The sequence below is a fragment of the Protomyctophum parallelum genome (genome assembly GCF_964188405.1).
Source record: "Protomyctophum parallelum genome assembly, chromosome: 1".
Lineage (NCBI taxonomy): Eukaryota > Metazoa > Chordata > Actinopteri > Myctophiformes > Myctophidae > Protomyctophum > Protomyctophum parallelum.
Genome location: NC_139697.1, coordinates 57,844,725 through 57,988,903, shown reverse-complemented (window position 1 = coordinate 57,988,903; position 144,179 = coordinate 57,844,725). Strand labels below are relative to the sequence as shown.

General features: G+C 42.5%; 3 protein-coding genes and 2 long non-coding RNA genes across 5 annotated transcripts; all 5 read right to left on the bottom strand.

Annotated features, from left to right (window-relative positions):
* Window positions 1–5,435: 5,435 nt before the first annotated feature.
* Window positions 5,436–15,007, bottom strand: LOC310862243. The gene is made up of 4 exons (XR_014569543.1): window positions 14,862–15,007; window positions 11,888–12,055; window positions 6,064–7,826; window positions 5,436–6,032 (listed from the first exon to the last, which is right to left on the bottom strand). It is a non-coding gene; the product is annotated as an uncharacterized lncRNA (long non-coding RNA).
* Window positions 15,008–29,549: 14,542 nt separating this feature from the next.
* On the bottom strand, window positions 29,550–34,413 carry LOC310877947 (uncharacterized protein). The gene is made up of 11 exons (XM_083791965.1): window positions 34,314–34,413; window positions 34,036–34,129; window positions 33,798–33,924; window positions 33,478–33,689; window positions 33,202–33,319; window positions 33,019–33,110; window positions 32,812–32,929; window positions 32,371–32,475; window positions 31,192–31,377; window positions 30,693–30,872; window positions 29,550–30,237 (listed from the first exon to the last, which is right to left on the bottom strand). The coding sequence occupies exons 1-11, from the start codon at window positions 34,370–34,372 to the stop codon at window positions 30,020–30,022; spliced, it is 1,509 nt and encodes a 502-aa protein (XP_083648091.1). The 5' UTR covers window positions 34,373–34,413; the 3' UTR covers window positions 29,550–30,019.
* A 186-nt stretch (window positions 34,414–34,599) lies between these two features.
* LOC310864454 lies at window positions 34,600–36,170 on the bottom strand. The gene is made up of 5 exons (XR_014569749.1): window positions 36,082–36,170; window positions 35,865–35,988; window positions 35,142–35,696; window positions 34,924–35,025; window positions 34,600–34,806 (listed from the first exon to the last, which is right to left on the bottom strand). It is a non-coding gene; the product is annotated as an uncharacterized lncRNA (long non-coding RNA).
* A 6,037-nt stretch (window positions 36,171–42,207) lies between these two features.
* On the bottom strand, window positions 42,208–51,740 carry LOC310858514 (tripartite motif-containing protein 16-like). Its single transcript, XM_083764649.1, has 7 exons — window positions 51,404–51,740; window positions 48,985–49,362; window positions 48,300–48,395; window positions 47,664–47,897; window positions 46,446–46,605; window positions 42,964–43,023; window positions 42,208–42,807 (listed from the first exon to the last, which is right to left on the bottom strand). The coding sequence occupies exons 1-7, from the start codon at window positions 51,635–51,637 to the stop codon at window positions 42,290–42,292; spliced, it is 1,680 nt and encodes a 559-aa protein (XP_083620775.1). The 5' UTR covers window positions 51,638–51,740; the 3' UTR covers window positions 42,208–42,289.
* A 15,372-nt stretch (window positions 51,741–67,112) lies between these two features.
* mtus2a (microtubule associated tumor suppressor candidate 2a) lies at window positions 67,113–129,567 on the bottom strand (the record flags this gene model as incomplete). The annotated part of the gene is made up of 15 exons (XM_083791843.1): window positions 67,113–67,560; window positions 69,322–69,422; window positions 69,521–69,640; window positions 72,203–72,301; window positions 72,416–72,489; window positions 74,318–74,423; window positions 74,991–75,205; window positions 76,596–76,662; window positions 82,819–82,944; window positions 83,799–83,986; window positions 91,352–91,450; window positions 96,446–96,610; window positions 115,102–115,350; window positions 123,009–123,270; window positions 127,471–129,567. The coding sequence occupies 15 exons, from the start codon at window positions 129,565–129,567 to the stop codon at window positions 67,113–67,115; spliced, it is 4,416 nt and encodes a 1,471-aa protein (XP_083647969.1).
* Between the last annotated feature and the right edge of the window lie 14,612 nt (window positions 129,568–144,179).

Genomic DNA, 144,179 nt, shown 5'->3' with positions numbered 1-144,179 from the left:
GCACTTTTCATTTTATTTTATATTTTTCTTCTTGTATGTTTTTTTGTATATTTGCAGCTTGTTTGGGCAACTAGGGAGATGCTTTTCACTTACATGTTGAATATGCAGGGCATAACCTAAATGCAGGATATAAAGATAGTTTCATTTAATGTAAATGGTTTAATTAATCCAATTAAGAGAGGAAGGATACTTTCGAAATTGAGGAAGGACAAGGTACAAATAGCATATTTACAAGAGACCCACCTCAATGATACAGAGCACGCCAAATTGAACAAGTCAGGTTTCAAATATGTATACTCATCTTCTTACAAGTCCGGTCCCAGGAGAGGAGTAGCCATACTGATCTCACACACAGTCAATTATGAACACATATCAGAGGTTAAAGACAAGGAAGGCAGATTTGTATTGATAATAGGGAAAATAGAGGGGACCATAGTAAGTTTACTGAATGTGTATGCCCCTCCAGGAAGCGACTGGTCATTCTACAAACAAATATTCGATATAATGGTGACAAAATCACAGGGCATCCTCATCAATGCTGCTGATTATAATTTTCGATTAATACCACATTTGGATGCTTCTGGAGGCAATCCGGAACCCAAACCCATAGCCAAGAAAGCAACTGCATTGATGAAGGAAGTAGGAATAATAGATGTTTGGAGAGAAATGTACCCGACCAGCCGAGACTACACTCATTATAGTGCTCCACATTCGGTATATTCTAGGATAGACTATTTCTTCGTTCTCAATAGAGACTTTCACAAAATAAAGCACTGTAGCATAGGCCCGATAGCTCTGTCAGACCATAGCCCTATTTACATGACTATATGCCTTAGTGGAAAACCGAGGTCCACGCTATGGAGATTTAATTCAAGTATTTTAAATAATCCAACAACTAAAGCTGAACTAAAAAAAGACATAGAAACATATCTTGAGCTGAATGACAATGGTGAAGTAACACCGTCAGTGCTCTGGGACGCCCTTAAGGCTGTGATGAGAGGCAAAATTATTTCCATCACTGCCCAAGCCAAGAAACTGAGGAGACAACTGACACATGATTTGGAAATTAAATTGAAACACCTACAAAGAAATCATGCCAATAGCCTGGACCTCGGGGTAAAGCGGGAGATGAAGGAAATAAGGAACAATTTGGAGGATTTGGGGACACAGGAAATAAAAAAGAAAATGCTGTTCACCAAGCAACGCTATTATGAGGTGGGAGGAAAGTCAATGCGACTACTAGCTTACAAATTGAGAAAGCAACAAGCAGACAATACCATTTTAAAAATAAAGAATCCTGAATCTGGTGTAATAGAGACTAGCCAGGAGAAAATAAAAGAGAGTTTTAACACTTTTTACAAGAAATTATACTCCCAACCACAAACTAATAACGAACCTCAGGTTGACTCTTTTCTTGCGTCTCTTGACCTGCCTACTGTCACGGAAAACCAAAACAAAGATTTAATAGCCAGAATAACAATAGAAGAAATAGAAGCAGCGATTTCCAGGCTGAAGGGAGGCAAATCGCCAGGTACAGACGGCTTCACGGCTGAGTGGTATAAGGGTTTGAGAGAGGATTTGGTACCCGTTCTATTAAGAGCCTTTAACTGGGTAATGCAGACAGGGGAGACACCGTCTTCCTGGAAGGAAGCAATAATCTCAGTTATTCCGAAAGAAGGAAAGGATAAAGTCGAGTGTAACAGTTACAGACCCATCAGTTTATTAAATTTAGATTATAAATTATTCACGTCCATATTGGCACAAAGATTAGATGAGATTTTAATTTGTATCATTTCAAAAGCGCAAACAGGTTTCATTCGCCAAAGGCAAACACAAGATAATATCAAAAGAACTCTACACATTGTTAGCCAAATAGTCCAGAGTGGAGAGGAGGCAGCTTTACTAAGCCTTGATGCCCATAAAGCCTATGATTCAGTATTTTGGAGCTTCCTATTCAAGGTATTAAAGAAGTTCGGGTTTCATAAGTCTATTATCAAGACATTCCAGGCGTTATATAAAAATCCATCTGCTAGAATAAAAATTAATGGTGACTTGACGGAATCTTTTACTCTGGAACGTGGTGTCAGACAGGGCTGCAGCGCTTCTTGCAGCCTCTTCGCAATTTTCATTGAACCATTAAGTCAAATGATAAGACAAAATAGAAATATTAAAGGTGTAAACATGGCAGACGGTGAACACAAGTTGGCATTATTCGCAGATGATTTATTAATATATTCAACACAGCCCACACAATCGATTCCAACTCTAATGGAGGGACTAGAGAAATACGGATCTTTTTCAGGCTACAAGCTCAATATTGAAAAGACCCAGGTTATCACTTTTAACTATAATCCACCTGAGACTATGTTGGGGAAATACGACCTAAAATGGGACGCAGACTCGATACGGTACCTGGGAATTGTCCTGCCTAAAGTTTTATCTAAAATAACAGATCTTAATTATGGCCCCCTGAATGATAAAATAAAAGACGATCTGGCGCGTTGGAGCCTCGTCCCTTTTTTGAGTCTTAGTTCCAGGATAGACTCGGTCAAAATGAACATCCTACCAAGGTTATTGTACTTATTCCAATCCCTCCCAGTCGAGGTGACAACCAACCAATTTAAAGAATGGGACAAATTAATATCCAGGTTCATATGGCAGGGGAGGCGACCCAGAGTTAGATATAAAACTTTACAATTAAAAAGGGGAGCAGGGGGACTGGGCCTCCCCTGTCTATTTGACTACTACTGTGCCGCTCAATTGAGGACTCTTGTGTACTGGTGTACGCCTTCATATTCAGCAAGGTGGAAAGACATTGAGGCAGCATGGGCTCGGGAGGTACCACTAGCCGCCATAATTGGGGATGATAGGTTAATAAAAAATATGAAAGATAGAAATAACCCCTGGATTAATACAGCATTAAAGATTTGGCAAGAAACACTGAAAAAACGTGACCTCAAAAATGGTGCCAGAATGCTGAGATGGTGTGCGTACGACACGGAATTTATTCCAAACAGAACTGATTGTCGATTTAGGGGTTGGATCTCTAAAGGTATAACCAATTACTACACTTTTGTACACAAGGGGGCACTCAAGAGCTTTGAATCTGTTCAGAAGAAACATGGCTTGGATAAGAGTGATTTTTACAGGTTTCTACAGCTTCGACACTATATAAATCAGACTCTGAGCGGTGCCTTGTTTTTGGAGTCTTCAGACCTCATGAGGGTGTTCTTGTCGGCAGGAGACTCTCCTACATGCAGTAGGATTATCTCTAGACTGTATAATGGTCTCCAGCAGAACACAACTGAAAATACGATATATGTCAAAGAAAAATGGGAAAGAGAAGGGAATTTTACCATAACTGAAGAAGAATGGGAGAAAACTTGCAATTCGCTTTGGGAGTCAACATGTTCAAACATGTGGAGAGAATTTAATTGGAAAAATCATATACGGTATTTTATAACACCTCTGCAAAAGAGATATAGAGGTACAGGAGTAGACTGCTGGAGATCATGCAATCACAATGCAGCGAACCATTTTCATGTGTTTTGGGAATGTCCAGTTCTAGATACATTTTGGAAGGAAATACATGATCATTTGGAAGCTGTGTTTGGGATCATCATCCCCTTTCAGTTCGATACATTATACCTAGGTAACCTCCCATATGACTCATTTGATGCTAATGATAGAAAATTAATTCTGACCCTCCTGGTCGCTAGCAAGAAGGCTATCACTAGAAAGTGGCTGCAGCCACAACCACCCACAGTAGAAGAATGGATCGAGATAATCCATGACATATACAAGATGGAAAAATTGACATACTCACTCAGATCACAGGAAGAAAAGTTCCTCTGGATCTGGATTAAATGGACTGAATATATTGCACCTGTCCGATCAGACTTTTGCTGAATAGGTAGTTTGTCATCACTCATCCTGTGCCTCTTCCTACTTTTGTTTCTATTTATTTTTTCACTCTCTTTTCTTTTATTGTATCTTGCCGAATGTATGACCCTGTTTTTGTTTCCAAATAAGTGTATTGTAAGTTTGTGAAAGCTCCCCCTTTCCCTGCAAAGCTGCCCAGATGTTTTTGATTTTTGTTTTTGTCTGTTTTTGTTTTTTGTTCTTTCTTGTCTGCTTTTTGTTTTCGTCCTTTTCAAAAAAAAGAGAAAATGTAATTTTGGTCACCATTGAGCACATAGGAAACATATCTATATATTTATATATTATATGCAATTGTTATTCACTTGATCATATGTTGTGAAGATGTTCATAATACTTGCAAACGATGACCAAAATAAAAACATAATTTCAAAAAAAAAACCTGCATTTCCATGTGTCACGTCACACATCCATATGGTCACGCCTCGTGACATCACGCCTCCATATATGGTCACGCCTCATGACATCATGCCTCCATCTCCATATATGGAGCTGAACTGTTCTGATATTCCATATGTTGATCCCACCCCACCTATCCTTTCTCTTCGATGTCTCCCTTTTGACTGATGGAATTAGATTTATTGAGCAACGTTTCGGTCGTTCAGACCTTCATCGAAACGTTAATCAATAAATCTAACAGTACGTTTTAACAGCGGGCGACAGCCAGACGATCTAACAGCCAGACCAATTTTGGTTCTATTTGGACCTCGTTCCATATAAAGATCGTGAGGATTTATCATCACCGTGTAATATTCACGTTCTGTGTGGATGCAGTTAAAATAAAAAGTGAATTAATCGCGTGAAAAACTGACAAACAAACATGCAAAGTTAAAAATCGACATCCTCGCTGCCAATCCTCGCTGCCCGCTGACAAGTGCTGGTTGTCAATACAATGGGTGAGAACAAAGACGGACTGAGCTTTGTTCATTTTGTAGTAATAATAATACGCTTTATTATAATAACACTTTTAATAATAATACGCTTTATTGTAATATCACTTTTAACCACTATACTTAGTTAAGTTAGTCCCTCTGGACTCTAGTGACTTTTCTCTACATGTTTTTGTGTTTTAGATTTACAGTGTATTTAGCTTTTTAACTTTCTGTACAACACTTTGTAAACCTTGAGTTGAGAAATGTGCTTTATAAATAAAGTGGTTCGGATTGGAAACATTAAATATCTTCACTGCAAATAGCCAAACTAGAAGCTCATAGATATATTTTCTGCCAAGGTTTTCCCCACAGTATACGGATGAAATCTAATCATGTATAGCTCATAGTGAGATGAATGGACATTAAATACAAATCAAGAAAAAAAAATCTAAGTGCTTTGCTCTAAAAGACAAACAAGAAATTGAAATCACACATACTGTAATTATTGATCAAAGAAAATCAAAGAAAGTGTCTTACAAATGGTTGTATAGAAAAGATAGTAAGATACGTATAGTTACAGAGATATCTCTTTTTATGTAAGTTATGTATGTTATGTAAACCATACTTTGGGAATATAATTTTAGAAAGGTTATAACTTATGCATATCTAGCAAAGCCTGTGGTAGAGGATCTGAGGGCTTGTGGAGCATGAAACAACAGGGAGTCTGTGATGAAAAAAAACAGAAGTTGAGAGCTTCATAAACAATTAGAAGGACATTGAAATCAACTTCAACCTATACTTGGAGATAAAAGCATGAATTAGAGGAATGGCCATACTTTCACAATGTTTCTCAGATAAAAGAAAGCTGGTTTTGGTCACATCATTTATACACGTATATTTTCTAAATATACGTATATAAAATTATAATTGATGTGAAAATTAATAAACATATGTTTAAAAAAAAACAGAGACCTGCTAATTCTGAAAGTCTTTTAAAACATTTGCTTTGGGGCCAAATAAGATGTCTGTCTTGTCTTATCTTAACTTAATTAATTGAGTTAATTTATTGATTGCCGACAGTCAGGTTCAGCAGAGTGTGTGAACAATTGTGTATGAGTATTAAATTGCACTTTGTCCTTTTGTACTTTTGATGCTTTCGTGTGACGCTGTAAGTGTGATCTGAAACCAAAAGGTCATTTGTGTGTTGTCGTGTTTGTGTGTCTATGCATGTGACTTTGCTGGGTGAATGCACGACCCGCATGCTTTGCCACGTGAGGGGCGGAAGTAATCTGCACAAGAGGTGCACCCCCCCCCCCCCTGCAGCGTGCAGATGATTGGTGAAATGCCAGGTGTGGCGAACGGCAGCCAACTTTTCCAGAGCCGATTGAATGTCACAGCGCTTCGAGGAGAGTTTTTATGTGGTCCTTGTAGCAATGTAGCCTTTCAACTGTCCCACACTCGGAGCAGAAGTGTTCTCATCTCCCGGGCAGTATAGCGGTGCGGTAGACAGGCAGGGACTGCTTTATATGCTGCTGTTTCAATGTTATGATACTGTTAGTTTTCTTTATACATCTTTATGTCTATAAGACACAGTAGTATCCAGAACAGGATGACAACATTGATTGAGGGGAAGAACAAAGACACGTCAAAGGTAAGGTCAAACGTGCAGTGGCCGATGTCAGACATGTTACACTTTTTATGTCATCAGTATCGACAATTATGTTGCTGATGTGTCCGGCTAACAGAATGGTTGATACTGTACCAAACATGGCATAAGTGGATGAGATAAAAAGTATTTTATTTTTATTTTTTTACACAAAATATTTGACCTAGGGTCCTAGGCTATATTTACATCAGCAATAGGACTCTCCAAAAATTGGCAGCTGGTGGGTGCTTGCAGGACGATCAGTATTTTTGGAATATTGCCACTGACTGAGACCACAATTTGGTGCCTGTTGGGCATAGTCGGGTGTGTCGGGGTGAAATCAGAGAGCGTCCTGAAGCACCAGTGTGCGTTGGGTACGATGTGGGAGTCATCTAGCCTGGTGTTAGCTAGACTGATAACATGGATTCACTCACACGTTCCTCCATGGAGGCACGTGCGAGTGAATCCACGTTATCAGTGTGGCTAACGCCAGGCTAGGAGTCATCAGCGTAGTGTACAGTGTTGGGTGTGTGTGGTGTGGGGTGCGGCCTGGAGGTGCCGGGTGTTAAAAAGGTTCCCCCGAGGGTCGAGGACCAGATGGCATGGATGGCATTGATCCGTTGGTGTATAGCCACCCGGATGAAGAGTTATTCGTCCATGCTGGAAGGACCTGCAGCCAGGATTCCGTCAAGGCCGAGGCTTTTGATGTGTTTGAGGCCCTTGATGGCCCCGCGCCTCATAGCGAAGGCACGCTCCAGATGGTCAACGGGGAGTCGCTTGGAAAATTAGCAAGAATTATGTCATGATCTGTTGGGTTCGCAGCGTTGAGGAGACCACTGGGAAGTGTTCGGCTTTACATTCCAACTTCAACGTTATTGTCACATTACACGTTTACACACCATGTATAATTATCGCCTCTGTCAGAGTTGCAGTTACATCGTTACAGGTGATTTGTACAAATTATATTATAGGCTAATGATTTTGTTTTTCTCAACAGAGCTTTTCAAAAGTGGAGAATAGAAGCCTCTCTTCCACCAAATAATTAAAAATGTATAATATAAAAAAATAATTATGATGATAATAAGAATAAGAATGAATGTTGCGTTTGTAAAACGTGGATGTTTGGTTGCCATGGCTTGTGAGACAACAGCATAAAGAAAGACTATGCACGTTGTATCTCTGTTTCATCATCAGCGCTTCTCAGTTGGTTGGTTGCCAGTGTGGAGGAATAGAAATGGCAAATTGAATTCATTACCCCACCAGGAAAGTTTCATCACCTGACATGGCCGAGTCTCTCTGTCTGACTGGTCTCAATCCTCTCAACCATGAAATATGCAGTTTGTGCAATGAACTGGCAACCACTTGAGGGCCTGTGTGCTTTCATTGATCAGAGGTGTTGTCGTCGTGTGGAGGGGTGGGGTGGGTGTAGTGTGACATAAAGGATGAATGAAAAAAAGAGTAAGAATATATGAGGTACTGGCATATACTGTATACAAGGCAGTGGTGGAAAAAGCGTTTTTTGTTTTTGTGAATCATAGGGATGACTTGATTGGCTGAGCATGGAATTTAAATTATTCGATTGGCTGAGCACAGTATGTATTGAGTATAAAAAGTGAGGGCAGAAAAGTGAAGACGCAAATTGCGATTAACCGACAATCACCAATATGTTCTTAATAAGAACATATTGGTGATTGTCGGTTAAGAACGGTCAGTTAAGAACTTCTTATCAAGGTCATGTCATGGAGGCATGACAGCAAGGGCTGAATGTCTGTGTGTGTGTGTGTGTGTCACGCTGTTACACCACCCGCCCGCCACCAGAGGGCGCAGCTGTAGCACACACACACACACACACACACAGGGCGCAGCTGTAGCACACACACACACACACACACAACCACACACACACGAGCTGCGTTCGCTTCCCGCGTTTGCGCGTCTTACTTGTCATAATGTACTGCCACCACGAGTAGGCGACTATAGGAAATGCGGAAGTAGAATTACTGCAGCCGAAGCGAAAACATCGTGAAACTGTGCTATACAACAACTTTGCTTTAGATGTTTACTTACTTGACTAGTTAAGACTGGGGTTAGGGTTAGATTTAGTGTTTAAGGTTAGTAATACGGTTAATACGGTGCTACACACATATTTTTAGGAGGGATGCACACATTCCATCCGGTCCTGTTGTGTTGTTAGTGTGCATAGCTTTAACCACCTTAGTAACCAAACCTGAATCTATCATTAGTCTGCCATCGTCAATTTACATATAGGGCATTTATTACATCACAGCATTGTTTTGACAGTGTCAGTCTCAAAATGCATACAAAACTAATTTAACTTATTTGCCTTTGCGCTAACAGATGTAAGCAGAAGTGAGAACACTTGATGGGCATTTCTGCATTAATTAATTCCGGCCAATAAGGTGATTGTGTTAATTGTGCAAACAAACAAACAAAAAAACTAACATTTTCACAACACTGATCATGTGCTGTCATACAAGTCTATGGCGCTATATATAGTATGGAATGTGAAAAAGTTTAATCTGCACACATTTTATAGGCCCTGCAATATGTAGCAGGGGATAACTGCTTCATTTCTCTCGGGTGGGGTGTGGGGGGTCCTTGCCCTTGGCCTGGAAAAAATAAAACCCTTAACCCATCTATGCTTCTATCCAGGCCATCTATCCATATATACTAACTTAAGATACATTTACTTGGTTTATTAATAACATAAACGTAAAACCAACCTGCCCGAAACATTTCATTTAGCTACACACTGACACTATACATTCTAACTGATAGACTTGCATTTCAGAGTATCTATGCATCTATCCAACCTATCCGCCTATCAATCTTATACAACCCCATCCATCCAGGATCTGTTGCTTTGTATGGGTAACAGTAAACGGACTGCTCGCCCCCCAAAAACACATTCTCGCCCATTTCTTACGCGGATAGTTTAGCTGCAGGTTACGTTTAGGAATACGGTTATAGGTTTAGGCATGTAGTTTTACTGAGGTCATGGTTAGGAATACCTGGTGGTGGAACGTCCGTTTCGTGGTGCATATCTTTGGTCCTAACAGTCCCGACACCCTATATACCCCAAACCCTAACCGCACATGGAAGCCATGGGTGAGTCTGAACCGGCAACAATTATGTGTCTTAACCAGCCACATATGTGTCTTAACCGGTCACATATGTGTCTTAACCAGCCATGTATGTGTCTTAATCGACCACACGTATGTCGGTGCCATGGGTGAGTCTTAACCGGCCACGTATGCGTCTTAACCGGTCACGTATGTCGGAGCCACGGGTGAGTGTTACCCAGCCACATGACATAGGCTATGTGTCTTAACCGGCCATGTATGTCGGACTATTGCTACATCAGACTTATGCCCCCGTTCCGAGGTTGCCGTATTTAACCCGAGGCGGGCGAGTGTGTTATGGGACGAGCGTTCTTGTATTCGATCTAACTGGGGTTATATATATATATATATTTTTTTTCCTTTCTCTGCAGGCCATAGATGGATTTTATGGCATTTTAGGATCCATGGGACTCGTCCGTGTCAGCATGACGGGCATGGGAGTTGTATCTCACCGTCTTTCCTGGTCTACCAATCATTTCCCCTGGTTCTGAGGGTGCACTGGGCTTCAACCCTTGACGGAGGTGAAGAAGCAAAGCTGTCTTCAGTGTGATGGATTGTGGGTTTGATAAGTGAGCAGCATGGGCATTGTGCTTTAACTGTGGATTTATGGAGCAGCATTGTTCCCCCATCCACCGTAGCCAACAACCAGTGGTGTAAGAAGTATACTCACATGTAAGTAAAGGTTTCGATACTACAACGTAGAAATTCTCTGTTCCAAGTACAGTAGGAGTCCCTTATTCAAAATGCACTTGAGTAAAAGTACCAGCATCAATATATACTTTAAGTACCAAAAGTAGGTTATCCTTTAATATAAAATTATCATTTGTATAAAGCACCTTGGGCTATAATATATACGTATGATGACACTACACACATAGAGTTCATTATTCTGTTTTCAGGATCGGGAACATTCAACCAAGTTACTCATTCTAAGATTACATTTGGATTCATTTCTTGCATTGGAAGCTAATATTCTAAGCACTGATCCTGCAGCACCCCCTAGTGCTGGAAATAAGTAATAGAATTACCTGCATACAAAATGTACTATTATCAATATTGCAAGAAAAGGCAAAACAATGAAGTAAAATTAATGTTTTGTATGGGGGGAAAGCAGCAAGCACATGGCCTCAGTTTAACAAAAAAGGAAAAATAAATAAAAAATAAACACATAGGCTTCAGTGGTGGAAAGTAACTACTTTTCTTAAGTACAATTCTTAGGCATTTGTAGTTGTAGGCTACTTTACTGTAGTTGTAGGCTAATTTACTTGGCTACAAATCTTCAGTACTTTTCTACACTTGATTTCAGAGGCAAATATTGTACTTTTACTCCACTAAACTTTACTAGTCACTTTGTATATTTAGATTATTATGTCAAAACATACAGTAACCACTTCAGCCCTGTATACATTTCGGCCATTTAAAAATAATCGATCTCCAAGATCACCACTTTCCAAAAGATGTTTATACATTTTGAAGACTTGAAAAGGCACATTCTGCATAATGACTACTTTTACTTTAAGTATACATTTTGATGCCAATACTTTTGTACTATTATTATAATTCCGGACTTTTACTTGTAACAGAGTATTTCAAAGTGTAATGCAGAAATTGTCAATATAATATATTTAGTCTTAGTTTTAGTCACTGTAGCTTAGTTTTTATTTCATTTATTTAGTTTTCGTTTTAGTCGGCAAAATCAACACTGCAACCCTTGCAGTAGAGTATACATTTCCCACAAATTACCATATTTGACAGTTTTCATCCAATTAGTGAAGGTGTAGAGTGTAGAGACTGTGTCATTAGCAATGATGACTAATTAAAAAGTAATTTTTCATTCAAAGCCTTGTCTGTATTCTATTCATCAGGTGTGGATTGTGTGTGCAGTATACCGTTTTGTCACAGTCTAATGTTGGCAGGCATGAGTCACACATTCACACATGACATTCACACACCGACGTGGAAGCAAACAGTGGCCTTGTGCCAGGTTAAGTGGTTGAGTGTCCGCCCTGAAACTGGGAGGTCGGGGTTCGATCCCCGGCCAGGTCATACCAAAGACTCAAAAAGTGGGACCCATAAATATTGCCTCTCTGCTTGGCACTCAGCATCAATGGGTTGGATTGGGAGGTTCAAATCAACTAATGGGCTGCAGCTATACACCGCTCCTTGGCTCAACGCTCCAAGAGATGGGTCAAATGCGGAAAACTAATTTCACTGACTGTGACAAATTGTATATATGACTTTTCCTTATTTTATTTTTTACTTTGAAGCAACCATATCATGTGAGGCACCAACCTGCTCATCAGGAGCACTGCAGATAGGGCTTCATGTCTTGCTCAAGGACACATCGGCAGGCGGAGCTGGAAGCCTTCCCTGTTCTCAGATGGTTGTTCGCTCTGATACCTCCTGAGTCCTGACCCACTGCTGCACCTCGCTTACAGCATTTCACTGTGTATGATCTGCATTCAAGATTACACAGTATAAGGTTGTCAGTATTAGAACTGAACATCATGTCAAATGTCTCACCTTTAAGCCCTAACCACACCAAAGGGTCGAGACTCGAGACAGTTTTAGCGTTGATATGTCCTGTTGCACGTTGAAGTGTGTCGTCCCTAGTGACTCAACGCATGGAATTCAATGGCCCAAACCACACCAAAGTGTCTAGACGGTTTTAGCGTTAACTCCTTGCAAACGTTTGGACCCAAGGAGTTGCATGGTGACCCTTTGGTGTGGTTAGGGCTTTAGGCCTATATGCATATAGATCATCATTACACAAAAATCACACATTCATTTGCATGCAACATATTTTAGATGGCATCAAAATCTGCACCACATTAGAATAAAAACAACCAACCACCAAAAGAAACCAAAGAACCAAGGGAATAAATAATGGTATACAGTATAGCAGGTCGATTTTGAAGGTGCGGTTTACCAATGGAAATACATAAATTGGCCTCGCTCTGCGCACATTCATATTATGAAAGGCATATCGGCCCGTGTTGAACGCACTCGGCCCGTGTTGAACGCACACACATTTGGCATACCGCGTCCCTGAATATTTTAGCATTGTGGGAGTGTCCATATGTTAATTATTCTCGCTTTGCGCAATTTGCTATTAAGCCCCTTGACCTAAAGACACTCAGCGCATAACGATTAGACGTGGGTCTGACCACCTCATAAACGCAAAAAGCACTGTTTGATTTGACACTTGAGCGGCTCTGGGAAGCTGGTAGAGTGTTGCCATGTCTGTTTATTATAAGCGGCTTATTTTTCTGTAAAGTTGCTTTCTGTGTGATTGCTTTTCTTGTTTCTAAAGTGGTTATTTGGGCTTTTCTCCTAATGTTGTTTAAACCAGTGCAAAACAAGCACATTCCCATGTCAAGGATCCCCAGATGAATGCATTTGCCCAACTAAGGACAGCTAATCCAAAAATTAAATAAAAAGATTACTTTTGAAAATAGCAGATCTATACCAGCTCACAATGCATCACATTCATTCATTAAAACTATGAACTCTGACTGCAGGGGGATATATAATGATCATTATAACAATGTGCAAGAACATATTTAAAAAGAAGGAAGAAATTTATATTTGTGGACAATCAAAATATGTTTTTTTATTTTAATGTGGTGTCATTCAAATTAATCTGGATATGGCAGACTCACTATTTAGAAAATAAAAACATGGCACTTCATTTAAAATAGGTTACAGACCCCCATATGCGCTTATTTTTATAGACCCATTTACTTGTTTCTATGAGACATGGCCGTTTTGCGTCTATTTAAAAAAAATGTTGAGATTAGAAACGGCCATAATTCTTTCATTTCTCAACCTTAAAAATAAATAAAAACATATCCATAATCCGTGGGAAATGTGCTTTCATATGCTGTATCACACCCGATTCAAGTCTTCTTCAATAAAATGCTACGAGCGAACTCAGCGAAGACCATACCATCGGGGCCACAGCATTACAGCACGCATTCAACTCATTCCTTGACTTGAATGAAATAAAATATAATAAACGTTATTTTACTGGTGTTTTTCAATAGAAACAAATAAAGAGCGTGTGTAGGCTACTGTGTGCAAGTGCATATACATGCATGCACTAGGCTATATTTCTTCCGTGTCGGGATGGTGATTGAGCTCTTCAAGTTCACAGCCCGTTTGGTCTTTCATAAAAAAACGTTGATATTAGCCTATAAACACTCATGGTTCTCTCATTTCTCAACCGTTTTATTAAATGTAAAAATCTCCATATTCCTTAGGAATCTTGCTTTCATTCGCTGTATGGTACATGGTTCTATCGTTATCGAATTAATTAATTACGCATGGATTGGCAATTTGCCAATATGCTGCTATCTACTCGCAATTCCATTCCGATCTGAAAGGTGGGTCTGTTCTTTTGAGGCATAAAGGTGACAGCATGCAGTGCAATAGGAATAATTAACCCAAATGTGACAAAGGCATGTCATGTCTTCTATGGTGCCAGCCTGAAGAAATGTCATACCACGACCCCCAAAGTGCGCATTCCGTATGTGACATCAGCTGACTGGTAAAGAGAATAGTACGGACATGTTGATTGGGTACGTCTCAAACACGCCTTAAACACACCCATGACTAATTCAAGGCCGTTTTGCGCACTCCGCGGGGTGTCAAAAGCGCTTCTTAACATGCCCAAAATTGCAATATGACATACTACACGCCCCCAGATCATAATACTGTAATTAGATTAGTAATATAGAAGTAAGTAACATAGAAGTCCTTAATCGACCCCCAGGTCTACAAAATCCTACAGGAAGCTTTATGAGAATATGTCTGCTTATCCTGCAGCACCCCCATGAGGAAATGTCGGCAAACAGCAGCCCCCATGCATCGTTTACAATGGAGATATCATAGCAACTGTATGCTATGTAAAGATGAATCAACAGGTCCCTTTGTTATGGCACCTGACAATTCATTAATTAATTAATTCACTCATTCATTAATTCATTTCCCCATTCATTGTCTAAAATCCATGATGATTAATAAAGTATAGAATCGATGCATAGCCCTCCAATGAAACCTATAGTATAGGTTTTTAGTAAGTAAACATTTAAAAAATCACTTCTGTGACAATGGATGACAAGTTTTTCATTTCCATAAAACATTACACAAAAACAATACAAATGGTGCATTTATATAGCACTTTCCATTTTTATCCAAGGCACATGCACATATTCACCCATTCATACACCGATGGCGGGGGAAACCATGCAAGACACCAACCTGCACATTGGGAGCAATTAGGGGTTCAGAGTCTTGCTCAAGGACACTTCGACACCAACTCTGGGGGAGCCCGGGATGGCGGATGGAACTTCTCCCAGCCACTCTACCCATGATTCACTGCCACCCCACAAAGTGGGCCTATACATTCAACTCTGTAAATAAAAATAAATTAATTCAAAGCTCACCTATGCTAATCTGGCTAATATTACATCTGCACGAAGAAGTCATGAATGTCTCCAAGGAGGACTATTATCAGATAAACATTTTACATCGCCCTGTGCTTTCAAACCAAAACATAAAGGCTATATGCTACACTGTCAAGCAGCTTTCTGAAATGAATGAAATAGGCCTACAGTATAGCTTCCTTGAAAACCAAATATAGGCTACTGCTATCTTTGGAAAGTGGTAATGTCAAGGAGACCATATACTATAACTAGGGCTGCAACTAACGATTATTTTCATAATCGATTCATCTTTACTCACGGTGCTGTACAACCAAAAGTGGTTTTTTGGCTCATAGGGGAACCATTTTTGGTGCTATATAGCACCAATTTTTAAAGGTGCTATGTAGCACCAATCTTTAAATGTGCTATATAGCACCTTTGTCAAATGGTGCTGTATATAGCACCGATTGTTAAAGGTGCTATAGCACCAATCTTTAAAGGTGCTATATAGTACCTTTGCCAAAGGGTATAGCACCTTTAATGATAGGGGCTAAATAGCACCCTTTGCAGGGTGCTATTTAACACCTTTAATGACAGGGGCTAAATATATTGTTTACACATTAGTCATGCCATATGCTTCTAAATCACACTTCTACTCAAAACATTCTAAATGGGGCTTAAAAGATTCAGAATCCTGTACTAAAAGCACATTGAGAAACACAATAGGCCTACATAAATTTTTCAAAACTCAAATGTATTCATTTCAGCAAATAAATTAAGTAGAATACAAATGTCCTCTGTATCGTTACAATAAATAGATCACAATACAATTCATTGCTGTCAGAATCATTTTTTCCCTACAAAGGATTCAAATAAAAAAAAATAGCTGATCTATAAGCTCAAAATTAATTGTTATATATTTTTAGCTTTTATGTGAGAAATGAGGAAGGAGAAGTCGCATCCACGGCCTCGGGAAATACAGTGACAAGACAACAGTCCGTCAAACTGCCTAAACCAACCTGGTCGCAGGCCAACTCGTTGAAATAGAACGGACTGGTACACTGCCGTTCCGTTCATAGAATACTATTAGGTACCGCAGTCCGTTCATATCATACTAAAAGTCCCACCAGTGAAACCTATGGATTCGTGTCCCGGATGATGTCACGTGACTTAAAAAAAACCCACACCGCAAGTCCGTTCATAGCGTACTATTATGCCCACCATTGAAACCTATAGGTTAAAAAAATTAAAAAAAATTGAAACGATCCAAGCTGATATCGCTTCTGTCGTGCATTTTTATGTATGTATGGTATTGTATTTTAATAAACATAATTGTTATTGACTTTTTGTAATTCATTTTATAACATTTAAGGCTCCGCCTGTAATACATATTTGGGCATGGCTATGAAGCCATCGTTTACTTCCTCCACATTTGGCCCTTACTTCTACATAAACGTTCATCTTTAGGCTTATCCCAAGGCCATAATTGTTACAATATTTGACGGGCTCACGGAAGTACCCGTTCCTTCCGTATTGTTTAATAAAAAGCATTTTAATCGGATCGAACGCAACTTTCTAAAAGAACGTTCACTGTATCAGCATGCAGTACACCTACTAAACGATAGGGTCGTAGTTGAAAGAAATAGGAAGAAATGGCCATCGATCGGATTAAAATGCTTTTTAATTGAACAACACGGAAGATATGGTTAATTCTGCGGGCCCGCAAAGCATTTTAACATCCATGGGGTAAGCACTTAATTTTTTTGGATGCAGACGTAATCCACTCTTCCAGGTGCTGTCGATATGAAATGAGCAACACGTAACTTTTCAACGAAATTAACAGACTTCGCTCCCAGACCACGATAATAATAATAATTATTATTAGTTGATCGACCGTACATAATTGTAACATCAGTGGGCATGGGTTAATAACCTTATATTTGAAATCCACACGGAATATGTAGATATGGATGTTTTTATTGTATTATTTAATTTATTTTAATTTTGGGCGAAAACCGGAACCCGGAAGCATTCGCTTGTTTGACTACAGGTAGGCTACAGTAGCCACAGCCAGGACAGGTACAGTTTGCAGAATTACAGTACATTTCAAGCACAACTCTACTCCTTCGTTGGCTGGGGAAAGGTAAGATTATATGTTTGTAACAAAGTCACGATATCAATGTATTTTTTGTGTCCGTCTTTTTTCTTTTTTTGCCTCACGTTAAATGATGGGGCCATGTGATCTAATACAGGTTAGAACCTTAGAGTATATAGATATTTAAGATATATATACACTATGGTTAGAACTAACTAACTAGCTTTAGCATACTAGCTGCTAGTGTGAGAGGGCTTCTGGACAACAACGCAAGTTAGCAATAGCAGCTGCAATTTGACGTTACTGTAAACCTTCTTTTAAATCCAAAGCTCCTTTGTTTACAATGTACAACATGCATTACACACTACAAGAAGACCAAATGCAACCACTCCAATTGAGTTAGTTGTATGAGTTATATTGTATTAATAAAATTGCATGCTATTCATAACAACTCTTTACATAGTGCTGCTTTAAGTATGTTTTGTTTTGTTTGTTTTGTTTTTCCCTTAAAAAGTGAGAATGCCGAACCGACGCACATGCCCTCATTGCAAAGCCAAAGTGGCATGTGGGCATAGATCCTGCCCAGTTCCAGAGGTAGGTCATACAGGATAGCCAATCCCCATTTTCATACATTAATATGACCAGAACATCCATTATACGTTCAAATGAACTTACATTTTGGCATTAAATACCCCAGTCTTTGTTGAGCAATACTGTGATGAGTTATTAAAAAAACCCCAAAAAAAAAACATTTATTTATTACACCAAGCATTCACCAATGGTCATTATATTCTGTATTTTCTAAACATCTCTCAACTGATGGATAGGTACCTGTTGAAATATAATTGGACTCTTTTTTATAAATTGCACATATTATTGCTAAAATTGGATATCGAGTCTGTTAGTATTCAACTGTCACTATGGTTATTGAGATTATCCATATTTTGTTATTAATTCATGAAAACGGCAGCATCTCCACTAGCATTGCATTAATGACAACTTATGGCTTTATTGCTGTGGCCAGACAATGGACTTTGGCACGGGTTTCCCAAAGCGATTTGAGAAAAATTGTAGCTCACATTCACATTCATAGAGGCCCTTTGTAGCGGCAAAACTGCTTCCTGAAAGCCTTCTTAGCCTATACGCAGACCTGTCCTACGAAGGCCTTTGAAAGAGTGACCTGGAGCGCCCTTACACCGTTCGCAGCGAAGCAAAGCATTATAACTATACTATACTATAACTTTACTATAACTATAACCTTTACAGTATAGTTTTAAAAATAGATGACAAGTGGATGTCAGTGTTCACACTGGCTATAATACTATATTAATTATGCGACAGAGAGAGTGGCACGTGCACCCGACATTTATAAAATGTACTCATGAATGATCCAATCATCTTATAAAAATATAAGGTATATGCGAAATGAACTAAATTAAATGTGATGCTGAGCTACAAACACGTGTGTTTAATTTGGCCATGTTCTCTCTCTCGTCTCAGTCTGTTGTGTAGAGCGCGCTTGCTTTTGATACTGAGAGAGAGAAAGAGAGCGACCACCACAACACACATACATATACAGCATGTAAGGATCTCTTTGGGAAACCTGACCATTGACATTTTCCTGTTTTCTACCACCCTACCTTTAATATGATTAAAACATGTGGTGCATTAACTCAACAGCATACCTATTTAGTGTATTTAAAATCTAGAAAAGTATCACAGATCATTTGGAACTGTATTTTTTCTCTTGTAGCGCTCTCATTCTGGCTCTTTCTCACTTGTACAGTGTGGCCAGCTTTTGGCACATAAAGAGAGGCACACCAAGGACGTTTTAGAGTTCCGGGCTCGGGCTGATGAATGGGCCAAAAAAAACATAGCCGATGGCAACCAGTCGAAGGTTGTTGACCGCTCGTACATACAGGTGATACAATTTTATTTTTCTTTCTTTCTGTCCATTTTCGTTAGCCTTTTCAAGTTCCAGTTGGCCCAATCTCTTCAAAGGGCCTTTTCACATATACAGTAGACCCAACAAATGGACCCAGAAGTGTTAACTTTTCAAAGCCGTTAAACGAATGTTTGTCTTGTTTAGGGACTTGGGTTTGTTGACTTAAATGTTGTTTTAGCTTAGTAGCACTGACCAGAGCTACATGATGACATGCTTCGGCAGAGTTACAATTTAGGCATTTAGCAAGAACAAAAAAACATGGGAATACATCACATATATAAAAAGCATTTATCATGAAACGTGCGTAAGCTAAGAACATAACAGTGGAATATCTATATAATGAAACTATACATATATACTATACTATGCTATACATATGTACTATGACGTGCTATGACTACATACAATGCAATTATAGTGCTGTCTACATAACATGCAATAAGTCTGTATCAAATGCTTTGTAAGTCTACAAAGATGCTATCTAAGGGGGTAGGGTGCCATGATGGAGTCTGAAAAGGTGGGTTTTCAGACTACGGTGGAAGATTGGGAGTGATGCTACAGTTCTGACTGCAACGGGAAGTGCATTCCACAGTTTTGGAGCCAGAAGGGAGAAGAGTTTGGGACGTGTGGAGCGTTGTCCCGGCGTTTTTAGTGAGGGTACTTCCAGCTTCCCTGCGTTGGCTGACCTGAGTGCGCGGGAGGGTTTGTAGGGATCAATCATACTTGCAAGATATGGGGGAGCCATAACTTTGGTTGCTTTGAGTTTTGTGAGACATGTGAGAATTTTGGCTGATTGAAGACAAAGCGAGCTGCAGCATTTTGGATCAGTTGGAGAGGCTTAAGTGCACATGCCGGTAGGCCAGTAAGGAGGGAGTTACAATAGTCGAGTTTTGACAAGACTGTTGTCTGGATTAGGAGCTGGGCTGATTCCTGGGTGAGGAACGGTCTAATTTGTCGTATGTTATAGAGTGTGAACCTACAGGATCGAGTGACAGCTGTGATGTGAGTTTTGAAACGAGAGCTGACTGTCCAGGACAACACCAATGTTCCTGGCTGTTGGGACAGACGTTACCATGGCGGAAATAGTTAGCTCCTGCATAGGGCAGGACTTAGCTGGGAAGAAGAGAAGCTCAGTCTTGTCTGGGTTCAGCTTGAGGTGGTTGGAGGACATCCACTGTGAGATGTCAGCCAGGCATGCAGTGATGTGCTCTCGTAGTTAGTTCGAGTTAGTTTGGTTGTTGTTATATTTGTTATTATTTGGCCATGTTCACCCTGATGTTGTGATGTCTTAATGTAGTTAAATGTCGCTACTGTTGTGGAGACCAGTGTGGTCCTCAACTAAATTAATTCCTGTGAGCTCTAATAAGGACCATGGCAAAAGGCATCTAACTATTTCCAGACACGTTCAAACTGATCTTATAAATGAGAGAAATTAAACAATGTAGCACCTGCACATCCTATGTTTTGTCTAAATGTTATCAGAGATTATTATTATGGGCTGCAAAGATTAAAACCGATCGTTTGATACTGCCTCACAATGCGAGGCGTTGTAATTTTGTAGGTCTCTTTCTTACATATATATTCTTTTTTAAGGTGGAGAAATTGAAGGCCCTTGGATATGTCCCTCTTCTCCTTATGGGGAAAAAGAAACGAGGGAAGAGTGCGGAATGGGGGGCGGAAATGTGTTTCCCATTCCACAAACTGCCTCAGGCGGCAAGGGACGTCCTGGAAGTGCTCTTGGTCACGTTCGAGGGTTTTTTGAAAGGTAGGTTAGACTAGCATTCATTATATCTATTCATTATATTGGTCCTATATTATGCCCAGATGGAGCAGATTTAAATGTTTTAACATACCATGTTTTTTTGTTTGTTCCCATTTTCCCCCCAAAAGCATGCAATTACAAGGCGGCTGCAGAGGGGGGGCACCAGGAAGCAGAGGAGGGGGGAGAGATGTCGGGAGAGAGAGAACAGGAGGAGGAAGAGCTGGAGGGGGAGAGGAGGGGGGAGAGAGAGGAGGGTCTAGAGATGGCGAGAGAGGAGGAATACCTGGATAGAGAGAGAAGACAGGACAATGGGGGAGAGAAAGGAGAGGAGGGGGGAGAGATGGCGAGAGAGGAGGAAGACATGGATAGAGAGAAAGGAGAGGAGGGGGGAGAGATGTCGGGAGAGAGAGAACAGGAGGAGGAAGAGCTGGAGGGGGAGAGGAGGGGGGAGAGAGAGGAGGGTCTAGAGATGGCGAGAGAGGAGGAAGACCTGGATAGAGAGAGAAGACAGGACAATGGGGGAGAGAAAGGAGAGGAGGGGGGAGAGATGGCGAGAGAGGAGGAAGACATGGATAGAGAGAGAGGAGAGGAGGAGGGAGAGAACATAGATGGGGAAGGAGAGAAGAAGAAGAAGACGGCGGTGGTACGGACTAAACGGTACGTGCCGATACAGGATAGAAGATGCTGAGCAATAGAGTTGACCGTCACTATGCAGAATAGGTGGTCAGTCTTTGGGTACAAGAACACTTGTTTTCCCAGGCATGCATCTAGGCAAGTCCATTACAGTTAAAATGTCCTGTTCCCATATGGAAATAGATAACCCCTCACTTGAGAGGCGCTAATATATTAAAGTCTAACTCATGCTGCTATGATTAGGTGATGTAATGCTTAACAAACATTACATTATCTTTATTGTTAAGGGCATTTAATGTGGGAAGGGGTCAGAGAACCTGGCCTGCAATGCAAAGACCAGAGGCCTTTATTTATGTTCTTTTCCTCCATACAGGCCTGCGGTGACGAAAACGGCCAAGAAAAGAGCTGGGAACAGGAAGGTGAAAAATGTAGATACTGGTATGAATAACTATTATTATTATTATTATTTGTATAATTAAAGCTGCACTACCTAATTCTCCTCTTTTACCCTGTATTTGCACCTGGTTTCCTGTGCACATGCTTCTATTTCTACCATTGAGTTAATATAGCCTGTCTGCTCAGGGGATAAATTGAATCTTGACATTCTAGTCAAAATTTGTGTCAGATCCTTTGTCGAGGTGAGACTCGACCTTTGACTATTTGTCTGAATATAAGAGCAGGGAGACAAAATAGTATAAGTTATATTGTATTAACATACATCGCCATGTAGAGTCAAATAGGGCCTTCATGGCTTTAGTACTACTGGCTCTGCCCAGACAGGAACTTGTCCTGGACCACAAAAAGATAACTCCTGCCAGGTATAATTATGCACTACGTTATGTTAGTAAAAAATGAAGGGACTATGAGAGCTTACTCTGGCTGAAAAGCTCTTTGGTCATAAGCTCTGAGCTCTGAACAGGAGTAATACTCTATTACCTTGCACCATAGAGCGTCGCAGTCCCGCCCCCTTTCATGACGATGCCAGGCCCAGGAAATGATTCCCAATGCATTTTTCCCATAGAAATAAAAAAAAAGTATTTACTTAAAGACTGTTACGCCGCGGACAAAGCCAACTCGAGTTGTGACAAATCATGACAATAAACATAATATTTTGGACCAAACAAATAATTACAAAGAAGAAAAACAACATAAGTGTTGTAACCTGCCGTCTGTTGTGATGATTTCTCACAACTCGAGTTGGCTTTGTACGAGGCTTAAAAGGTCTTTAAATAAATACTTTTTGAAAAGTCTATGAGGAAAATGAACGGGGAATCAATTCCTGGGCCCTGGTAGGGGGCGGGACTGCGACGCTCTAGAGGGTGTCTCTGGAGCTGACAATATGGTGCAGCATTTGATGAGAAATAGAATGTCAAAGAGTGTTGTAATGATTTGCAGGACAAGAGGGTATAATGATCTCTCCTCAGGCCATGTGTTATCTGTGTGTAGCAAAGCTAGGTATCTGGGACATGTTAACAGATCTACTGACCAAAGGCTCACTCTCACTCGCAGGGACATATGTCTTGTGACATGGCCATACCAGGCCTGTTTATAACGTTTTACTGTTGAGAGTAGAGGCTCCTGTTCTCCAGCATGTGTTGACTAGTAATCGTTTGTCCGGTGTTCTTTATGTGAAATATGAAGCATCCTTCTGAAGCACTTGCTTTCAAAGGGCTGTATCCTGTGCTCTCTGTCCGCTGTGAGTGTCCAGCTCTCACAACCATAGAGTATGGTGAAGAGCACCTGTTACTTGTAAGCGACCCCGTTTTTCCTACCGAGTTTCGCACCAGTGAGGGGCGGGGGGGGAAGGTGACGGCCCTAGTTACAGTTAGATGAGTCGTGAAAACTCCTGCATTTGATCATCCATTTATTCCATTAAATTAGACCATAGACCATTTTTATGATCTGGCAAGTCTTGTCATGGCTGATGTTGCTATGCTGATTCTTGTTTTTATTTCCTTTGTGGAGCTGCCATCCTCACTCACAAAGAACCTGAAGTCCTATACTTCATCCAGTCTTTACCCGTTCATTGTGATGTTGGTTGGTGATCTGTAAAGGCAGTGCTGTATAATATTTTCTCAAGATGCTGAGGAGGAATTTCTTCTCATGTTCAATTGAGCACGCTTGTTGGTTAAGTTCAGGAAGGCAAGTGAGTTGTTTTGCAATGTGTGAGTAGTAAGAAGTAAGTCAGAATTCTATTATGCTGCTGTCTAATGGTGTTATCAGATATCGGTCTACTTTTTGGAAACGTTGGTACCGTTGTGTCTTGTAATTTTTATTCCTAGAGCTGGCCTACTTGGAATGATGCAAGTTGGAAATGCATGTCCACCCAGTTATTATGTCTGTGTCCCTGTTATGCCCATATATTGAGTTCTTTGTCAGGCATGCCCAAATATGGAGTCTATGCAGATGTCAGAATATCATTGTGAAGTCGGAACAGGCCAGCTCCATATATGGAGATATAGGTGAGATTAGGTGTGATCAATTGGCTAATTTGGGCCCTGTCCAGAGCCTGGTCAGAGTTATTTTTCTGGATAACCGTGGGTCTGACCGACTCAAGGCCGGGCACTGCACTCCCTGTGGTGTAGTGGAACGTGTGTTTAATTTGAAGTCGGTGTGGCGAGCGGTTTTCAAGTTGCGTGGAACAGATGCACACACGTACATACACACAGACTTTGCAATTATACACAATGCAATTATAGATGTTTTTATTTTATTTTATGGTATAGCGATGTTCTTTCTCTAGGTATAGTGGGTTTTTTATGTTTGTCTAATGAACCCTGTCTACATAAATATGTTTTATTGATTGATTTTCTTTTTTTTTTAAGGAAAAAACAGTGCTGCAATCTCTCTCTCTCTCTCTCTCTCTCTCTCACAGATTGCACGCATTGGTCCTCCGAGATCCCCTGGCCCATTAAGTCTGTTGCCGAAAAGACTCGTGAGAGAAAAGTTAGTATCTGCTCTACTATTTACAATCTTGCCTTCTGCCTGAAATGCAGCAGTATTTGGAACATGTATAATTACTTAAATTTTTCTCCTATATACGGTACAGCTTTAATGTTTGTCTTTCAACGATGCTTGTTTAATAAAGAGAAATGTAATGTTTGTTTTGAGGACTAAAACAAACATTAGCACCCGTTGCTTAAACAAACATTATGTTGTAATTGATGTTGTAAGATGATAAGAGCGCCCCTCACTTCACACAGGTGTGAATTTTATTATATTACCTCTGATGTGTACCAGGCCTGTTTACAACGTTTTACTGTTGAGAGTAGAGGCTCCTGTTCTCCAGCATGAGTGTTGACTAGTAATCGTATTATCTCTGATGTGTTGTGAATATTTTAGAAGCTGGGAGTCATTATTCAATCAAAAATAAAATTGTGATTATTTTTCCTGTTTTCCCTCTTCCAAAGGGCACAAAGCAGTCCTTGGTTCAATGGGCTCCATGCCCCACATGGTAACTTTAACCCTTTAACTTTGTTTCTCTAACTTGTTAGTTACTTGTCTTGCAGAGTAAAGTGATTGATGCTCTTGAAACATAAGAAATATGTAAATGCTTAACATGATTTCAAAGTCAAGAAATATATTATTATTTATAAGGGAATGCTGTTTATTTGTATAACACATTTCAACAAGGCAATTCAGTCTATACACAGTTCAACAAGCAAAGGAAACAAAAGAAAAGAAAGTTACAGAGCTGAAGAGAGAAAATTATGTTAATCAAAGAGGCAAACAAATGTCTTTAGTTGTGTTTTAAAATAAGGAAAGGCAGCAGACCTGCAGTTTTCTGTGAGTTTGTTCCAGATATGTGGTGCATAAAAACAAAATGCTTCCCCAAATTAATTTTTGATTTTATGGTCAGAAAGCAGACCTTTCCCAGTCGGGTAAACCAAGTAAATTAATTCAGTGTCTGTGAATCACAGGGATGTGGGGCATCAATTGACTCTTCCACTTTTTGCGTCTAACCATTCAGGGCTTTATATACCAACAGTATTACTTTGAAATACATTCTTTGACACAGGGAGCCAGTGGAAGGATTTAATATACTCCAGTTTCTTGGTATTATTCACAACTATCATCTGTTTTGTGTTTTTCAGCCAGAAAGAGTTTGCAGACACGTGGGAGCCAACCGAGGGAATCCTCAGCCAGCTGAAGGCCACTGAGACGGCCACTGAGAACACCAATTGAATGGGGGGTTTTTTGTTCTTGAATTTGCACAATTTGCTATTTATTTTGTTTGTTTGTTTATTTTTCTTATTTGCACTATTTTCATAACTTTTTGTTTTCATAAGTATTTGTTTATACATTTATTTATTTTTTCTTGAATTTGCACAATTTGCTATTTATTTTGTTTGTTTTTCTTATTTTCATAACTTTTGTAATAAAGTATTTGTTTATAAATCACAGCCTCATCATTTGCTCAGTAGGACTAGGTGTTGGCAAGGGGCCCGCCATGCATACAATTAAATAAATGGGACACAGTATTTCAAAAGTCTTTACAGTTCTACTGCTCATATTGTTAGATTTTCAAGTTCAACCTGTGAATGTGTGAAGACCTTGCTATTGTTCCTGCAGTCATGGAGCTTAGACTGTACACTTGGTTAACATGACGGTTGTCATCAACCTGGTTTTGCCTCCATAATCATTCTACTATTGTCTATATTCTAGCTATTGTCTGTGTACTGTACAGTGTGGTGCAAACTTTCTAAAGTAGTTGGAAACAAAAATAACTGCAATGAACATACATTTTCTTCATAATCATAACTATGTATGCCAGCACAGAATGTACATCCCCATCAAGAGTATACCTAGTTGAATTGGACAATTAAGTCACATCCAGTGCAGGTGTGATTACTGGAAACTGGAAGGTAACCCGGTTTGATCCAGGCTCCCCGAGAGTTAGTGTTGAAGTGACCTTGAGCAAGACTAATCCATAATAATGTAATAGTGTAATAGTAGGGTAATAGTGTAATAGTGTAATAAGTGCAATAGTGTAATAGTAGTGTAATAGTGTAATAAGTGTAATAAGTGCAATAGTGTAATAAGTGTAATAGTAGTGTAATAGTGTAAGGACATATTGATGACCTGGATGAACTCTTTTGGTATACCAGTTTCACTCCCATTCCAGCGCATATTTGATTGTATATATACGTCAGAGAAGTACAGGAAAGGACAACAGAAATGGGTAAATGCAGTAGGCCTACTGTACAACTGGACAGGTTTGGTACTGATTATGGTTATTAAATGCAGGAATATTCTCCATTACTGAAATTAGGACAGACTGTTAATATTCTTGGAATAGGCTGCCCATTTGATATTTCTATATTGACACTTCTTTGACATTGATATATCAGGGTAACACATGCTATGCATCCCATCTAAAAAGCTTTATGAATATACTTAAAATGCATTTATAACTATGGTATATGTATAGTGACTCATAGGAATAGACTATGTGACAACCAGGTATAGTCTGGTGACCACCAAAGAGACGGGTGACAGCTGGAATGTAGACGGCACCCGGGTGAGCAGTATGGGTTAGTGCCCCAGTCTGTGTCGTCCGTGAGGAGGAAGCCCAACAAACCCTCGGTGAGGCCTCAGCACCACCTAATCGCTCGGGTGGAGTCTGCATCAAAGTCGTTTGATTTGTCACACACGTTACCGCAGTGAAATTTGTTCTCCACATTTGACCCATCTCTTGGAACGGTGAGGAGCAGTGAGCTGCAGCCGTGCCGCACTCAGGAATCATTTGAATAGTAGATTTGATCCCCCAATCCAACCCTTTGATGCTGAGTGCCAAGCAGGGAGGCATTGGATCCCATCTTTACAGTCTTTGGTATGACCCGGCCGGGGATCGAACCCCGACCTCCCAGTTTCAGGGCGGACACTCTAACCATTGCCCACCACTCCTGAATGAAGTGTCTGATGCTGGGACTCTGGTGAAACGCACAGGTCTGGGCCTGAGAGCAGGAGTGGACCTGGTGAGACGTAGGAGGAGGAGTCAACCCACAAAGCCTAATCCTTCCAGCCAGAAGTGTACCTCCCAGCCCTGGCAGAGTAGTTCAGGAGTAGTTCCAACGGATTGTGTGGCCCAGGGTTTCCCCTAATGGGACTGATTGAGGGTAGCTACTGGGACGTAAGTTGGGACTTGATCACCCCAGCTGGGTCGCCTGAGTGAGGGGTATGATGTTCGAGAGATGACCTTGGGATACATCACTGAGGATACGTCCCAGGTGCATCCATGCAATGTTTTACTAATAACCAATAACTATACTCATAATGCTTCATGAGTAGGTATTTATTACACATTCTTTATTACTTGCCTATGACTTATATACTTGACCTTAAGTAGAGCATCTACTCTGTAACGATGGAAGTTGGAGATCCATGCCCCACCTGGCTATATGCAATACCCGGTACCAGTGTCAGAGTACCCGTACACCCACTGTGTCCCTTTTATGCCCAGATATGAAGATTTCTGTATCTGTCTCTCTCTGTCCCTTCATTCTATGGAGTTGTGTCAAGGCATGCCCAAATATGAACTGAAGTGATGTCAACAGTCAGAACAGGCCAGCTCCATAAATGGAGATATAGGGGTGCAGGTACATAGCCCGGGCAGAGGCTTTTGGGCTGGTTCTGGACAATCATGCATCTCTGTCTCTCTCTATCTCTCTGTCTCTCTCACTCAAGGCCAAGCACTGCACTCCCTGTGGTGGTGCGGAACGTGTGTCGAATTTGAAGTCGGTGTGGATGGTTGGAGTTATGTGAATTCCAGACATAAACACGTACAGAGACAAGGCACATTTATAGATAGATTATAATTGGGTAATTGGACTCATTGTTGTCACTGCTCTAATGCATTGATGTGATAAGTCACTACAAGGCTCATTGAGGTGCCAACCCAGTTCCAGCAAGCTGCCCCGCGTCCGAAACGGTTGAGAAATGACAGTTACCGTGTGGCAGTCCCTCTACTGTACTGTACTGTCACTGTACTGGTACACCCGAAATCATCATATATATACAGTTAATATGTGCGTGTGTGTTAGGTTGCACACAGGTGGTGAAAAACAACCATGATGTTGTTGTGCTCATACCCAGCCAGACACCCATATCTCCGTAAGGGAGTGGTTGCACCATTAAAAAATGAACCCTTATGATTTATAACTACAATGCCTGTATAGTCTCCAGCAACATGTGATGTTCTACGTCATTAACTGCTTTATAAGTGTAATTAGTGTTATAAACAGATTATGCCTAGTTCATATACAATTATAGACTGATAGACATCTTATAATGTCTAGAGCACTTTCAGCATCCACCGAAAACCACCTAAGTGTGTCATAATGTTGACAGCCAATAAGCCTGGCAGATGTGTCACAGGAAAAAGGCAAACATACGACAAACATGGTATGAGAATCATAATTTTACTCATGTTTTAAACAATAGGATAGCAGGAACAAAATAGCAGGAACAAAAAACATGGCAAAACAAAACAAAATCCTATGTATACATGTATGTAATCTGGCACCACTGCTGTATCAGGCACAAGTAGTCATTACATAATTTGCTGGGGCGGTGCATACGCATCAAAATATGCTGGGACGGTGCATACGCATCAAAAGTGGTGCAAAGTAACCACAGTATACAGCTAATCAACTTACAAATTACATTATACATATACACAGATGCATTTAGTATTAATATCACTATAGCCCAAGATTAAGTAAATTGAAAGCAATTGACAATTTAAAATAAATAATGATACTGTATACGTGGTAACATATTTTATATACCTTTTTTTTCCATCAGATAGATGATTTATATTTCTTTGAGAAACTACGTAACGAAAAGGCCTTGTGCACTCCTACAAGGACAGGTGCGTCGGAGCCAACTGCAATTCATGAGAAGAAAAGGGTTCACTTATAGAGTAGTAGTTAACTACTACTCTATAAGTGAAAGACAGTGTGCGGGACCCTTTTCTTCTCTTTGAGAAACTAAAGAGGGATCCAGAATAATTCTAAATCGTTAGAACTGTATTTCTTTTATAGATAGAAACTTGTACCATACTTCATAATACTACTTTTTTACATACATAAAGTAGGTATGTAGCAAATAGCTTAACCTAATAATTCAACATTTCAAACGTTCCTTCACATAGCAGTCACGTACCCATGTCAGAGTATACCCGTTCCACTCAGTGTCCCTTTTATGCCCAGATATGAAGATTTCTGTATCTGTCTCTCTCTGTCCCTTCATTCTATGGATTTTTGTGTCAAGGCATGCCCAAATATGAACTGAAGTGATGTCAACAGTCAGAACGGGCCAGCTCCATATATGGAGATATAGGGGTGCAGGTACAGGCCCGGGCAGAGGCTTTTGGGCTGGTTCTGGACAATCGTGCATCTCTGTCTCTCTGTCTCTCTCGCTGTCCTTTCCTTTAATCCACCCGACACTGATCGACATATACGTCACCATCGAAAGCCGTCACTCATGCTTATGAGTAATGACTACTTGTCCTTGATATAGCAGTGGTGTCATAAGTTGGTAGAGATTCTCCATTGTCTAATCGTCATCGTCCTCATCCTCATCTGAGCTGTGTTCTTGCCAGTGTGTTTCATCCTCCATCGCCACCTCCTGTTCCAACAACATTGGACTTGGTCCAAGAATGGCCTTGTATGCTCTCGCTGCAGTCTGCTGTTGTAGTTTATGGTCCTCAAACCTTCGCTTCAGCAGACAGATGAGGCCCTGGGAACCCTCCTCTGTCAATCCATTTGGAAAATCTAGAATGTATGAAGAGTGGAATAAAGTTCACACTAAACTTTGTCGATAACACTATATTAAGGTCGCCTTTATAATGCATTATAAAGGCTGCTGCTGCTTATGCTTATACGACATTATTCCATTTAATACACATTGGTTGTTATGCATTGACAGACATTACAGCACTTCTCTATGTGTCTTTATAATCACCTAAGTTATAATGTGCTTTATACTTCCACTGAGCATAATAATGCATTATGACCAGCACTTATGTTATAAACGTGGTTATATGTTGTTATACATGATTATAAGTGTTATAATGCCTTATAAGCACATTATAACGCATTATAAAGACGACGTTAATATAAAGTGTTCTTTTCTGACAGTAGAGATCTCAAATACATAGCAACAAATAAAACATAGATTAGTTACAAAATACTAACATGATAGCAGTCACCTGACATTTTTCACTTACCTCTTGTCTGTGTGCTCATTGAAATGGTGTCCATCTGTGTCTGGACCTTTGACTGAGAGTCCTTGAGGAAAGCAAGGTGCTGCATCATCTCCTTTGTAATGATGTGCTTTTCCTCTACCAGCCGCGAAAGAAGCATGCGTTGGTCAAAGAGCTGCTTCTTGGTCAGGATATCAACACCATCTGTGAAGGAATGACAACATGATTAGTCGTGGGTTTTTTTAGAGGTGAAATGGAGCAAGAGACATTGGCATCCAAAAGCATACAGCTGTGAGTGCATGTGAGTCAGTGTTGTTATGGTAAATGGTGCATTTATATTTACATAGATGTGCATTACATTCACACACATTCATACACCGATGGCAGAGGAAACCATGCAAGGCACCAACCAGCACATCAGGAGCAATGAGGCTTGGCGTGTAGACAGACAGACAGACAGACACACAGAACACACACACACACACACACACACACACACACCTTAATGTATTAGTTTAGATACCTGCGTTCTGTTCCTGCCAAGGCCATATCATGCTCTGGGAAGCTTTGTTGGACAGCTTCTGCACAACAGAGCTTATGTCCACAGGGCTTGCGTCAGCGTGTTGGTTGTATCTCTCGAGCTCTTCCAACAACCTTTTCTTCTCCTGGCCAATTTTCTGGCTGATCTTCTGGCGCCTTTTATTGCGATCTATAAAAGAGTAGTATTACAAAGAAAAAGCTGTGATGGGGCTCTGTCAAAGGAATGAATGAATTAACGTTTAATGTATTTATTTATTATTTAAATTTTACGGGGCAATGTGTAGGTTTCAAATCGTTTTAAATTATCTAAATTAAATTAAATTATCAAACAAGATATGCTTCATAACATTGCCCTCAACCATAATGCAAACCTAGGGGGGATGCCCCCCTCAAACAGCTGGCCCAGGGACTCTGCCAGTCGGATAACCATATAGAAAACAAAAAGAAAGCTACCTGACATACTGGAAAGAGACACCCAAACCCAAAGCAAATGTAGTTCTATCTAGCAATAAAACCAAACGAGAACCAAAACCAGCCTTAACTAGGTACAGACTCAGCGAACAGAGTATTGCAATACAGAAAGGCCACCAGAGACAGCCCCCGCTTTCAAGCCAAGGAAATGTAGGAAACAGCTACACATTTGATTCTAATCACCTACCAAAACATCAGAGCACATACTTCAGATTACACTCACCCAACATGAGTTTGAAAAAATGACCAATAACAAAAAAACTCCCAAACCTACTAGGAGATATACAACACCATCCAAACAAAGCAAGATTTGTGAACTGTTGCGATAAAAGGCGGCTTGCGAATGGAATACAACCACCCCAAGGACAACAAACCATTGATTGACCTACTGCAATTATAAACAGAGCTGCTACCTTTAAACCAATATTAAATATATTTTTTGTATACTATGCTACCATTTCTTCCAAAGCAACTGCAAAGGACTGATGCTATTTATTTCAAAAAGCTTTATATACCCTGTATATAACGACACAATGTGACATAGCTCTGTTTACACAACACGTGTTGTCATTTTCAGCTGACAAAGAAATTCTTCAGTAGACAGTCTGTTACGAGCCACTGTCTTAACAAACACAATCATGCAAGTATGCAGCTGAAACATTTAAGCTTAAACTATAGGTACTATACATACCATTATCCCTGTAAATGTAGTGCTTCTTTTGGCAGATGCTCACAAAAAGTGCTTCAATGGAGAGCTGCAAAGCATGGACATTCACAGCACTGGCCGCTGCACTTCCTAAGAAAGAATAAATAATCACACACATTGTTTTAGTTTTTTCCTGTTTACCGACAGACTTATTACTTAGTTTTCTTTGTTTGTCATCTATATTATTTGTATTTGGTAAGGGTAGGCAAATTAAGCTAATTAGCTTCAGCCTACACCTTTTTTGGTCATAGCAATGTATCTTTATTTATATACCGTTATGAGACCAAAATGAAACATTGAAAGTGAAGTGAAAAAGTGATTTACTTACAGTACCCATCCCTGCACCATAACATATAGGCTACAGCTACAGTATATGCATTACAGCCAAAGAGTCTGACAGTGTTTGTGTAAAAGATTCTTCCTTACCGGTCTTGGCCCACTGCTTGACATCAAGAACCCACTGTTGTAGCATGTCATCGCTACAATGGAACTGCTCCTGCAACTTTGTCAAGTTCTCAGCTACCTCCAAAGTCTTCTCTAGTGTCTGCAAAATTGCAATACAGAAACATGTCATAGTATTTGAAGTTTCACATGTAGCTGCTTGAAATAGTTATCCCCTTTTCATCAACATACCTTTTTGTATCTCGAAGACAAAGCAATGTGTAGGCCATTCTCTTTGCGGAGATTCCAACCCATTGCATGCACAGTAAGCATGTCAGTTCTTACTGTAAAGAACACAAATGCTAATAAGAATGTGTTGAAAATGTTTTATGTGTAACTTTGCAGGGTAGCATGGGGTTAAATAAGCTTACAGACCTGACTTTGTCATGTATTTAGTGGTCAGAGCACATCGGGAGAGATAACTGTTGACTTGCTCTACTTCTTCTCCCAACGTTGTTCCGATACCTTCCTGGTTCCTTGCATTCCACTGGATCTACAGGAAGTATGGAATTGTTTAACAGTGTGGAAGCTAGCATGATCACAATTGATGCATATCCTGAGGTCACTTGGTTTGTGTGGCTAATCATTTATTTTGAGAATTTAAATGAATAATTTAATTTAAGTCATAAACAAAAATGTAAGAAGCATCACCTCGCACTTGGTATTGTGTGCTTTCGCATGCATCACTGACAAGCAATGTTTCTGTTGCTGAAGGGGTTGAAGATGACTCAGGTTCTCAGACACCTTCTCCAAGTATGGCACATATCGGCAGGTCACATCCATGGCCAAATATGTAGCACTCTGGAACTCTTTTTGGAGAAACATTGGATATGCAAAGATTTCCCCTCTATACATATTGAGACCTTTTTGGGGGGGAAATTAATATTAGAGAGCATAGTACAATGAAGGGCCTGTAATCATCTACATTTTTTTAATTTGAACTCATCAGGATTATATATACTAATACCAACCTTTGAGAAGGAAGCCATGCCTACAAACGGCAATTTCAACACCTTCTTCATCCAACTTGTTGGCCTGTTTGGATGACTCTCGAGCAGCTCTCCAATGTGAATCTCCACACATGGCTTTCCCTGCAGTCTGCAAAGTACATATTTCGAAGATATTAGGAGTTGATTAAAGACAATAGATAGCAGGGCTATCTACAAAATTAGTACAGTAATTACTCTTTATTGGCTGTTAAAAACTTACACTTTTTACAACTCCTCTGACCTCCTCAACAAAAGTGGACACGTCGGAGTCTTTTGCTAAGAAAAGTCCATCAAAGAAACCAGGATCTTGACTCCTAAAACAATAGAGTGAGTCAGTCAGTGACACACACACACACACACACACACACACACACACACACACACACACACACACACACACACACACACACACACACACACACACACACACACACACACACACACACACACACACACACACACACACACACACACACCAATAGGAAGGTCAAAACTCACTGATTTGCTTTCTGGAACCTGTAAAGTTTTCTGTTCCCATCAACAGAAACAGCCACCATTTCAGGGCTACAGGCCGGACAGACAAACAGTTCCTTTCCCAGAAGCCGGTTCTCTACAGAGTTGCAGTAAGTGTACTGCAGAAAGCTCCTCTGAAAAGAGTCTGCATTCACTTTTCCAGTCTGAAAGAAATACATAATATAATGGAAAAAAAAATCTGTACAACTGTCCAACCGTACGACATTATCAAACTAATTACTCACTCTTCCAAAATGCACTGTTCTCTGGTCTAACAGGGCTGTGAAGGCTTGTCTCGACATTCCTGGAGCTGTAGTCTTCATAGCTTCAAAGGAATGGAAGATGTCTTTGTGGAATAGGGTCTGTCCTTGCATTGTTGTAGGCCAGTAGCCACTTCTTATAAAGTCCCTGACCTCTGGAGACCACTGCTTACTGCACTGGTTGCATGATAACACCGGAACGTGAAGATCATAACGGCCTGAGAGTACATGAGACAAAAGTAACAGGGGGCACGAAAGTTATGTTGTCCTTTAAACACATACCTATCCACATCGCGTGTGTGTGTGTATCTAGATTGATAGACATAAATTCCTACCATTTATGCAAACCAGTATGATGGGTCTACCGACAGATACTGCAACATTAAATGTGTCGCAGGTGCATATATTTGCCGGATAGGCGGTTGGCAGCAAACAGTCTGAAAAGACAAGAGGACAATCTGGATGAAATGTTTGGTTTGAATGAAGGTACATGGATAACACATTTTAATATAGGAGACAATGTTGTATGTTAATTTAAAAAAGAGACACAAACCTTGTTCACAAATGGTGTATTTACCATCGATGAGTTTCACTGACTCCGTTGGGGGAATGTATTTATAATACCCAAACATTGTGGTTTGCCTATTGTGTAGAATGTGATGTTCATGAACCAAACGGTCACATTCCACACAAAACCACTCTGACGGCATACAGTCCCCACAACGGATGACTGCTTCTCTCAAACGACAGTGTTGACACACCATCTTCACAATAGTCTCTGCAGACAGCAAGTTGTCGACATTGTGTTCTCTTGCTTGTTGCCAAGAGAAGTGTGCATCTTTCTGTCTTTGGGTCCAATTGGGCTGTTCTACACCATGATCCTGCACATCAATGCCTGCCGAGTCCTGTATAAGCTCCTCGAGCCTCTGCAAATTAAAATCTTTGGGAGAGAAATGGAAAAACAAACATACCGTAATTTGCAACACCACTGCCACAGCTTTCTTTTGAGGAGTGTATTTTAAGTAGTTTTTATACTTACCAGGTTCTTGGTAGCCAAGACATGGAGATGAGACAGATTTACTGACAGAGGCAGTGGATGTAGATGTAACTATTTGGAAGTAAAAATAGCAAAAACCACATTAGACCAAATAATTTCAAACTCTTAGGCAGTATAAATATCACAACAATAACACTATCAAACGATTACCCTACACCTAATCAAAGACCACTCTCTATGAATGAAGTCCTTGCCATACGTTTTGAGATGGAGACTAACCATTAGTTGAAGTCCTTTTCCTTGGTCTCTTTCCTGTGGGAAGAGGAACCCCATTTGCGTCTCTCTTCAACCAGATCACTTCAGGGCATGAGACTTCAGGTTTCTTTGTCACTGGCAGTTTCTTCTAGATGGACACACGTCATGAAATATAGAGAAATAGGCATCAACTAACAGAAGTTAAATTAATTACACATTGATGTACAAGAATGTAACTTACTTCTGCCTTCATTAATGCTTGCCCGACCAGAGCAAGACCTTCCAATCTGGCCTTATTAGACACCGAGTCTGCCTTTATGTGGGTTGACATTGTACTGAAACAATAAAAAAATGTGTAAGTTGTTAGTCATTAGTAAACGGTTGGACCCTGTTAGAATGGAAACAAGTGTAATGCTTTATCATGGTGATATCTTCCACAGTAACTGTTTTTGTATGGACCTGTGGAATAACTATAAATCAATCAGGCGTCAATCAGTAGGACATCCTACACCTACCTATGTGGATGTAGGCTACAAAAAACACAAAACACAAAAGAGCTGGCCAAAAGTAGATTGTACGTAGACTGGACTCTGGAGACACCAATGGAGGGCTTGTCTAAGAATGACAGAGAGAGAGAGTTTGAGAGATTAAGTATTTGGTTTAGTACTCTTCCACAGTGCGGGGCAATATGCCAACTACACTGTATTCCTAACTACACCCTGCTGGATTCCTAGATACTTAATCTTAATCAATGTGCTGGATATAATAACCAAAAACATTTCTGGTTGGTGCCGGGCCATCCTCCAGCAAGTAAATAAGTCGCACATGAGCATAAGTAGTAATATTTTATTTTTATCCCAGTTTTTTCACCCAGTGCCAATTATCCTGGGTGCTACACTTCCTCTGCCAACCTGGGGGGGCAGCGGACTGACCTCATGCCTCCTCCTATGCATGAGGAGTCCAAGCTGCTTCTTTTCACCTGACGGGGGAATTTCCCCGGCCGGACGTAGCGTGTGGAAGGAACACGTTATTCCGACTTCCCCTCCATCAGGCGGCCCAGCTGGCCAGGGGGATGTAGTTTTAGAGACCAGGATTACTGCATGTTTTTGTGAGGGTACCTACCCTAGGGGATACGGGGAGAACATGCAAACTCCACATAGAAAGGTCCCTTTGCCTCGGGTATGGGCACTGATGACGCGGAGGAGGGAACACGCCCCCAGCACCCACAGCGTCCAGAGTGGGAATCGAACCCAGGACCTTCTAGCTGTGAGGCGACAGCACTACCGACTGTTCCACCGTGCCCCCAAGTAGTAATATTTTGATTAAATGAAAATGGTGGGCTCTATTGTAAACAAGTATTAAATGCTTTATGGTGTCGTCCACTCACAGTTAACAGTTTTGTATTGAGTTCTGCTTGAAATATACTGTAATTCTGCAATAGTCCGGCAGCTGTGGTGCACGGGTGGGAAATTTGGTATAGTATTCTTTATTGGCCTAAAATATTGTCTATATATATATATATAATATACGTATACATTCATGAATCCACTTGTTGACCGGCTGTCAGTATATGTCAAAAATCCCAAACTTTCCTTATGCTTCAACTTCTTCAAGTAGCATGTGACATGTAAAACTATGGGGTTTTCATGATTCTGAACCAAGCTTTCGTTTTGCACAAAAAATACTCCTTGGGCTATAAAGAGCCATAGCCACTTGCCCAAAATGTGCTGATCGACTTCATCACATTTGTCACGACTGCTATGGTCATGAATGCATGTAGGCTATAGACAATATTTTAGGCCAATACAAAAAAGACTATATAGCCTACCACGTGTCTCACTTTAAACAAAAGAAGCCTGTCGGCTGACGGACTACAGACTGTTAATAAAATATTCAATCAAACAAAAAAAGCGGTGTGAACTATAGTCTTGATCACTTTCTGTAAACCTATTGTGAACCTACTGTGTCCATGTTATTGTTAGCTAGCAGCCATATGCTAACCCTAGGTAGGTCTTTAGTTCTAACTTGTATCTGAACTGAATGCAATAATTATGTCACATGGCCCCGTCATTTAACGTGAGGCAAAAAAGACACAACAACTAGATCGATATAGACTTTGATACAAAAATATACCTTACCTTTCTAGTGAGACAACTGCAGTTAAGGTACTAGCATAGTACTGTAGTAGTGTAGTTACTAGTAGACGCTCAGACGGATATAAAACCGGATCTTAAACAAGAGAATGCTTCCGGTTTCCGGACAAAACTAAGATAAATTAAATAATACAATAAAAACATCCATATCTACATATTCCGTGTGGATTTCAAATATAAGGTTATTAACCCATGCCCACTGATGTTACAATTATGTACGGTCGATCAACTAATAATACTAATTATTATTATCGTGGTCTGGGAGGGAAGTCTGTTAATTACGTTGAAAAGTTACGTGTTGCTCATTTCATATCGACAGCACCTGGAAGAGTGGATTACGTCTGCATCCAAAAAAATGAAGTGCTTACCCCATGGATGTTAAAATGCTTTGCGGGCCCTCAGAATTAACCATATCTTCCGTGTTGTTCAATTAAAAAGCATTTTAATCCGATCGATGGCCATTTCTTCCTATTTATTTCAACTACGACCCTATCGTTTAGTAGGTGTACTGCATGCTGATACAGTGAACGTTCTTTTAGAAAGTTGCGTTCGATCCGATTAAAATGCTTTTTATTAAACAATACGGAAGGAACGGGTACTTCCGTGAGCCCGTCAAATATTGTAACAATTATGGCCTTGGGATAAGCCTAAAGATGAACGTTTATGTAGAAGTAAGGGCCAAATGTGGAGGAAGTAAACGATGGCTTCATAGCCATGCCCAAATATGTATTACAGACGGAGCCTTAAATGTTATAAAATGAATTACAAAAAGTCAATAACAATTATGTTTATTAAAATACAATACCATACATACATAAAAATGCACGACAGAAGCGATATCAGCTTGGATCATTTCAATTTTTTTTAATTTTTTTAACCTATAGGTTTCAATGGTGGGCATAATAGTACGCTATGAACGGACTTGCGGTGTGGGTTTTTTTTTAAGTCACGTGACATCATCCGGGACACGAATCCATAGGTTTCACTGGTGGGACTTTTAGTATGATATGAACGGACTGCGGTACCTACTAGTATTCTATGAACGGAACGGCAGTGTACCAGTCCGTTCTATTTCAACGAGTTGGCCTGCGACCAGGTTGGCCTAAACTGACCATGGAGAGGTTCACTGCATGGAGATGTGAGTCAATGGCAAAGCTTTTGGAGTCAATTTGAGACAGCAATAGACAAAAACACGAGTCTCAGTATAAATTCACATATTTAAAGTCATTCTTAAGTGGCACAGCGGCTATAGTCGCGGGATTGGCTTTATCAGACCAGAATTATGACAATGCCATTAAAATGCTAGGCAGGCTGCATATGTCGCGCGTAATTGTAGAACGCAGGGCATTCACTGTGAAGAGTGCGGGCGCAGACACCACAAAACAGTTTGCAATCAAACAGCCAGTCAATACTGAAAGAGTGGTAGCAGTCGGAATAGTTCGTATATGGCCATGGGTATAGGTGAGGTGTATATATATGAGAAACTATATCTCTATGTTATATAATCAATCAGGAATAATGTATAGGCCAAATAGATATAAAGAAGGCATCAATCAATCATATATGAAACATATAAACATACCTATAACTATAATATGTCAAATATATATACATGATGCCCAATTAGGCAGACCAAACATCATACATTCCATGCAGTTTGCATAAACCAACAGAAATAACCCACATAACAAGCAGTTGACTCAAAGCACATGGGCAGTGCAGTGAGTCCATGATGAGGTGATTATGGCAATGAATAAATTAATAATAGTTGGGTTTCCAGAGGCTTTCTAACTCACGTTTGGTTCGTGGACGCACACAGTTGGAGGGGAAGAGAGAGATGGTGCTGGAGGTTGGTGGACAACAAGCCAGTTTGGTGAAGCATGCATGAATGAGTGAGTGCATTGAGTCATATTTGTAGCCTCCCACACCTGTGTGCAGTGAGCAAGCTGCCAGCCACTCAGCCTTGATTGCAGGATTGGCTGGGAGGCTCCATGGGCCTTTTCACAAATACAGCGCATGATAGACGCGCCGACCACGGCAACGACAGACAGGCTGACCACAGTGTTGCAGATGCAGTTAGTAGTGTAGCAAGCAACTCTGACAATAATACAGTATTACTGCAGACAGCTACCATTTGGATAGATGCACCAACGCAACGCCAAGTAGCCATGTAGGTGCCTATTAGATGGGGGTAGCACCCACAGTTTCATTTAAGAGGATATTTCCAGAGCACAGAACCTGCCAGTTATAGGTAAAGAAACGTTGAATATGTATGTTTGGTTCCAAAACACCCCAGAGAATCCCATGCCAAGAACTGTACGTCTGTCACCACTAAGCTCAAAATTATTATATATTTTTAATACAGAATGAGATCATATCGACATCGGTAATATCGGTTATCGGCCATAACACCAATTAATTATATCGGATATCGATATGGGGCCAAAAAAAGTGTCAAACTGGTTAATAGATTTTGTGTAAAATAATTGATATGCATTTCCAATTATGTCCAAAGTAAGATAGATGGAGTAACAGGAATTACATCACTTTAGTGGATGAATATTTCTCTCAATTGAACACAAAAGGTCATAATCGTTTCAATATACACAGCTGGATTAGAGATTATTTGTATTGTGTTATCTGTGTAGTCCAAATTAAATGAATATCTGATAGCATATTATAGTAATAGCCCATTGAGACAAAGAATCATCTCTTATTTATATTTGTGTTTTGTTTTAACTTGTATTCATGTACACATGTCCTCTAGGCCGGTTAAAACATGGTAGGCTACAGTAATGGACTGGTCTATCAACTGTACATTATAATGTAATCACTGTAGCCTACTAGGGCATGTATAGCTACTGTAGGCCTATATGTGGTATGTGGAGACAACATGGTAGGCTACAGTATTGGACTGGTCCTATACAAGACCATGATGGTAAGAATACATATTAGGCAAACTGTATATTTTTATGTTGTAATCACTGTGTATGTAGCCTATACTCTTGTTGTAAATACAGCACCCTTAGAGAGAGACAGTTGTTTTTATATACTGTATGTTTTTGTATTAAAAGACGGTGGATTGAGGCTGATATAAGAATGCTGAACAAAGGTCTGTAGATGTAAATATTAATGTGTTTAATAAAGCTGCAAATCAATCAGTATCCTCTCTGCTCCTACTCATTATTATATCTCAATGACAAGGGCTCCCCCTGCTGGACTGCACGTGTCAAGTCCTAGCTGGTCATTCAGTATTCGGTTCCATTTGTGTCCCCATATAACCTAATGCAGCATCTCTTGTGTAAAATAAGCAAAGACACTGATTCCATGAAGCTTATCTTATAGCTTATCCACCATAGAAAACAATGATTTGTATCTCAGGGTGAAATAATCCCCTTGATTTTAGTAGAGGTATGCTAACATGCCAAGTCTCCCATCATGTTTATACAGTTACAAATATAACTAATCAAATTCAAACAAAATAAAAAATGTTGACACTTGCAAAAGTGCAAAGTGGGCCTCCAAAAACAAACCATAAGCGACAATCAATTATTTTGATTAAATGTTTAATTAGATTACTAAACATACTATGTTGCTTTGTTTACTGTTGCCTGATAAAACTGTTTCACAATAAGCAGTGGTGGAAATGAACAGTACATTTACTAAAGTACTGCATGCAAGTACAATTTTGAGGTATTTCAACTTGAGTATTTTCAAATTTCCAACACTATTACTTATGCTCCACTACATATCAGATCCAAATTATGTACTTTTACTACACCATTATTTGAAAACCTTTTACTACTAGTTACTTTGTAGATGTAGATTATTATTACAAACCATACAACCCATTTAGGCCCAACATCGGAAAAAAAAGGATTTGTGCCGCATTTTTTACGATTTTTCAAAAATAGCAGACCTACAAGCTCTGCTAGAGCTTGTAGATCTGCTATTTTTCAAAAGCTTAAGTATAACATAATGCTTAGTTAAAACACCAAAAGGGGTTCCTGTCCAGAATGGGTTAACCACTTCAGCCCTACTGTATACATTTGAAAACAGCCGATCTACAAGCTCACAATGAGGCATAAAAGGCTCCACAGCCTGACAGAGGGCTCTGTAGTAACATGAACAAGATAACAGACATACTGAATAACCATTGATCTGCAAAGAAATGCAATGAGCGGAACACAATCAATTGGTTGATTGATCATGATTCATCTAGAAGTGAACAACTACAATCAAAATGAAGAAAACAAAGTGTTCAACTGAATATCGTCATCAGTATTCTTAACATGTCTACCATGTCTTACACAGCTCTGCTGTATCTCCATAGTCCCAAAGCCTTATCCCTAGATAGAGAGGTTGTGTGAACGTGGTTTGAACTGTGTGGAGGAGGGTCATTGTGTCAGAAACACTGTAGAAGGACAGGGTGCCTGCCTTGTGATCCAGGTACACCCCCACTCTGGAGGAGACAGGCCCTGACACTTTAGTCTTAACACTGTTGTGTATGAACCAGTAGCCGTCACCAGTGCACCATAAACACCAGGATTTATCATTGTATCCAAAGGGGGTTTTTCTGTTGGTGTCTTTATAACAGACTGCTATACCAGCCCCTGTACCACTCCTCTCTACTTCCCAGTAACGACGTTCAGACAGACCCTCTGTACACAACACCTGATGATAGCGCCCTACAAATCTCTCTGCATTATCAGGGTAAGGTTGTTGTTGTTGTGTACTAGTCACCTTCCTCTTCTCCTCTGACAGGGAGAGCTGTTTGTGTATTGTGTTCATGTCCAGAGACAGAGGACAGGAATCTGTGAGAACACACGACAAAAGAAAATCAAAACCTCATGAACCTCATTGTGTTTAGAGTGAATAATTCTCTCAGATCAAACTCATTAGACCGAGCTTCAAATAACATGTCAGGTTGAAACGTCAACGTTCAGAAACAACATTCAACATGGACTCACATTGTAAGAAGTCCTTTCTGGTCTGAGGCTCCGCTGGATGTAAAACATCAACTGCACACACTGGAGACACAAGAAAACAGTAAACGTCTAATACTGAAGGATGGATTCAACTGAAGTTACAAAACGTTGAAACTATTATAGCTCGATAGTAATCATTGCTTTAGTAAACAGAAAATACATTTTCAGGGGTTACAACTTTCAACCAATCAGGAGAGAGAACTCCTTAAGATCATTAAATAAATTAAATATAATATAATAACAATAACATTCACAGGTTGATGTGGACTCTCACACACACACACACACACACACCAGTGTGTCACACCGGGAGCGATCCATCGGTTCCCGAGTGACGATAAGCTGAGATGTGTGTGTCTCACTTAGTTGTGTAAGCACGCACACACACACACACACACACACACACACACACACACACACACACTCTTATTATTAGCACCGCGACACATTGTGATTGCCCGTCATCGGAGCTACAGTTGTAGTTTTGTATCTTTGCATCTGGAAGTCGAACCCCGCTCAACTTCAATGTGTCAGCTTTGCATCTTTGCATTCAGCCTTCATCATATAACAAAAGGCTCTTTCAGGCTTTTTGTATCTATTTATTATCATAAAATAGAATATCTGCTGAAACCGATATATTATTAGCGATTATTACCGATATCGATATTGCATTTGAACCCATTTAGACCTGAGGACGATTCTACAAATGTCTTCAAAATCCTGACAGTTTTCTTGAAAAACCCATGTTTCTATGTCAGTGGTTCTCAAATAGTTTCATGTCAACGACCCCCAAGATTATATGTAATTGGCCGCCGGCCCCCCCCATCTGTTCCAGGGATCCTCCAGAAGCAAAGATTTAAGTTAAAAACGTTCACTCTGAAAGAACATTTATTCATAGATTTGCGTCACATTTTCACGATTCTTCAAAAATAGCAGACCTACAAGCTCATAGCGCTCATAGAACCCTCAGATGTTCTCCCTCTGTCCCCTAGGGTAGGTACCCTCACATGTTCTCCCTGTGTCCCCTATAGGGTAGTTACCCTCACATGTTCTCCCTGTGACCCCTAGGGTAGGTACCCTCACATGTTCTCCCTGTGTCCCCTATAGGGTAGTTACCCTCACATGTTCTCCCCGTGTCCCCTAGGGTAGGTAGGTACCCTCACATGTTCTCCCCGTGTCCCCTAGGGTAGGTAGGTACCCTCACATGTTCTCCCCGTGTCCCCTAGGGTAGGTAGGTACCCTCACATGTTCTCCCCGTGTCCCCTAGGGTAGGTACCCTCACATGTTCTCCCCGTGTCCCCTAGGGTAGGTAGGTACCCTCACATGTTCTCCCCGTGTCCCCTAGGGTAGGTACCCTCACATGTTCTCCCTGTGTCCCCTAGGGTAGGTACCCTCACATGTTCTCCCTGTGTCCCCTAGGGTAGGTAGGCACCCTCACATGTTCTCCCTCTGTCCCCTAGTGTAGGTAGGTACCCTCACATGTTCTCCCTCTGTCCCCTATAGGGTAGTTACCCTCACATGTTCTCCCTGTGTCCCCTAGGGTAGGTAGGAACCCTCACATGTTCTCCGCGTGTCCCCTAGGGTAGGTACCCTCACATGTTCTCCCTGTGTCCCCTAGGGTAGGTAGGAACCCTCACATGTTCTCCCCGTGTCCCCTAGGGTAGGTAGGAACCCTCACATGTTCTCCCCGTGTCCCCTAGGTTAGGCACCCTCACATGTTCTCTTTGTGAATCATGGTCTCTATACTGCTTCTCCCTGGTTGGAATAAGGTGTATCTTCCTCGCGCTACGTCCAACCGCGGGCAAACTCTCCCCTGTCAGGTGAAAAAGAAAAGCGGCTTGGGACTCCTCATGCATTGAAGGAAGCATGAGGTCAGTCCGTTGCTCTCCCCAGATTGGCAGACGGAGTGTATAGTGCCCAGGATTACATTAGATAATTGACACCTGAGAACCTTTCAAAAACAGCAGATCTACAGACCCCACAGAAGCAAAGATATGAGTTAAAATGTTCACTCTGTAAGTCTGTAACAATATATATCCAAAGATTTGAGGCACATTTTCACAGATTTTCAAAATTTTTCAGTTGTTAAAATACCAAAAGGGGACCTTTAAAGCCTCGGACAAAGCAGCCCAGTTGACAAATCATGACAATAAACACATTCTTTGGGCGGAACCAGGGGGGCAGTCAGCCAGATATTTCGTGAAGCCTCATTTGAAATCGGTAGTTCATATAATAGCCTGTTGTGGCGCTGGACTGGACCCAAAAAGCCCCATAGCTCCATAGAGGCCCATGTATTTTGGCCCAACTTCACCTAGACTGTATTACCTTAATAAACATGGTCATGAATACTTTCTTCTTCCAGTCACTAGTTTAAAGTCTCATTTATAATGTCATAATATTCTTTTTGGAAAATTATGGTCCCATTAATTAAAAAAATGACCATAAAGTCGCGTATGTTCTGAGGGGCGTGGCTACCGTTACAGTCTATGATCGGGATTCCCCTCCCACTCAAGAGTCTTCTCCTCCCACTCGAGTCAAAATAAAAACCAACGGAGAAGAAGGGGGGAAGTCCCGCCTCGTTGTCTGGGCAGCCAATGACCAGCTGGTACAAAACGGAGCCAGCCAATGGCCAGCTGGTACCAAAAGATGGCGACTTACATCAGGAATTAGCATATCATTACAGGCTTCATTTTACGTTCATGTTAGACCCGGGGAACGCTTTGTCCATATTTTTTACAGTCTATGGGCGGAACAGAACATTTGAAAGACGAAAAAAGGGCAGGGTACAACACTTTTATTGTTGTTTTCCTTCTTTCTAATTATTTGTTCGTCCCAAAAATATGTTTATTGTCATGATTTGTCAACTTGGCTGTTGGCTTTGTACGAGGCTTTTAAGGTCTTTAAATAAATACTTTTGAAATGTCTATGGGAAAATGAATGGGGAATTATTTCTGGAACGCTCTATAGACATACTTCTACCTTTATAAAAATCCATTGAACCCTTAGAAATGTACTGTTGTGTCCAATATTTGATTCATTTCTTCTATTTTTGAATATGTATATGTATATTTGTATGTGCCTTTTATTTCAATGTATCTTTGTTAATGGTACAAGATACCGAGGTTGTGGCTCTTTCAGAGCGGGAACTCTGGGGGGAGGGAGGGGTAAAAAAATGCAACATTTTTTGTATGCTATTTTTGACTCATATGTGACTTGAAAAAATAATAAAGAAACTAAAAAAAAAGTACTGTACAGTAGAGGGTGCTTAGAAGAATTATAAAACCCATTTAAATCTCATCTCTCCTTTGAGTAATATTATTGCTTAATTCTTATTTTACTGTCCAATCTGACAGACAGCCTACTGTGTACCATCGGTCTGTTTCTAGTTCAAACATCTCCATTTGCCTTCTGGCTTCATCCATCCATGTTTACTATGAAAAACAATAAACACTTTTAAAGCTCACCTCGGTTTGATATCTCTGGCCAAGTTGTCGTCAGGATGTTGTCCAGTTGGTCTCTCAGACCAGACACGACATCAGTTACATCGGTGAAGGACCTCAGAGGACCGACGACCACACTGGGTGAGACTGGAGATCCAGTGGAACTGGAGAGAGACTGGAAACTCTGGAGAGAGACAAGCAGAGAGACCAGTAAACCACTTTAGCCCATTCTGACCTGAGATCAGATTCATACGAGGTTTTCCACTGGACACACACTGGTCTGATGAACCCATTCTGACCCGAGATCAGATTAAAAAAATGTCAGTCGTTCTTCGATTTTTCAAAAAATAGCAGACCTACAAGCTCGTATCGCGCCACTCGGTGGCGCGATATGAGCTTGTAGATCTGCTATTTTTCAATAGCTAAAGCATAACACGATGCTGACACCAAAATGGGTGCCCGTTCAGAATGGGTTAGACAGGGATGATCAATGATGATCAATAGATCACTGCATTGATCACAATATTGTAGAGTTGAGCTGATGTCCTTGAGGTCAACCAGTTACTTACTTACGCACGCACAATAGTGGAAATAAGCTCACATGCTGATCATTTAGCAACTAAATGGAAAATAAAAGATGCAAGAATGGCTCATATGCAATTTCTCATGTTTATTTGGGAACGCTGACGCGTTTCGGCAGAGCCTTCTTCAGAGCAGACTAAAACGTGATGAAGAAGGCTCTGACGAAACGCGTCAGCGTTCTCAAATAAACATCAGTCTTGCATCTTTTGTTTTGGAGTGCTGCTTTTTCCATTTAGTTGGTTTATGAGTTATAAGTTATTGTAAAGCTGAGCTCCCACTGCCTTAAACAAAGGGCAGTCTCCAGAGGAAGCACACCTGTTTTTTCTTTCTTTATGCTGATCATTTAGGTCTGCTAGTTTTGGAAAATGTTTGAATTTCTTTTTCAAAATGGAAACAATTATGCCCTCATTGTGATTATCTAAAATGATTGTGATTAGGCGATTATGTAATAATAATGTTATTCTTTCAACTACTGTATAACTATACTATTATTATTATTAACTACCAGCATGAATAATGTCATGTTATGCCATGTCATGTAATCTACTATAATGTAATACATTAAATTACAACGTAATGTAATCACTTGATGGAATGGGATAAAATATGAAGCCGATTTGTTCTTTCAAAACCAAAGTGTCAAAAAGCCACGTGTGGAACCTGAATGAATGCGATGATGTCCTCAGTGTTGGACAGCTCCTCCAGCTCAGCATGTCTCCTCTCCAGCTGCTCCAGGGTCTGTTCCTGCTGTCTCAGGAGAGCCTCAGTCTGAGCCACTGCATTCTGCTGCTGATCTCTGATCAGTTGTTTGAGCTCACCACGTCTTCTCTCAATGGAGACCATCATCTCACTGAATATCCTGTCACTGGCCTCCACTGCTGCATCTGCAGACCTCTGCTTAGCACACACACACACACACACACACACACACACACACACACACACACACACACACACACACACACACACACACACACACACACACACACACACACACACACACACACACACACACACACACACACACACACACACACACACACACACACACACTTTATGAGTTGGCTGTTTTCAAACTCGTATCATGTCACCTGGTGCCGCAATATGAGCTTGTAGATCTGCTATTTTCGAAAGTGTGTAAATATTCCAATATATTTGTATAGCAAACATTTTTAACTTAAATCTTTGCTTCTGGAGGTTCCTGGAACAAAGTATTCTGAAATGGGGGTCCGGTCAGCGGCCAAATACATCTCATTTTAGGGTCCTTGACATTAAAGAGTTTTGAGAACCACTCACGTTCAGGGCCTCCAAGACCTGTCTCAGGTCTTTCAGCTCCTTCTTTTTCTCCTGGATCTTCTGCTGGACTTCCTCCTGACTTGTCACCAGCTGTTTCTGCAAGAAGCAGGAAGAGAGACAGTTTGGTTTGTAAACATTATTGTGGACTTTTTCATGTCGGGACACCAATTCTATCCAATCAGGAGAGAGAGAATACAGAGTAAAAACAAGTGAAATTGGACAGTTTAGTTTGGATCCACAAATGATCTGAAATTAACTGTAACTTCTCCAAAATACCCTTTGAAGGGTAAGATTAATGGACATGAAATATGATTCTGTTTTGGTTCCACAATGTGTGTACTTCATCCTAACATTAAAATCGGGAAAGCATCTGTGCCATTTTAGATTTTATAACATACATCTTTTAGAAATAGTAGTTTGGAACAAGTGGTTCTCAAGCAGATCTACAAGCTCACAGAGCGTCGCTTTGTGCCCTGCTGCGAGCTTGTTAATCTGCTTTTAACATTTCTAAAAATATTTTATTTTGATTTACTTTCTTCTTTTCTGGGGGTGCCTGGCCCAAAACATTTTCAGATGGGGGTCCATGTGTTTGAGAACTAACTAACTCAAGACTATATTTAGTCTTGCTTCCATCTTTAAAACATGATCCATCTTATGATTTGTCTTCAAGTGATGGCGGTGCTACCTGTTTCTCTGCCTTCGCTGCAGCAGCTGACACCGTGTCATGGCCCTTGTGTTCATCCATGGTGCACTGATAGCAGATAGACTGTTGGTCTGTGCGACAGAACACCTCCATCAGCTTGTCATGACTGGAGCACATCTTCTCCTGCAGTTTGTCAGTGGCTGGGACCAGCTTGTGCTTCTTCCAAGCAGGAACATTGTAGTGAGGCTGGAGGTGAGTCTCACAGAAAGAGGCCAGACACGTCAGACAAGACATGAGAGCTTTGCGACGTCTGGCTCCGGTGCAGAGATCACAGGCCACGTCTGTTGGACCGGCGTACAGCGGAGCAGCGGAAGCAGCAGGAGACTGCTGAACTCCTGTAATGCTCAGCTTCATCACCAGCTGGAAGTAAAGAGAAGAGGAGGGGAGGTCACTCACTGAGGAGAAATTCAACACAGTCACTGTGAGCTTCATGGTGAACGCATTCTAACATTATCTTATTTATTTATTTTATCTGCCTTTATTGATAGTATCAAGTGAACATAGACATGAAAGAAGGGAGAGAGAGACGGGGAGAGACGCGCAGCAAAGATCGTCATGAATGGGACTCGAACACGCAACACTGTCAGGCCAGAGCCTACAGTATGTGTGGCATGCGCCTGGACCACTTGGCCAGCGGGCGCCCACAACATTATCTTAACATCAAATTATCTTTTTTTGTTAAAAATGTAGCCTACAATGTAAGCATTTAGCAGACATTCTTAACCACTAGGGCTAGAACTTGCCTAAAAATTTATGACAAGCCAAGAATAGGGGCACTTAGGGTGTTGTTGAGAGATTTCGATAGACAGGAACAGCCAGGCATACGGACTCAAAGAACTCAGTTCTAAACGGTAGACCAGGTTAGCTTAGTAGAGATTATTGAAAAGCAATTACAGAGAATGAAGAGATGCGGCCTCCGGTCGCACTACCAAAAAGGAGCCCTTTTTCTCAGAGCTTTTATACCATTCTGAACTTCACATAAAACCTTAGAACTTTATTAATACATTGTACCCATTGTTCTTGGTCATTCGTTGGTCATTTTCCATTCTTTTGTGATCTGGCAACTCTGTGGTGCACGATGGCTGAGAAACAAACATGTCTCATTTTGCCCATCTGGCTCTGGGCTTTGTCCCAAACACTTCTCTATTTTATACATATTTATTGTAGACAGATGAGTGATGGCCTCTCCCTAGCGGTGTATGAGAGATCCCTCACTGTGTACTGGTGCGCGTGCATGTGTTCTCACGTGTGGGACACGTGCACTATTTTGTGGTTGTCTTTCGGGTGTGCCTGGCCTGCTTTGGGAGGAGTTGATTTTCTAGTTTCTCTAGTACACGTATTGGTTGCCATCTTCAGAAGGGAGGCGTTTCAGACGGAATAAATGTCTCTGTGAGTCAGAAACAATATGGTTCCAGACTAGAGGCTTTACGATGTAGGCCCAGAACATTATTTTTCACCCCTACAAAGGCTTAATGATTAACCAGTGACTAACAAAGTCAAAGATCAGAGTAAATTACCCTAGTCAACAAAATGACAGAATAAAGTACTAGAATACCATCAAACCTTACCTATAGCATCTGTTTAAACCAGTGGTTCTCAAATGAATAGGCTATGCATTTGTCCACGGACACCTCACTCCCCTCCCATCTGAAAATATGTTGTGCATCGTGTTTAGATGCATTGTGAGCTTGTAGATCTGCAATGTTCAAATAGCTGATGTATACTGTAGGTTTACAGTGGTTAAATAGCCCTGGTAAATAGCATCTCAGGTCCCCAGCTTCTCTCTAAAATGCACTTTGTGCCATTTTAATAACGCAATGTACCCTGAATTTACCGGGCAGAGTCATTTCTTCTACTACGGCATTTCCGGGTTTTGCCTGCACCGATCTGGTTGGATTCATTTTATTTAATGATTAAAATAGTGCATTTTGGAGAGAAACTGGGGACCTGAGACGCTTCCCAGCTCCGATAATAGACTTTTACCAAGGTCTAGCAGGCTTTGTTTTGGTGAGTCGTCTTGTTTATTTGCTGGGATTTGAAAATCCTCGCACGGGAGTGAGAATATGACCAGAGGGCTGCGGAAGGGACTTCCACAGAGCGTCAGAAAGAGACTCGCTGTAAGCACTGGACCAGGGCTAAGTGGTTAGACAGACGGTGATGCTCTAAAAACTATTTATGGACCCCCAACCGCCTCATGGACCCATGGGGGTCCCCAGGCCCCACTTTGAGAACCTAACTAACACGTAATAAATAGTTATTCTTAATAACTGCATTCGCAATTATCAACATAAACATATGTGAACAAATAACGATATAGCCTACAGCATGTGCATAGTAGAACTGCTGTGGCAGAAAATGTAGTTTCATGTGTGGTTAATTGTAACTTGTAAGGTCATCTCACCTCAGCCAGCATGGTGTTCTTTCTCAGAACCGGTCTAGGACTGAAGCTCTCTCTGCACTGGGGACAGCAGTAGACTCCAGTGTCATCATACTGGTCCCAGTAACCCTCGATACAGCTGCTACAGTAACTGTGTCCACAGTTTAGAGTCACTGGTTCCTTCAGAATGTCCAGACAGATAGGACAGCAGAACTGCAGGTCCTGGTCCAGCTCACATCCCTGTTGTTGTTCTGACATTTCACTGACAACCACATTCACACCGAGAGAAAACACACAACACTTTGGTTTACTCTGAAAACAGACGGAGAGAGAGAGAAAACACAGCTCTGAGTTTCATTTCTTCTGAAGTGAACTGGGAGTGGTGAGACTTCCTGGATATTTCCTAGTACCCCTGACCATAGAGTTATATATATACTCTAAGCCCCTGACTGCAGCTTGCAGATCGGGGCGGAGCTGATGGTGGGAGGAGTTAAACCATCAAGAGACAGTGTATGAATGTGTAGCACAGATAAGTTCACAACATACATATTGCATCACATATGTCAGCTTCTTTGTTAGTTATCTGTTCATGTTAGTCCCCTAGTCTATCCTGGTGTTATTGTTATGTCAGGTTTAGTGTTGTCTCTTATACAATGTCTCTGGTCATTGTTGTCACAGCCTTGTATTCAGAGAGATAGAGAGAGAGAGAGAGAGAGAGAGAGAGAGAGAGAGAGAGAGAAAGTTAATGGGAAGGAGAGAGAGAGAGAGGGAGGGAATGAGAGCGTGCACTCTCTCTCTTACAGACTTACACACACGCGCTACAAGCACACTCACGACACACACACGCACACATGCGACGTGCACCACACACACACACACACACACACACCACAATGGGGAGGAGAGCAAAGAAAACAACTTTCTCTTGTTCTCTTGACATAGAATAGTTGTCAGAGACGGAGGGTGTTTTATAATTGTTTTTATTGACTATTTGCACAACAAGATAGGGGGGGGGGCAGGGGTGAGGTTGGTCAATAATTGCATACTTGAGTTACAGTGATATGCTGAGGACTGTGGGGTGCGTTAAGACGACCGGATTAAGGTTGGTGAGGGGTGCGTTAAGGGTTAGGTTAGGTTTAGGTGTGCTGTCCCGTGGGAGGTTAGGTTAGGGTGAGGGTTTGAGATGGTTAACATCGGTAGACAACTTGACTGCGTGTGCGTGCGTTTATCTTGATTTGTGAGTTCTCTTGGCACAGTACCATGGGTGTGTACGCATAACAAAACCATGCTGCTTCTATGCAACGATTGGTATGTGGTAATGTGGTTGACACGCACTGTAGGAGGAGAAGATGATATGCTATTTTGTTTAAAGCGGCATTACACCTCAAGCAGACTGTAATTATGAAACCTTTTAATTAATTGTCTGGTTTGGGTGTTATTTTGTTCATAAAGTGCATGCTATTCTTGTGTGATCCTCAACACAGGGTTTGATATATCCAGACTAACATTATTAGTATTGCCTTCACCACCAATAACCATGATAGTACAGCAGCTATCTGCACCCGGGGGCATCACTATGCCAGCTTGTGCATGTGATCGACATTTGCATTAATGTTTTATTTTTGCCACGGACATGCAAAACAAGTGATCAATGATATTACCAGAACACAAATGTATAGCCTACAGTACTAATAGACTCTTGACGTGTCATATATTGTCTACTCTATTCCACTGCGCTACACATTTTAAAATAAGTCAACTTATTTTTGGGGAAAAGCTACAACACATTACGGCATGTTGTGACCTTGTAGATCATCAATTGTCCTTTCTTCTTAGCCTATAATGACATGCCCAAAATCAGGGTTAAAGTAGTTGGATATATAGTTACCCAACTAACTTACCCATCAAGACTGGGAAGTTATCCACTGTATACTGGCAGGTGGCCGTCCTGAGACAGGCATTATATGTGGCATAATGCATGGTCTAAGTATATTCCATGTTTGGGATTTCAATAAATGGGTCTTATACAGTAAGTACAGTTGCAGTCCGAGAAAGGGACCCTTAGCTGCAAAGGTGAATGGTGAATTATTGCAGATGGCCTTTCAGAGGACAGTGTTACTTGGGGACATGAGGAGACAGGAAGTTCTACAGGCTAAACTAGTTTTGTTTGTCAACGTAGCTTAAATAGTTGGTGTCAGTTCATTAAGGTGTGTACTCTAGGTTGATGAGACAACTATGCAATGGAAACATACCTGAGATTCAAAACAGATAATTAAGTACATGATGAGTGATTCATGAAGGCCATGCATGTCAGGATTTAAATGGAATGTTTCACTGTTCACTGTGTTGTGGAGCATTTGCTATAACAAAGTAGATAGACTAGACCCCATGCAGTAGTGTCATTGCTGTAACTTGGTATCTGTAATGTGTTCTGTTGCTGCAGGGTGAACTACTGTATGGGTAGCATTATAGTATAATTGATGCCTTACAGCCCCCCCCCCCCTGTCTGTTTTGGAATGAGGGAACATAGGGCTGAGGGAACATATAGGGCTGAGGGAACATAGGGCTGAGGGAATATAGGCCTGAGGGAACATAGGGCTGAGGGAACATAGGGCTGAGGGAACATGGGTACGGTCCCCATTACAGGATACTGGTTTCTTCAGTATTATGGCAGACGAGGCCAGGTCCTCTAAAACGGAAAACAATTGTCAATTTGTTTAAGATACGTTGAGCAGCTTTAAATCAAGGAGCGTTTTCTGTGTTTTATTGATTGCTCAGCATCTCGTGGTGCAGCTGCTATAGTGGACGCTATAAACACAGGACTGGAGATGGAGGTGGTTTAAAAAACATCCCAATTGTTGCTCAGAGTTATGACGGTGCCTCCGTAATGTCGGGTCACATTTCAGGCGTGCAGCAAAAAAAACGAAACCCCGTGCTGTGTGTACACAGCACTACGGGTTTCATTAGTACAGCAGGTAGTAGTGTGCTGCTGTAGGCCTACTACCTAAATAACTATTTTCTTAGGGGTTAGGGCATTGTAAAAACGCTAAAATAATAAAATAAAGGTTTAAAAAATCGCTGGTCGCTCGCCAAGCTGGCGTCTAGTTCAAGCTCCGCCTATGGCTGAGGTACTGTATATACTGTATGTGTATATAGGACTGGGCAGTGGGTGTGTCCTCAGGTGACTGGTATGTTCAACGGGTTAAATTTGACTCCCGGTATTTACACTGACAGACAGACAGACAGACAAAAACAGGTTTGACTTCAGTCTCTACATGTTATTCACCTATGTGTTGTATTGAGATCTACAAAGTGTGTGTGTGTGTGTGTGTGTGTGTGTGTGTGTGTGTGTGTGTGTGTGTGTGTGTGTGTGTGTGTGTGTGTGTGTGTGTGTGTGTGTGTGTGTGTGTGTGTGTGTGTGTGTGTGTGTGTGTGTGTGTGTGCGCAATTCCTGATTTTACCAACAACTGCATCGATCTGTGTACATCTTTGTATGCGCACTCCCTAGAGGCCATGGAAAAACATTTTCCCTGCATCCCTCCACATCTGCCGGTTATAGCGCCAACATGAGGCCGATTTGTGACGCACAGATTTCATCCAAATCTCACGCAAATCGGTAAAATTATTATTATTATTATTAATAAACCATAGTATTAATTAACAGTAAAAAGCTCTAGCATGTGTCTCCACAGTAAGCTGAATAATACAAAGTGTGAATGGAGTTTATAGGTGAAAGTGATTTTTTGACGTGCTAAAATCTGCCATTGAGCCCCATTATAAAAGTCTCAAATTTGAAAGCACTATATTTCTAAAACTATGACACCCCCTTGCCTACTCTCCTCCTGCCTGAAATTGGTCTTGAAAGTAAAGACTTAGATGGGGTTTGAACTCACCATCTCCCAAACATGTGGCCAGTGTTCTAATACACTGAGCCACTGGTTCCAGACAATTCACACTGCTTTTTTGTTTGTTTTATTCTTCTGAAATTGGTCGTGAAAGTAACCACTTGAGTGGGGTTTGAACTCACCATCTCCCAATGATGTGGCAGTGTTCTAACACACTGAGGCACTGTTTCAAGACAATTCACACTGCTTTTTTGTTTGTTTTGTTCTTCTGTAAATCGGTCTTGAAAGTAAAGACTTGAGTGGGGCTTGTGTGGAAAGTAAAGTGTCACAGTAAAGACTGGGGTAGGATTGGACCCTTTTTTTTGTTTGAACTTGAGTGGGGTTTGAACTCACCATCTCCCGATCATGTGGCCAATGTTCTAACAGACTGAGCCACTGGTTCCAGACAATTCACACTGATTTTGTTTGTTTTGTTCTCCTGAAATTGGTCTTGAAAGTAAAGGCTTGAACTCACCATCTCCCGATCATGTGGCCAATGTTCTAAAACATCTGTGCTGCTTGTCAGTGTGGAAAGTAAAGTGTCACAGTAAAACTAATGCTGGATTTGAACCCTGGACCTGTGGATCACAAGGACAGCCTGTCATCAGATTGAGCTATCTGCAAGTTACTAAAAAACAGCTTTGTTGTGCTACTTGAAGAAACGTGGATTGAATATCAAAAAGGCAATATTAAATATGGCAATATTAAAATAGAAAGCACCAATAGATTAGAAATACATGCACATGGTGACGTTTCAATATAAGCAAGGTCTAAAAGTATAATCCTCAAATCCTCAAATGAAGTGATTTTGTCTTTTTTTAAGGTATCCACCAGGGCAGGTCAGGTTGTGGCCTCCTGGTGGCGCTATAATAGGCCAATGTGAAAAGGGTGCCATTTCTTCTTACACCTTGAATGGCAATTGGTGATGATAAAAAAAAAACCTGTTGGTGGCACTATAACAGGCCAATTTGAAAAGGGTGGGATATATATTCCTCAGCCTAGTAGAAAAGTCTGTGAAAGATTTCACGTAAATTGCATACTGTGTTCATGATTTGAGGCTTTTTGTTCAAAACGGATGATAGATAATTTCTATCTGTTTATATTTTATGCTTGATTGATCATTTCCTTTGACCTTTTGACCCTTTTGGCCCTGTAGTGACTTCGCGCTGTTAGTGTGAATCACTGTAACTGTCTCTGTCTAGCCCTGCATGTTTTTGACCTTGGCAACCAGGCCAGGCTTCCCTTATCTGCATACCATAGCCGAGACGGCAAGCTGAAGATAAATTTATCCTCTGAGGCCGAGACAACCTCTGTGTTTTGTAATTTTCCATTTACCCAGTAAAATTCCATCAAGTGCCCGATACTCCTCGGTCGTGCCACGTCGCTTTGTACCATCCTCCATTTTGTATTGTAAAAGTATATATACCGGATTCCATTTTGGGAGACGGTAGAGAGAAACCCAACCTACCAGATCCCTCACGGGAGCTGGCTCTTTATTGGATTGTAAATTAAGCTGTGTTTGTGAATCCTGTTCTATTTCTCTCTGAGACGATGATATAAAACGACTAAAAACCTAGCTCTGCTCTGGACTTCTCTTCTTGGGGGTGCATTCAGGTAATATCTTGGTTATGGGGTAATCCTTCCTGTTCATATTGGCTATTTACTTAAAGTATTTTGGTCAAAGCTAAAGTTAAGTATAAGTATTTTAATGGGATTACTCCTAAAAGTAAATGTACTCTGAGGCATCCGGAGCATTTTGTTCTGTTCCGGAGCAGCTCACAGCTTCTAGCTCTCTGCTATCGAAGTTATGTTATAGTTGCAGGGGTCCTACAGTCCCCCCTGACATTTTTTATCATGATGGGAAAAAATACCCATCAACTTGGTCCTATCTTGCCTCCTTTAACGAGTTTTAAGCCTAATGTTTATTAGCCTGCTCCGAAAAGAAACAACCAGTCCTTGCATTCTAGTCATATGGTAGATAAATTTCTTGGGACTTGGTCCTGTTCGAGCCTCCTTTGAAGTGCGTAAGTCTAATTTATTTAATTAGCTGTTACCGAAAAGGCAAAATAATCAGATAAGGAAAAAGTTCCTTCTTCCTTTTTTCCCCCAATGAAGAGAGAGAGCTCCGCTGATTTATCTTCAGAGCGGGGTTGTTTTTGGTCGTTATTATCGCTTCAGGAACACGGATTATCCTTTTGGGACACAGACCAGCTAATGGGGTTCGTCAATGCCTTCACGAACTGGACCCGTGGACCGCGTCCATATAGGTCTGCACCATTCATCTGCGCTATTCTTGAGTTAAGTAATCTATTTGTTTTTGTGTTTAAACTGTTGTTATTGTTTAAAAGAAGTAGGACAGCTTCAGCGTTTATCTTATTTCTTTGAAAGATAATTATTCAGTGATTTGTGTGTGTCATTAGGGGGGGGAGGCGTGGGGAGAGGCTGTTTCGGTGAATGCATGTACTGCCTGCCTCTCGCTATCTCTCCCTCTCCCTGCCTGTGTGAAAAGTTTCCTGTTTGGAGCCTGTGTGTGTGTGTGTGTGGGGAGGGGGGGGGGGGCCGTGAGCGCTCTGTTCCTCCGTGTGTAACATCTCTCTCTGTCTGTCTGGAAACATGTCTGTTACGAGGTTTCCATTGTGAACGTCTGCTCTGTGTTTCTGTCTTCTCATGTTGTTTTTTTTGCTAATGAATGTTTATAAATAGGACGTTTTTCGATATCTTGTGAAATATACTCGGGTTCAGCTCTTTGGAGTGGATTAGTAGATGACATTAGGGTATCGATTCTTTCCTTTTCAAAATCTCGTTTCTGCCTTGAGTCGACACGAGGAGAGAGGTGTGGGTTTTGAGACATGAACTTTCTTAGTGATGATAGTCAAATTAGTTAATATTCATTAGTTATCTGGCAATTCCCTTTTTGGCCATACATAGTATCATAATAATCTCTGTGTTTCCTGAGTTTTTTGCGATGAGTAGCTATACGTCGCTGGAAGGCTGGGAGGAGACTTTTCTAGTGACTCTTCACTATTTTTCTAGTATATGCAACAATTTAGACCTTTGACCTCTGGAGCGGACGTGACTGCCGCTATTTGTTGTAAAGGTGATTTGTCTGTGTGCGGCAGTAGTCAAGCCGGTGTGCACATAGCGTCATCGTAATGTTTCGAGGCGTCAGTGGTTTGAAACATAACATGTGTAGTTTAGGATTCAACGGTCGCAGACCTCTCTATCTAATTCCATCTCTCTCTCTTATCCTATTTTTTGAAATCACGAGACTTGATCGAAGTAGAAGACAGACACATGTTTGGTGGGCAAAATAGATCTCTTAGATACGGAGAAACTTGGGGGTCTACCGACAAATAATGATCTAGCTATCACTCTCTCTCTCTGACTACAAGAAGACAATCTCTCTCTAACTCTCTGTACCATGTGCGATGTTGCCCAACGAGTGGCCCACATGTCTGTCGAAGTTGAAAATCTGAAATATGCATACTTTTCTCCTCTATCTAGATCTCTATTTGATACATGTTATTTTTGTTTAGAACCAGTTTTGTTCATTTATTATTCTCCTGCCACTCGCCTGATAATAAACTGTGATATACGTATATTAAGATCAACACCTGTTGTTCTAAAGATGCTCTCCCTCCATAAAAGTTCAGTGATATAGATTGTGGCGGGTTAAGAGTGAGGTGAATAGATATATAATGTGGTTTTTCATGTCATTCACCAGTTTGTACTTTGTTTTTGTTCTGTTATCTACAGATAAAGGACTGCTGCAGGTGGGAGTCGGTCGGTGGACAGGCCGAGAATTTCGAAGCCCACAAATGCGATGGAGTAGAGTTCTCTCTGCGTCAAGTCTCTGAAAAGTTTGTGGTGGATTGTGGACTTCGAAATTCCATTCTGGTATACAAGGTTTGACCCCAGACCCGACTCCCCAGTGCAGATCCGTCTAAATTCACTGGTTAGGCCCAACCCCAGAACAGTCTAACTAGTTGCCCATAGATTTCCCATTTGGAACAAATTTATTAAATTTTTTGTTTTCATGTTTATGTGGTTGTTGTTATTTGTTTGCTAATTTACGCTTTCCAAGCTACGTTTAATCACCTCCAATTGTATTACATTATTGTTGATTTCATTTGATTTTATAAAAAGGTTTTAGTCATTTCATATTTCCCCTAAATTGTCAATATAGGAACATTTCCTTCTACATTTCATTATTTTGGTTTTTATCATCATGAGTTTGATTTGACTAGGCATTAATCTCCCCAGAATCACTTGATTCTATATCTGATCTGTATACGGTACTAAGGGACTCCCAAAGACATTGTTGCGACATCGCGCTGGAGCGCATGAATAATATCACCATCAGAATACCCCGTTTCCCCTCTCCAAGCTTTTGAACCATGTGACGCCATATCAGTATCGCCCACATGGCTGTTTGCAGAGAATGATGAATGAACCATTGTATCTGTGAACCTGTCGTTAGGAGGGGGGTGGAAGGGGCGAAGAATCGGCTCCGACAAACGAGCCAAAAGAACTCTCGCAGATTCAGTTCTGACAACGAACTGATGACGAGCCAAAAGAAGAACTGCTCTAAAAATGAACATTCATGTGGTCAAATGACACATCTCGCCGGCCAGGTTGGCTGCAACGGTTTGCTGGGGTGGTTGCCACTCCCGAAGATCATCTCCATCATCATCATCAAAAGAGAAAAGCCATTTTTTCTCTTTCCCACAGTACCCTCTAATTAAGGATTTTATGCCTAGTAAAGTTGAAATCATTGTGTTTTTTATTTTTTATTTTTCATTGCCATTCTGTTCCATTTTATCCATAGTATAAAGTAAAGTTTCCCCTGAGGTTTTGATTTTGTCAAAGGTCATATGATCATTCGCGCATAAAATGCGATGGGTTTGATAGATAATTTCTATCTGTTTATATTTTATGCTTGATTGATCATTTCCTTTGACCTTTTGACCCTTTTGGCCCTGTAGTGACTTCGCGCTGTTAGTGTGAATCACTGTAACTGTCTCTGTCTAGCCCTGCATGTTTTTGACCTTGGCAACCAGGCCAGGCTTCCCTTATCTGCATACCATAGCCGAGACGGCAAGCTGAAGATAAATTTATCCTCTGAGGCCGAGACAACCTCTGTGTTTTGTAATTTTCCATTTACCCAGTAAAATTCCATCAAGTGCCCGATACTCCTCGGTCGTGCCACGTCGCTTTGTACCATCCTCCATTTTGTATTGTAAAAGTATATATACCGGATTCCATTTTGGGAGACGGTAGAGAGAAACCCAACCTACCAGATCCCTCACGGGAGCTGGCTCTTTATTGGATTGTAAATTAAGCTGTGTTTGTGAATCCTGTTCTATTTCTCTCTGAAACGATGATATTAAATGACTAAACACCTAGCTCTGAAATGGACGTCTCTTTTGGGGTGAAATAAGGTAATATTTTGGTTATGGGGTAATCCTTCCTGTTCATATTGGCTATTTACTTAAAGTCTTTTGGTCAAAGCTAAAGTTAAGTATAAGTATTGTAATGGGATTACTCCTAAAGTATTATTGTGAGCCTTCCGGAGCATTTTGGTTCTGTTCCGGAGCAGCTCGCAGCTTCATTTAGCACTCTGCTATCGAAGATATTTTCATTATTTATAGTTGCAGGGGCTTACAGTCCCCCCTGTCATTTTTTATCATGATGGGATAAAATACCCATCAACGGACCAATCCTGCAAACTTTGAAAGCCAATGTTAGCCAATGGAATATGAAATATCGGACAGATCCGTCTTGAACACATGACTATATGATACTGTAACGATTTGCGGGAGTTTTGGACAGAATCTGGAGGAGTAATATCCAAAAATGTGTTTTACAAAAGTTGGGCTTAAGTAGCTATAATCAAACATGAGCTCCACACAGTTTTCTTTACTATGTTTTTAATACTCTAATCTCTTCAAAAAGTGCAAATGAAGGCATGGACATAGTGTGTACAATACATCACATGTTTATCTAACTCAGTCCTCATTGTCAAGAGACATTCTATGCTACGGTTAAATACTGACCAATCACAATGCAGGGAGGTAAGAGGAAGAGAGACCAAGAAACAGCAAAGACAGGAAGAACATGCTTCTACTATTTCATACACGTAAAACTCTGAGTGTTCATTTAACTCTGAGAGTGTACAAATGGAACCAAATGAACCCATAAGGGTCCATTTGGTTCCATTTCTCTCAGTTACCCCCTCAGTTAATGGGTGTGATCATGGTGTGCACAAAATGTACGTACACCATTTGTACACTTTAAAAATTGATACATTAACACTTGAAGATTTTACTGTGTATGAGTACTAAGACACAAGTCATGTAGTAAATGTATTTACAGTCAAATCTACAATCAATTTGCGCCAGAACAGATCAATAAACGTTGTAGCACAAGTCACAGGGGTGCAACCACCACATCACTTTCCTCCAAGAGTTCAAATGAAAGCAGTGTCAAGCAATATATTAAAACATTCACTACACCAGCATTTAAATATCAACATGGGTATTTCCATATCTGCATAAGTAGATATATCACCCATGGAGTAGTGGGGAGACTTAAGTATAAGTGCTACAGCATTGTTAAATTGGTGCTACAGTACATATTGGTTTTACAAGAGGCCCCTTTATAATTAACAAAAGTACACGAATGGCTTCTATATAAAATGCAATTATTATTTGTTTTACATTCAGCAAATAAGTGAGAAACAAATTGTCCATAGGACACATTGTAAGAGTCACCGCAATACCAGTTCTTGGTTATTATTATGTTTAATGTGATACACTGAAAAGATTAATCTATAAAGGATCTCTAAATGCTTGTTTGTAAACACAATTGTGGTGGTGGGGGTCTTTTTTTGCATAACTCTCGTGGCTCTTCAGCCCTAGCCCTCAGGGACCACTGCTGGTTTTCTGTCCTACCAGGTAGGTAATAGCATTTATTTGGTTCTTGTCAGAGCCATCTAATAGAAGAGTTGCGATATTGAGAGGCCAGAAAACAGCCCGGTCACGTGGTTCATGTACTTGTGCGAGCCCATAGACTCCAATGCATTCCGTAAACTTCCGGTTAAGGGACAAACTAGAAGTCTATGTAGAAGAGCCGCCATTGGACTGGCCCCATGAAGTGAATGGAGTTTGCGTAACTCTGTCTTACTCTATGGCTCTGGTTCTTGTTATTCAAGCTGTCCAAACAGGGACCTGGCTGGGACATGCAATGTGAATGCAATTAACATCCTGGTAGGATAGAAAACCAGGTCCGTCACGCAGGGACCACGGTTGTGGAGTGGAGTACTACCTTTATCTTGTTACAGCAGAAGATACTAGTGGTTTAGGACATTGCTTTAAAGGGAGTCTCAATTAAGGGAGCCTCCACCACATATTAAAAGTGGGAAAATGAAATGATTTAACATTAACATTTCTTGCATTTTGTAACCGTAAAAAAAGTTTCATATTCAAGTATTAAACCTTACATGAAAACCGTGGGAAATTGTATTTGGTACTGTGGTAATGGAATGTTTTGATCTGCCTATATGATGTAATACTGTAAACAATTTTGTATATGGGATATGCAACCAAATTGTGCTCATGTAACACTGGCCTGATGCCGTTTTGAACCAGTCTGGTGAAATCACCCTGGCTGGCATAATGCTGTCCTGTTGCCTGTTCGTTTAAAGGTGAATTATCCCTTTAAATAAGTTGCTTGCCCTTTAGTATATCCTCATATTTTACATGCAAGGTTAAAGGTCATGATGACCACTGTACATCAGAAACAAATATATTTGACCATCAATAGACTAGGCTAGACTAAAGCAGCTGAGCAAAAGCAGTTTGGAATCATTTCAAAAATCCTTTAAGAAATTGTCTAAATCCTTTTAGAAAGTTTGGATAAACAAAATAAGTTTCACTCCAAAATGACCTATCCACCATCTTGGGGATCATCAAAGGCAAAGTAATTGCTGGCTTTAAGTCCATTATATCATACGACATAGAGCTTAGTAGTTTCAAAAGAGGAAGGTTGTAATATTTCATATTTTGGAAATAAAGAGAATCACTCAGGTAGCTTCTTCCCCCCAAAGATGGACGATAACATTTGAAACTGCTTTCTGATATACAATTCAATTGTGTCCTTTTGTAACCATCAACAATGAACAGCATGTTTGTTCAACGAATGGCCCAAAATGGAACTGTTTCCAATCACAGTGACTTTCTAACTGGTAAATTCCTTACCGTTGAAGGGATCATAAGAAAAGACATTCTTAAAATCAGTAGAAAATCACAGAAATGAGATACATTTCTCAAATCCTCTAGTGTACTTGACATTCAACATTTTGTTTACGAGCATCAAAAACCCTGTGTACAATGGGTACCTTAAAGATCCATGTAAATATTCTACAATAGTCACTACCTTAAAAAAAAATGCTGGTATAGCAATTACATATAAATAAAAAAAGACTTTCTCTGAACAGTTACAGCAACCTATGCTTATGCTCTCATGCAAGATCTTAGCAAAAGTTTCAACAATCTGAATCATGACTGAACAAGTCACTCCGTCATCTCATTCTTTCTGGGCTGCCTTATTTACACAGGTCATTCCAGAAACAATTTTCACATTCGATATACAGATATATGTACTGTATTTATATACAGACAATGAAGAACCAATGAATAGTTTGAGCTTAGCTTGTTAAAGTGAGTATACGTACAGTAAATGTGAATCATCAATTGATATTAGGGTAGTAGATGTTCTACTTTGACACTGCCAAAGCAATTCCAGATAAATGACTTGGACCCGGAGGATATAGTATAGTGTATGCCATAATGATGTTCTGTTTCTATAGTATATTATGAGCACCAAATGTTAATTTCTGTCTGTCTTAATTAATATAAATGGAATACTGTATATAATAGGGTAATCTCCAGACTTTATATACTTGTGTAGACGCTACAGTAGACAAACTATACAAAATAAATGTATGAAAAGTGTGACTAATCAAAATTTAGAAAACAATTCCCTGAACGATTAAAAAGCTTTTTGTACACTGAGTATTCAGAGTAACATTAACAAATGCATTAAAAACATAAAAGTATATTGATCGGATAAATAGAAGCCCATTAGCAATGCTTCTTTGAAATTTTACGATCAAGTCTTTATCACAGAGGTTACCAAATAAGGAATAGGCTACATTAACTTTGTACTTTACAAAGAGGTAATTTGGAGGGTTACTGTACCTGTAATTGCAACTTGTATAGCTTATTAATATAGTCACAGATCCCTCATCTAGACACTTGCCTAGAGACCATCTATTCATATCTACAGTAAGGAAAAGGAAGAATACCTCAGTTTTCTCTCTCCAAATGGCATATTCCACACTCGAGGAAGATTATTTGGACAATTCCAAAATATTGTGAATGCAATCCAATTCTTCTCATAATACTTCTGCACAAACAACGTACTAAATATGAATCCGCTCTTGTCCCATCTATGGGGCTATAGGGAATTCTATCCTTAACCACATTAACCCTGGTGTCCCTATTTTGGGCAAATCTTTCAAAATGTTTGAACATTTTAAAGATTTCTTTCAGAGTAAAAGAAAAACATTCAAAACGAACTAAAATAGCAGTTCTACAAATACAATCTCATCATGATGCAATTGCATTGTGAGCTTGTAGATCTATCTCGCTATTTTGTCCTACAAGTGGTTAACGTCATTCATTTCCTTTTACACTCTAAGCTTAATTAAGGGAAGAATCACAGCAATAGGAAGTTAACACATTTCAGACCGGAAGACTTTCACAGTACGCTTGCCTTAGTAGCAGGAAAAGAAATATCAGATAATTAAGATACAAATATCACGTTATAAAACCAAAGTACAACGACATTTACAACAGCGATTCCTGTGGTAGGTACGGTACATGAACCCCCTTGGCTTTGAGCTCCCTGGCATCTGAGTTGTTGCTGTTGTCGTGTAGCTATACAGACACAATAGACTGCACATTTACTCTGAGGTAAATACAAAATGGCAGACATCGTTTTTGAAAGTTGACCTGAGGGGTCCAAAAAGAGTGGACTGTTGATGTGGAGAGAAAATGTGAAGGAAGACCTGACAGCACATAGAACAAAAAAACAAAAAAACAAGAATAAATGTATTATTTTGGACACTCATTTTGATATTTTAGTAGACAGTGACACAGAGTATTTCTCCTGAAAATATATTTCCAGGATCTCAAATGTGCTTTCAAATATATTGTTTGGCTAATGTTCCAGCTGGGCCTCATTTACAAAACAAACATTCTTAGATTTCATGTTAAATTGCATCAGACGATAATTTTAAATAATATTACCAAAGAAATACATTTAATTGTTATCTATTCAAAAGCATCCGCTCTTTGGCAAACATAAATTATACTGTATCAATAAACAAAATAAAAAATAAAACAAAAAATAAATAATTACAAAATTGGAATCTGTTTACTGACACCAAAATCTACTGTGCTTGTGTTTGAACAAGTCTTTGGCCCCCTTTACTCAGGACATGAACATGTGTCTTGTATCCAGACTGGATACAAGACTGTTTATACATTTAATTGTATTTACGTCAATCCCATGTGCCACTCACACAACCCTACATCATTGACTACTTCACATGCTCTTCATGACTTCGGACTTGAGTATCTTCAATTCCCTAATGTTCTGCAAATCAGTCCTCAATGCATCTTGGGTGCATTTACAACCTATTTGTATGCGGTCAAGGCAAGCGCTGTGCGATTGCAATACGTTCTCCCACGATACATGTTAATGCCAGGTGTAAAGGGGGTGCAAGTGGCTTAAAAGATGAAAAAATATATACAGGTATATATATATATTTCTAGATGAGTGCCCTGGGTTTGCTTTGTTGAACACATAATGTACAACCATCATTGTAAAGCTACAGTAAGGAAGGTTATACACATACCTGTGTATTGACAAAACAAATTTAGAGATTTAACTAACCAAATTCTGTAAGTGAGTAGTCAGTCTTCTTGTGTCCTACAGTATACAATGTTGGCCATTCTCTGCTGGTGAGAGGGCAGGTTTGAGTAATAAGGCGCTTGGTTTGGGAATTTTTCGGAAGGTGAAGTTAATTTTTGAGTTAGAGAACAAAACAAAACACAGCTGATTCCAGTTCTTGGAATTGTAGTTCATCACTGGAACTCGACTGAGGTTCTTGACTGTCCCAAGGAGAACTAATGTGGTTTCTTGTTTTGTTTTCGGTGACTGCGCTGACTGAGTGTACTGTACTACAGTATATTATGTAAACACAGTGGTGTCTGTCTGTCTGTCTGTCTGTCTGTCTGTCTGTCTGTCTGTCTGTCTGTCTGTCTGTCTGTCTGTCTGTCTGTCTGTCTGTCTGCCTGTCTGCCTGCCTGTCTGCCTGCTGGCTGCCTGCCTGCCTGCCTGCCTGCCTGCCTGCCTGCCTGTCTGTCTGTGGGGGAGTTGACATGCCCATGCAAGGGGGAGTTTTTCCACTACATTTCAACACTACCTGTGGTTGAATATACACAGTACAAGAAGCTGGTGTATCAAGTTGTGCAGGTCATCCCTTCCAGCATAATGGAGCTCACAGGGTAGAGGTTGGGGTAGTTTTACAGACATTTAAATCCACTTATATCTCCCATCACAACTTACTACAGCACATCAATGCCGCTATGAGGAGGGGAGAGACAAGACATTAATATGGGGTTTTAAGTCAATGGAGAAGAGAAAATGAGAGAGAGAAACAGAGAGACTGAGTGAGCAAAAGAGACCGAGAGAGAGAGGGGGGGGGGGGGGGGGGGGGCTTATCTTTGCAGGGGGCCGAGACAAGCCGCTGCATGACAGTGATTGGCTGAAGCTCTGTGTGTGGGTGTGGCCGGGCCTGGGGAGTAATTGTGATTGCTTGCTGCCCTGTGAGTAGGCGTGGCTGGCCCCGGCGATATATTCTGATTAACCATTGCAGCTCTGTGGGAAGGCGAGGAGTAGTGGTTATTGGGGGGCGTGGCTTGTTGGGGGCAGCCGTAGCAGTGGGTCGGGGAGTCGCACGTCGCTGAAGGCGAGGAGGAGAGGAAAGGAGACGAGGGAACCGGGGAGGCGGAGAAGGAGCGATGGATGGGGGAGGAGCAGGGGGACATGAGGGGGCTGGTCTGCAGACGCCACAGCAGCTCCTCGTTGTTACGGCTCAGACGTTTCTTCTCCGTGCTCTCCTTGCCCACACACTCCTGCAGGTTGGCGTTCTCCTCTGACAGCTGCCTGCACATCAGCAATGACAACACAATGCTGTACGGTTATAATGTGATGACACAGAGAACTAACTGTACTTAGACCATAACACGCTATGGACGTTATGGACACACTGTAAGGTTATAAGTAGGGATGCACGGCATAATCGGCAATGCCATATCAGTATCGGATTGGTCTCAAAATAATTATTTTTATTTTAATCGGTTTTACAGAGTTGTGAAAACAGACACTTGGAAAAGAGTATAGACTTTATTAACAGGCTTTGGGCCCTAGTGGGCCTAGGCTTTTTTTCCCATTGTGGTCCTCTGCATAATATCGGAATCAGTCAGAATCGGTATCGGCAGATATGACCCTGCAAATAATCGGAGATCGTTCATAATTTCATAATCGTGCACCCCTAGTTATAAGATGACAACACAGAGGTCAAACTGTAAATGTCTACTACGATGACACGCAAGTCAAACTGTAAGTCATAGTACGACAACATACTATAAGGTCGTATTACCATTACATACTGGAAGATTATAGTACATTGAGATTGTCCGCTGATAAGGCGACAAGGAGGACAAACTGTAAATTATACTATGATGACATCACAGTTGCACACATCAGAGTTTGTATATTCAAACCTGAAGCAGTTCGTTGTAGCAAACATGCAGCTTGGCAGTAGCAGTTCATGAACCAAAGCATTTAAATCAAGTAAAGCAATTAAATCTACTGAATCTACAAAAAAGAAGTTTTCTCCAAACGAGAACGCATCAGTAAATTCATAATTTTCCTGGACCTGGACAGGGTCAGGTTCATGTCCATGAAGTGTTGTATTATAAAGATAGGCGTTACCTGGACAGGGTCAGGTTCATGTCCATTAAGTGTTGTATTATAAAGATGGGAGTTACCTGGACAGGGTCAGGTTCATGTCCATTAAGTGTTGTATTATAAAGATGGGAGTTACCTGGACAGGGTCAGGTTCATGTCCATTAAGTGTTGTATTATAAAGATGGGAGTTACCTGGACAGGGTCAGGTTCATGTCCATTAAGTGTTGTATTATAAAGATGGGAGTTACCTGGACAGGGTCAGGTTCATGTCCATTAAACACCTTCAGTGCCACCTGGTGGTCACCAGTTTAGGCTCTGAGTGCCAATTCTCCCATTATAAAAAAAGAGAGGGCGTTTAAAAAATAAATTAAAAAAAGTTTGTATTAAGAAATTGTTTTTTGTTGAAATTACGTCTTTACGGGCATGGCACTCAGTGCAAAGACGTCTCGGTTACGGGATTACGTCCCTGGCACTTTTAAGTGTTGTATTATAAAGATAGGCGTTACCTGGACAGGGTCAGGTTCATGTCCATTAAGTGCTGCATTATAAAGATAGGCGTTACCTGGACAGGGTCAGGTTCATGTCCATTAAGTGCTGCATTATAAAGATAGGCGTTACCTGGACAGGGTCAGGTTCATGTCCATTAAGTGCTGCATTATAAAGATGGGCGTTACCTGGACAGGGTCAGGTTCATGTCCATTAAGTGTTGTATTATAAAGATGGGCATTACCTGGACAGGGTCAGGTTCATGTCCATTAAGTGCTGCATTATAAAGATGGGCGTTACCTGGACAGGGTCAGGTTCATGTCCATTAAGTGCTGCATTATAAAGATGGGAGTTACCTGGACAGGGTCAGGTTCATGTCCATTAAGTGCTGCATTATAAAGATAGGCGTTACCTGGACAGGGTCAGGTTCATGTCCATTAAGTGCTGCATTATAAAGATGGGCGTTACCTGGACAGGGTCAGGTTCATGTCCATGCGGGCCTTCAGGTCTTCATTCTGCTGCTGTAACACCTGAACCTTCTCCTCCAGGAAGACGTTCTTTTGAGCCTGCTCAAGAACAAAATGAAACCACAGCAGCACAACCTTCAATTTACTAAAACACACAAAGGCCACGTGTCTGTGTGTGTGTGTGAGCATATTGAGCCTACCACTTTCTCCAGGTCAGAGATCTTCTTCTCCTGTTGGTGGATCTGCTGGTTCTTCATCTCTACAACCTCCTTCAGACTCCTCAGGTCCTCCTCAATGTGTTGGTATGGAGCCAAGGCATCCTGACACACACACACACACACACACACACACACACACACACACACACACACACACACACACACACACACACACACACACACACACACACACACACACACACACACACACACACACACACACACACACACACACACACACACACACACACACACTTACACCATTGCTTAGACAGTAACATTGCTGCTCACACATACAGTACTTATCACACACCCGGGTCTGTATTTGCCCTAGGTCGAGGACAGCCTTGCCTACAGCTCGGGCTGATATTCATATAGATATAACATATAGATCAGGGGTCCTCAACTAGAAATGATGAAGGTCCACAAATATTTTTTTGAATAAGACCGAGGTCCGGTCCCATGTGCGGCGTCCATCGGAGAGCGGGGCTCTATGCCCGTTTAGTATGGTCAAGCCAAGCTTATACAAATCAGATCCCCTTCCACCCAACCAATAATGGGGTGCAGAGTGCAGGCCCGGAGTGGAACTCCAAATCAGGCCGGGAGTTATACGCCCTGGCAGGCCACACTGCGAGCACGCATAGCGCGCGTCAGAATTTTGGGGGCCCTTGGGGGACATTTTGGGGGCCTTTGCAGCAATTTCACATGAGAAATGTACCATCTGATGTTATTTATATTATTAACTTCTTCCCTCCATTAACATAAGACACACAATGTAGTTGTGCTGCAGCAACACTGCCTGAATTTAATTGAAATTGACTGTGGCTGGCCTGGCCTGAGCTTAGGAGAGTTTTTTTTTTGCTGGCCTGACCTGATTATAATTTTTTTGCCTAGGGTCCGCAGAGAGGTGGTCCGCGGTACAGGTCGTGGACCGCGGTCCGCCAGTTGAGTACCCCTGATATAGATTATCACCTTGCCTACAGCTCGGGCTGATATTCCGACCCGTGGTTGACTATCCCCCAGTAATGGAGAGCGTTTGAGTAATGTCATAGCATCTGTGGTGACATGCTGGGCTCCTTCTGCAGCCAAGGGAGCTCACGGTAACACTTTAGTTTGGATTGATTGGGGTCAGCTAAGTGTTATCATCCTCTCTGTCCGCGATAATCTATATGTTATATCTATATGAATATCAGCCCGAGCTGTAGGCAAGGCGATACTCTATGGCCCTCATTTATCAACCGTGCGTACGCCAAAATATGGGCGCACGCCGAAATTACCGACATTTTCGGCATTTTACATTTCCGGCAAAGCTTGAAATTGAACGTGACAACGTTCAAAACCCACGTTTGCTCGGCAGCTGTCGTACGTTTTGTCCTCACCTGTTTTTCTGTCTTAGAACAGCGGAGCAGCATTGTTTGACCAGCTGAGAGGCTGTCACAGGCATTTAAACATATGTTTTCACTCCTAAAATGTTAATATAAAACGGTATGTGTATGCAGTAAAAAACAAAAGAGAGATTTCCAACTTTAGAAGTAATTAAAATCGCGCAAAAACAATATAACATGTTTACAATGTATTAGTTTGTGCTTAATCAAACAGTGCTTTACTGGCCTTGTTATGCGAGCGCACTTGTGAGATGATTTTGGAGCGCATGCGGTGATGCATATGTGATTATGATATTATTTAAAAAAAGGCATAAATGGACTGCACGCCTTTATTTCCAAGTGACAATGACAAGCATACAGCTTGCCTATTTGTAGTAAGTACTAGCAGGCTATAGGCGTAAGGGGCTTAATCATTCACCATTTAAATAAGTGCTTAGACAGGTTTTGACAGTTCAGATAAAAGCGAGATCATTTTCGGGGGTCGGGGGAGGACGGGACCGCGGCGTGCGTCGCCAACACATACCAGCACACATGCAAGCAAGCCTTCATCCATATGTTTATGATTCGTTCATCAATGATCAAATCACTACATAAACGTTGATTATGACTGCCTTGACGACATGATAGCCTATCTCTCATGCAGGCATCACTGACACTCACCCACAGGACTTTAATATCACAGCAGTGCGCAGTCTCACGCCTTCGCCGTGCACTGCGCACGATGGGTAAAATTAATATAGGCCAGCCCAAACGTATTCCATTCATGGCGATGCGATGTCGATGTGTCATGTAGGTGCGTGCGTGGACATGACAGCAAGGCAAGCGAGGTGAGAGGGAAACAGACAGGGTAGGCCTACAACTTTATTTAATTCATGCAGGTGTTCGTTGTTTATTTATTTAACAACACACCAGTTAGTTGGGTTTGCAAGTTGCGTGTGCGTGCAGCGTGTGTGCGTCTGTGTGTGTGTGTGTGTATGAGAGAGGGGGGTGAGGCGGGCAGAAAGGCACGGTAACCATGGTTTCCAGATCGTATAGCAGTGGTTCAGGTCGCAAAAACGAGGGCGATGCTTGATTTCTTAGGGCGTGCCAGATCAAATTCAGCCGTGACATTTATTAAGGTGAGAACGAAATTAAGGAAGGATCAGCTGTTTGCGATCACTTTATAAATGCCGTGGCGACGTGGGTGTACTACGAAACCTGCACTCGAATCTGTGGCAGATTTTACACTCGATTGATAAATGAGGGCCTATATGTTGATATGCAACACAGGTCTTCTCACCACAATCTGTTCATCTGTACTTCTCCTCAGAGCCTCTTCGAATCGCTTGGCTTTGTCCCTTAGACTCTGGTTCTGAAACGTCAGGGTGTCAACTTGATCCTGTGTGGACACGCACACACACAAATATATAGATCAGCTCAACTCAGTCAATCAATAGTATCAACAATGTTCAATGAACCATAATGCTTAGTTCTCCTTGCAGCCATACTATACCTGCAGAGCAAGCCTGAGCTTCTCAAAATCCTCTTCTAATATCATCTTCTGCTGTTCATGAGCTTTCCTCAAGTCTACAGACAAGGTGAAAATATGGAGAAGAGAACTGATGTCACTTCCATTGACAACTATCAAATAACATTTAAATGTTGTTTCCAATGTCGCAGGGGAAACCTGCTTACCACCGGGGTCAGAGTCTATAGCAGGGGTACTCAACTGGCGGACCGCGGTCCGCGACCGGACCGCGGACCACCTCTTTGCGGACCACCCCCAAAAAAAAAAAAAAAATCTTTTTTTTTTTTAAGTTGAGAATATAAATAACATCAGATGGTACATTTCTCATGTGAAATTGCTGCAAAGGCCCCCAAAATGTCCCCCAAGGGCCTCCAAAATTCTGTATGGCCTGCCAGGGCGTATAACTCCCGGCCTGATTTGGAGTTCCACTCCGGGCCTGCACTCTGCACCCCATTATTGGTTGGGTGGAAGGGGATCTGATTTGTATAAGCTTGGCTTGACCATACTAAACGGGCATAGAGCCCCGCTCTCCGAAGGACGCCGCGCATGGGACCGGACCTCGGTCTTATTCAAAAAAGAATTGTGGACCTTCATCATTTCTAGTTGAGGACCCCTGGTCTATAGGTTCAAAGATGCATTAATGCACCTTAAGCACAATGCGTTGCATTCACATGTTGTGAGCTTCTGAGTAGACGCTTAGCCGTGCGACACCGTAGTTTGACGGAACATGATCAGGAGGAGGCACACAAGCAGAGGAAGGCTTTGGGGCATCTGGAGGGACTGTATTTTCAGGTGCACACTATAGGCATGAGTTTTTGTTTTTTGTTAACCTTTCATTTACAAGGAGGTCATCAGTGCTAGCCTGGCATGGCCAGACTAATATTATATTGTATTAATATAATGTATTGTTTTGACTGTATTTGTGAATTGTAACCCACTCGGCTACATTGAAAATGAGGGCTTGCCCTCAACTGTATTTCCGAGTATAAACCAAGGTGATGATGAGTTAGTTTGGAACTTCAGTGTGGAAGATTTATTTCCAACTGGCGCTGTGGTGGTCACAAAACGATTCCAACATCACAGCAAAAAAGTCTCACTTTGAATAGTGGGCTCTAACCCATTCTGACCGGGCACCCATTTTGGTGTCAGCATCATGTTATGCTTTAGCTATTTAAAAATAGCAGATCTACAAGCTCATATCGCGCCACCGAGTGGCGCGATACGAGCTTGTAGGTCTGCTATTTTTGAAAAATCGAAGAGCGACTGACATTTTTAGAATCTGATCTCAGGTCAGAATGGGTTCATCAGACCAGTGTGTGTCCGGCGGAAACCTCGTATGAATCTGATCTCAGGTCAGAATGGGCTCTAATCGGTCACCACAACTCTGAGGTGAGGGAAATGTCATTCAAACTGAGGAGTGCCAGACAAATCTCACCGGGGAATTATTTTTTCCTGTGGCAGATCTGTCTGGTTTCCAGGCCAATTCGGTGCAGCAGACACGGTGTGGTCCAGGAACCCTCAGCGTCCAATGAGGGGGTTCTAATCTAAAACAGATCTGATTGCAACTTGCAAGTTACAACTGTACTTGCTTTGTACTTTGTGCTTTTTTCCGTCTCTACAAAATGTCCACCGAAAACGACGCGTTGTGAGCTTGTAGACCAAATCTGTCAACTAGAATAAGGATGCTGCCGATCAAATGGTTAAAGTGGCCCTGAGCGTACCGGTCCATTATGATCCCATTTGCATATGCTCAGAGTTACGGGGGTTCTCTGAAATTAGAAACGTTTTAGAAACGCCGCTGTGGAGTGATTTGAAAGCCTTCATGGTGCATCAGTGCAGTGAGTCCTTCAGACAGGGCCTGTCCTATATAGCTCACACCTGCAGTACCTCTCATAGTGCGAGCGTGCTCCTCGTGCAACGTCGCCATGGTGATGTTATGCATGTCTCTCAGCTCCTGGACGGCTGCCTGGTGGCTGATTGTCATCTCTTCCATCTGACGCACGCAGGCACGCACACGCACACGCACACGCACACGCACACGCACACGCACACGCACACGCACACACACACACACACACACACACACACACACACACACACACACACACACACACACACACACACACACATGTAAAACTCAATTTCTATTCCTGTCCTGTCCATCCTGCACCTCTCTTTAATTCTCGTTAATTTGCACTGTAAATGCAGTAAGAGGACAATCACACCATAGTCTACTGGGGAAAGTAATACTTTTTAAGTGGCTCGCTGGCTAGTGAGACTTATATGCCTTGATACATTGTACATTGTATTTATCATAGAAATAGTCCGTTTTCCGGCATGGGCCAGCCTAGCGGTCCAGGCACCTATAGCCTGACAGCGTGTCGCGGGTTCGAGTCCCAATCTCGACGACCTTTGCTGCGTGTCTCCTCTCCCCCCCAATCTCTCTCACCCTTTCCTGTCAAGCTACTGTTAATCTATCAATAAAAGGCAAAAGCCCCCCAAAGAAGATACAATATATAAAATGAAATAAAAAGTCAGTTTTCCAACCTATAACCCTAACCTGTTCCTGTTGCTGAGTTCTCAGCTCCTCCACTTCGGAGCGATGCTCCGCCCGCAGGTGTTCCGTCTCCGCTGAGTGACACTTCCTAAGCCCCTCCTCCACCGCGGCCAGCTCCGCCTCCTGCTGCAGCTGCAGCTCCCGCAGCTCTCGCTCAAAGGCCGCCTCCAACGCCGTCTTCTCCCTCTGGAGCCTCTCCCATCGGACTGCGTTGCACGCTGACGCAAACACACACACACACACATTACTAAATAATAATCATTCTGTGCCCTGCCACGCCCTGTGATTCCACAGCACTGCGTCAGAGTGACTTCAAAGAATGTCATCCTGCATTCACCAAAACCTCCACTACTCATCCTCTGCGTCTCTGCAGAGGAGAAGCAGACAGCCATGTAAACTGGCTGATGGCGCTAATGTCTAATGCCTCCACGTCTGATTCATTATACAACTGCTATTCTGTTCCCCTTGACGGCGGACCGAAGCGGTACAGAGGTAGAGATAGGGCAGGTCAAATACAATAGGTTTTATTAACCCATTCTGACCTGAGATCAGATTCTAAAAATGTCTATTACATCCTGACAGTTTCATTATTAACCCATTCTGACCTGAGATCAGATTCAGTGTCTTCGATTTTTCAAAAATAGCAGACCTACAAGCTCGTATCGCGCCACTCGGTGGCGCGATATGAGCTTGTAGATCTGCTATTTTTTAAATAGCTAAAGCATAACATGATGCTGACACCAAAATGGGTGCCCGTTCAGAATGGGTTAAACCCACATGAGGAAACAACAAGGAATGATAAGAGTTTAAAGTCCAAGAATATACTAGGAGTTTAAGATGTAGGAATATATGAGTGGAATAAAGTTCTAGGGATACACAAAGAGCAAAACTGAACACAGAGACTTACATTTATGAATGGACAAAGAACAGAAAACACAGGGGCATATAAATGCACATGGACAGGTGGAGATGATAACTAACTATAATAAGAATGTGATATTTGGCGGCACAGGTAGCTTTATTGTGGGCCAGAAATGTTTCACTGCATTCAGATGCTGCATTCATGATTTGAGGCCATTTTGCTCAAAACGGGCCACTCCTGAAAACTTCCACGCCAATCTTAACCAATCAGGATGGAATATGAAAAAATCAGACAGATCTGTCTTGATCACATGCCTATAGCGATATTGTGTATACCGATTTGCGGGATGTTTGGACAAAATCTGTAGGAGATGTATTAAAAAAAGTGTTTTACAAAAATCGCCCTCCTGTTGCCGCTATAAGATGCAGATGTGAACATAAAACTACAGAAACTAGGCAGAAAATACATACATATCAAGTAAACAACCAAGAAACCAAGAATAAAGACAAGCTAAACATGGAAGCCAGTCCTTATTTTCAAAGCCGAGCACCCACTGCCTTAACCAAGGGCAGTTTCTAAAAGAAGCGCTCCTGCTTTTCTTTCTTTACAGATCATGACACGATTTGCACAATGTGTCACTCTTACATGTTTTAGAATGTTGTAAGCGCTTAACATAACTTCTGCACATTGTGACACTTGGTGTATGCACGGATTGGAGCCGAGAGAGCAATCTAGAGTCGACTCACCCACTTCATCTCTGATCCTCTGGATTTCCACAGACAACCTCCTCTCCTGCTCTTCGCTGTATTCATTCTGAAAAATGACAAAATACATGATGTGATTATGACCCATGAAGCATCAAACAGGTGGGTTAATGAGCAAGTTTACCATATCATGGACACATAGTCAGGGGCGGTTCACACAAGGTTTTCTACCATAGCAACACAGTAACAAACTGCTTTGCATAACATTAATTAGCTGCATCGCTAAGTGTTGATGTACAGTAGTGTTTTTTCCCTTCAAAATACATTTTTTTTCAAGTTTTTTTAGTTGACATCTCACTCTGAAGTAGGGATATAAATGATTAATTGGATGGTCAGGCAAAATACATTTAACTTGCATGCAAAGTTGCCAGAGCATAACAGTGAATTAATTCCTCATTAATATGAATACAAGTGGGTGATTTAGATATTATTATTCTTATATTCTTATATTATTCTTATTATATTATTATTCCTTCAATAACTGCAAAACTAAATATGTTACTATCATAGGCGGAGCTTGAACTAGACGCCAGGGGGTGCGACAGCTTGGCGAGCGACCAGCGATACAATGCCCTAACCCCTACATTTTTTGTTATTTAGGTAGTACAGCAGCACACTACTACCTGCTGTACTAATGAAACCCCGTAGTGCTGTGTGTGTGTGTGTGTGTGTGTGTGTGTGTGTGTGTGTGTGTGTGTGTGTGTGTGTGTGTGTGTGTGTGTGTGCACAGGGTTTCATTTTTTTTGCTGCACGCCTGAAATGTGACCCGACATTACGGAGGCACCGTCATAACTCTGAGCAACAATTGGGATGTTTTTTAAACCACCCATCTCCAGTCCTGTGTTTATAGCGTCCACTATAGCAGCTGCACCACGAGATGCTGAGCAATCAATAAAACACAGAAAACGCTCCTTGATTTCAAGCTGCTCAACGTATCTTAAACAAATTGACAATTGTTCCGTTTTAAAGGACCTGGCCTCGTCGGCCATAATACTGAAGAAACCAGTATCCTGTAATGGGGACCGTACCCAAGTTCCCTCAGGCCTATGTTCCCTCAGCCCTATGTTCCCTCAGGCCTATGTTCCCTCAGCCCTATATGCCCCCTGTAAGGCATCAATTATACTATAATGCTACCCATACAGTAGTTCACCCTGCAGCAACAGAACACATTACAGATACCAAGTTACAGCAATGACACTACTGCATGGGGTCTAGTCTATCTACTTTGTTATAGCAAATGCTCCACAACAACACAGTGAAACAGTGAACAGTGAAACATTGCTTTTAAATCCTGACATGCATGAGTAGAGTACACACCTTAATGAACTGACACCAACTATTTAAGCTACGTTGACAAACAAAACTAGTTTAGCCTGTAGAACTTCCTGTCTCCTCATGTCCCCAAGTAACACTGTCCTCTGAAAGGCCATCTGCAATAATTCACCATTCACCTTTGCAGCTAAGGGTCCCTTTCTCGGACTGCAACTGTACTTACTGTATAAGACCCATTTATTGAAATCCCAAACAAGGAATATACTTGGACCATGCATTATGCCACATATAATGCCTGTCTCAGGACGGCCACCTGCCAGTATACAGTGGATAACTGTATGGTACTGTGCCAAGAGAACTCACAAATCAAGATAAACGCACGCACACGCAGTCAAGTTGTCTACCGATGTTATCTCAAACCCTCACCCTAACCTAACTTCCCACGGGACAGCACACCTAAACCTAACCTAACCCTTAACGCACCCCTCACCAACCTTAATCCGGTCGTCTTAACGCACCCCACACCAACCTTATGTCTAACCAAAGGATGCCTTCCGAGCCACTTCCAATGTGATTGAACTATCTGGGGCTGACATATTAGCCCCAATGTTGAGTAAATCAACAAAGGTGTTGCAGCACCAGGAGAGTGTGACCCAATTTGATGTGTTTTAAGAGTCTGTTTAATTATTTAATAATTTCGTTTTATGAAGGTTTACAATTAATACTGTGAATTAATTACACTAGCAAAGTGTAACATGCAGTGAGGACGGAACGTTTGTTCTCTGGGGGGAGTGCAGCTTCCGGTTCCCCTCAGTTACATTCTGGAAAGAAAAGCAACACTCATTGCTCCGTCTTTATCCCTGTTTATTCAGGTTCAGTTTTATTAATGAGGTACTCAGCAGCCCTGAGACCCGTAACAGAGGCTTGTCATATCAGCTGTCAATCAATCAACTCAATGAAGGCCAATGGAAGACGATTTATTGGGCTGTAAAACAATATGCCCATTTTGACCTATTTGTTTTCCTCGCAAATATTTTATGCTGCTGCTTTAGATTCTACCAGCAGAGGCCCACAGCAGAGCATACCCTGCTCTACGCAGGGTATGGCAGCATCCTGGGTCCTAAGGCCTTCAGGAGGCTGAAACCCTGTATTGGCATAAGCCAGCTGGATGGCCTCCTGCACAATACACCGGGAAAGCCATACTTTAGTAATATGGGTTTCCTTTAGCTCTGGTACCCCATGTCACAAATCCTGAAGGGAGATGTCTTGGTCATGTCATGTACAGTCTGAATATTTCATATCTTTTGTCAGGTGTGCGCTGTGAACAACAAGTCTGACTCAGCGTTTTGACACATTACCACATTTAACCAGACAAGGAAGGTAAAAAAAATATATATACAAGGAACAAGGAACTGAAAAATTATACTCTGGGAAATCGAAACAATAAAGTTCCTTTAAGGACAGTTCCGTGAGTGCTGGTATTGTCTTGTTTAACAGGTTCTTCCTAGATCTTAAAAGACATTAAGATTAATTGCTGTCGTGCCTGCTTCCTTGATGCGTGGTGAGACGAGAAAAAAGGACGAGACGAGAAAAAAGATGAGAAAAAAAGACAAGACGAGCTGTTTTGGGGGGAAATAGTACCATCTAATGGCAATTTCATTGGGAAAAAAATGCTGTCTGTATTAGGCCTACTCTTATTACACTATTACACTATTATACGTATTACACTATTACACTAATATACTTATTACACTATTACATTTATTACACTTGCACTTATCGGATTGAGGGAACATAGGGTCTGTTTTTAAATGGGAGAACATACTAGGCCTATGTTCATAGTGAGGGAACATAGGGCTGAGGAACATAGGCATGACCCCCTGTAGGGATTCTGCAATATCTGCATAAACCAAGTTTGCACAGATATCAATTATTTCGTTCTGGAAATTTGGGGATGTTGAATTAAAATTATTTGACTGCATGCTTTCAAATCCAGTATCATATTTAGAGAAGAATCTCAAGAAAATTGCCCCGTGTTTGTGAATCTATCCCCTCCCTGTGTCCACGGAAAGTCAATCCAAGTTTAGACAATAGCCTAATAATATCAACAACTTTGGACAGATACAACCTGTTCTTCTCTACAGTAGCTTTGTGACTTTCTGAAAGTTTAGCTGCAATAGAGCCTGAAGAGTGAAGATGCACTCTTTTTAAAGTGATCATGCAACTATGGGCATCGGATATCGCATGTTTGTCCAGTTTCGAGCCCAGTCTACTCCAGGCACTCACGCCGGTATTACGAAATTAGTCCATGTTGCTGTCATTCTGGAAGTGTCGGCAGGCAAAACAAAACACTGCATCCTTTAAAACGGAATATTCCATCCACGCATGCTTCTCGTAATAGAAGGTGGAAAATTAACGTTTGTTTTTTCCTATTAACGTTGTGGGGAATTGCTGTAAGACAGCCGTGTTTTTCCCCAAGATCACCATCCACCACCTCCACTGATGGAGGTGGGGGGCGGCGGGTTTGTTGTGTCCAAACTGCCCGGACACGGTGGTTGTGACTGCTCTGCTGGGGCAGGCGGGGCGATAAAATAATGTGACATGATGACTACTATAAAATGAATGTATTGTAAAACAAAACATAATAGAATTCAGATTTCAGATTTGTTTCTCACAATTATTATAATTTTATTAAAATAAAAATAATCTTGTTTTTTTTTTACTTAAAAAAAAAAGAAGAAGCAATTTCACCCCGGCCACCAGGGGGTGCAATGCAACCCCTGAACCCCCCCAAGCTCCGCCCATGGTTACTATCCGACAGCCGAGTTCTGCAAGAGATGCATGTTTATTTTTAGCACGCATAGCTAATGAACTGTAAATTACATCTGCTCCCGGCATCTTTCTATAATTAATAGTATATTTGGTGACTTAGTCGTTAATCATCCGTGAAATTGGGCAATGTTCCCATCAGTCTACTTAAAAGACTACCTTGTTGTTCAAACGATGGAGCCTGTTTATTCTCACTGTCACTCCACAGATGGTCTGGGACATTTTGGCATGCACTGCAATGTCTTTCCTGCTAAATTAAACAACCATTCAAATTAAGCTATTCTCATAGGTGGCAATAATGGTTACAAAGCCTCTTCTAATGGATATAAAACAAATATATATATATTTTTTTTTTCAAAGGGGCAGTACAGAGACAAAAGAGAACAATGTAAGGATGTCAACAGTAGAGGGCACTATACACTATGAAAGCACAGTACAACTCTTCCACAATAACTGTGTATGACATGCATGCAGTAGAATAGATCATAACATTGATTGAAACACTGAAGACCAACAGTACATAAACAGAGCACTGGAAGAGTGTTGCCTTGTCTTCAGTGCTGTGGAGGGGTGTCCATTAGAACAGCGTTTCCATACGTTTTGCTTTACAAAAGCAAACATTCTGTCACCATTACACATGCATGGAGCTACCGTACATGAGTCTGTATGATCACTATAAGAAAAAAAAAATCATATTAAATCAGCATTATCTTGGATACTGCTTTGCACAATAGTTTAAAAGAAACTCACATGCATGCACTGTACAGTAAGTCCGACTTGAGTTATTGTTTGTTCATATGTGTGGAGTGGAGTTAAATACCAAGCCACACCTGCAGAGCTGTCTGAGTGAGTACTAACCTCCTGAGTGAGAACTAACCTCAAGACAAGATCGTTTATATCCATCCATCACATGGTGGCACACATTTTCCTTGTGGGAGAACTGCTCATTGACCATGCTTTGAACCTCACCTGGCTTCTGTGCGTGACTGAGTGCATATGGGCAAAATTTGTCCACGCATACACAGTACATTGTGTGTATTTGCAAGTGATGGGTGCGGAAAGGGGGACTGCAGTAACATGTTATATTCATTTTAATGTTTATTTGTCCACATTTAAATGATAAAACACCACACAGGAGAACATATTTAAAATATTACCCCAAATATATGCAAAATATAATATGGAAATGTATTTTCAGGGTAAAAAAATACATTTCAGATGAATGTCTTTACATATGTTTAAACGAAAATATATTTGGGGGTTTATGGCCTTGGCTGTAATAGGTGCTTTTAATGAAAATATCACATAATGGAACATGATTTCTCTCATATGTTTCTTAAAGGGGGTATATCTACATCTTGTATGCCCTTGTGTGTGATTGTGCTGAAGAGTCCTTTTTATCATTCTATTCATACACTGAATCCACGTTCTTAATGTGTCAGCTATTTCCAGTCCCCTTCGAGGGAATAATATTCCAAATTTGATTATTATAATCAAATTTGTTAAAGGCTGGCTAGAGTGCACCAATAACACACTGTACTGAGACATCGTATCTTCATGTTTCACCTTTGTTATGTTATTCTTTAAATAAATACTTCGTCATCCTGCCTACGGCGTCACAGCCAAAAATAGCAGATCGAAAAACTCACAACGCATTGTGATGCGATACGTTGTGAGCTTGTAGATTTGACATTGGACCAACTGGAACACAGGTTCTTTCCCCCACGTTTACTTCAAAGTAACAGCTTTGGACATAGGCGTACAAGGTTTCTGCCCTACACCAGGGACATTTTACCCGTCTGTAAAACAACTGCCCTTTCCAGACCACGAATGCGGCATTTACTATGGTGAAAGAAATGCAAATGCCACTCCGTTCCAAGCCATACCGGAAGGCAGCATTCAGGGGAATTGCTTTGTTTCCGAAGTCTCCTGAACGCGAACACAGTATTTTGCGTTGAACAAATTTGTTTAGAAATACATTGTTGTACACCGCATCTCCACTAGCTAAAGATTGCTGGATTGCGCCCTGAAAATAGCTGATCTACATCTGACACTCTCTGCACATCCCTGCCCGACACCAACGACAAGAACTAATTAAGATTACCTTGAGGCAGTAGTGCTGAGTGGAGATGATGAAGGCTTCCAAACCCAAGTTAGTTGTCCTCAGCTCCTCTCTCAGAGAAGTCAGCTCTCTTTCCTGCTGTTCACAGCGTCCCTGCAGCCTCTCAACCTGTACAATACAATACAATACAATACAATACAAAATACAATACAATACAGTAGACCCAACCTGTCGGCAGGACAAGACCACCTTTTTTTTTAGGTTTGAGTTGTATTGTTTGTTTTTATTACAAAATGTTAACATCCTGTTGATTTTACTATTTGAAGAACTGGATCCGGAGAAAACAGGGTTTGGTGATGCTCTCTATATACTAGTCTGAATCAACTTAGTTTGTGTTTGTTTCCATACTAAAAGAGAGACTTTGAGAGATGTTTCTGCATACAGTGTCAATGAGGAGCATATTTTTAATGAAAGAAATATTTAGAATTTCTAATCACTGGAGCAATTATTTTAGATTTTTGTCCATAGTTGGAGTTACATCATGGCAAGGTATATACAACCCAAACCTCTACCGAAGTGGTCTTGCCCTTTAACCTTGAAGGCTAGCATTCTGTCCAGTAAAAGTTGCTGAGAAGTCTAAACAAAGTGATATGATGAATTTAGCTACAATATGATGAATTTAGCTACATAGAAATGTCTATTTGTATGTCTCTAAATGTTTGTATGTCTTTAAATGTTTTGATGAATTGAACAATGTGGACCCTGTTGTAAACAAGTGTAATGCTTAATTGGGTCGTCCACTCACAGTTGACAGTCTTTGTATTGAGTTTGTGCTTAAAATGTACTGTAAATTCTACAAACTGTTAATAAATATTTCAATCAATCAATCAATACACAGCTGCGTGGCTCAACGACGTGCACCTTTGTACAGCACTTTTCCCAGGAGGTGCTTCACACAGCACCTATAAACAACAATAAATCAGAGAACAATAACGTGCTGTACACCGGAACAATAGACTCACCTCCTCCCTCTGCAACTCCTTTCCCCTCTCCCCTTCTTCCCTCTCTCTCTCCCTCTGTTGGGCTTCTTCTTTCTCTCTCTGAAGGTTCTCCTGCTGTTCCTGCTGTGGCCTGAAGGGGGCGACACGGCGCGGGGAGCCAGGGGGAACTGAGCCCCGTACTGCGGCTGCCGGGCGATGCCGTGTCTGGACTGGAAGGAGACAAAGAAAGGAGGAAGTTAGGGTTTAGAATGACTCTAGGGCAAGGCATGTGTGTGTGTGTGTGTGTGTGTGTGTGTGTGGGTGTGTGTGTGTGTGTGTGTGTGTGTGTGTGTGTGTGTACGACATTTGGCAGCGTTCTGTTATGTAGGCCTACTATGGCGGGCTGAGTGTATACAGGCTGAGAGACAGTACATCAGGTTATTTCACTAATTGGCCAAACATGGTGACCTCCACCAACGTACAGTATGGGAATATATGTAAACAAAACACGTTCCACGTTGGCATACATTTTCAATGAACTTGAATTATTTAAAATGATTGCATCAGAGCTAATGTGGTGCGGCTGCATTGTCAATTAGCCGGAGCAGCAGTTTTTAAATGGAAGTGGAAGAAGACAACGTGGAAGTCTAATGATTACGTTGATGAGTCTTACAGCAGAAAAGGATGCGGACTCGACCTACAGCTAATGAACGTGTACATCTGACGGATGAGGGGCGAGAGATAATTGAATTGTTTGCAGAGAGGATGCCACTCTGTGATGGAATATCTAATCTCCTGATGAGTCTGATCAACAGCAAGTTTCTATTGAACTGTCACTGACAGCCTGGTGATCTACAGACGTCATTACAGCGTGAAATGGTAGCGACACGCAATGGGGGGGGGGGGGGGGGGGGGGGCTGCTAAGCCAAGCTCATTGAACGTAAAGGCATTTGGCTCGCTCCGTTAATAATGAAGGTAATTTGTCCGGTAGTATAGGGCAGACAAACACAACATCAGAAACACATTTCTCTCCAGAGAGAGAGCGACGGCCATTAGGCTGCAAGTGACACACAGGCAGGCCGATTAACCTCTCAATGTGTCACCTTGTGCTGTATGCTGATCACACACCAGCAGAGGGACTGCATGGTGCCATGCACATATGTGACTCGCTCACTACAGTCACACATGCATGCACAAAGAGACCAACAGACAGAATATTGCAGTATATACCGCCACGATACTTCTGTATGGATGGACCCAATTGGACCGATTAAGTTATGGGACGCTCTCAGAGTTAAACCAACACTGAACATACGGATACAGTACCACGTTATGGCACATGCACACATAGGCCTTACACATAATGTAATGCACGCACGCACACGCGCACACACACACACGCACGCACACACACACACACACACACACACACACACACACACACACAACGACAGAAGCACTGCGGCACCACCATAAGCCTCCCTCAACTATCAATTCTCGCCCGCTGAACCATGCGGGCCGGTCTCCATGACAACGCAGGGCTGGGGGGGGGGGGGGGGTATTGAGTCCCAGGTAATGAGTGAGGGGAAGGGGTTGGGTTGTGTTTGGAGGACTGAAGGGGTGAGAGACAAAGAACACATCTTCAGTAGGAATGGAGGAGGGAGAGATGGAGCGAGAGAGAGAGAGAGAGAGAGAGAGAGAGAGAGATGGAGCGAGAGAGAGATGGTGCGAGAGAGAGAGAGAGAGAGAGAGAGAGAGAGAGATGGAGCGAGAGAGAGAGAGGGAGATGGAGCGAGAGAGAGAGATGGAGAGAGAGAGAGAGATGGAGCGAGAGAGAGAGATGGAGAGAGAGAGAGAGATGGAGAGAGAGAGAGAGAGAGAGAGAGAGAGAGAGAGAGAGAGAGAGAGAGAGAGAGAGAGAGAGAGAGAGAGAGAGAGAGAGAGAGATGGAGCGAGAGAGAGAGAGAGAGAGAGAGAGAAGAGAGAGAGAGAGAGAGAGAGAGAGAGAGAGAGAGAGAGAGAGAGAGATGGAGCGCGAGAGAGAGAGAGAGAGAGAGAGAGAGAGAGAGATGGAGCGAGAGAGAGAGAGAGAGAAGAGAGATGGAGCGAGAGAGAGAGAGAGAGAGAGAGAGAGAGAGAGAGAGAGAGAGAGAGAGCACAAGGATGAAGAGATGGAGAAATCCTCTATAAGTGTAATAGAGACGGATGACCACGGCCAGTTTCAAATAGAGAAAGAGGAGTGAACAGAGATGAATGGGTGTTTGGAGCACGCACATTCGTACACGCACACGCACACGCACACACACACACACACACACACACACACACACACACACACACACACACACACACACACACACACACACACACACGTCCAATTTCTAGTGTAAAGGTTAGACAGAGCGGGGAATATTAAGTAACTTGCCATGGCATCAAATATGAAGGCTATTCGAGGAAGGGGTGGAAGTGTGAAGAAAATAATGAGACAAGAGTGGTTGAAGGAGTGAGCATGAGGGGAAGAGGTGATGAGACAGAGTGGTTGAAGGAGTGAGCAGGAGAGGGGAAGAGGTGATGAGACAGAGTGGTTGAAGGAGTGAGCAGCAGAGGGGAAGAGGTGATGAGACAGAGTGGTTGAAGGAGTGAGCAGGAGAGGGGAAGAGGTGATGAGACAGAGTGGTTGAAGGAGTGAGCAGCAGAGGGGAAGAGGTGATGAGACAGAGTGGTTGAAGGAGTGAGCAGCAGAGGGGAAGAGGTGATGAGACAGAGTGGTTGAAGGAGTGAGCAGCAGAGGGGAAGAGGTGATGAGACAGAGTGGTTGAAGGAGTGAGCAGCAGAGGGGAAGAGGTGATGAGACAGAGTGGTTGAAGGAGTGAGCAGCAGAGGGGAAGAGGTGATGAGACAGAGTGGTTGAAGGAGTGAGCAGCAGAGGGGAAGAGGTGATGAGACAGAGTGGTTTAAGGAGTGAGCAGGAGAGGGGAAGAGGTGATGAGACAGAGTGGTTGAAGGAGTGAGCAGCAGAGGGGAAGAGGTGATGAGAGCATGCATGGGTATGCGGGGGACTGGTGACAGGGCTGGGGAGGGGGGAGGGTAAATAAATGGATGAGTTAGTGATGGCAATGGTGTCAGTATAGACTCCTGAGCTTCCACTTTGACAGTGTACTGTATATGATTGTCAGCGTCAATCCTACAATTTCAAGTATCTATAAGTGAGTGAGTGTGTGTGTGTGTGTGTGTGTGTGTGTGGGGGGGGGGGGGGGGGGGGGGGGGTGGGGGGTAATGGGTAATGGAACGTTTAGAACTGGAAAATAGAAGATAGAGAGATGTTGGTGAGGTCGGTATTGGAGCCGCAGGTGAGCTACGGTAGACAGGAGAGGAAAGCATTATGCATTGAAAAAGAGCAGAAAATAATAAAACGTATACAAAAATAAGCAAATATGATTTGAGTAGTCAAATAGATATTTTCTCCTGTACAAGATGTATTCATTGTGTGCGTTTGAAACATTTTGAGTGCTAATTTATCCATTCCCTTTTGTAGCTCTCATAGTTAACACAAAACAAACAAACACATGCAGGTGGTTTGGGATCTGAGAAAAAATGTACAAGTGGCTTGCAGGGCTACCGTATGTTTTCAGTCTACAAACTAAGATGGGGGAAAGGTCCCTGCTGCCCTCCTCACTGCAGTGGGCAGATCATTTCATCACTGCGTATAGGGAGAAGAGTCTAGACTCTAGACTGCCATGAAAGATGGCCTATCTTTGGTCACTGAAGGAAAGGAGGTGCTGAGCATCCAACAGCTATAGGGGGTAAAATAATACCACTACCTCAAAAACTTCTTCTAATATCACAACATCTGTATGGGAAACTGCACGGCAATAGAGCACCAAAGTCAGACATCAGTGCCGCTAGAGGCCGGGTGCTATCCCCCTGGGTCACAGAGTCAGCTTTATGTATAGCTCGTATACGTAGACAGTACTAGAATTGCATTTTATGTAGTCATAGCACTTTGTGTATATTGTATAATATATAATATAGTATAGTATGTATAGTTGACATAGATACTCCACTGTTACGTTCTTAGTTTATACATGATACATGATAACGACTTTTTATATATGTGATGTATGCCATGCTTTGTTTTTGCTTAAATGTAAGTCGCTCTGGATCAAGAGCGTCTGCTAAATGCCTAAATTGTAAATTGTAGCCTATGTATTAGAATTCCCATAGGCAAATATTAGATTGCGTCATATAAGAACTGTGTTCCAAAAAGAAACAAATCACAGCGGGGACTTTACACATCTAAGGGGTAGTGGGAGTGACATCAGGACCTCAGCACTATTGTCTAGTTCAGTGATTCTCAACCTTTTCAATTTGAAGGACTTTGATATGCATTAAGGCCACAGAGTGCACGGAAACCCATTTGATACGTTTATTGATACATTTATATACTCTGCTGAATCCTCAGTGGTAAGTGTACGAATGTCTCTACACTCTCACAGGTTGCGGACGCTGAATGGTTGGCGGAGGTGCAAAGGTTGATGATGATGATCATCAAAGTGGAATAACTCCCTCCAGGCCGTGGCACAACAATCCTTCTTCCCTGATTCCTACCCAGTGCTCAGCTGCTGGAGGGCAGGACAATCTCCATCATGTATCATTCATCATCTGTCCGTAATGTTATTATGGAATTTATTTGTTTCCACCAGCTAAATGACTGATAATAGTTAGGAAACAAATGGACCGGAAATGACCTTCATTGACAATAGTATCCTGCATGCTATAATGACAGCACTGCAATCCCATAATAATCAATAATAACAATCATCATCCCTACACGTTTGGGCCTTTAGATTTTTTAGAATATGCAAACAAAAAGTTAACACAGTTTGGCCCAAGAACCAAAATGCAGAGAACATGCATGTCTTCCGTGAGGTTCTTCTGATTGCCGTGTCGCCAAATCACACCCTGTCCTATTATGTTTGGTGTCAAACGTGAATCCAGTGAGTGCTATGGAAAAAGACCAGATTCGGTACGGTTACAGTAGAACAATATATTAATTATTTGGAGACATGCAGAGCACAAGTAGCTAAAGTTGTGTTTACTAAGCATGGAGGGTTTACGTGTTTAAAGAGCGGAGGCAGAAAGACTTGGAGAGGACAGGAGAGCTTTGATCACAGGTGGGCAGCAGCATAAGGTGCATGCAGAGAGCACAGCTAGGTTCGGGGTAACAATAGCCTTGACAAGAGACTACTGGGGCTTGAAGCAAAGGATTAGATTGCTTAAAAAGAGATCACTCCTCAGGAAAGACAGCTTTGTGCCATGAAATCTTGGCTGACCGTGTGGCTGATTGCATCTTGGCCGGATTGTTTTTTTTCCCCTTCCCAGCAGCCCTAGGGGCTGTACACTGTAAACTCCTGAATGTTCATTTAACTCTGAGAGTGCATCAATGTAACCCAATGGACCGTTATCATGGGCCCATTGGGTTACATTTGTATACACTCTTTGATAGGTTTGGATAAATAATAAGTTGATACTGAGGATATTTATTGTGTACAGAGATTAGAGCGTTTTTAGTGTCAAAGTGTCCTTGAGCAAGCCACTGAACTGCTAGAGATTGAGAATGAATAAATGAAAATATCCCTGAATTAGAGATTGGACATCAAAGGAGACACACATCCACTGAGAGGGCAGTTGATGCTCATAGGGAGCCTAAGATGATGGGGGTTAAGCTGAATTTGGGGGTTGGTGGGAGGCCATAGGACACTAGGGGATACAGACAGGAGTGATTAGAGTAGAAGTATGGGTTGATGGATAGGGGACAAGAGAAAACACCCCTGAGGGAATACACTGATGATGAAAGCCAAACTACCTAATTCAATTGTGTGTATAATGTGTGTGTGTGTGTGTGTGTGTGTGTGTGTGTGTGTGTGTGTGTGTGTGTGTGTGTGTGTGTGTGTGTGTGTGTGTGTGTGTGTGTACTGTCTACTCTACACCATGGACAGCATCAGACCATAGAGTCTTTGTTGCATTTATTAAACAGCTGTAATATTTACAACAGACTGTACATTATATAGCCAGGCATGACAGCATTGTTAACATTATTGCCAAAGATGTGTCGCCTATGTTTGATTCCTCTGTTGTGTTTCACAAAAATTCCTGTGTGAAACCAGAAATGTTTCAATGCAATGACCCAATCACATTTGCAAATATAACTGCAAATACACCAGATGTCATTATAAGCACAGAGGTTTTTGGCTGTGCTTTTGATTCAAGTTTAGAGGAAGCTTTCCTTACTAAACAAGTAAAATATCAACCATTAGTACAGTACAGGCCATTATACAACTGGGATATACAGTACGTGTCGGCTCATTGTTTTTATATTTGGCAGCCTGGGCCATGTCCAAAGGCTGGTGGTCAGAGGCTTGAGGATTATGGGGTTGTCTAAAGCCCTAACCACACCAAAGGGTCAAGACGGTTTTAGCGTTGTCCCTGCGGTGTGATATGTCTTGTTGCACGTTGGCCCTAGTGATTCAACGCATGGAATTCAATGGCCCAAACCACACCAAAGGCTCGACCCAAGGAGTTGCCTGGTGACCCTTTGGTGTAGTTAGGGCTTAAGTGTAAGGCAAAGCAGCTCGCAACATACACACGGCAATCAGAATCTCCTGCATTATAGGAAGTCGGTCTATTTGGAGGAGAAGCTGCTTTTTGTACCCATGATGTTCTTTTCTTTTCCCAGGTGTTGGTAATATGACAGACTGAAGTGACCAATGTTGGCTGTGAATACGTTCATGTGCATGTGTTGCCTATATTCTGAACATTTAGGGCTTGTTTGGATGCAAGCACTGGGACACACGGTGTTTCAAGTGTGTGGGATATCAGAAGCAACTGAAAAACATGTGTTTCCTTGATAATGTACTTTATAAATGTGGACTCGAATAAAGAAATTGAAATGTGCGTGTAAATACATGTGAGCGTCAGAGAGGAACTGTGTGTAATGTGTATGTGCATGCATGCTTTTGAGTGTCAGAGAGTGTGTTGATTAATTGAAAATACAGGACCACAATGGAAACAAGCCCTCAGAGCTTTTTGTGTTGTTGTACATAACTGTACCTCTGCACCTTTTACAAACTGAGCTCATGAAGTACTAGTCAAGTATTCAATCAATCAACATGTGTTAGTGACTGTACGTATTTGACAGAATGCACAAGAGGAGCAAGATAGAGTGTGAGATAAAGACAGTGAGAGACAGTGTTGATTTTGTCGACTAAAAGTATGACGGAAAATGTTCGTAGACTATTCCCTTTTTTCACTGACGAGAACAAAATAAAAACTGAAATGAAAACGTAAGCTATGGTGACTAGTATATGTATATATATATATATTGACAATTTCGTCAACAAATACAAACAGTTTCTGTTTGGTTGCGCTTGGGTTTTGTGCTCTGAAAAGCAGATCTACAAGCTCACAACGCGCTGTGAGCTTGTAGACTTTCACAAACATAAAGACTTTCACTAAATGACATTTTATTCAAAAGACTATATGACTAAAACCAAACAAAACATTGCCGTCCAAATCAACAGTGGTGAGAGACTCACCTGGGGACTGGGGTTTGGGGGGGACCACGGCCAGCCTCTTGGGGGAGGAGGGGAGGGATCGGGTGACCTCTGAACTCCGCTGGAACTCCTTCCTGCCCACTGTCAATCAAACCGGGAGAATCAACCAATCAATGGATGCTTTGCATGAGCAAAATTCAATGTGGATTATAAACAGGTTTCAAAATGGATAAGAAGTGCAAAAGACCGTGAGATGAGGCTGAGATTGAAGGTTTGTATTCTAAGCCCTTCGATCTCAACCTCATCTCACGGTGACTCTCTCCTCGGCTCCAGAATCCAATCCCTCTCTCTGATACCTTTGCTAAAGTCAGGTTTGGTCTGGGCGATATGACTTCAAATCAATATTGCTTTTTTTTGCGCACCACCGTTGTACAACGAACAGTGTCTGGAAAAGTTACAAAAAACTGTAATATATTACCTATTACTATAGTTACTTAGTAAAAAGTAATATTTATAACTTATTACTCCCTGCCAAAAGTAACTACCAGTAGTTACTTGTTATTCGTTTATTTTACTTTTCTTTTCCCGAGTAATTTTGTCCCCAAAACAAGTCTCACATTACCCAGTCTATCCCAGGATATATATATATATAAAAACTTGCTTCTCGATTATTTGACCAAGGTTAAGTTGGCTGGTTACTGGTTCTAAATGTCAGTTTCAATATATTTGTATTTCTGCCCTAAGTCATGTCATCCACATGTTCTCTCTATCATTACACTTTCATTTTCTCCATCGTTGTCTTTCTACCTGCTGTGATAGACGGAGAAACAATTACAATTTACAATGAGCTGACCTGAGATCAGATTCATACGAGGTTTCCGCCGGACACACACACTGGTCTGATGAACCCATTCTGACCTGAGATCAGATTCTAAAAATGTCAGTCGTTCTTCGATAAATAAAAAAATAGCAGACCTACAAGCTCGTATCACGCCACTCGGTGGCGCGATATGAGCTTGTAGATCTGCTATTTTTAAATAGCTAAAGCACGACATGATGCTGACACCAAAATGGGTGCCCGGTCAGAATGGGTTAAGCAAGAACAAAAAAGCATGGGAATACATCACATAAAAACATTTATCATGAAACATGCGTAAGCTAAGAAAGTAACAGTGGAATATCTATATAATGAAACTATACATATAGACTATACATATATACTACTATGCTATACATATGTACTATGACGTGCTATGACTACATACAATGCAATTATAGTGCTGTCTACTGTACATAACATGCTATAAGTCTGTATAAAATGCTATCTAAGTCTACAGAAATGCTATCTAAGGGGGTGGGGTAAGTGCTATGGGCCATGATGGAGTCTGAAAAGGTGGGTTTTCAAGCTCAACACTTGTGACAAGTGGCAATCCAGCGGATCCCAGCAGGCAGCCGCTAGTTTGTGAAATGTGCACACACGCTCAGTCCTGTAATATCAGTTGGAAACCACTGATACAACCCTCCGGTACAGACTAGGATTCAGGCACCCCATGCAGAGAGATACCATCTATGGGGAATTCACAACCCTGTTTACAATCCCCCGAACCGTGCTTGCCTTCTCATCTGCTCCCATGTGACATATTGAGATCTCACAGCATGGGGGTGAGTATGTGTGTGGGTGGGAGGGTAGAAACCTGCTTTGAAATGGATGGGAAGTTAAGGCTTTACCTATAGGGACTTTGCAACAAAGTAGAATGGAAGATGGAAAATAAAAGAGAAGAAAAGAAAAAAGTTACTTTCCAGAAGTTGAAGGGAGGGAGGGAAAGAGAGAGTGAAAAGGGAGAGAGAGAGAGAGAGAGAGAGAGAGAGAGAGAGAGAGAGAGAGAGAGAGAGAGAGAGAGAGAGAGAGAGAGAGAGAGGAGACCGAGAGAATGGAGAGCGAGAGAATGGAGAGAGAGAGGGCTGGAGGAGGCACTAATTTGATCGGTAATGGAAAAGAAGGCTCTGATCCTTAACAAATCCCCCATATCACCCCGGAGAGTCATGTCTGTGTGTGTGTGTGTGTGTGTGTGTGTGTGTGTGTGTGTGTGTGTGTGTGTGTGTGTGTGCATATGCTTGCGTATAAGCTTGTATGTGTGTGCATGCAGATGCATAGTGTATGTGTGTGTATGTGTGTGTGCGTGCGTGCGTGCGTGCGAGCGACTAGGATTGTGGTTATAGCAACTAAACCTCTCTGAGCGACTCATTACAGAATACAGACAGCTAGTTGTGGCGAAGACATTTGGTGTAACTTAAAGTGTGTTTCTCTAACACTAGAGGGTTTCAGTGGTTAAGAGTTAGCTCAAATAAACAATCAAGTCAAGTCTATATTATGTGCAGACAGTGCTGTGAAAAATGTCTGGAGATATCATCAGCACATAATCTGGTGGCACACTGTGACAGACAGTCATTACAAATCAGTCTTAGATAGATAATCACCTTTTCTCATTAGCCTTTTCTCATCACACCACGCCTTAAAGGAGAATTCCATACTAAAAGGCTTTCTTACCTTTCTTTGTAGTTGTTACGTCCCCATCAAAGAGGTCCAGGTGTTATTTTGTGCAAAAGCTCCTTATTGGCTATTTCCCCTACCATAAGCCCTAAATGAATTGCATTGCATTGAATGGGATGTATGGGGTGTTGTGCTAATTCACTTATTTCCATCGAAATAAGTAGTAAACTGTGCCGCTTGGGTTATTATTTACATTATGAAGAGAGGATATATACAAAAAATATATAATTTTGAGCGATGGAAATAAGCAAATTAGCACAACACCCCATACATCCCATTCAATTCAATGCAATTCATTTAGGGCTTATGGTAGGGGAAATAGCCAATAAGGAGCTTTTGCACAAAATAACACCTGGACCTCTTTGATGGGGACGTAACAACTGCAAAGAAAGGTAAGAAAGCCTTTTAGTATGGAATTCTCCTTTAACCACAATGACCACATGAACCCTATAGCGTCCCAATACTGGATACGTCATATACTAGTCAATTATAAAATAGGGGAATCTCCCTGATAGGAAACACCCATCAACTAAAAAAAGCGAGAATAAAGTACATTTGGTGAAAATAGCAGATCTACAAGCTAGCTCACATGGTTCAGGCATTTTCTAAGCAGCCGTAACTTCCCCTTTACTCTATACTTAAAACACTGGTGATGTTATGGTGGAGAACCACCACACTATCTCTGTCACGTGACCTGGCTTAAATTAACAGACCAGCTCAGAATATCTGTGTGTAGTAAATCGGTACTGAAATAGATGCATGTGTGTGGCAAGTGTGAAATTGCACGTATGCGTGTACACGCATGCGTGTGGCGGGAGAGCGAGACAGAGAGCTAAGACATTGTGTGTGTGTGTGTGTGTGTGTGCGCGCGCGCGTGCTTGCGTGCACGTGTGCACATGTGCGTGCCTGTGTGTGTGGACAGCAGAGATATACTAGACGTAAACTCTTCTATATGTGGATGTGTGTGTAACACATTGACAGGATTGACAGCTCATTATAAACTCTAGTCGCGTCTACAGTCAGACAGGAACTGTCTGCATACCTGAAACACACACACACACACACACACACACACACACACACACACACACACACAGTGTGTGTCACTGGTTCCTTACTGGGCCCCATGACATAGCTGTTACATATAGAAGAGTTTACCGTCTAGTTAGTACATCTCTGCTGTCCACACACACAGGCACGCACACATGTGCAACAGTTAATCAAAATAATCTTTGTAATCCATTATACAAAAAACTAATATTGATTTAAATACAGAAAAGGCAATTGTGAAATTGTAAATCATCTAATTCCAATATTTTTGGAATTTACGGATCAGAGTGGTTCGCTACTGAGGCAAAATATGGCCCAAACAACGAATATGAATGTATACGGAACAATGAAAAGTAGACGATGCAAAGGCAAGAGGTACAGTATATGATCGATTTTTCGGGACAGGTGGTCTGCTAGACAGCTAGACCATATACAGTAGCTGCAACATATATAGCAGACAGAGAATAACAGAAAGATGAAGACAGAAACAAAGACCGAAGCGATAATACCCAATGTCACGAGACATGGCCAAAACGTTTCCGTGGGTCCCCAGCCAAAAAACGTTGAGAACCCCTGCTCTAGACTATGGGTCTTCAACAGTACTGTCTCTTACTGTATTTCCTTACATACACTTGAACCCTATAGCATCCCTATTCTGGGGGAACATTCTACAAGCTTGCACGGTGCATTGTGAGCTTGTAGATTGGCTATATTCCGTGCAGAGGTTTGTGAACTGTGTTGAGGGGAAAAAGAGCAGACCAAGTACAGAACCAAAGGTGGAGTATTGAGGTTTTAAGTGATTAAATGTTTGAATATACACATTAACATGAATCCAACAGAATAGAAAATGTGTAAAAAATAAAGTGCTGTCAAAGGAACAGTATATGAAGCGATCTAGGGAAGCTGTGAAACACAACTTTACTTCATCTCTCCTCAGTCCTCAGGTCCTCCCTGCTCTAGACTAAATCCTCTAGTATTTCTATCTACAATAAAACTGTGACGCGTTGTAATGGATAGTTGCAGCCAGGCAGCCCTAGATGGCTCACGGCTATAGCAGTCGGAGCAGGTCATGCAGTCTGCCAGGATGACAGCAGACATCAGTAGAAGTGGAGCAGGTATTTCTCATTCAGCATTAATGACTCCTGCTGCCCTACTTCCTGTGACCTGAGGGGACTAGGACGGGACGGGGGTGGGCCGATACAATAAAATAATAAATAAATGTGTCCCCTTTAGTTGTTGTTGGGGTATATTTGCACATAAACCATCGCTAACTATTAGGAGCGGTGGGCAACTATTGAACAGCCCTCAGGAGGCAGTAGGGGGTTTAGTGTCTTGCTCAAGGACACTTCAACACTAAGGCAAGAGGAGCGAGGGATCTAACTGCAAACCTTCAGCTTCCTAGACAGCTGCTGTACCTCCTGACGCACCTTCTCTCAGATGCAATACTGTAAAGGCTGGGCATCTTTTTTTTTCTCCATACCACCATCTAACCATCAGCTACAATCGCATGTGCGGGCTCAAGTGCTACCACTGACCTCCAGGGGAGTTCCTTGGCTGGGCAGGTAGGTAGCGCCTGTGCAGGGCTGGGGTGGAGGGAGGCTGGAGGCTAGTGCCACGAGAGGGTGGCCCTCTCTGGGCTTCTGCTGCTGGAAGGCTGGAGGTGACCCTGTGACCTGGAGGATCTTCACTCACGCTCAGACCTGGAACAAACACATGAAATGGGATACATTAGATGATTGAGTAGGGCAATTGATAGCAATACTGAAAATTACATATTTAAAAGATTCCTCACATACGTATTGCTTATTTGCATGCAGCAGCATAATATAAAAATATCTCTATATATAATATAGAAATAGGCTACATCTGTCTCTCTGGTTTAAGGGGGAAAACATCATCTCATGCCAGTTAAAACATTAGCTTGAAACATAAATGTACTCAGCTGTGGATTTCAAGTGTGTAGATTTTGATGCGTTAATGGATGGATGGATGGAGGGAAAACAAATAAATAAAAATTAAGCACTGCGTTAGTTCGTACATGGCACAGCAGTCATATCATGCCTTAGCTGTACTAAACAGCAGCTGCGCCTTTCTGCGAACCAATTCCACCTCATTCCCTCAACAAGGCGGTCCGTTTAATTATTATTATAATTTACTAACAATTAACATTTATTATTAACAAACTTTGGTCCATCCTACAAGTGTATGTGAAAGAGTTTGAAGACAGTGGAGCTATTCCGTTCCTTTCTCACTCTCTCTCTGTCTGTCAGCGTCCCCCTCCCCCCCCCCTCCCCCCCTCCCACACACCCACTCTGTGTAAAGCGTGTGGTTGTTTTATGTCTGCAGTGCAGCCAGTTTAACTGGCGCTGTAAACAATGTTTCACCTCTGGGTCAGTTACAGCTGCTCTCAATCTTCCCGCTGTTAACCTGGAGTACTGCACAATGAAACATACACGCGCACGCACGAACACACGCACGCACACATACCCACGCACACACCAGAGATTGTATCGTGATGTTCTGTGGGGAGGAAGAGGATGGAAGTTTGGAACCTGACGAGTCTGAAGTTCTTCTTCATCATGGCTAATAGTGCAGCAATAATCTATTATATTACCTCTTTATACTGTGCAGAAGGTGGCTTACACAACACGCACACGCAACACACACACACACACACACACACACACACACACACACACACACACACACACACACACACACACACACACACACACACACACACACACACACACACACACACACACACACACACACACACACACACACACACACAATCAGTCTCATCTCCCGCCTTCCAATCAATAGTGACAACAGACCACTTTGACCTCTGTGTCCGGCCGTGTATGTGAGCAGCAAAGACAAAGGCTCCATTATAAACCTGTTGGTCTCCAATGCACAGGCAGTGACTGACACAGAGATAGTGTACACAGTGTAAACACACCCTGCACCTCTCCTTATTAGATGTGACACCTGAAGGCTGTATAAACAGCTGGTGGTGTCCAGAAGCAGAAGCAGGTGGTTCCAGGTTGCTCAAACATTTGGAGGAGTGACATAATCACTGTAATGCCCTTGGGTGGGCTCAGTTTCTGTCTCAGGACCTGTGATGGTTGTCATCTATCCCCTCAGCACACACGCGCACGCACGCACACACACACACACACACACACACACACACACACACACACACACACACAAGCACACGCACACACACACACCGTGAGGTTCTGTGGGTCTACGTTGCTCGCTGGTAGGAAGAGGATGAGACCCAGCGGCAGTCTGATTGGCTGCAAGTCGATGGAAGAGCCGTCCGATTGGAGCGTTCGGCTGTTACTGGGAGCAGCGAAACCCGTCATTATGTGGAATTGGGTTAGCTGCCAGGAGACTATTTCGACACCCCCCACCCACCCAGCCACGCATGCACATGCTCACACACATGCACCCACGTGCGCGTGTGTGTGCACACACTACACACGCATACAGTACACTGTTGCAAACACTTTCCTTCATTTGCAAGGAATTGTTTCATTTCCATTCTGCTACTGCCGGCTCTATGTTTGTATGAGCAGAGCTGGAGTATAAAGTTGGCTTGTTATATTAATATTGACCAGTGGATCCCCTAAAGATGCAGCATGTGCGCACATTGCAGAGCTGCCAGATTACAAATTGGTGGGCAATTGTTTTTTAATGGCTTTCGTATCACAATTTAGCATTAATTCTCATGCGGCACTCCCTGTCACTTGGCAGAGTGCTGCTTGATCACTCTTTTTTTTTTATACTGTTTTTATTAGGCATTTTTGTATGACAACATCAGAATATTATCGACAATGATAATGAGTAGTTCTGTTAAATAAAATGAAAGAAATAACAGGCAATGTAAATGTTCCACATACAATCCATAATAAAAGACATATAAATGGGATAAACATGAAAAAACAAAAAACAGTTAAATGGTAAATGGTGCATTTATATAGCGCCTTTATCCAAGGCGCTTTACAGAGATTGTGCATTACATTCACCCATTCATACACCGATGGCAGCGGAAACCATGCAAGGCACCAACTAGCACATCGGGAGCAATTAGGGGTTCAGTGTCTTGCTCAAGGACACTTCGAAAGTAACTCTGGGGGAGCCCGGGTTCGAACTGGCAACCTTACGGTTACCATCCAGGCACTCTACCCCTGAGCCACCGCCGCCCCGTTAAACAATGACAAGTGTGAACAGACAAACAAAACAGACAACAGGACAGACACTCTTGCTCTCAAACTTCCCCAACATGTTGTTGTAAATTAAGTGAATTACAGACATTCTTTTTTTAAATGAGAAAAAAATAAAATAAAGAAAAAACACTATTTTTTCCTTCCAATTTTCTATTGTGCTATCTATTGTGTAGGAGGGGTAGCGTGCACCTATTGAAATATTCAATGAAGGGTTGCCATGTCTGGTAGAATCTATCTTCACTCCCTCTCAATTCAAACTTAATCTTTTCCAATTGTAAGTAGTGCATGACATCTCTCATAAGTGAAGTGTGAGTCGGAACCTGTGCTTGTTTCCAATTCAACAGTATCAGTCTGTGAGCCAGTAGCGTCACATATTTTACCATGTTAAATTGGAAAGTAGACAGTTTGACCCCGGTCCCTCTGACTCCCATAACTGCTGTCAGTGGATCCGGGTCAAAAGGCCTGCCAACAATGTCTGACAGTGATTTAAATATACTTTGCCAATATGATGTTAGTTTAGTGCAATGCCAGAACATATGAGCTAGAGTGGCCGGCGACTGGCCACATCTGTCGCAGGCTGGATTCACATTTGGATACATTCTGTTGAGTTTTTCCTTTGACAAATGTAACCTGTGTAATATTTTAAACTGTATAAGACCGTGCCTGGCACATACTGAAGAACAGTGCACAAACTTTTGAGATGTAGACCATTGCTTGTCAGTGATAGATATTCCTAAGTCGTTTTCCCAAGCAGTTTTTAAATACTCCAAGGAGGCATTATTATCTAGACATGAGAGAGAATTATAAATAATAGAAACACCTCCTTTGAGCAATGGGTCAGGTAGAAATATAGATTCCTGCTTGATCACTCTTAAAGGTATATTCAGTGATTTCACTCAAAAAACCTTAGGTTTCGTTTTTGGCTGTGGGACCCAGCCTTTCGTCCAATCAGGATAGAGAGTCAAAAACGAAACCTAAGGTTTTTTGACCCCCAGGGGTTAACTGGGGACAGGGAGGAACTCCTTATATGGCCAGCACACTCTATAGTAGGGAGGATTATCACAACAAAACAAAAAAATAAGTGATATTTGAATTAAGTGAAATCACTGAATATACCTTTAATAAGAAGGTGAAAATAGTCACAGAGGAGGGTTAAGGGAAAGTGAAGATTCATTCATTCATTCAGATAGTGAGTGAGTGAGACAGAGAGAGAGAGAAAGAGAGAGAGAGAGAGACTATATTGGTTCAATATAGTCAGATAGAAATAGATAGACATAGACAACGTTAAAACTCATTCCATGCCACATGACGCCTTTGGACGCCTCCCCCTGGTGGCCAAGAATATCAGTTTTCTTATTTTTTTATTAATCCATATTTCGAAGATTCCTCTAATCTGGTGTGCAGGTGATGATATGCACATTACATGCACAATATAATTACATTTTATTTCTTTTATTTATAATGGGCTTCGGTGGCAACAAGGGCCAAAACTGGTGTCCACCAGGTGGCACTGAATGAGTTTTAACTATACCCTGGCCTATATAATTCATTGATTGGGGTTCGCCAGGGGCTTACACATTGTGAGCCTGTAGGTCTGCTATTTCCGCAGAGTGTACACACACACACACACACACACACACACACACACACACACACACACACACACACACACACACACACACACACACACACACACTCATGCAGAACTGTAGTTCAGGCACAGTACTGTATGTAACATACTGTAGATGGCCTTGCCAAGGACTGCCGTGGCTGCATGTCAGTTCCCTGGGCTATGATGGGTTGTGGAGAGGGCATAAGGGGGGGATGGGGTGGACAGGAAGCAGCTAGGGACATTTCCAGGGAGAGCAGAAGAAAGTATAAAGGAAAGATAAAGGTGGAGCACAATTCAAGGGCTTGCAGAAGGGGAGTGGGACCAGTGTATTTCATTAATGCTCAGAGGCAAGGTGATACGCATCGCTGATTGGCAAAGTGCCAGTTCATGATGGATAGCCGAGTGCGAGGAGAATAGGGGGTGCCAGGAAGGCTGAGGGAGAGGTCAGCCTGCAAGCCTCCATCCTCCACATGGAGGAACCAAAAGAGATAAGGATGAGATTGTCTTATTCCTGGAACACAAAAAAGCCCAGTGAAAATAAAGAGAGAAACGAAAGTGTGCCGACAAAACAGAACAGTATATTTTCTGTGCTCAGCATGGGGGGTGGGGCGGGGTGATTATGCTACTGCAGCCAACAGAAAACTGGGATTTTCACAGCAGAGCAAAAATGCAGGTAGTAGAGAATATCGCTGACTGTGTCATCCACTGCAGTATAGTTCTCAACACCTTTTTAATTTCAAGGATCACCCAATTTTGACATGCATATTAGGTTATTTGATACAATGGACATGTCTGGTACGCCAATCTACAGTGTAGCAAGGGCAGAGGAAGGAGAAGACGCCGGAGTAGCACCGACAATTCAAGCCTTTTATTAGGTGCTAGTACAGAAAACGTTGACTAACGTTTCAACCTACACGGTCTTCGTCAGAGTGGATTCGCTTTGTTCCACAGTGTATCAACTTTCAGAGTGTAAATGGAACCAAATGGACCGATTTGTACACTCTCAGAGTTACAGACCGCTTGGTTCCTAACTGACATTTATCTGGAGTCTCCTTCATACCACCTCAAGGACCCATGGGGGGTCCCCGTATTGAAAACCGGTGATATACGTCTGTATGCTCTTCCTCCCATGCACCACCACAGTGAAACTAAAACACATCATCATCAACAACAACAAACTAAAATGTTCATTAGGCTCGGTTTGCATCATGGAAGGTTTCTGAGGACAAGCAGTAGTAGCCTATAGGAACGTAAACCAAGCTCACTACTAGACGGCTAGTGGTTAGCTTTCACAGCGTTGGCAGTTAAATTCAATAACTCTGGAGTTTAAGTGGTCTTTTATAGGCCTTGAGAGCCCTTTTTACTGTCCTTGAGAGCTCTTTCATTTGATTGCGACGTAAAACCTCCCTGTGTGCCCGGCGTTGTACTGAGCTATATCAGCAGATGTCGGGAAAGGGTAGAAGGCTGACAGAAATGGATTGCATTCGTGGCAATTGCTGTGGCAGCCCTACATACAATGGCACGCATGTAGAAGTGCATACGCACACACAAAATGCAAACGCACACATGCACACGTCATTAGGCGAATGAAACCCATTAAATTACACAAGTTAATTTGCTGACTGCGTCTACGTTGACAGAGTCAGCAAATGTTGCAAATGAACTGGCGAAAAATCATCAACTCTGATATAACTTGAACTTATTCCGATTGCCAGATTTGGACTTGAAATATTATTGGATGAAATATGTATATAGGCAGTTATCAGAATAAACCCAAACTCTATTTTAGGTCGTTCTAACTCTAAACATTGTCTCACTATCTGACGAGATAGTGAGACAATGTTTAGATGGGTGAAGAGTCACATGAGGAGAGCTATTCAGTGTTTTAGCCGTGACGTAAGCGCCCCCCCTCGAGAGATACTTCCGGGTCCTACTTTTGTGTCGCTTTTGTGTCCCCATAGAGTGTCCCTCCGTCTGACTACTATTTTACCGCTTTCCTTACAACAACAAAGCTACTGGTCTCCCAAATCTGGCTGTGACAGGCCGTCTGCCCCACACTGAATACTATCGCCATTTGATTTCATTGTGTCAACTAAATCCTCATTAAATGCAAAGTAGATTCAACATACTCAACCCTGCACACATTCTAAATATGGCCCCGAAATATTGTAGTGAGCAAATGGACTGTTACCACCTCCAATAATAATGATAATAATAGTCTTTATATTGTCTCCACATCATATATTTTCTTTGTCATGGACACAACTTGAGTTGGAAGCATTAAGACCCATTTTAACCCTCAATGGCTTCCTTTCTGAAACATAACGTCATTGTAAAAAGATTCACACGTTTAGATATTCTATTTACAATGAGAAGCAGACGGGAGCTGGTGCCACTTGGACCCGGACGTAACGTAGGACCACAAAATGACGTCAGACTTAAATACATATTATTAAAAATAATTAATAAAAAATAAAGCTATCAAAAGAAGGTACAAAATATATAACTATATTTATATTCTTTTACATTTTAAAACTTGGGCAACCTGTAATCATGTCATGGACCACTAGTGTTTGATGGACCACTGGTTGAGAAACAGTGCTCTCTGAGGACAGAGCACAGTTGTAAAAGGTACAAGCTACTGTGTACTGTACATCCTAAAATATCAGAATGGAGTTACAGTAGGACTGGACTCATGAGACAATGTTGCTTTCTAGGGCGCCATGTCTGACCCAGAGGACACGAGCTGTCTGGGCTATAAAAGAACCAGGTTATTTACATTTTGAACATCTTCCCGTGTTCGACTTTTTGTTGCTATTTGGAACATAAATACAGGTCTGTTTTTCAGTTTTTTCCTAGACTTTCTCAAAAGATGACAGCTAACTATTTGACAACAAGGCATGATGATAGTGTGTGTGTGTGTGTGTGTGTGTGTGCAATCCATGCATATAATTTCAGAGTATTGACACATTGAAGGCAGTACATCACTGAACATACTGTGCCATACCATGGCGAAATTAAAGAAAGAGGATAGCAGCCTGAACAAGGGTTCATAGAATAAGTGTAACAGCATGTCAGCTGGCATGCAGTACAAAGTGTACTTTACATCACTTCTTACTCCATCCTCTGCTACAAAAAGTCCTTGCATGCAAATGAAATATGTTCTGTGCATGCGCGCGCACGCACACGCACACACACACACACACACACACACACACACACACACACACACACACACACACACACACACACACACACACACACACACACACACACACACACACACACACACACACACAGCGGTCCCTTCCTACTTACAAGGGGTGACAGGTAGGCAGTGGACGTCAAATGAGGTTTGTGTGAAAGTCAAGGTTAAAGCTGCATACGGAAAGCAAAGAAGAACGGCTCTGTACATAGGCAAGGCAGAACGACGTAAGATAGATGATAATGTACAGATGTGGTAGAGCAGCAGGCAGGACACACAGAGTGACAGATAGATTCGTACAGGTGCTGACAGCAGCAGTCAGAGCGACAGATAGGATCATGTATAGTGCATCTGCTCTCCGTCCGGATGTTGAGACGAAAGGTCTCTCTTAAAAGAGAGATGTTCTTTCTTTGCTGTTGCTATGGGGTCATTAAGTATTTTCCTGCGTGCCTTTTTCCCTCATTGGTGTATGGGTGACAGAGCGAGTGATTGATTACCAGCTGGTGTGTGAGTGGGATGATATGGGATCAAGGATACTCCTGATTTGTATCGTTCTCTTTGCATGCTATGCCTCCCACTCCCAGTACAGAAAATAAATATATTTATTATATAAATATCATAGCATATCTCTAGAACTATTAATTCGATTGACTTGCCGGGTGCATTCATTGCAGGGGAGTGCAGTGTCGAGTGTGACGTCGCCAAGTCGATCTTGTGAGTGATTCAGGTTCTTGAGATTCTATGGCACGCAGCCATATAATGGTTGGCAACAACGTCGCAAGCAAATTTGTTTATTCTTTTGGCCAAACAGGCATGTGTTTTCCGAACGGTCACAAGCTCTGAACGGGCAGGAACTGCAGCCAAGCAATCGGCCAGTTCTGAACAGGCACAAACTCCAATGGTCAAAGTGCGCTGACATGGGCGCTCTCTGCCACACTGCTGCGCTGACATGGGCGCTCTCTGCCACACTGCTGCGCTGACATGGGCGCTCTCTGCCACACTGCTGTGCTGACATGGACGCTCTCTGCCACACTGCTGTGCTGACATGGGCGCTCTCTGCCACACTGCTGTGCTGACATGGGCGCTCTCTGCCACACTATGCTGTGCGTAACCCAATATGTCACTCTGGAGGAAATAGACAAACACTCGGCTGAAAGACAGATATATAGTTATATTTCTGTCTCAACAAAGGAAGAATAATGTATTCCTTTTCAAATGCAAACAGAAGCTAAATACTACCCAAAAGTGACAGTGTGGGTGACCTTTGCTCGTGTCTCAAGGCCCACTCATACCTCCAGTCACTTTAGGTGATAACCTACTCACTGAGGTGGTTGGAAAACTACAATGACGTCACTGAAGCCGCGGTGATAAGAGACTCCCCTCTCACCCCAACACATCTCTCTGTGTTTACTAACCTGTGTATTATTATGTATACGGGTAAAGTTCCTTTACACATAATTACACAACACCTTGACATGAAATAAGCTCAAATAAGTACGCTGAGTACTGAGTAAGCTCAAAAGTACAATGTAGAAGCTCTAGTAGTAGCTCCAGAAATGTTAGGGCCGATTCATACTCCTATTTTACCGCTGTTTCGGCGCTGTAGTGCCGAAATGATTTCGGCTCGTCAGAAATTTTCAGTAGCACCGAAGAGCCGACTTTAGAACGGTACCCGCCCCCCCGAACCTCAAATGACGTCAAATTGTAGGCTTTACAGCGCCGAACCGACTTTTATTCGGCTCTAAAATAGGAGTATGAATCGGCCCTTACTCTGCTATTTCAGATTGATTCACATAAATTGGACCATTGTGACGCTATTGATGAGTACGGATGAGACCAACGTCAACATTCTCAAATAAACCCACCGAAAACAACCAAGATGGCTAGCTATACTTTCAGCAAATCATTAAAGGCCGCTTTGTTGAGCCAATTGGGGTGCATTGGACAGTGACACCCAATCGTCTAGGCTGGGTATGCGACTCCTTCCGTGAGGAGAAAGGAGGTGAACAGGTTCAAGCGCTGTATGAACCAGGTCTCAGGGCACTGCACTCTCACTGTATGAACCAGGTCTCAGGGCACTGTATGAACCAGGTCTCAGGGCACTGTATGAACCAGGTCTCAGGGCACTGTATGAACCAGGTCTCAGGGCACTGCACTCTCACTGTATGAACCAGGTCTCAGGGCACTGTATGAACCAGGTCTCAGGGCACTGCACTCTCACTGTATGAACCAGGTCTCAGGGCACTGTATGGACCAGGTCTCAGGGCACTGCACTCTCACTGTATGAACCAGGTCTCAGGGCACTGTATGAACCAGGTCTCAGGGCACTGTATGAACCAGGTCTCAGGGCACTGCACTCTCACTGTATGAACCAGGTCTCAGGGCACTGTATGAACCAGGTCTCAGGGCACTGTATGAACCAGGTCTCAGGGCACTGCACTCTCACTGTATGAACCAGGTCTCAGGGCACTGTATGAACCAGGTCTCAGGGCACTGTATGGACCAGGTCTCAGGGCACTGTATGAACCAGGTCTCAGGGCACTGTATGAACCAGGTCTCAGGGCACTGTATGGACCAGGTCTCAGGGCACTGTATGAACCAGGTCTCAGGGCACTGTATGGACCAGGTCTCAGGGCACTGCACTCTCACTAGCAGGGCTAAAAAGTAGAAGATCCAGTAATGCCTTTGGCTGCTGAGGTGGTAGAATCTGCAGAGCACACAGAAAAGCCCCAGGAAAATACTTTGAGTATTAAAGACTCAGGACAGGGAGGGAAACAAACTGTGAAAGGCTTAAGCCAGATCATGGGCATCGGCTCTGAATGAACGGAGGAGGAGAGAATGGAGGAGTACAATCAAAGGGGAGATTTAGGGCTGAGAAAGGAACTCAGTGCTCCCCGGAGACGGTGTTGGGTGTTTTTACTCTGCAGGGAAGGACTGTAATAGGATTAGTACAGGCAATCTGAGGTCGCAAAAGCAAATGAGTCATCATTGGAGGACCTCTGCCCAACTTCTGTCTGGCTGAATTCAGAGGAACAACTATACGCACATAGGCTATGTACAGCATAGTTGTATTTCATCCTTAGTGTACAGTACATGCTGCATGTCAACTCAGCTCTTATGAATGAATACAGTGGGGCCTGATGTTTGGGTCCAATGCCGATTCAGATTTTGGAGAGTCCGAGATTTGATATACATAACTACACACATCAACTTTTTTTAATTGCTCATTGACAACTTCTTTTGGAGAGTCCGAGATTTGATATACATAACTACACACATCAACTTTTTTTAATTGCTCATTGACAACTTCAAAATGCGTCACCTTGTGATGTGTTGTAAGCTCATAGATCTTCTATATTTTCAAAATATGGATGGAGGTTTAATGTGGTTAAGATCAGGACACATTGCATAACTGGCAATACCAATGTCACCAATGTCTATGAGACAATTCAAGGCCAACATGTATGTTGGGACAGGATTATAGGCTGATTCAGGGAGGGTACATGTGTTTTGGTCTGGATTTCTCCTTTAAATGTCATGGATGACTTAATAGAACACAAAGTACTAGATGAATTCCATTCTGAACAGAACAAAAGAGGCTATATGTATTTACAATGCACTGACCTGTGCCACTAGAGACTGTAGTTGACTTGGGGCAGGGTTAAGGTTCAGGCGAGCATTAAACAGAAATGCCTCTAGCCATCGTCTGAGGACACGCTCATTCTGCAGAGCCATGTACAATCACTTGACCGTCCAATACACATTTGAACTCACTCCGCACGCACACACACACACACACACGCACACGCACACGCACACACACACACACACACACACACACACACACACACACACACACACACACACACACTCCTCAGAAGCCCTTCACGCACCCATAAAAGCATGTAGATAATAATGGAAGACAATATCCTCTTCAAATTATTCACTCACGGTGATGGCCAAACTCTATTTGCATATGTACTATAAAATGAAGTCATCAGAGACAACTAAAACAGCGACGACACCAAAGGGAAGCACAAAGGGCATTAGTCATAACAACCTTTCATGTTCTAACACAACAAACATGATGGAAACCTTCCATCGGCCCTCTGAATAATTCACTTCAAGTTCAAATGGTTTTGTTATTCTGTATCAAACATGGCAGCTACATTTAGTTGTTCAACTTTCAAGAAGAATAAGAATAATATGAATAAGAATAAGAATAAGAATAAGAATAAGAAGGGTGGAAATGACAGTAGCGGGGGGTAATCATAGTTTACTGTCAACATGATAAAAAGAGACATCTTTAGAGCTTCGACAAATTACAGTTTTCATTTCTAGTTAGTTGCATAGACCCAGAGTACCAGATCTAAACTATGGCTACAATGAAAACCAGGAGCTCTCCAGTTCCCCTGGATCGGTGTGGAGAACCACATAGAATAGATCATGCCTGCTCTAACAGACTCCCATGATGCTCTCTCTGTCTCTGCTCCCTCCTCTGCTGCCGTCAGTCTGGTGCATCAGTTAAGCCCATAAACACTGATTAACAAGCAGCGGGCTGAAATACGCCCAGTGTTTATCAGCTAATGAACAGGCGCGCCCGGCCCATCCACACCGTGTCAACTCTGGTGCTGCACCGAGCTTCCTGTCACGATGGTTTTCCCCCCTGAGCCAGGGAAGGAACGCACGCCTTTATCTATCTGCCTCATCTAAATTGCTGTTCTACCACCACTCTGTGTGTGTGCTTCTGCATATATGTTGTGAGTACGTGTGTGCGCGTGTGTGCGTGCGTGTGTGTGTGTGTGTGTGTGTGTATAACCATAGAAACCATCTGTTCACAGGGAGTTAGAATGAGTCATAGGCCAGATCTAAACCATGGCATCTGGGGTGCGACATCTACCTGCCAAACCTCCCCATATACAGAAGCTTCCCTTTTGCCATAGAAAACATGGCAGGGTTTAAAGTACCAAGGTGATACAAATGGGTACTTTGGTAGCCCTGCCACCAAATGGTTTCTGTGCTCTAGGGATGATTGACTCAGAACTTAATAGGAGGATTGACACTAGTGTATTTACTGTATTTTGGCGCAGGAATAGGTTCACATAAATTGATCGTGTTTGTAAATATTGGAGTAAAACATACCTATTGATTCATGATGGGAAGTTCCCAATAGAATATTTTCCATCTACAAATCAAAGTCTTTACAATGTAAATATAATTAATTTATGTGTTTAAAACGGTCCTGGATTGGACATTTAACCACCACTCTACAGCACAGAGGACATACATTGTAAATAGTCATGTATCGACATGACTCCTGGCTCTATGCCAAGCAATGTAAAGCATTGGACATTATACATTTCATTTACATGACGATACATAAATATATAAATCATATGGCATTGTTTGGTTTAGTGATTGACTTTCTATCTCCCAGCTAATGAGGTTTCAGGCGCAGAGGTCTCGGCCCCGCACACTCTGTGGATTCAGCTCCCGGCTTGAACAAGCTCTGCCAATCACAGTGGATTTCACGCACACGCACACGCACACACACACACACACACACACACACACACACACACACACACACACACACACACACACACACACACACACACACACACACACACACACACACAGACAGACAATTCCCCAATCATGACACCGTTATGGATGTGTATCGATGGGCTCAACGGAGGATTGTGGTAATGTTTAATCAATGCCATATAGAGTGACCCTATGTACAGTATGTACGTGTAAGCCTGCACATGGGCCTCCAGGCTTATCTCCATCTACAGCAATGATATTTTGACCACCTCTGTCACTTTAAATTTGATAATTAAGATATATTTACATTTACAAAGTAAGCATATTGTCCCATCCCTCACTCTATTGTTACCATCTCTCCTTAGACACACACACATCGACATCGCTACTTTTTTATTTACGCTCAGAAATTCTAAATAAACAAACTAGGCATTGTTTAAGCAAGGTTCACCCCTTCACGTCACCCCTGAATCCTATTTATTCATAACATGCCTAATCTTTAGCCTTACCCTGAACTTAATCGAAGCCCTAGCCCTTACTGCATGATAGTGATGGGAGATTAATCGGCAAACACATCGGTATTGGACGATTCTAGTTGTTTTTTGATTAATCGTCATCTGTCCGATAAATACATTGTCTTTACAGATAAACAAGCCTAAAGTAACAGCTTGAACAGATCTACAAGCTCACAATATTAAATATAAGGTTATTAGGTATACGGGAAAGTTAAATCTGATTTGAACTGCAATGCAGATACCCTGTTAATTATATGCATTTTTCAGAATGGACAAAATTTGTATAATTTTTATTCATAGATCATATCGACATCGTTAACCCATTCTGACCGGGCACCCATTTTGGTGTTAGCATCATGTTGTGCTTTACCTATTGAAAATTAGCAGCTCATATCGCGCCACCGAGTGGCGCGATACGAGCTTGTAGGTCTGCTATTTTTGAAAAATCGAAGAGCGACTGACCTTTTTTAGAATCTGATCTCAGGTCAGAATGGGTTAATCAGACCAGTGTGTGTCCAGTGGAAACCTCGTATGAATCTGATCTCAGGTCAGAATGGGTTAATATCAGTTATCGGCCATAACAGCAACTCATTATATCGGATATCGATATCGGCACATCCCTGCATGTCGTATTTGACATGTGTGGTTCTCACAAACCCAGCAAACACATCAAGTACAGACACACCTAACCCATTGATTAGTGGCGCTCTTAAAGAGCCACGACAGGAAGAGAGCTTAACCTCTGGGGACCATCTCTAACCTACTTTATAGCAGCCTTGCCGTTGTTCCCTATACACTCGGCTCTGCTTTCCCAATGATTTCTCCTGGCCACACTATTCACAGTGATGGAGCCCACTGTGTACGCTCGCTGGCTGATCAATGGGGAAAACAAGCAACTAGGCCCAGACAACATAGCATCGAGGTTTCAGGGCTGCAACTCATCCGTCTTGTTGTTGGAGCACAGTGCTCTGAGACAGGCCGGGGGTCCCAAAATGACACCCATCTACTGTGTATATGCATGAAAACACAAGAATGAACACTCACAGGCAACAGCTAATGAGAGAGTATGTGTACATGCACACAAACAAATTATGCTCCCTTGCTCCAGCAGACACACTTGTTCAAAGAATAAAACAGTGGAAGGATACAGAACACAAATACACCTCGTTTGAGAGTGATAGAGAGAGATGGAGAGTAGACAGAAGCAGAGACATACAGAGATCAACTGTACTGCTGAGCGTAGTGTTGAAGGTCAAGTGGCCGACGCATGAGTTCAAACAGATCAGAGTGAAAAGGTCACACGCATCCAGAGCTCAAAATAAACCTTACAACTTCCTTGCACGCATGTACGCACGCACGCACACATGCGCGCGCACGCACACCAAATCAAAGTGTCTTGATGTTGGACTTCTCCATGCATGATCAGTGTGTTTTGTTGGTGTGTTGTTGATGTGTCCGTGTGGTGATGAAGCTGATGAAGGCAGCGTTATACTTCATGTATTACCTTTCTACTACTCACTTTTCTGTGCTCGGATTTAAATTACTGCTTTTACAATATTATCTAATTTGACAGATTTCTTGACCATTAGTCAACTAAGAATTTCTTTAGTAAACGTCAGTCCTATAGTGTGTGTGTGTGTGTGTGTGTGTGTGTGTGTGTGTGTGTGTGTGTGTGTGTGTGTGTGTGTGCGCGCGCGCACGAGACATATGCGTGTTTTGATTGTGCATTTTCATAAATTAAGACTCTGTGCTGCTGTGAATTCATCTAATCTTTCTCTGCTTACATTAATTAGAGAGAGACTCCATCTTTTCCAAACTGCCAGCCCAGTGTAGCAATTGATTCCAACACTGCCCTGCACGCATGTGTGCACGCGTGCACACACACACACACACACACACACACCATACATTCATTGATTAACATCGCTCCATCATGAGAGAGGGAAGGCTTTAGAAGAAAGCATTGCATGCTTTCATTTCTGGCCCCTCACATCTTTTCAGGGTTAGTAACTGACAAGTTTCCACCCACACACAGATTTTACCCCCCCTCCTCCAATGGGAAAGGAAAATCTGGGTTCAAATTGTGATTTCAAAGAAGGGGAAATGCATGAGATGTCTCATGATGACATAACAGGGGTTGCTGACGTGTACAACATGAGATGTCTCATGATGACATAACGGGGGATGCTGACGTGTACAACAGCGTCAACTGTAACCGGGAGAAAAGGAGTAAGCATTACTTATGTAGGTCACATTAAAAACACATGGAGTTATGGCGTACTGAGCCAGCGAAACCAGGCAGCCAGCCAACCAATCCGACAGACAGCCAGTGGTGTTCAAAGCACAGTTCTAAGCTGCACGGAGACAGAGAAAGGGTGCAAAAAAAGCTCTGCTCATACGGAGATAATTGGATCTACAAGCCCAGATGAGAGTCCCGCAAGAACAGTGAGGAAAATAGCATGTTGTTCTGGTAAACACTGGCTATACAATAAGGCTCTGTTTCAAGCAGAGTTTGTAAACGTATTTCCTAGGATGAATTTGTATGCTTTCTGAATATACCTTGTTTCTTGCAGTGAGCTGGTGATGATGGCTATATATATATGTATCAGTTGCTTTGAAACTAGAAATGGCTTAAGATTAGCCATTAGCGTGCACATGCAGTGCACACGCATGCATGCTTAACCCATTCTGACCGGGCACCCATTTTGGTGTCGGCATCATGTCGTGCTTTACCTATTGAAAAATAGCAGATCTACAAGCTCATATCGCGCCACCGAGTGGCGCGATACGAGCTTGTAGGTCTGCTATTTTTGAATAATCGAAGAACGACTGACATTTTTAGAATCTGATCTCAGGTCAGAATGGGTTAATCAGACCAGTGTGTGTCCAGTGGAAACCTCGTATGAATCTGATCTGAGGTCAGAATGGGTTAAAGTATGTGGGTGTCCTCCTGATAGGTCAGAGGCTCAGCACACCCTCCTATACCCAGCCACCACTACACCACTGAGTGCACCTACATGTCTTAAGACTGTGTGTGTGTGTGTGTATATTTCCTTAGGGGATTTGGGTTGTTATTTGACAGAATCTGACCTAGAAAGACTAGAGAGTGGTTGACATGTCACAGGTTACACACTAGATCAGTGTGGTGTGAGTGTGTGCTCTGAACATTATGGTGGTTGACCCACCAGGACATGGCTGGGAGCAGGACAATGTGAACGTTTAAATAACATGGTTGAAAACATCATAACAAAGAGATAATGAACGCTATAAATAAGTGGTAGTGGTTTCAAATGATTTAAATGATGACCTGAATGTATTTGATACAGTATATATTTTTTGGACTCTCAAATATGGGAATAAATAATAATGCTTAGAGTGGCAAAATATATTTCTGAAATATTTATTTTCATATATTATAATTTATTTTGAAATATATATGTGCTTTTCTATTGTTCATATTTACTTATCTTCTTCTATGTCTTACAGAATAGGACATACTGTCACATTTGCATGAGACGGCTCAAAATGGAGGACTGGGTGAAGGAAATGTTTGGGAAGGGCTGTTTATGCAAAAATGTACTCGAGAGGGGAATTCATAGACACGGTAATAAAACATGCAGCAGATGGTGGTGATGATGGGTACTTGCGGCGCAGTCATAACACACTATAGCTACCATACAGTGTTAATGTTTTCAAAGACGGTCCATCTTGAGCAGAAATGGAGGGCAGTAAATGATTTTAACACATTAAAACCGGGAAAGCATCTGTGTCATCTGTGTTGAATGCACAGGACCACAATGGAAACCTTATCCTTTTATCATTGTAAACCGCACCTGTGTACACATTCCAAACTGTTAATAAAGTATTCAATCAATCAATCAATCAATCAAAATCATTTTTGACTTTTGCGTTTGCTAATACAAAAAAACAGATATACAAGCCCACAGCATGTCACTTCATGCCACGCTGCAAGCTTGTACAACTACATCTGCAAATTTGGAATGTTTTTGGCAAATCTTGAACATTACAGTACAAAAGTACTGATTTACAAGGCATTTTTAGAATTGGTTTCAGGTTTTAAAGAAGTTAAACATCTATTTTTAAACGTTCAACAACACAGGGATAACCAACCCGTTCTCACTCCCAAGGCATGCAGCTCTGTCAGTAGCCCTGAAACGTCAAATTTAACCTGAGAGTCAAGTTTTGACACCTTGGTGACGTTGCATGTTGACAAAACCTAAACCTATCCCTAATCCTAACCTCACCTCACTAACCCTTACCTCAGAAACTATGCAAAGAGAGAGAGAAACTAATGCCGTACCCATGGTGAGATTCAATCACAGGAAGTTGGGATTACTGACCAAGCATTGGTACCAGGTAAGCCACTGAGGCAGTTGGGTGAACCCTCGTTTTTCTTTTTTTTACTTTAATTTTTATACCACGATTTTGTAACCCAGTTTTCTTTTCACCCAGTGCCAATTATCTAATGTAATCCTGGGCGCTACACTTCCTCTGCCAACCTGGGGGGGCAGCGGACTGACCTCATGCCTCCTTCTATGCATGAGGAGTCCAAGCTGCTTCTTTTCACCTGACAGAGGGGAATTTCCCCGGCCGGACGTAGCGCGTGGAAGGGACACGTTATTCCGACCAGTTCCTTTCCCCTCCATCAGGCGCCCCGGCTGGCCAGGGGGAGGTAGTTTTAGAGACCAGGATTACGGTTTTTGTGAGGGTATCTACCCTAGGGGACACGGGGAGAACTTGCACACTCCACACAGAAAGGCCCTATCGCCAACCCCCGCCTCGGGTATGGGCACTGATGACGCGGAGGAGGGAACACGCCGCCAGTGCCCACAGCGTCACCAGCGGGAATCGAACCCAGGACCTTCTAGCTGTGAGGCGACAGCACTACCAACTGTGCCACCGTTTTTAACCCTCGTTTTGAGGAGGATATGAAGCTCCAATGCGTGCCTTGCCTTTTAGTTAGGCAGCATTAGGGAGTATAAATGACAGAGCGGCAATAACTGACGCCTATGTGTGAGAAGAAGGTGTTATAACAGACTGCAGGTGTACTCACGGTGGACTGGTACTCCAGTCCTGCAGGGGTCGCTCTGTGCGCTGTCAGCAGAGTGGGAGCTGGACACGCTGGAGCTCCTGACGAAGCCGAAGGCAGCCAGGCGCCCCGGGGGAAGACGGCTGGAGGTGAAGCCTGGAGGGCGAAGGCCTGACTGGCTGGCTTTGGGGAGCAGGGTCCTGGAGGCCTGACACTGAGCTGGAGCCGGGACTGGAGCTGAAGGTATGGATGCAGGGGTGAAACTCTGCTCCTCTGTTGACAGAACACACGAGAAACATTGTTTATTTGTGATTATCTGGCGTCATGTTATTGTTATTGTTTGTCTATTTGGTGTTTGGTATTATGTATGTTATTTTTTAAGAAGAAAGGCAAGAGCAAGTATAGTTGAAGTAATAGTTAATGATGGTGTGCAGTAGGAGCAATTATTTACATTTTGGTGCATATTATTTTTGGTTAATTTGTAGATATGTCTAGACACTTTGGCCTTTGATTAACATGGACAGGGTGTGCATATAGACAAATCTGCAGAACAGCAACCATAGCTGCGGTGTCAAGCGGAGCCGTTTGAATACAGCGACACTGCAGCCATGATTGCCTGCAGGGCAGCGCTCTGAGAGAGGTGCCCTGTAGCCAGGTGTATAGGCAATCAATGCCGAGGTGTCAATCTGCGCTTAAGGTGACACCTCAGCTATGGCTGCGCCCAGGGCTCCCCTACATGGCTTTGTCTATATAGGAAGCACAGGCCACACAGGTGCTTTAATTAGTGTGGGCAGTGTTGGCACAGAGTGATGGGGGAGCACACTGCTCCTACCATACAGTGCTTTCTGTGTGACAGAGAAACCAGAAAGAGGAACAGAGTGAAGAAAAGCCAATTTTGTAGCATCTCAGGTTGTTTATCAGGACAAATCCGGACAAGCCTCAGCCTTCCTGAGGTCAAAAATTCGTCCAACAGAATGTACAGTATATGAACCAGACAGACAGATATCAAGAATGCAGACGATGGTAAAGGAGACAAAAGGGCAGTTCCCTGAGCACCCACTCGTCTGGTAATGAGCTGCATTGGTATTTGGTTTTGTGTGAGTCACCGGCTTGCTGTGCTACCATGTGCTGAATGGTGGGTCACTGTGTTGTGTGGTGCTGAAAGGACAGCTCCCCAGTGATAGGAGGTACACTAGGGCTGACAGAATAATAGCATCTATTTCATGCGTGGCTGGAAAGTTTCAACACCACAAATATATAGCCTAGACCTTTTGTGTGTTCTGTGTGCGAATATGCGCGATTGCGCATGTGCTTTCTTGAACCCCGCAAACTCGTTACACACGCAGGGGCTTCAGTACGCGCAGAATACTAATTTCCCCATGAATCATTTAACATCCTTGATTAAGTTCTGTTGGGCTGCAGGAGAAACTCTCTGCGTGACTGTTCCAACTACATCAACGCATCCTTAACGACAACTGCACAGGAGACGATTACTTTCTCCTGCTTCTGACACATTTTGGCTCAGTATGTGGTGCCAAGTTTTGGGATTCAGCGACACGGTTGTGCCATGAAATATGACACGTGCACTTTATGTTATAAGGCTGTATAGGTTTCAGTCGCAGCCAGGTGACATTTTTGGCAGGCATTACTCGTTGTCTGTGTCAAGAATTCTTCTGAAAATGTAGTGCCTATAATGTAGTGCCTTGAACTGGAACTCGTTGAAGCACGCCGAGAACTTGGTCCAGCAAGGCCAAAGGAGACAAGAATAAAACATTGTTTCCTGTATGGATTGTACTTTATATCAACCAAGCAGTGAATCAGCAGGGGTGCTGTCATATCCTTAAAAGATTAGAAGAAAGCAAAGAGAGAGAGAGAGAGAGAGAGAGAGAGAGAGAGGTCCTTTATTGAGGAAAAGAGAACATCCTTTTGATGTTTTGTAGGATTTGTGGATGAGGACTTAAGAGGAAAAAGCGATGAAGCAAACGAGAAGAAGAAGAAAGAGAACATGAGACAGGGTATTGAGGGAAAACACAGAGAGAGAGCGAGAGGGAGGTGAGAGAGAGAGAAAAGGAAGAGTAATCATGGCTTTGTTAAGTGACACCAACACAACAGAATAGTAAGCAAAATAAACTTTCCCTCTAAGCACTCAGCAAAACTGTTGAAATGTGCAGTCACGAACACACACACGCGCATGCACACACACGTGCGCGGCGGTCAGTGAACAAATCCACAGGCCTCATGTCGGGGGGCCCCCACTCCCCTCCTCCTCCCAATCTTTGGCTGTGGAAGCCCTCAGCACAGGGCCTTGATCCCAAGCAGGGGAAGAGCATTATGTCCTGGTGGCCAGAGAGATAAGGTAGACAGACCTCCTTTCCTCTCCATTTGGCACAGCTGTGTGCTTCAATGCTCACTGCACAGTAAACACAACACCCAAACTGGGCGGAAAAAGGCGAATCAGAAGCATTCCACTCCTTGAAGATCGACAGGTCAGGCATGGCCGTGGACACGTGTGTGTGTGTGTGTGTGTGTGTGTGTGTGTGTGTGTGTGTGTGTGAGTGTGTGTGTGTGTGTGTGTGCAATCTGTGCGAATAATTTCAGACTATTGACACATTGAAGGCAGTACATCACTGAACATACTGTGCCATACCATGGCGAGATTAAAGAAAGATGAAAGCAGCCTGAACAAGGGTGTATTTGGTTGCGTCTATTTATATCCTTGCATTCTGACAGAAACCCTGTATCTCTGTAAAGAAAAAATTAAAGTAAAAGTGAATGTGGTACAGTCCGTCTGTAGATTTTATAAATATTGAACTAATGAAAAATATGAATAAGAGCTTGTGACTAAATAATGACTATACATCCATTGGATACTTTTTTTGTAAGGGTTCTGAAAATGTAATAGTTTTGGACATACACATGTCCACCCGACAGCCACGATATAGTAGGAGTCAGAGACATGTAAGGAGCTAGAGAGTAGATATAGTAGGAGTCAGAGACATGTATAGAAGGAGCTAGAGAGTAGATATAGTAGGAGTCAGAGACATGTATAGAAGGAGCTAGAGAGTAGATATAGTAGGAGTCAGAGACATGTATAGAAGGAGCTAGAGAGTAGATATAGTAGGAGTCAGAGACATGTATAGAAGGAGCTAGAGAGTAGATATAGTAGGAGTCAGAGACATGTATAGAAGGAGCTAGAGAGTAGATATAGTAAGAGTCAGAGACATGTATAGAAGGAGCTAGGGAGAGTGACAGAGTGGGGGAAAGGTGAGGAGGGGGAGGGTACGGTCAACGATGCTACCCTGAAACACACCCATCCACCATCAAAGCCCATCCCAAGAGGTCCTGTCCACATCCCCCCCCCCCCACCCCACCCCCCACCCCCTTCTCTCTCTCCCCCCCTGCCTCCCACCTTTTCCTCCCTCCATCTCTCTACCTCGGTGCCGGGGGGCCGCATTGATTAAATTGCAGCCCGCTCTTCTTGAGTGAGCGGGTCAGAATCATTAAAGATAAATGTCCTCGCTCCGGTCTCTCCCTCCTCCTCCATTCATCCCCTCTGAGAGACCATGCAGAGAGAGGTGGGCCTGACGACCATCCAATCAGGGGGCCAGATGTCACAGACCCACGCTCCCGGTAATTGAAAACACTCATTATTCATATAAGCATTAGAATATACGCTGCAGAGAAAATAATGTATAAAGAAGGGGAATGTGACATTGCTGTACTGTACTGTTTTTCTATACCGCCTCCCTCCGTTTCAGGTACAGATGTTGGAAAAGCATCAGCATTAGCAAGTAAAAAGATCAACTTTTATATCAAACCTTGTACCAACCAACCAACCAACCAACCAATCTTCTCTGAAATGTAGTCTTATTACATGAAGAACATGATATGCATGCTTAAGAATATAAAAATGTTAATGTACACGGCAAACTTGCAACCTCTGAGATGCATTATAAAAATCGGGGCCAGAACTGTCAATAGCGCCTCTGAGACATTTACGCTAATGAGCAGGAAAAAACAACCCACTTTAATTAGAAGCCAAGGTGACTTGAGACAGCCTACATTGATCTCCGCTATATAGGGCGTTAAATTGAATGTTATTCAATTTCGCCACTTTAATGCACCACGCTCCCCGCAGAGGCACTCAAGCAAAATGGCTGAATTAACGACAGTGTAAGCTGGGAGGAGATGGGTACACAATTTATGGAAGCCATGGGTGGTTTCATGATGAATGTACTGTAGCACTAGCAGGTTAAAGGAGAATCTAGCTATTTGAGGATGCTTTTCCTTATTGTAGGCGCACAGTTAATGCCTAGTTTAATTTTACAATTGAATACAAAAGGTAAATTTTTTCTATGTCTCCCCTTTGTTCTCAGCTGTATTATTAGTTATTGGTTTGCTATCAAAAAGATGACCAAACATAATTTCACCGTAACACTGATAATGGCCATATGCTAAAACAACCATCTTAAAATGTCTGGACTGTGTACTGTATGTTCTGGTGACCTCGAGAAAAAAACTTTTCATTATTCGTTTTCTGACACTCACTGGCAAAGTTGAGTGACAAAGTTAATTTAATGTTGTTAAAAGTCATTTAATGCAATCAAATAGGACTTTTCTGTTTGGTTGTATGGCCTGCCAAGGCCAGAAAGTAGTTTTTTTTCCCACTCAGTAGGCATTCCTGCATGCATAACTTCCGGGTATGATGATGATGATGTCACGCACATATACCCTCTAATCTATACACACAACCACATTAATATAATAAAGGCGCGTACGTACGCACACACACACGCGCTCACCAAGCATACAAGCATGCTTGTTTGGTATTTACATAACATCAGCACACATCTGCATGAGTCAGATGAGTCAGATCTCCCCAGGTGTTGCTTAAGAGTATCCACAACCCCCCACATGCACAAACCCTGCTGATCCATGCTTCAATGAAGTGCTCTGCTGCATACTGGTGATGACTGTGCGTGTTGTTCATGGTGTGAGTGTGTGTATGTGTATGTGTGTGTGCGTGTGTGCGCGTACGTGCATGCGTGCGTACGTACAGTACGTGCGCATGTGTGTGGGGGGCCCCCATGGTGCAGGCCGGAACAGGGAGGCAGAAAGACGTAGCCAGCAGGGGGATACTGGCATTACTTAGGCGTTAATTGTTTTGCACTTCAAAGTCTGCAGTTCCCCCCAGAGGGCTGTGCGTCACTAAGACCCCATACCCCAGAGGGCTGTGCATCACTAAGACCCCATACATATGCATTCATTGGGATTATGATAGGCCTGCTGGTAAACAACACTATAGGCTGATCAGTTATGTGCATATGAATGTGTGTGTGTGCGTGTGTGCGTTGGCGCATCGCATGTTGTCTCGGCTAGAGAAACGAGAAGAACAGCAGAGGAGGAGAAGGAGGGAGGAGGAGCGGAGAGACTGCGTGCGTGCGTGCGTGTGTGTGGGTGCGTGTGTGCGTGCGTGCGTGTGTGTGTGCATGAGAGAGAGACGAACAGACACAGGGAGAGAGAGAGAGAGAGAGAGAGACAGAATGTGTGTGTGTGTGTGTGTGTGTAATAATCAAACCTACTAATTAATTGTCTTGTTTTAGTCTTACTTGTTTATAAATCCAGAGTAGACTCAAATTAGTATTGCCACCACCACAGAATGAGAGCAGCAGCTGTCATAGTGACATAATTGTTTGTAGTTTTTCATACGTTATCATATCATATCATATCATACCGTGCAGATAAAGCATGCATGGAAGTGATTAGTGACATAATTGCCTTGCAGCGGTGTGCACAATGACACACAACTCCTCGCTTCAGTCTTCCACTGGCTGTAATGCAATTCTGACTGTATGCGTGGGAGTGAATTTGTGCATGCGTGTGCATGCGTGTGCATGTGTGTGCATGTGTGTGTGTCAAAGTTGGGAGACGATGAGATGATGCGAGTTATGACCCCCTCCTCCGCAAAGAGCACCAAGATCATTTAAAAGATATCCTTTGTCACATCACTGTCTCTGTCTGTTCCTTTATTTGTTATAATGCTACCCAACTATGCTTCTCACTTTCAGTGCTTTATCTTTTAGTGCCTTCTCTGTGCCCACGTCTTTCTCTGTCTGTCTCCCAAAGTCCCCACCCAGTGTGTTCCACAATTGTACTGTATGCGGTGTTGAGCTGGGAGCCTGGGAGGGTGCAGGGATGGTATATTGTCACTTGACATTTGCAGCCAATCATAACACACTAATATACATTAACATACATATTTGCTGAGCATTTAGCAGCTTATGAAAGGCTACTAGTTTAGTCTTGTCAGTCGCTAGTACTACGCCGCATCAAGGGTTTTATTGGGTAGGCCCTGCCCTTGATCGTGGGGGATTATTTTGCGTGATACCCCTGGTTCCAGCTGTTGATTCTGGTCGCCTGGACTACAGCCAGTGACTATAACATGACGGGGGAAATAATCCATTCCTGACCGGATCAGAAACGCAAAAATTGTATTGATCCCATGCTAGTTGTACTGTAGTAAACACTAAATAAGTTAAACAGACATAAGAAGCAAATCATAATCGTCAGTTTCTTTCTGTCTCTTAAGACAGGGGTTCTCAACGTTTTTTGACTGGGGACCCCCGGAAATGCTTTGGCCATGTCATAATCATTTTCAGGTGGATTGAAAACTTTCAGCCAATCAGGAGAGAGTGCCCATTTATTAGCTTCATTTTTAATGTGTCATCACTTCCAATTTCACCTGTTTAATCTGTATCCTGTCTGAGTTCTCTATCCTGATTGGAAACAATTAGTATCTCGACTTGAAAATGCATTTTCTTCCTAATAAAGAGCTGGAGAGACATGGATAATACGTCTCCTGCATAGACTGTAAAAAATATGGACAAAGCGTTCTCCGGGTCTAACATGAACGTAAAATGAGGCCTGTCAGTCCTTGTATTGTAAGTCGCCATCTTTCTAGATCCGTTTTAGCCCAGCTGGCCATTGGCTGGCCCAGACAACGAGGCGGGACTTCCCCCCTTCTTCTCCGTTGGTTTTTATTTTGACTCGAGTGGGAGGGGAATCCCGATCATAGACTGTAACGGTAGCCACGCCCCTCAGAACATGCGCGACTTTATGGTCATTTTTTAAATAAATGGGACCATAAGTTTCCAAAAAGAATATTATGACATTAGAAATGAGACTTTAAACTAGTGACTGGAAGCAGAAAGTATTCATGGCCACGTTTATTAAGGTAATACAGTCTAGGATGAAGTTGGGCCCAAATACATGGACTTCTATGGGGCTATGGGTTTTTCTGGGTCCAATGACAGCGCCACAACAGGCCATTATATGAACTTTCAGGAAATGCCGAAAAACACTCTATAGCAACAATGAGCACTATATTTTAACCAAAGGAAATCACTTACCCTACCTTTAAGTAGTCTCAGGATGCAGCTCCACAAAACAAGTAGTAGGCAGGAAATGTTTCAATGTACAACTATGCAGCCGGCGGCCATGCAGTGCTCATGGAACACCCTCCCTGCCACAGTGCTTCCTGAAGCTTCCACATAGATCGTCCAAAACTTAATTTCAGACGCATGCATTTTAATGAGCTGCCTTCATCTCTGGCCAATTTGAAGAGGACAACAGTCCCTGCACGGCTGCTTGCTACTGCAAACATGAAGAAGAAAGACAGGCAGCCCTCTAATGTGCACCCCTGAAATAAAATCTGAAATGAAACTTTTTGCTAAATTTAGAGTAGCCAATTATTTCCCCCCAATTTATTCGCCATGCAAATTCCTGAATTCCCCACAGTCTTGTCACAACTTTTTTTCCCATCTGCCAGTGAGTAGTTTCATAGCAACCCGTGCAGTTCAACATCCCCGCTGACAGGCCTAACCTGTAGGAAGGAGTAAGCCAGGGATTCTGTTTTCTGCACCCGTTCTTACCTGTGTTATCTGGACCTCTCTGATTGGCCGCAGGGCTGACAGCTTGTACAGGTTGGCTGAACATGAGGGTTGACCTCTGACCCTGCCCCGGGCCCCTGCCCTTGGTCGAGCCCGCTGTCGTCCTGGTAACGGCTCCCAAGCCCAGTCGAAGCCCTCGGCCAGTGCGAAGCAGGCTGCCGCCGCCGCCACCCGCCTGGGCGGCCACTTTGTGACGCAGAGGGTCCTCGGCAGTGATACCACCATAGCTGGCCATTCTGCCCATCTATAATTCAAAAATAATGACAGTTGATATGATATTAGAACTGCAAACATTTAACCAATTAAACCCTATATACTTAATTGACTGGAGTCCCGTAGGGCCGGGCCTAATCTACAGTATACTACTATAGGCTTCCATCCTGTATTCGCTCCATAAAGATCTTCTTGAAATTAGAAATCTACGAGCTCGCACAAGTGTGATGTTATGACAAACTGCAAGGTTCTAGATTGCAATTTTCACCGAATGTAATGTATATCCCAAAATAGGGATGCTATAAGTTGCACAGGTCTCTCACTAGTATATTTTCGACCATGATGTTCATTATTTTATGAGGTAAAAGTCCTGTCTAACGCCAGGGCTCCACTGGGCGCGTCTGCGGCGCGTCTGCGTCGCGTCTCCGTCAGCGTCGGGAATGTGCCCTTTTAATCAATGGAGGGTAGCTCCACTGCCCGCGTTGCGTCGCGTCTCCGTCACCATAAAATTGAACCGGTTCGTTTTTTGACGCACGCACGCGTGACGCAACGCGCCCAGTGGAGCCCTGGCGTGACATAAATGTTTATTAGCTTTATCTTTATTTACAGTGTCCAATATTCAATAAATTGTTGCAAATATATTTCATAAACTGTTACAGTATATACTTAAGCGGACGTAGAATATGCACATCGACAGGCTGGGTCCTGGACTAAAGAAACTTCAGTAGATATTGGATGGAGCTCACACACCACAGGTACACGCTAGGCTAAAGTATTATTGCTACAGTGATCATTCTTTATTTGCTAGCTCCCTATACAAGTCTAGAAATGTTATGAATGTATACTGCATGAGACTGCTTTGTGATGCCTTATATTTGAGGCTATATCCAATACAGATGAATCAGCTTGCAAGCCTGACTGAACATGAAAACATGAAACATGAAACCAGATTAAAAAATATATATTTTATAATTTTATTAGAATGGCTCTCTTTTTCATAAGGGAGAAGATAATAATAAAAAAGGGTGCCTGATAAAATAAAACATGGATCAAATTCAATCTGACAGCTTGAGAGAATTCTAATCAAAAAAGGGAGCACTTGATCCAAGGAGTTGCTGCTTCTTGTGGATCAAGAAGTAGTATTTTGAAATACCACTTGCGGGGGGTGTGAACTTTGACATACTTCATGTACTGTGCTTTGAACAGCCTTTGCTTGTAAGTTTTCATGCTTTCATTGTACATTTATGTATTTTGTGCACAACTGCGTTTCAATAATTTGGAATTAATCATGGCTTTGAGTTAAAACATTTCATGATGCAGTGGTTAAAAAATCCAACGCAAAGTTGATTGTAGCTTGTTCTCCGCCATCTTTTTGTGTGAACTTTGAAATACTTCATGTACTACTACATACATTATTCTTGTCTCTGTTCTTTCTACTCTGCTCCATGATTCTCAATTATGCTCAACTGCACGCAAACTTTATCGTCATTAATGAAGCTATACTAGAATTTCGCGGGCCTGTGGCCCGCTCATCCTAGCGCCATTCTATATGTGTCGCAAATGGGAAGAAGGCAATAGCGGGAGGGCGATGCGAGTGCTGTACTGTACCCCTTTGTACTGTACTGCACTCCTTAGTATTGCACTGTACTGTAATGTTGTCCTCTGTACTGTACTGTACTGTACTGTACTGTACTGTACTGTACTGTACTGTACTGTACTGTACTGTACTGTACTGTACTGTACTGTACTATTATTGTTGTGATGTGATCTTGTTTGTAAATGAGTGAGTTTACATCTTTTTGCTCACATGTTTTCACTTGTATATATAGATTGTGAGAAAGAGATAAACTACACACATCAAATACTGCAACCTATCAATCAATGGCACTGCCAAAATTGCCAAATCTAAAAAATATATATTTTATTATTGACATGTTTACAAAGAAATAAATAGGCTATTAATAAATATAGCTACATTAGCACCCCTGGCTAGTTACAGTAGCTGCCCACTTAAGCACCCTGACCACTGCAACAATGACATTAGCACCCCTCTCCACCCCAAGGATGGCATATAGGTGAGGAATGTTGTTTTTCCAGTTCTAGATGGGAGATCATTAAGATGCTGCTGCATCCTGTATTAAGATGCATCCTTACTTCCTTCCTTTCAAGCAATGGAATTTAATTGAATGCCTGGAAATGTACCATTGTTTTGTCTGTAACTATAGATAGATAGACTTTTGATCTAAGAGGGTTGATTTAGGGGGGCAAATACCCCTTTGCCCCCCCGTGGCGCCGGGCCTGCAAATCCAAAAGTAGTGTGAGATGCAGCCTTGAGCCTACTGTTAGTGGGCAAACACACCCTTTGCCCCCCGTGGCGCCGGGCCTGCAAATCCAAAAGTAGTGTGAATATTTCCACAGCCTAGTAATTACTAAAGGATAAACTATCAGTCTTCTCCGAAATCTGTCAATCTTTGTCAACTCAGCACGTGTCGACAACGCATTGTAAACAGAAGCTGTGTGTCACACCAAAAGTGGTGACCTATAGAATCCTGTAACGATCGTGTCACATTTAGCTTCATAATGGGTGTAGTGTAGTCTGTGCCGAGTCTGTGCCCCGTTTTAAATCACTCCTTAAAACTCTTTTCTACAAAGCTGCATTCAACCCCCTACCCATGTGATTTGTGATTTTATTGATTTCTTGTTGTTATTGTCATTCTATTGTGTGCCTCCTTGCTATGTTTTTATATATGTCTCTCTGTTAAAGCACTTTGTGACTTGTTCTTAAAAGGTGCTATACAAATAAAGCTTTATTATTATTATTATATTATAAAGTATAATTAAAAAATATATTTTTTCGCTCAAAATTCTTAGTTACAATGACATTGAGTTGAGGTGTTTGTGTTTTTAGGGTAACTGTTTTATAATGGCTATTTCACACTCGAGTCCCGTGACCGGGCCATCTCCCTCCCCCCCCCCCCCCCCCCCCATCTCCCTCCCCTGCCTCTCCCCTGTGGTGGGGCATGAGAAATCAAATAAAAACAACTTTATTGGGGGGGGGGGGAAACACTTAGACAAAGGAATACAATCAAAAACTGTGGAATGAACTGCTGAGGAGTGTGGCAGACCATTGTCTGACCACGCCACGGACTTCCACGCTTACTGCTTGAAGCGTGACAGTGCTGCGGAGAAATGACCGTGCCTCCTGTGTCTGAAGCAGCTAGCATGGAAGCTATATGGATTATGGAACCTTTCCCTCCGATTGCACACAACCATGCCGTTATCCACGCATCCATATTCGATAGCCTTTAAATGTAAATGTCCCATCCACTGAGCAAAAGCGGTATAAGCGCCTTCTTCATTCATTCGATTCATTTGGGTTTGGGCTTTCTGACGGAGCTCAGCTGTAGTGTACTGTACTGCTGCTGCTGGCTCTATGGAGCAGTGTAGAGTAGGCGTGGCGCAGCATTAGAAGGGCGCAGCGAATTCACGACATTAAGGGGTAAGAAACCATCCCGGTCGCGTGGTTCATGTAACGCGTGTCACTGAGAAGGACTGGCCCCATTAAGTGAACGTAGTTGGCGTAAGTAGACGCCAACATGACGCCAACATGACGATTTTGACGTAGGCTGTTGAGCTTGAGCAACAACAGCGTGTTTCACAAAAGTAATATTGGTACAGTAAATAAGACATTTGGGTGAATGCAATGTAGCCTATATGTATTCTGGGAGCGTGCAGATCTTATTTTGCATAGAGAGATGTGTGGTAAAAGTGTGGTTCGGTCGGAGAAAGAGTAGGGATTAAGGCAGATAAACGGCCATGTGCTTATGTACCCCCTGTCTATTAGCGTAGCAGGATGTTTACAATAATAAGACAGTATACTGAAGATAAGATCAATACTGTGAAGTGATTGCAGACAAGATCAATACTGTGAAGTGATCGCATTGTAAATTAATTCACCCAATCTTAACCATATGCCTGAGCTGTGCCCTCATCAGGCATGCATTGGATCTCAGCATGAAGTCCAATCCTTTTTTCTAGCCAGTGAAATGGGAATCAATAGAATGCAGGGCTGCAGTAGCAATTGGACTGCAAATTGTGCAGTCAGCCATTGCAGTAGTTGACACCCATACAGACTAAGAATCACACAAGTTGTAAATGACCGCATGCACGCGGAGTGCACACACACACACACACACACACACACACACACACACACACTTATGTTACTTACCTCTGATGGTGTGTACTTGTCATTAAGCGGCCCATAGAAGTTGTCCGCCTTGCTGCCCAGTTTGGGAGGTGCCGTGTGGCTGTGGGGGTGCATGTGTGGAGCAGCCTGAGTGTGTGGAGGAGGAAGGGTGTGCGTGTGTCCAGGGGTTCTGATGCTCCTGCCCAGCATTCCTGACGAGAACATGTTGTTTGTCTGCACCTCCTGCCGGTACTTTTCGTAGAGCAGGTTGGAAGCGCTCAGCACCGGGGCTCCTCTGGCCTCGGCGGTGCATTTGGACGGGTCCATGGGCGCGTCTTGCGTTTGGTAGGCAGAGAGCCGGGATGGCAGAGACGACACCTGGTACGGCCCGTCGACGGCCTGCGGCTTGACTTGAGGATTCTTCCTAATGTAGGTGATGATTTTAGGGCGAACTCCTTTAGGTTTGGGGGTGTATTTAGGCGATAAGGACCTCTCCCTGGAGATGGAGCCGTGGGCACTCTGCTGGTTATGAAGAGGCGCTTTGGGGATTCCCGTTGTGCTGATGCTAGTTCTGACTGGTGGTCTTAGGCCACTGCTGCTGTAGCCCTGAGTACATGCATCTGCGGGAGGGCCGCCCCCTGGCTGGGGGGGTCTCAACACCCCAGTGACTGTCCTGGAGGTGAGGTACATGGAGGGTTGTCTACGTGAGCTCTGGGGCGAGCTCTGGGGTGTCCTGAGAGGGGATTGGGGAGGTGTGGATGCCCTGGATCCTACCCCGGACATGTTGTTGGGGCTGGAACAGTTCCTGCGGTATGTGAGTTGGCTCTGAGGCCTCTTCTCTAGGGTGGAGGCAGAGTTGGAGGTAGGCTGCTTACCCAAGGGCAGAGCCTCTCTCTGGGCAACCTGGCTGAGCTGTCTGGGTGGTGGCTCTCCCCCATGGGAGCTGTAGAGGTGGGAGACATCTGAGGGCTCCCGGAGGGATGACCTTATGTTCCTTCTGTTGATTCCACGTCTCTGGGAGTCTGGGGAGGGGGAGGGCGATGGCGTTTGCCCTGTCCGCTTGTGCTGCGCCTCGGCCGACGGCTCTGATAAGCTCCTCCCTCTCTCTGTCTCAGTCTGGCAGAGGGGTCGCACCAGCTGTTGTCGTCTGGGAGGCAGTACCCTCTCCTCAAACCCCGCTTTCCTCCTTTGGCCTAAAACCCCTTCAGAGGAGGAAAACCCATTTCTATGGTGACCCCCAGCCTCATGTCTCTGACTCTGCTTGTAGCAGTCGAGATGACCCTCTAGCTCACGTTGCGTCTGATAATGCAAAGCTGGAGAGTTCCAGTTAGGCTCGGCAAGGGGCGCCCTTCTCCTAGTTTGGGCTGAGGTAGTGGTGCTGGTGTTGGGGGGGTAAAGGTCTGTCTTAGGGCTGGACATAGACATGAAGGACTGAGCCTCTCCACTGTTGTCCAAAGCACTCGCCAGGCTCCCACTCAGGGCCACGGCAGAGAGACAGGAGACAAATACGTTTGTCTCAGACTTGGACTCCTTCAGACCTCCCCTGCGTCTCTCGGTGTCTTTTCCTCCACTGGATCTGCCATCGACCCTTTCTCCTGAACTCGTCACACACATGTCTAGCTCTTCAGAGCTGCGACAGGCCTTCCTCCTTTCTAGCGCGACCCCCACCTTGTTGCTGTCATTGTCGTTTCTCCGTCCGCTGGCCGACGCGGAACTGGCAGTGGAGCTGGAGGATATGGACATCAGACCCTCGTCTTTTCCGTCCTTCATGCTCCCTCCGTCATCCTCCTCTTCTTCTTCTTCCCTCCCTGGATCCCTCTGTCCCATGAAGGTGTGGATCTCCTGGCACTCCAACCGCTCAAACTCCCGGACCTCAGGGTTCACGCACCGCTGCTCCGAGCCCCAGACCAGGACTTTATCCTGGGCATCACTCTGAGAGACCAAGGGGGGTAGAGGGCTGGATCTGTACCTAGCTTCCCCTGCCACTCTTCCCTCTCGCTCCCCATCACCCGCTGACATTAGCTGGTTAGCGTTGTCGTCTCCAGGCTGAGAGAGGTGGAACTGAGTCTTCCTGTTGTTCCTTATCTCCTCTCTAGTGACATTGACCCTCAGTCCCTGGAAAGGATTTGGGGTACTCATAGTAGACAGATTCTTGCGGTGCTCTCAAAGACACCTGTGGTGTACCAGGGTCATGTACGGAGTTGCTTCCGGCTTCTTGTTTGTTCGCTCCCTGTGATGGTGTTGACTTTTTAAAGGGACAAATGTCATCTCACTTCTTCACCCGAGCAATCCTTTGTCTTATCTTGTTTTGTGCTTTGTTCCAAAAGCCCTCAACTCCCCAGGCGTATGTCCCTTCCAGCTGAAACACACAAAAAAGACAGCAAGATCAACAAAAATAAATTGTTTATATAGGCAACCGCTTTGTTTTCATGGACAATAACATTAGCAACAACTGCATAGCATTTCAGGCAGTATTTCAGTCCTCTAGAGACTTGGACAAAACAGTGCCTCATTATTAATTTGTCCTGCTTTAAATTTCATTTCAGCTCTCTTCTCTCCCACAATGGTTCCATCGGGGCTTTCCTTCATGGAATAAGTGTCTTACATGTATGCATGTATGTTCTGCCATACCGTGTTAGTCTAGGCCCATGTATTTTGTTGTATGTGAGGTTGTCTCTGCACCAACACAACTTCCATAGCCTCCATGTGTCAATAGTGTTTGAGATCCAGGGGTCCTATATCTTGCATCACCCCTTAACCCTTATCCTTAAACTTATTGTCGTTTTCTTGAGGGGCGCTAGCCCTCCTATATTCAGCTATTAAGACCAACTCTGAATGCTCAGTAACAAGACAAATTAATCCACAAACTTCACCTAGGTGTCCATAGTTGAAAGCAGAGGAGCCTGATCTTTCCCCTGAAAACATTTGTTATTTGTTTTGAATGCACAGCAATACAACCTCACCCAGTGTGCACTAGATCAATTACCTTTAGAATTAAATTATATCATAATGAACCTAACTGTGGTACGCCATGTGTCAGGTATATCCGGGTAGACTGGGGGAGTAATCATGTTCCATGTCATAACCAGCAAGAGTGGGGAGCGCAATTACCAGATGAAGATGGATGATGTTTGTGCAAAAGAAGAGGACTCAAGAGGAGATATGTTGAGAGAGAAGAGGATATGTGAGCCTGCATGCAGAATGCTCTGTGGCGACTAAGAGGATATGTGAGCCTGCATGCAGAATGCTCTGTGGCGACTAAGAGGATATGTGAGCCTGCATGCAGAATGCTCTGTGGCGACTAAGAGGATATGTGAGCCTGCATGCAGAATGCTCTGTGGCGACTGGTGAGAGGAAAGCATCACCCCAGGGATGGGCGACGTAGTGCACGTAGAGAGGAAGGAAGGAGACGGTGAGAAGTATTTTGTAATGAGCTTACATCCGCAAGAGAATCGAGCCCAAATCACTGGGTTAAAATGAGAATAAACTTTCATTTTCCAGTCACATTTGGGTACGTAAAAATATGTATACCAACATGTTTCAAAAAGCAGCAGAGTGCGTCATAATGTGTGGTTTGTATGTGCGCCGGTACGACAGTGCACATTCAAGGCAACATTTAGATAGCATATTGTATTATTCGTTTTCATCATCTGATCAGAAGTTATAATTTTCATAATAAACAGAAGAAAAGGTGCAAGGTATGTATGTGACACGGAGCAAAGAGTGTGGGAGGTCATCAATAGTAGCTCCTTCTCCTTGTCTTACAGCATGTGTGTGGGAGGTGTAGAAATGCTGGCTCAAGGGAAACAAATCCATTGACAGATGTTCTCACTACAGGAGGGTTAGCGCTCCTTATATCAACAACACCTAATAATGGATAATTAGTGTGGCCAATGCTCTAATTAGCCTTCCCTGGACACTATAATTCAACTCACCACCACACCACACAAACTACTTCTTCCCTACAAAGCCAAATAAATAAAGTTTAAAAGTGTTTTAACTGGTTAGCCAAATGAGATATCCGCAAATAAGTGATACTACACTAATTGTATAAATATGTTCTTGAGCTAATTGTTTATCCCCAAAATCACGAAGGCTAATTTGACCTTTGGGATACACAATTAGCACTTATAGCCAGCAATTAACTAATTAATTATTGTAGCCCCGTAACACGGTAACACTTGCCGTAGCACTTGCCCTAGCCACGACGACCTAGGCGTATGCAAAGGCTCAACTTATGTAACGTAGACATAGCACCCTATAGTGTATAGGCATAGTTTCATTGTATAAATATTCCACTGTTAGGTTCTTAGCTTATGTATGATTCTTGGTGACTTTTTTCTTTTGTTCTTGCTTACTGTATCTCGCTCTGGATTAAGAGCGTCTGCTAAATGCCTAAATTGTAGCCTCTGCCGTGCCTTACAGTGAATTCTCTTGAGGCAAAAAATAACCCCATTACCCATGAACCGAAACTTAAGCCACCAACGTTAAATCTATCTGATCGCATATTTAAGTACCCGAAACATAAGCGACTAGCTAAGCAGCCAAAATCAGCTGTACAAAAAGCTCATTTTGATTATAATCAGGGCTATAAGCATCTGAAAAAGGTGAACAGACAAACAGTCAATGGGCGCGGCCATTTAGATTTTTGAGTCATGGATCGTATACATCGTGCTAGCATTCCTGAGCTAGCCAGATGTAGCCTTAGGGTCGGGGCCTATACATTAATCAATGAATCAATATAAAACGCCTTAAGACGTCTGTAGACGTCCTAGACCTCCTACGGTTTTATAAGACGTCTTTAGCACTTAAGTAGCCTAGTTAAGTCAGTGTGTCCAAAAACATGGTTACTGCACTTTGGCTTTGTAGGGCATAATTGTAGGTGTGGTTATGTATATGAAGCCGTGGGTGGTGCTACACAAAACATACAGTGTTGCTATTTTTTTTATTTCAGGGAAGAGTAATTGCACGTTGTATTTATGGCACCATAAAGAAAACGGTTACAGTCAATGGAAAGGAGATGGTGGCATGGGACAGAGGATGTCAGAGAAAAGGAGATGGTGGCATGGGACAGAGGATGTCAGAGAAAAGGAGATGGTGGCATGGGACAGAGGATGTCAGAGAAAAGGAGATGGTGGCATGGGACAGAGGATGTCAGAGAAAAGGAGATGGTGGCATGGGACAGAGGATGTCAGAGAAGTTGAGGACAAAATGTCAATGCTGAAGCAAATCCAAGAAGGGCTATTGACAAGGGAAACATGCAATCACTCTCACACACACACGCACGCATGCACGCACACACACACACACACACACAAAATACGATAGTGCGACATGTTCTTGCTCTCACACTGATGAGACTCACTATACAGACAGAGGTAAGGCTGCACGAAAGCGAGGCTCAACAATGAGGCATACAGTACCCCGCTTACCCATTGACTTAATTTGACCATTGTTACAGATGGCCTGCTGTCTACTGTGTTTACAAACGTCATGATACAATAAAGCATGTCATATCTATCATGAAGGCAGGGGGACTCTAACGTTAATTATTGTGTCAGACTCCTGAAACCATTTTATTTGCATCATTTCTTAATAGTTAGGAACCTTATGGGCCTATCTGACAAATGGAACCAAATGGAGTTTGGACCCGTATCAGAGTTAAAATTAACATTGAGGATTATAGAGTGTATTGGGGTTCCACTCCCAGAGATAAAAGACTGAATCATATATGTGGCGGTCTGGACTAGTACAGCTGGAGGTCCTTGAAATTAAAAAGGTTGAGAAGAGCAGTGTGTCTAGCCCATAGACTGTAAAAAAATATGGACAAAGCGTTCTCCGGGTCTGATATGGACGTAAGATGAAGCCAGTCAGTCCTTGAAATGTAAATCGCCATCTTTCTAGATCCGTTTGGACCCAGCTGGCCATTGGCTGGCCCAGACAACAAGGCGGGACTTCCCCCCTTCTTCTTCGTTGGTTTTTATTTTGACTCGAACGGGGGGTGGCTCCCGATCATAGACTGTAACGGGCCCAATGACAGCGCCACAACAGGCCATTATATGAACTTTCAGGAAGTCCCGATTTCCTTAGTGGCTTGCCAAAATATCTGTCTGACTGCCCCCCCTGGTCTAGCCTTATAATCTGAGCTCTCATTAGCTGAAATGTTCTCCATGCCGCTCCTGGCAGAGAGACCCCTTCTCTGAGATCATGACTCAGGTGGCTGCTCCCACTGCCTGAGGGGACCTTTGATGCTACTACCGTTTTAAACCTCAATCATATGCTTTTTCTACAGTTACAACTGCAATGCAATCTGGATTAAGGAAGCGTTTAAGGTTTGGATATAGCCATTTTACAGGGCAACGGATTGTACATTAATATTTTACTATAGCATTTTCATGTTTTGAGAAACTAATTTCCATTTACTGTACCCATCTCCCTTGTTAATGTTCACTTCACGCATACTTCCAACAAATTATTGGATGCCACCCTGCTATTCTGATAAATGTAATGTGTTTGTTCACAACTACCAAATAATAGAAAAGGATTGATAGGGGATCGAAATTGATTAAAAATCACATTCCGTGCTCAGCCAATCAAATCATCATAAATGTCATTCCGACCAATCACTTTTGGCGTCTTCACTTTTCCTCAATATGTAGGCTACAATCAAATCATCTCTATGGGGTGATAAGCCAATCAAATCATCTCTATGGGGTGATAAGCCAATCAAATCAAACGCCGTTAGAGATGCTCCGATAATCGGCCACCGATCTGTGATCGGCCGTATCGGCCAATATTCACTCCGATCGATGATCTGCAATTGACCCTTTCTGGAGAAACCGATCTTTTACACCATTTAACCCATTCTGACCTGAGATCAGATTCACACGAGGTTTCCACTGGACACACACTGGTCTGATGAACCCATTCTGACCTGAGATCAGATTCTAAAAGATGTCAGTCGTTCTTCGATTTTTCAAAAATAGCAGACCTACAAGCTCGTATCGCGCCACTCGGTGGCGCGATATGAGCTTGTAGATCTGCTATTTTTCAATAGCTAAAGCATGACATGATGCGTATAAAAGTGGTATAAAAAGTGGTATAAAATGTCAGATACATAAAAGTACAATATCATTTTGCATTTTTGTGACAGGACTAAACATATTCCCCTTCCTCCCCACACACAGGAACAGTTTTGACGTGGGTTTTCATGAGAAAAACAAGGATGAGTCCCCAAAAAACCTGACGGGAACATTCCTTAAAGCTGGGCATATGCTGTAAGGGGCTAGTGCCCATCAAAGAAAAAACATGATCCCCATCCATAGTTAAGAGAACGTGAACTAATGAGAGACAGCGAAATGCTAATAGCATCTTGGTATACAGTGCAATCCTCAGTGTTAATTCATCCATGTGAAAATCCATGTATCTGATGTGCCATTCCAACACTTCACGCATTGCTGATCTTTTCCCGAAGGTTTTCTGAAAATGTATTGTATCCCTACGGGTTTTATTCACCGATTCCTTGATAATTCCACTGCTTGCTTTGCTACCGAAAATAAGTGTCCAGCAGAGGAACTCTAGAATTAACATACGACACCTTGGCAAAATGTCCCCTTTCTCACTGACAATGTTCTGTTTCTGACAATGTACTGAATTGGACATGTGAAACGGCACATGAGATTGACAAAGAGACAAAGGCATTCATTGTCCGTGATCTGCACTTATAGCCTCTGTCTGCACACACACAGCCAATATTTACCAACCACACTGGCACACACTGCTGTAATTACCTCATTAGAGAACACGAGAGGAAACTGACATTTGAATGTGGAGCGAGAGACAAAGAGAGAAAGACCGACAGATACACAGACACACAGACAGACAGACAGACAGACAGACAGACAGACAGACAGACAGACAGACAGACAGACGTGGTAAGGGAGAGAGGCAGGGAGAATTGAGCATGCACACGCGGTGGCACATTGGTTGCTGCATTGATGTAGCACCAGGGCTTCTGCTGATGACAGCAGTCCTGGGATGCTGAGAGAGAGAGAGAGAGAGAGAGAGAGAGAGAGAGAGAGAGAGAGAGAGAGCTGAGCCTGGTCACTGGAGCTGAACCTGTCCCAGCCAGACACAGCTAATCAAACACTAAGGCTGACATCACATAACCAGTCTTAAAGCCAAAATAGATCCCAGGCTGAAACAAAGCATTGAACTGTAGCCAGACAGAGGGCAACCAACAGTAGCGAGGATCCATAGGCGCATGTTTTGTGCTCTGTCTGCTGTACAGTATATCAGTGGTTCTCAAACTTGTCAAGGACCTCCAAATATAAATATAATAATATAATATAATAAAAATCTGAAATCATCAACAAATATTTTGTGCCAAGGAGGACCCGCATACTGTACAAGATTAGTTCACATTGACTGCCACTGGCGGGGATCTACGTTATCTCAAATCAAAAGCTTGAGGGCGCTCTTTGCCAACGTTATGAATAATGCTTCCGAGGGAAGACGTCATCCCAACATTTGTCGCCCCATTCGCTTCAATGTTATCTCGGAATTCTTTGCCCAGATTGCTAAAGAACAGAAGATCGCATTTACAATTTTTATGTGGTATGGCACAGTTTGTTTTTTGAGGCTTCCACCTTTATGTCATATTTTTATAGAGAGACAGACAGTAGGCTGACAGGAAATGGAGATGGGGGAGTGACATGCAGTAAAGGCCGTTGGGATTGGGAGTCGAACCCGCGGCACACTGTCAGGATCGGGCTACCGGCCAAGGTGCCTGGACCGCTGAGCCACGGCCCAGGCCGTGGCATGGCACAGTTAAGCAGCAGGAGTTGGCGTGAGCTCATATGTAGAGTTGGTGGCCCGGCGCTCTGCCTTGCCTTGTGGAGATCTAGGGGTTTGATGAGGTCAGATCAACATATGGAATGTCAGAACAGGTCAGCTCCATATATGGAGATCTAAGGGTTTGATTGTCAAGTTCAACATATGGAATGAATTCTGTATTGGCCATATATGGAGCGTGTCACGAGGCGTGACTGACTGACGGGAGATGCAAGTTTTCATAGTAAACAGCGACCTACAGTTGCAATTATATCAACATTACATATGGTAGGGAATCCTGTCTGGGCAGCTCCCCTGGGAAACTCAGCAGAGCTCAAAACAGGAGAGACGCAGCAGCCCTGTTTCCGTTGTCATGACGATGCCATATCTCTGGAAATCCGCTAAGGCTCCCCACTAAGATCCACCCGACCCCTGCCTTAGTCAACGGTGGAGAAAGGTCAACATCGGAACGGGAGAGGGACTGTGCAGGCCTGCTGCATGCTAATGGATTTTAACGCACCATCACGTGTTTCACACATTTCTGAAGAAATGCAGAAAACTGCGCACACACACACACACACACACACACACACAAACAAACACAGCAAATTCAGCAGCTGAAGAGATAGATAGAGGGATGAAGGCATGCATGTATGGATGGATGAAGCGATAAAAACATGGGGAGGGAAGAGAGAATCAACAGACTCTGATCCCAATCCCATCCAGTGAAGGTTCCTCTCATCTCTGTGGATAAGGAGAGATGAGACGGCAACATAATGCCTATGTAATAAATACTGTTCTCTTTTGTAACCTATAAAACCACTGTCTTTCTCCTGGCTCACTTTGAGCAAGACTTAACAACCTGATGATTAATGGTAGAGAGAGACAGAGGGACAGAGAGGGAAAAGACGATTGATGACAAACACTTTCTTTGAAAGGAGGGATAGACGCAATCTAAGATAGAGGGATGAGTTATGGTTGAAAGGAGCATAAATGAAGTCTTGGTCCTCAATCCCCCTCACTGTACTGTAGTTACCTGCTTCGTCTCAACCAGGGCAGGAATCATTGTGTGTGTGCGTGTGTACGTGTGTGCGTGCCTGTTCGTGCACGCAAATGCATGCATGGCTGTGTGTGACTGTGTATGTGTGTGTTTGTGTGTACATGTGAGGAGAGAGAGGGAAACATTTAGAGAAAATAAGAAAGAGACAGCTAAGGGGAACCAAAGTCTGATATCAAAATCATGCCCCTAGATCACGTCACACATGGGCAACAAACGGTCCCAGGGCCCTTTCACAATTTCAATCTGGCTCTCGGAAGTCCTCAAAGAAAAACAAAATTTACCCTACAAAAATCTATATCTAAAAAGACGATGAATTCAACTAGACTCCAATATACTATTTGGATACATACCTACATTCCATATTCCATCCATATATAATGTTACATGTTTCTTTCACCCGGAGAAGACATTTTGTGGCCGCGATCGTCGGTTCTTTGGTTATGAGCGGTTGAATAAAGCTTGTTTTGACATGAGGCACAATCTGGGAAAGATTAGAGATAAATTTGAACTGCAAGCGGACGGGCTCGGCCATCTTGTCAGTATCCGGATAACTCACCAGTTTACCAACTCGCCACGATTTAGTGCATTTTAGTTTTACTTCACCTTCATTTAAATTGCATTGAATTGAGAGAGAGAGAGAGGATAGTTGTTTAAAGTTAACACTAGAGAAAGTAGGAATGCTAAAAGTTTATACACCAAAGTACCGAAACAATGTAATTCATTAGTAAACAATATTCTGAAATGGTAGGCCTACATATCATACTCAAATTTTTATCATTATCTGTGAGTTTGACATACTACACTGATGAAGACAGTATGTTAGTATAACGATGAAGACATTGATAAAGAATTGTCGCTGCGGCGACTTGGTAAACTGGCAAGATCTCCGGTATCAATCTTATTGTTTCCCGGGTCATTGCCTGTTTACTAGGGGTGCTCCGATCTAACCTGCTAAAGCTAACCTGGCAACCCGCGGTCAATATACAATGTTTTCATATAACCAGTTGTAACCACTTTAAAGCCGTGCTGCTGCTCAGGCTGAACAGTTGTTCAACAACGTGGATGTATGTTTTTAGCGAGGTGAAACTGAAACGCACACAAAAGCCAACGGAAAGATGCAAGTTGGAATGTCATCTGTGTGGAGCATGTTCCATGGACATTATCTGCAAGTATGACGTCGGCGAAAATGTTCTCCGTCTGTGTGCAACACAGCCACCGATTGATCGGAATAACTGTACTGTTTTCTGACCGCATAGCAACCCGGAGCTAATCATATGTACCACCAGGACCTAACTTAAACCACTGAAAAGACCATAGAACGTAAATGTACGTCTTCGTCACGGAAGCTCTGGATTTGAAAGGATGTAATTTTTGACAGCATCAATGCATTTTTTTTTTGGTAAAGTCAATGTGATTTTTGAAAAGGAACATTTCTTTATGAGGGTATAGGTTTGACCTTGAACCTTGACAGACAGCAGAACTTCAGTAGGCTACTCTAGTGGCAGGGAAAGAGAGATGGGAGAGAGGGGGTAAATAGTGACAGAGCTTTCTAAAAGCGGACAGTTCTACTGCTTGAACTGAGTTTTGTTGCAAAATGGTTTATTTACTGCATTTACAGTATAGGCTGAACACATTGTTCTTGTTGGGAACACATGCCCCTCTGGCTATGCACCAGTTTCAAACCCTATGATGTCAGACTGTGACGTCATATTGACGCCATTAGGGATAGCCATACAGGGATAGAAAAGATATATAGAATATATAATCGGAGACAGAGAGACAGACACGCACACATTTAAGAGAGTTTTGGACTGACACCCACACAGCTTACGTGGGGGACAGAGAGGCTGACACCCACACAGCTTACGTGGGGGACAGAGAGGCTGACACAGACAGAGATTACATGCATTTATAGATAGGGGTATATAGATGAGCCCACACATAGAACACCATAGGTAGCAACCATAATGTCATCCAAATAAATGGTAAAATGGTGCATTTATATAGTGCTTTTACCTAACTCAGCTTTACAATGTGCAAAATTACAGCAGAGTCAACAATTTAAGGCACTGTTCATCAGAAGCAGTTAGTGTTTTGCTAACACTACGTCCTGAGCCACTGCTGCCCCGAGATACTGTATCCAATCAGCTTGCACCTGTGATGCACCAACTTGGGAGAGTTGGAGGTATAAATGTGTGAGGAGTGTGCTTAACAGAATGCGCTTCACAATGCCCTTGTCCACGCAGAACTCCATTGTTATTGTGCTGTACCTTGCTGTGCTCAACCTGCTATTGTCTGTAGAGGCAGATATTTCTGCTTACTCGTTCGATAACATAAGTAGGAACTTTGACGATATTCCCATGCTTTTCAGCGACCTTCTGCCCAGAGATGGGCTTAAGGGCTTCCTCATTGGTGCACAGCCAGAGAATGCATGTGAGCCCATTGCCCCACCCCCCTCCACCGGCTTCATTGCCCTCATCAATAGCGCTGATTGCAACTTTTATATCAAAGTCCTCAACGCTCAGAATGCTGGGTACAAGGCCGCCATTGTTCACAATGTGAGCTCTGCGTCCAGTGGCTTAATCATCTCCGGTGATATGAAATGGATAAACATACGCATCCCGTCTGTGTTTGTGACCGATGAGACTGCCAACTCTCTGAAACAGAACTATACTCATGACAAGGGCGGGTATGTTGTCCTCACGCCAGACGACTTAACGCGAACCCTGTTATGGTTAGGGTTAGGGTTAACCATAAGCCAAAACCTATTCGGGTTAGGGATAATCCCAACAGAGTTAGGGTTAAGATCTCTCTTCGTGTTGGGATTCTACCTCATCACGTTCATCTTCACTGCCAGAGTTGATCTTTGGGATCTTTGGGGCCGTCGCCGCCGGGCCCGGAGAAAAAGGGACCTGCCGAAGAGACTATTATTCCACGATTACCGGACAGGAGAACCGTACGATGTGTGCTCCATCTGCCTCGGAGAGTACAAGGACAGAGACAAGCTTGGGATCCTGCCCTGCTCCCATGCCTACCACCGTGGGTGTGTGGACACATGGCTGGCCAACATGCAGACCTGTCCCTTGTGCAGGCAGAACGTCAACCAGGGGATGGAACCAGGGGGGAGATTTACTGAGTAGGTTGACCATGCATCGTCCCCTTTTACCTCCCAGATTCATAAATTCCTTCAAATGTCCATGGTTTTGTGCATGCATCTGCATTATAGTCACATACCAAAAGCATACGTATTTAACACATTGCCAGGTATTAATTTAGTATTCCGGCAACGCCAATATGTGAACAAAGGGGTCGACGTCATATTTTCTTTCACCCAAGAAATACATTTTGTAAACGCAATCATCAGTTATTTAGTTATGGCCTGTTGAATATAGCTTGATTTGACCAAGAACGCAAAATGTTAAAAGAATCCAAGATAAATGTATTTTTTTCTAAATCCGATAACGTGGAGACGAACGGCAGGTGAGATTTTCATTTCGGATTCATTTCTGTCTCCTAGCAGCCTAGTTATTCATACGTTGGCAAAGATTGCCATCTATTGTAAACCACTGAAAAGACCATGTTGTTTGGAAACGCTCTTGAGTGTCAGATTTCCACCCCGGAACGTGAATTATTCATAATACAGTGCTCAACTCTGCCCTGCATGCAGTCCCTTGCTCAGACCGAATTCTGATGCCGAAGTTGCTGAATTTGGCGATTGACCAATCAAAATCAAGCATTCAACCAAACCGTGTAATAAAATACAGTAATAGTTTTTGAGGGGCGCTAGCCCCTCCTATATTCAGCTATAGTGTAGATTTTTGTCCTAACACAAACATTAAATGTCATTGACATTGAATGTCACATGAATGGAGAATTTACGTCTGTAGACGAGCAAATCTGTATTTTCACTATTTTGTTAACTTCCCATTGACAATGAATGGATAATTTACATCATATGTAGACGAGTAAATCAGCTATTTTGTCCTAACACAAACATTAAATTCCCATTGACAATGGAGAATGTATGTGTCTGAGCAAATTGGAATTTTGGCAATGAATGGAGAATTCTCAGCAAATCTGACGGCAAAAATACTGAATTGGACTAACGTTGCAGTAGACATGATTCTTAATCCCTGTATGTTACTACTCTTATTTCATCTATCGATTGACATTTCTATAAAATAGCTTTTTTTGTAGAAGATTTGTATATTTTATAGATTTAGTTTTGTTTTATTGCCCCATTGATTGTCTTATTGTTTGATTGGATCGCTTATATATTTTTCCGTTTATACTCACACAGTGCTGAAAATAAATCACACCCGTGTGAAGTGAGCACATAGTAGGCTGTAGGACAAAGTCTGTGCACATACACCAAAAGCTGGACATATGAAGTGCTAGCGCCCCTCCAAAATAAAGTTCATTATTTGAAGTCCATCCATCCATCCATCCAATAGAAAAATAATGATGAATACCACTACCGGTATGTTCTTGGAGATGTTTGTTAAAGACACTTCATGAATGAGGACCAACATTGCATTCTCCGTTAGAGAAATGCACACCTCACGAACTGTAATAAAACGATTTACAGCAATCTTCTGGTCTGTGCACTGTGCAATAAGCATCCGTCATTATTCCCAGGAAATACCCACGTCTGAAGACCGCCCTTGACAACGTTCCACTATCGATACTCTGGTTCGATAGTGGTTTATGTGCACCCCCCCAGGGTTTCCATGGTGATGGCAGAGCATCACAATGTGGATGTGGGAGGGGCTTGTGGTTGCAGCAGTGGATGGAGGTGGTGTGCGTGTGTGTGTGCGGGATTCTGAATTGGAATTATGCCGTTAACCCATTCTGAACGGGCACACATTTTGGTGTTGGCATCATGTTATGCTTTAGCTATTGAAAAATAGCAGATCTACAAGCTCATATCGCGCCACCGAGTGGCGCGATACGAGCTTGTAGGTCTGCTATTTTTTGAAAAATCGAAGAACGACTGACATTTTTAGAATCTGATCTCAGGTCAGAATGGGTTAATCAGACCAGTGTGTGCCCAGTGGAAACCTCGTATGAATCTGATCTCAGGTCAGAATGGATTAAAGTGCTTGGTGCACTCCCACAGACTTCCACAGAACTGCTTGGAGAGCGCTCTACACTGATGGCACCGAGTGTCTCCTTCATTTCTGTGCCGTGCTGGTTGAGAACACCTTCTGTATGCACGACGTAGACATAGACATAGTTGGAAAGAAGAGTACGGAATTATTATGTACACTTATGAACACACGGACGCACATATATACGGTACTGTACACTTATGAACACACGGACGCACACATACGGTACATTACCGAACATGCAAGTGAAGCCGACACACACGCGTCTTTACGCGTCTCCTTGGCTTCTTTTGTTGTCAGTTCAGCAGCACATGTGGTTATTACAGGAACCATTTGTCTCTGGCACTTTGCTTTATCCCTCTCCTCCCCCACTGGAGAGCAGACAGGTTTTATAGCCTGTGGTCCCAAGGGAATACCCCGTCCCCCCCCCCCGTCCCCGTCCCCCCGTCTCTCCCTTCTCTCTTTTCTTTGTCCTCCATCTTTTCCTCATTCTATTTATTTTACTGTCCGCTTTCCTTCTCTTTCACCTTTTCCGTTTCTCTCTTCTTCTTCTCTCACCACTCTCTCCATCCATCCCCCTGCATGACTCTTTCACTCATCTCTCTCCATCCTCCGTTTCTCACACCTGCTCTCTCTCTCCTGCTTCCGTTTCTCAAACACCTTCACTTTGAGTACACTTACAAACCCATGCATTCCAGGACGCAGCGACAGCATGGAGAACAAAGCGATAGGCGAGCGCACACAGAGCAGTGCGTATGTGTGTGTGTGTGTGTGTGTGTGTGTGTGTGTGAGAAACAATGATTAATGGCTTTCCAGTGTTGGCACATGACATAATTAGATTTACAGCAGGCTTTACATTCATTTGCGGTGATCCTGGCGATATAAGACTGTGCGTGTGTAGTGTGGCCGCAATTAATCTTGAATAACATCAGGCTCTTTGTATGCTTTCGTAGAACTAGTGTGTGTGTGTGTGTGTGTGTGTGTGTGTGCGAATTGTGACCATGTGTTACAGAACAGTAGCTACCCACCTTGATGGTGCTAATTTATTCAGTGTGTTAACACGTTCCAAAATAACCCATGGTGTGCCCCCCCCCTGTGCGCACGTGCGTGTGTGTGTGTGCGTGTGCGTGCATGCATCTGTCCGTCTGTCTTTATTAAAAGCAGGGCGGAATTCCTCCTTGTATTTGGTATTTTTATTCACATACTGTTCCGGCCCGGCAAGCAGGATGAAGCTTAGAGGTGGAATGAAACGTCTATTGAGGAATGACAGTAAGCCAGGCTTGGCCTCTTCTCTCTCTCCTCCCAGCTCACAGTCCACAAAGAAAACACAACACAAGCATTCAAACGCTGCATCAGATTCATTTCACAATGGAAACAATTATAGGCTATACCTTTAAATAGCATATTGTAACCGACAATTCAACACTTGATTCAAATGTGTGTGTGTCTGTGTGTGTGTGTGTGTGTGTGTGTGTGTGTGTGGGGGGGGTTATGATGCAAGCATGCGTGCCGTGTGCGTCCAAGTGCGTGCATGTCAATGTGTGTAGAGTATGTGCGCACATGCGTGCGTGTGAAACAGGTTATAACCTGATATGGACGCTAAAAGGATTATCATCTCACAGCAAAATGTGGCAGAAATGGGATGCATCCACAAAACGCCCCCAGTCTCTTAGTTATGAGGCCATCCCTCAAAGAAGGCTTCACAACGACACACTGAAGCCGCTCAACAAATTCAGCTTTTATAGGAA

Bases quoted from the DNA above. Each gene is read 5' to 3' on its own strand.
- LOC310877947 (XM_083791965.1), bottom strand. From the start codon at position 34,372: ATGGTGGCTGTTTCTGTTGATGGGAACAGAAAACTTTACAGGTTCCAG. The intron at 33,320-33,477 runs GTGATGCTTCTT...TACTTCCTGTAG, and splicing joins CACACAATACCAAGTGCGAG to ATCCAGTGGAATGCAAGGAA. The intron at 33,111-33,201 runs GTCTGTAAGCTT...TGTTCTTTACAG, and splicing joins TAAATACATGACAAAGTCAG to TAAGAACTGACATGCTTACT.
- LOC310858514 (XM_083764649.1), bottom strand. From the start codon at position 51,637: ATGTCAGAACAACAACAGGGATGTGAGCTGGACCAGGACCTGCAGTTC. The intron at 47,898-48,299 runs GTGAGTGGTTCT...TGTGCTAAGCAG, and splicing joins AGGTCTTGGAGGCCCTGAAC to AGGTCTGCAGATGCAGCAGT. The intron at 43,024-46,445 runs GTGAGCTTTAAA...TTGTGTCTCCAG, and splicing joins GCCAGAGATATCAAACCGAG to TGTGTGCAGTTGATGTTTTA.